Here is a 129667-nt window from a genome sequence, read left to right on the forward strand (position 1 = left end):
ACACAAGACATTAGAGAAATGGGTCGCAGAGCTTTGTTGTCACTGACCTTAGGAATAGGAATAGTTCGACACTGTTTTAGTGAGGGGTAATCCGTATCTCCTGAAAGTATATTGTTATATATTTTGCAAAGAAAGTGTTTCGCCGAGTCAGGGAGCTTTTTAATCATCATGTAATTGATGCCATCTAAGCCTGGAGCAGTAAGTTTTGACGATTTGATATTAAGTTCTAACTCTCTTAGTGTAACTGGGGCTAGAAGAGAATGATCATGATTACTGGTGGGTGTGTAGTGAATGTAAGGACTAACAATTAGGGAGTACTTAAAGATACATTTTTTGCCAATTTGAAGTTCTCCGTGCCAACTTGGAAGTATGTAGAAATACTTGTTTCACTGTGTATAAGCGTTGCCAAAAATGTATTGATGAAGGTGGTTTACATTTTAAACATAAAATGTAAAACATGCACTTCTTTGTACCTACTTATTTACAATAAACAATAAATGTTTTTCTACTTTAGTTATTTTTGCTTTTATTAATATACAAAACGGTTAATTGACTTCTGGTCTATCCGGTATATTAAATATAAATTGGTAGAATGTGAAATAAAAAACAGTCCTTTCATAGTTTTAGTACCTACATCCTACAGTAGACTTTGAGCATTTTACCTAACGATTTAAACACAATTTAATCTCAAAAAATTAATTTGGATAAATACCCTTAGAGCCACACTGGTAACTGCACCGAAAATTGATCATACATCATTATTAATATCTAGCTGCCTCAATCTCTGCACGGCGCTTTCTAGGTCCGTGTCACTCTCAGTCTCGGCACTTTCGGTTTCTTCCGCGGATTCTTCAGAGTTAACATCTGTTTCATTAGTAGCGAATTCTCGAGATTCACTTCTAGGCGCTGGGTGATTTTCAATGGAATTTGTAACGTTCTTAGTGCTGTGGAGACCAGCAACTCCTAAAAATGTGAATATAGGTATATACTATAATGGACCGTGATAGTGTGACGTCAAAACGTCAAAAAGGTTTCCAAACAAAGCAAAAGTTTGACGTCTGTCAATTGATTATACACGTGATTTGTGTAATAATTTTTAATTTTATTTTGTTTTAACAGCCATCTGCACATTTTTTCTAAAGACACAATCCTTGTTAGTCATATCAATGATATTGCTTTTAATTTTATAAATTTCCTTACACAAAATCAAGGATTTACACACTACATAGTACTTACTGCGATTCTTAGGTTCTTAACCAGTCCTATTTGGAAATATGGTGGGAAATATATTATGAGCATTGATTTTACAATCACGGGTACCCAACACATTACCATTTTGTAAAAATTAAACATCCTACAAGCAATATATTCCAATTATAAAAACGAAAACAAACACCACGTGTGAATTTTTGCTTTGTTTGGAAACCTTTCCAGAGTAGCCAACATTGATTTGACGTCACGACTATCGCGGTCCATTATTGACCATAATAAAGCTTACGATAAAGAACGACATGAACAATTAATGAATGTCTTGAAATCAAACAAAATAGACTACAATGACCTCAGGATCATATCTAATTTATACTACTGGCTCCGTGCGTCTCCCCTCTATTTACAGAAATTTACAGTCACGTGACACGCTGTCAGTTTTTTAGGACGTTTTAGTATTGACTCTTATGGGATTATTTTGTTAAACTTGAACATTTTATTTTCTAGTGATAATAAACGAATACAAATTGTTAGAATTAATTAGTTATTCTTTTATAATGTCATTTATAGTTCAACAAAAATATTTTTTGTCGTTAATAAAGATTTATTGACATAATTTACGATAGTGAGGTTATATAGGACATACCGTATCCGTACTTTTTGGAGTCAATTCGGATTTATCAGAGCTAAAAAGTGTATGTAACATCTAACAATAATATCAAGTAACGGTCGAATCCATCAATGTATGTAATATGTACAAAACTTATAATATTATTATATCATGTGTAGGTATATTGCCACATCCTTTGTATATATAGAAAAAGTTAAACTCACTTCATCCTTATAACAGCGTTAATTAATTTTATTCTTTGATCTAATTTTTTTTGGGAACGAGGAAAATAAAAGTGTTTCACATCACTAGTTTTCCATGTATTTTTACAGTGAACAACACAACAAATAACGTGATATGGCATTTTTTTTAAATGTCCCATTTAAACATACAATAAAGCGCCCTTACAAAGATTCAAGCAACCGCCACCATGAGCAGGTCGGTCGATTTTGCTTTGACACTTTGTTAACGCTCGGAGCGAATAAGCAGCGAGCAAAAGTATGTGTTATGTATTATCGAACATCTGTCAGAGGGAATTGAAATTAGACGTGGGGTAAGACAGGGATACGTATTGTCGCCAGTTCTTTTTAATGCCTACTCGGAAAAAATCTTAAACACTCTTGATGGTGAAACAGCTGGAATAAAGGTAGATGGAGTTTCCATTAACAACATTAGATATGCGGATGAAACTGTCATCACTTAGCCGAAAATATTGAAGATCTTCAGAGACTTGTGTATGCTTTTCAATTTGATTGAACAATGCAATTTAAGTATCCACCTTGTTCAACCGAATTGAATGGTGTATTTCCGCCTTTACGTGCGTAAAAAAATTATAAAATATGTACATTTGAATTTTACCTTTTTTGGCAACCGTAGCAAAATCTCTTTTAATTCTCCGTCTTCTCGAAGGATCATTTCTTCTTATTTGCAACATATTTTCTAAATCTATTATATACAAGAATCCAGCGATGAGCAGTTCACAAGTTTTTTCGTTATTCGTATATGAAGCTTCTAAATCTTTACTAGTACGTTCATCATATTGCCACCAACCTGAAAAAAATCATTTGTAAATAGGTATAAACAATTAAAAAAATCTGTTTTAAAAATATTAAAATTTTGTATCTATCCTATCACAGAATTGACACTAAAAGTATGTTTTATTTGAGAGATGATCGAAATTTTGACAACTGGAATTGACGAACAAGACTTGCGGATTATCTCAGAACTATATTGACTACAAACGGCAACAATTGAAATAGAACACACAATATCCGAAGATATACGAATCCGACGAGGAGTGCGACATGGTTGAGTCTTATTACCGCTATTAGTTAATCTGTATTCAGAATCTATATTCCGAGAACCACTAGGCGAGATCCAAGGTGAAAACAAGTTTAGTTTTCAAAACTAAAATTCTAATATTTTCAATGATAACCAATAAACGTACATTTGTATGCCAAGGGACAAAATATTAAAATTAATATTTATTGACGGAAAACTCCATTTTACAATTAAAATTAAAAGTCAAAATTAAACATTGAACACAAGTTAACTTACATTACTTACAATTAAACTAACGACATCAAAAAATTAAAATCAAATTAAAATAATTCACGTGAAATAGTCCTTTTAAAAGCATTTAGTGTGACTCCCATTAAGTCTATATTTGGAAACTCATTTACACTAGAAACAATTCTATTTAAAGGCATATTTTCTGCATGTCGTGTATTGCACGATCTAGCGGATAGCAAGGGACATCTTCTCAAATTCCTAGCTGGAACATAAAAATCTATTCGACCCAGAATGCTAGGTGCAACAATAATACCATTTAACACCTTAAATACGAAATTAAGGTCAAAGTATCGCCTGCGATCCTCTAGACGGTGCAAATGAAACATCTGCATGACCTGACTGGAATTCAATTGCATTCCTCTAGTACCTAATCTATACCGCAGATATCTAACGAATTTATTTTGAATCGATTCAATTCGATATTTGTGATTCTCATAACTTGGACTCCAAATTACTGAACAATACTCTAGTAATGAACGAACATAACTCAAAAACAATCTCACAATTACAAACAAATTATTAAAATCATATGACATTCTGATGACTAACCCTAATGTCCGATTAGCACGCGCAATAATGGCATCATAATGGTCCACGAAACTTAGCTTACTATCCAGTAACACACCTAAATCCTTAATTACCTGAACCCTAGATAAATCCACATCTCCTATCTTGTATTTAAAATCACTGGTGGTCTTATTACGTGAAAAAATAATATATGAGCATTTCGAAGCATTCAATCTAAGATTATTTTCCTGGCACCAATGTACTAAAGAATCCAAGTCTCTCTGCAAACCCTCACAATCAGATTCTGACCTAATGCATTTAAATATCTTCAAGTCGTCTGCAAATATCAGATATTAAGATTTAAAGTTCCTACCAATATCATTTACCAACAACAGAAAAAGCTTAGGACCCAAATGGGAACCCTGCGGAACCCCTGACACGGCTTCAAATCCATTAGAAACACATCCTGCTGATCTTACTTGCAATGTTCTTCCTTGCAAATACGAAGTAAACCAAGCTAATAAAGAACCAGTGATACCAAAGTTTCTCAGCTTTGTAATTAAGACATTATGATCTAGTAGGTCAAAGGCCTTACTGAAATCGGTGTATATAGAGTGCACCTCGTAACCCTCATCCATTGCTGTACCTATACTATCGATATACAAAAAGAGGTTAGTGAGAGTAGAACGTCCGCCTACAAATCCATGTTGGTTTTCCGTAATAATGTTCCTAAAACAATTATCCAAACTTGGCAAAACCATTTTTTCGAATACTTTAGATAAGGCTTACTGAATACAAACTGGCCGATAATTTTTGATATCACTATGATCTCCTGCCTTGAAAATAGGACACACAAAGGAATGTTTCCATCTGTTCGGGAAAATTCCCGTCTGGAGAGATTTATTAAGAACATATACTAATGGTTCACACAAGGACACTGCACTTTCTCTTAGGAACAAATTCGGTATCAAATCAGGGCCAGCCCCTTTATTGACATTTAATGACAACAACACATTCAGTAAATTGTCAAAAGTGACTTCGAGGTTACTAATTTCCACCTCCAGCTGTTGTGAGAAAAGTTCATTACTCTCCAGGTTATCCAGAGATTTACCATTAAAAGTGCTGTATACAGTACCAAAATGTTTCGCAAATAACTCTGTTATTTTTTGTTTGTCATTCTCACTTTCCTCACCTAGAAACATAGAGCTAGGGAGAGCACCATGTCCGTTGGTTTTATTTTTGATGAACTTCCAAAATTCACCAGCGTTCTCATTTATTCTCACTTCCATCTTTGAAACGTAAGCATTGTAAGACTGCTCAGTGAGTGATGAGCATTCATCTCTCAAATTTTTAAATTCAATATAGTGGTGATACTTATTTGTAGTTTTATATTTTTTATGCGCAATCTTTTTGGCAATGACTTTACTCTTAAGTTCAGATGAGAACCAAACAGGAAAATTCGATCTTTTTACAGATATCTTTGGTACAAAAAGTTCAATTGCGTTCCAAATAATGGAATAAAAAGCATCTAAAATGTCATTTACATCCTCTAAACAGTACAACTCAATCCAATTGATCTGAAGCAAATAATTATTCAAGGCACCATAATCCGCCTTGTGAAAGTTATAATAAATATTAGTTTCCAAACTGATATATTGATTATCAAATAATATTAATGCTTCAAGTGAGGGATGATACCTGTCACACGTCATTAAAGCTTCCGCTTTTTTTAGATTTAAATAAGTATCAGAGAAACACAGATCAAGAATTGAGTCATACTGGTTTTTAAAATAATTATATTGACCTAATCCTAAAAAATTGAACTCGTCACAAAACAAAATTTCAGTATCATTACTTATATTTTTAGCAGTCGTCTCACCGTCCCATATCAGATTTGGTAGATTATAATCCCCAAATAATACTAGTTTAGAATCTTTATACTTATTCATAATTAGTTTTACAGTATCAATGTGATTGGAATAAACATCCAATCTAGATCTGGGCGGAATGTAGACACAGCCAAAAACATATTTAATGCAATTAATAGTAATTCCAGCAAAAACCTGTTCTACATTTGAACTGGCAATTTCCACTAGACAAGAACTGATATCACTTCTAACTGCAATTAACACTCCACCTCCTCTTGATTTCTCGCTGGAAATATGATCACGGTCCCGACGGTATACGGTATATAAATCACAGAAAACTTCATTACTTTTAATTTCAGGACAAAGCCAACTCTCTGTTAGGAAAATAACGTCATATGTTGCTGAACAGGATGTCAAATATATGTCCTTTAGCTTCGTACGCAGACCACGCACATTTTGGTAGTAAAGTGATAGACTATTCATACTTATGTTCGCATTTGGGAGTTTTTTGGATTCTGGTGGTTTTGGTCCTTTAACTTTGAAATAAACGGGTTACCATTCTTGTATCGTATTGCCAAGTTTGATTCACCATTTCTTCTACGCCTATCAAGTTCTTCATATAATTTCTTGAGATGATTTCGTTGCATTTGAGTAAGATCTGATTTAATCAATATGCTCGATGGCTTCAACTTATGTTTGTTTTTAAGACATGCAATCACTGTGCTATTATTTTGAAAAATTACCTTAAGTGGTCTTGGCCTGTCACTACTGCTATTACCACGTCCTACCCTCAAAACCTTAAACTCAGTTGCTCCAACCTCCAGTTTCGTTAGTACTTCTCGAATATTTGCCTTGTCATGATCTATTCTCTCATTAGTAACCTTAGATTGGCTCTCATCAACATTATAGATTAGTATATTTTTAGATCGACTACTTCTATCTTCTAATTCCAGGAACATATCTTGCTCATCTTTGATAATAGATACACTTTGATTTCTTATCTCTTCACTTCCATTTCCACACATGGTTTCAATTTTTTCTTGTAACCCTTCAAGTTTCTTTTCTAAAGTTTCAACTTTCGCCTCATTAGATTTTACAGACGCTTTAATTGTATCTATTGTTGCCTGCACTTCAGTCCTCTGATTTAACAATAGGTTAATTATGTGAACAATAACTACTAGTACATCTTTATTGGTAGTGGTACTTTTCTTTAATAAATTATTTATTTCATCCTTGATTGCAGTTTCACTCTCTACAGCATCCACAGTATTGCATAGTAGACTTGAAAAATCAGCATTGGGCACCTGTTTTCCATTGTCAGCACTTTCTTTTGATACCGAATTTTTCCGGCTATTTGAAGCAGAATTCAAAGATAATCTTTTCACCACCGTCTCTTTGCACACTTTACATTCCCAGTTATGCGATATAACAGTTAATATAACAGTTAACTTCCATAAAATATTTGGTAGGAAATATCAACAGCCAGTGTAATAAAAAAAAACAAATTCTACTAAGAATTGAACAAGCAAGAAAAACACTCATAAACATGAAAACATTTTTACAAGATCAGATCTTATGCCCGTATTTATAGTCGAGTCTCAAGACCTCGTCGAGTCTTGAGACCGACCTTGAATAAAATTTGTGTGTAAACTAAATATAAATTTTATTCAAGGTCGGTCTTGAGACTCGACTATAAATACGAGCATTAGTCTAGGACTGAGAGTCCAAATGATAAGATGTTACGTTTTCTCTGCCTTGTTGTACGACTATGAAAGTTGGACAATGGACCCTGAAACAGAAAAAGGTTAGATAACATTGAGATGTATGTCATATAGACGAATAGATATAGAAGAATTACTCCGAATCATATTGGAAGGTAAAATACAGGGCAAAAGATCAGTAGGATGATGCCAGAACTCGTTCAGGTGATCCAACCTTTGAAAGGGGATATCACAATAAGCTGCTTATTGAAAAGGTCTGCTGCAGACCCTTTTAAAAGTTTTTAACGAAACTTTTAAAGCCATAAATTAAAAGCAAAACAAAAGCAAACATGTGTATTGTTTGTTAATGATAATACAAAGAAAGGAGATAAATTTTTTGTAGCTGTATATGATGAAAAACCAGTTTCACACACAAATCATTCAGTCACCAATCACGGGCCTTGTCACTCTTGAGAAGGACTGCAAGTCGACGATTAATATGAGTCTGATCCGTTTCTCGCGGGGAATCCCCCTGCCTTTTCTTTGTTTTCTTGTTCTCTGTTGTCTTGCTTCACATGCTGTGTGATTTCGCCCGGTTGGTGATTGAGCTCCATAACGTTATATTTTTGTTCTCTAGTCAGATACCTCCTCTGACCTATTGATTTATCTTTGAGCCTTTATATTTCTGACTATGTATATCTTCTCCATTTGATTCTCTAATTATTTATCTCATTGTTAAAACCTCCTAAACTCTTCGCCTTAGATTTTTTTTGATCCAAGAATTCTTCTGAGGATCTTCCTTTCTATTACTCTTAACTTCTCTTTGTCTCTATTAATCAGGGACGTTTTCTGTGCTCATTGTACGTTATGGCAGGTCTAATTGCTGTGCTATATATTTAGTAGTTTTTGGTATTTCCGATAGGTACGCTTTGTTGCCTACTTTTACTCTTTCAGTCATCTCTGCGCTCCTGTCGTTTAGCTGCCTATTGTTAAACGTAACACCTACGTAACTCTCTATTTTTGAAATATACATTGTTCAATATTTATACATATTATCTATGTTACAATTTTTCTTTTAAAACTTCTATCACAATCACCAATGCGTATTATAAGCTTTTTTGTCTCTTAATACCATGTCGTCAGCGTATCCTATAATTTGTGTAGAACTTTATATCGACGGGCTTTTGACAAAATATCGTAAGCATCAATTTTTCGAAAATGGGATTTTTATCTTAAATGGTTCCTTACGATAGTTTACTAATAATTATTAGCTGATTCAAAATTATTTTTCCCATAATAACATCCTAAGTGTCTAAAATTGAATTTAATTTTTATCGTAACAACCGCATTTCAACCTCATTTTGTGCCTTTGGTATCGTAAACGGCAGGGTAGTACCGACAGATGATAGTAAACGCCATAAATCTTGTCGGTTACGTTTGCATATTTTGCCGCTTACGATAAGATTAAATGACCAAAATGACCGTTAGGATTACTCAGTGTTATCTTAAATGTGTTAGAACTCAGCGCAAATTATATTTCGCTAGAACAATTTAAAACGAAAATAGTGGTAGTTTTGATAAAACCTCTTATTCAATAGATGCGGTAAGTTTTTAATACTTGTTTTTATGGTTTATTGTCTTTTTAATAGAATTTGAAGTCTAATTTACTAATTTCGTAATGGCATGATAATAGGTATAATAGAGAAATATACGAGCAATATAGCGAACCAACTCTAGCACAATACACTAAACTGCAGAGATTACGGTGGGCAGGGCACGTGGTCCGCATGCATGAGAATAGAATCCCCAGAAAATTGCTGAATGCAAGAATGCAGGGAAGAAGACCTGTTGGAAGACCTAAAAAGAGATGGGAAGACGAAGTCGATGAGGATGCCAGGAACTTCCTGGGAACGCGTTCATGGAAAGGAACAGCGGTAAATCGAAATGATTGGAGAAGCTTGTTGAAGGAGGCCAAGGCCCGATTTGGGCTGTAGTGCCATTGGATGGATGGATGGGTAATGGCATGACCTATGTTTTTAGTTATTCTTGTGCAAATATCATAAATATTATATTTGCAACAAAAATATATCAACTTGTAGTAAGTTCACTGAAACCTGAAACAAATCTAGAGGAGTCAATATAGAACGAATATTGAAACAGTTTTTAATTCCAAACAACTTTTTTTATTAACAATTTTCGATATAAATATTCCTACATTGTTTGACTTTGGAGAAGGTAGAGAAATGCTTTCCCCAATTTTCTTTACTGGTTTTACGTCTAGCTGTTGTTACATTGTTTTTTTAACATATTCGTACAGTTTTTTGTTGTCTTGGTTATTTGTTTCCATTTATCCTTTAATTCATTTTGATTTTTTCTTTTTATATAGGTTTGCCACTCCTGTTTTTTTCTTTTTTATTCATTTAGTTTTTTATTTATTCCGATTTGTGCCCATGTCATCCATGCTTGTTTCTTCGCTACGTTTTTGGCTTTACATTCTTCATCAAACCACTTTTTTGCCATTGTACTATTGTTTCTTCTGCTGCCTCTATTACGCTTATTTTGATGTTATGCCAGTGGGTTTCTATATCATAGGCGTAACCAGGGGGTAGTTTTGGGGGTTCTAATTCCCCCTTTTGGATGTACTTTGAGCTCTATACGCTTAACACCATTAACATTCCATACCCCCAGAGACCTTCAAGTAGTTGTAACCCCCTCCCCTTAGGATCATCCTGGTTACACCTCTGTTCTATATCTTCAGTTTCAACTGTTTGCAGTTTTTTTGTTGTCTTCTGCGCATTTATTGTTTACTTCTTCTGATTTCAGCTTGTCGAGATTCCTGTTTTTTTTTAAGTGAAAACTTCTTTAGGGACGTTGTGCGATTTTTGGATAGGAGAAAAAGCATTGAATTCGCGACCGTCATCGCTTATGCTATATATTATGTGTACGTATATATCAATTGTTTAGAGGTATAATTTAAAATAATTGTAAAACCTATTTTAGGATGAGGAAAAAGGATTGATTTCGCGACCGTCATCGCTTCGGCCAAATAAATTTTGTACATATAAGTATAGGTATATTATGTGTATGTATATATAAATTTTATAGAAGTATTTAAATTAAAAAAAATGTAAAACCTATTTTAGGATGTGGAAAAAGGATTTATTTCGCGACCGTCATCTCTTCGGTGAAATAAATGTTGTACGTAGATATTTTTTTTATGTATATGTATATATAAATTATGTAGAAGTATTTAAGTTTAAAATAAATGTAAAATATATATTGGGATGGGGAAAAGGATAGGATTGATTTCGCGACCGTCATCGCTTCGACGAAATAAATTTTGTACGTATATTATTATAATGTACGTATAATAATAGTAATATTACTGAAGTGGAAACTTTTTTAGGGACGTTGTGAACTTCTTTTAGATGGGGAAAAAGTATTGAATTAGCGACCGTCATCGCTTCGGCGAAATAAATTTTTGAAGTGAAAACTTCTGTAGAAACGTTGTGCCCTTTTTAAATGGGGAAAAGTATTGAATTAGCGACCGTCATCCCGACCGTCATTGCTTCGACGAAATAAACTTTTGAAGTGAAAACTTCTTTAACCTTTAACTACACGCGCTGGCGTACTTTGTACGCCAGATATAAGAATTCTACTGGAAATATATTTAAAAATTTAATTTTTGACCTTGCTTATTTTTCTAACCTATCACTGGAATGTGCTTTACAATTTGGTTTTAGTTTCGTTATAATCGGCGTTCTGGAAAGATCGTAATTTACATTTTATTATTTGTTGTTTCCGGTGGTGGACAATATACCCCAGGATTATATTACTATAAGTCGTAATATAAGTACATATTTTAATTGTTTTTTAGTCATTATGGCAAAAAATATATTTTTCTTTGTAAAAAATACTTTTTGTCATGTAAAAAATCACATTTAAAAAAATTTTTTATTAGTAATTTTATTTATCATGGAATCCAGTTATTCCATGATTCCAGTTATAAATCCCAATTGGCTTACTGAAAAGGAACTCCAAGTATTCACTGATGCCGAATAAGGTTTATAACAAACAACTAAGTGTATTTTTTCAAAAAAAATTAAACAAATCCGCTGTTTTTAAGTGTATTTTCTTGTGGCGTACAAAGTACGCCACGCGTGTAGTTATGTTATAACTTGATGCGCGGGTAGTTAAAGGTTAAGGACGTTGTGCACTTTTAGATGGGGAAAAAGTATTGAAATAACGACCGTCATTGCTTCAACGAAATAATGTTTTGAAGTGAAAATTTGTTTAGGAACGTTTTGGCCTTATTAGATGGGGAAAAAGTATTGAATTAGCGACCGTCATTGCTTCGACAAAAATAAATTTTTGAAGTGAAAACTTCTTAAGGGACGTTGTGCCCCTTTTAGATGGGGAAAAAGTATTGAATTAGCGACCGTCATGGCTTCGACGAAATAATTTTTGAAGTGAAAACTTCTTTAGGAACGTTTTGCCCTTTTTAGATGGGGAAAAATATTAAATTAACAACCGTCAATGCTTCGACGAAATAAATTGTTGAAGTAAAAACTTCTTTATAGAGGTTGCGCCCTTTTTAGATGGGGAAAAGTATTGAATTAGGGACCGTCATCGCTTCGACAAAATAAATTTTTGAAGTAAAAACTTCTTTATGGACGTTTTGTACTTTTTCGATTGGGAAAAAATATTAAATTAGCGACCGTCATTGCTTCAACGAAATAAATTTTTGAAGTGAAAACTTCTTTAGGGACCTTGTGCCGCTTTTTAGATGGGGAAAAAGTGTTGAATTAGCGACTGTCATCGCTTCGGCGAAATAAATTTTTGAAACGAAAACTTCTTTAGGGACGTTGTGCACTTTTTGGATGGGGAAGAATTATTGAATTAGCGACCTTCATCGTGACTGTCATTGCTTCGACGAAATAAATTTTTGAAGTGAAAACTTCTTTACGGACGTTGTGAACTTTTTAGATGGGGAAAGAGAATTGAGTTTGCGACCGTCATCACTTTGCCGAACTAAATTTCGTACGTATATATAATTATGTGTATGTATACATAAATAGCACAGAACGTACGCAAGGCGTATATAATATAGGTATAGCACTTCTTTTTGGATGGGGAAAAGCATTGAGCTCGTAATTTATATGCTATAAGAAGTTTTCACTTCTGTCGGCACTCCCATGAGTGCTTTAAATTTTTTTTGAAGTTATGCTTCTTTACGATCGAGGGTGAAATTTTATACTTACCTGGCGCATGCGCAGACAGACAGTATGTAGTTCGTTCGCTAATCTTTCAAATTATGTATGTATCAGCGCAAATAAGTCATTAAAAGAATATATTAGTGTTTTTAGTAAATGTATTATTTATTATAATTTTTGTGTCTTTGGATTTGTCTTCCTCGGGAATAGAATATTTTATAATAATAGTAAGTATATTTACTTTAAATTTTAAAGTATTTTTATACCTCACTATGTCAATATGTATGAGAAATCTTGTAAGCTGTCAAAGCAAAGGGGGTTTAGCTCGGTGGTAGCGCGTTCGGACTGAGATCGAGAGGTCCCTGGTTCAATTCCGTGTGTTATCTAACTTTTTTTATTTTTAGTATTGTTTTAGTAAAAATTTTTGGAAAGTAGTAAGTAAAAATTAGTTTAATCTTTAAATACAAATAACCTGTTGAAAGTATATTTATTTCGTTGAAATCATATAATAGAAGTATAACTTCTTACGTGCGTACAAAGTACACACACATTCTTTTTTTTTATTTTGTGGAGCTTGCTATTATTAATATACCCTATTCCACGAGCATACGCCTGTTTTGGATTACTTCGACAACGAATATTTTACTGTGCAAAATAAGAAGAACGAAAGTAAATTGCAAATCACATTGTTGTTTATTGGAATAATTATTAGCGCCATTTACTTTCGTACTTCTTATGTTGCACAGTAAAATATTCGTTGTCGAAGTAATTCAAAACAGGCATATGTTCGTGGAATGGCCCATATGTGATCTGAATCAGCGTTTACTCTATCTGGTTACCTCCTTTCGGTTTGCTCTGGTTATAAGTACATGATCTATCTGGTTAGCTTCCTTCGGCCTGGAATTAGGAATGTTTTTTATGTGATTTTTATGTTGGAATTTTGTATTGGCAATGTGTGTGTTTGTCGCCGAAGTTAAGTTGCATGGTTTGGTTCCTTTAGCATTCGTTTCTTAGTGAATTGTTTCTATCCCTGCAACTTCCCTATTATTCTTCTTTTTTCCAACCTTAGCATTGAAGTCTCATATTATTATCATCAGAATGTATAGTTCACACCAAACCCTTCTTTCAGTGCGTCGACGATTTAATGTCGAAATATACTAACCTAGAATGACAATTGTCATTTTACCCCTTGAAATTGTGAAAGTATGCAACTATCCGTCAACGAATACATAATTTTCGGAGTCTTATGTCTAATAATTACGATAGAGCGAATTCGACAAACTATGATGTACTTGATGTACAGAAAGAAGGGTTTGGTATGAACTTTATCTGCTAGTTGTTCGTAGAAGTTTAATTCATCTTATATCAAGTTCATTACTTGCATCTTCTGTTGGGAATTAAAACAATAGTTCAATGAAAGTTTTTAATTACACATCTGTTTAATATTTTTTAACTTCTACAAATAATTTTATCTATTAAACGATTTTAAATAAAAACATTACCATTACCAATTAAATAAGAAAATGACTGAAACAAATGTGTAAAAAGTAAAAGGAGATAATCGTTTTTCACAATATAAACATTAATATTTACACAGACATTCAATAAATACTACATACACACTGGAATGTACAAATATACACAAAAACGTGAACGAGGCATCCTTAGGATACCGCTGACAAAGTATTTATTTTTAAAGGAAACAAAGTAAGTTATCAATCGAATTAGCACAGAAAACGACAATAAATATCGTTCCCATACCACCAGATTGACAACAGGTGGAACACTTTCTTTGGTTACAACCTCCCGAGATTTTCAAAAATTATAAATCATACAGGATGCCGAGAAAATTAAGATAAGAGAATTTTAAATAATTCACAACCCATCTGCTCAGCGTGGTAAAAGTTCCAACAAGAAAGATTCCTTAGTAGGTACTCAAAAAAAGAGTAAATAAATTAAAATGTATAAACATTTTCAATTTCTTTGTAACACGAAAATGCAGCAGCTGCATAATACTCTGGTTAAATCGGAGAGTGCAGTAAGAGTCTATACCGGTTTCGGAGGTTTTTTCCTCCTCATCAGTAGTCCCATATCATCTTCTCTCCGATTTCCCCAGGCATCACACTTTGGGCCTTTCCGAATTGCAAAGAACGAAATGTCACGGATGTACTAGAGCCATCTACCGAAAAACAAAGTAAGTTATCAATCGAAGTAGCACAGAAAACGACAATAAATATCGTTCTCACACCACCAGATTGACAACAGGTGGAATACTTTCTTTGGTTACAACCTCACGAGATTTTCAAAAAATTATAAATCATACAGGATGCCGACGAAATTAAGATGAGAGAATTTTAAATAAATTTAAGATGAGAGAATTTTAATTTTTAATTAATTTTAGGGAGAGTTATTTAGAGTCTATCGATACTTTTGAAACATTTAGAATATTGTATTATAATGTAGGAGGGATTAAGACATTGCTCAGGGCACCAGAATTTAATGATTATGTAAGTAGTTTTCATATATTTATATTAATTGAAACTCATGTTGAGAAGGTCTCTACTTCTGTATATGATAATTTATTTGATAGTTTTAGGACATTTGTTGTGCATGCCACCAGAACAAACTCATTTGGTAGGGCTAGTGGGGGAATGATCTGTGGGATAAAGCCGGAATTGAAACCTAGGTATATCGAGATAGAGGGACAGATGGTAATTCAACTATTTTCTAGGAGGAGGCGTTGATTTAAACGGATTTATCATTTGAATATTGCTGTATGCTGATGATATGGTAGTGTTAGCAAGCAGCCCGAGCGCTTTACCAATTATGATCAATAAATTAGGGGAGTATTACAGACTATGGAATTTGAAGATCAACATGGACAAGTCAAAAATTATGGTGTTTAGACAAGGAGGTTGAAAAAATTAAAGAAGAGTGGAAAATAAATGGAGAAGTGGTGGAAATTGTTAATAATTATGGCTATTTGGGAGTGAAACTAACACCACGGCTATCTTTTAGTGCCCACTTTGTCGAAAAACGACGAGCGGCTAGAGCAGCTATAAACATGGCTTGGCGACAGGTCTTAGCTAAGGCGAATCTTCCACTATCATCTAAGGTGCGTATTTATGAAGGGGTAATCCGATCTATTCTGACTTATGGTGCTCAAGTTTGGGGATTGGCGGAATTTAAGGAAGTTGAGGAGGTAAGAAAGTTTTTTATAAAAGAAATGTTGAATATTCCGAGTTACTGTCCAAACTATATGTTGGATTTAGAAACCAACATTGAGCATGTGTATCTATTTACGATGAAGTTGCCTAAAAAATATGTCGAGAGAGTGTTAGAGTATGAGGAAGGACGTCTACCTAAATATCTGCTTCAGGAAATGATAAGAGCTAACTGTGGTTGGAGAAGAGAGGTTGGAGAAACTTGGGGGAGAGAGATGGGGAGTGGAATTTAACACAGAGTTGGAAAATATGAATTTTTGGGAGGATAAGTTGGAACAGGTGATAGGAGCCATTTATGTTGGGATAAGGGAAAGAGTATTGGAGAGAGCAATTAGATCAAATTTCTGCAATCATTATAGAGAGTTAATGGGACTCGGCGTTGACATGGGCCATATGAGGGATGAGGTGAGTTTTAATGATATAAGGTGGATATTCAAGATTAGATGTGGAGTATTGTATCTCAATGATAGACCTGGTAGGGCTGATGATAGGAAAAAGTGTGCTTTGTGTAATGAGAGGGAGGTGGAAGATATTTTGCATTTCATGGGAGGATATCCGATACTACGTGAATACAGAATGAAGTGGTTCAGAAAAAGTAGATTAGATAGGGAAGAATTGTTGGAACTTATGAGAGGTTTGGGATGGAGGGAACTGGTTGGATATGCAAGGGATGCATGGAAGTATAGATACAATCTAGTGTTGGAATATAACTATTAGACTCATGCCATTATATTCTTCTTCTTCTTCATGTATTGTGCCTCTTCACCAGTTCTTAACCGATTTTGAGCTTGTATTCACGACATTCTAATAGGTAAAATTTAATCTATACTTCTCAATTAATGAGTGACCGTTTATGCTTTATTAAATCTTAATTAATATTTAATTTAATTGTGTTTATATGTTTATTTAAGTACATAATACTTTATAAAATTTCATTATGTATTCTGGTGCCTGGTGTAAGCTTATCCCAGCAAGGGAATTTCACTGGAAACTATGACAGTTATCATTTTTTTCATATTATTCATTAGTTATATTTTTTATTGATAATTTTATTGTTAGTTATAGAAAAAAATGTTGATTTATATTTAGGCCAACCCCCCAGAGTACCAATGGTCATGGGGGAAAATGTTTTATTAGGTGAGCTATGTTACTTTAAGCATTACTGTAGTTAAAAGCAATAAATATTTCTGAATCTGAAATCTATCCTAGATTTTCCAATCGAACGATGTCTCTGAATTTCTTAGATACATTTAATTACATATATTCAATTTTTTCTGGTGTTTGCGCAAGACTCGTCCAATTATATCTTTGGTCCTTCTGATGTTGTCTTTGGTAAAAAAGTTTTTGCAATATCGGAAACAACATGTATCTGTAACCACTGTATCTGTATACTACTCAATATTTCAGCCATGTGTCAACGTTCTGCTTCTGATAATGCAAATAATTTAAAATATTTCAAAGCTCAACCGGAATATATCGAAGTGTAACAAAAATGTTGGATTTTGTCTTAAAAAATTCACTGTACCTCGAATTTGGAATGACTGGATAACGGAGTATAGGCAAAAATGTCATAGGCAGACCATGAGGAACACATCTCAAACTATATTATGCTCTTAGACGTACATAAGACGGATATAGAAAGAAACACTAAACAAAACAGGGGTTAATAGAAGATAGGAAAAATATCTGCCCATATGGGACATGAAAAGCTGGCCGGCCAGTATTCCATGACTTGCTCTGATAGAAATATGAAAAAGGTATTAACGATAAGATAAAAAAGAAAACTCATTGGCTAACTCTTAGTGCAAAAAATACTCTGTCGCTGTTCACGACATCGTCAATATTTCACAACTCACAATTGCCTTGTTCACATTCATGTATACGTAACTTAAATATACAGTTTTCTAAATAACTTTTAGACAGTTCTTATTCCAGCTACTCCCACCACTTTTGTATTAGTAATTTTATCCCGCTTTATAGATCTTTTCCTTGTCGAATCTCTTTTCGGATGTTGAACATTGTTAGCAAAATCGATTATATAAAGTTCACCGCAAATTATTAATTCAAAATTTGGGATTCCTAGCTGGAAAATTTGTTCTATTTCCTCATTGGCTCTTTCATCATACTTCCACCAACCTTAAAAGAGAGAATATATTTCTAAGTATAATTAACTAAAATAAAGATTTTTAATTTACTATTTTTGTTGCGAATAAGCCACAATATTACTTTAAATTCATTTTATTTGACGTTTCGAATTCTAAACTAAACTTAATTTTAAAGTAAAATTGTGGCTTATTCGCACCAAAAATACAGTAAATTGGATTAAGATGCCACAAGAAAATAGCTTTAGAAAATTATAAAGATTTTTGCACAATAATTTTGACAGTAATATGATGTGAGTCAACTAATGCAGATTGTAATAAAAATAATTAAATAATTGGTTTAACCCTCTTAAGGCGGTGCGGGGTGCAGCTGCACCTCGGACCTCGTTTTTATCACCTGTCTTTTTAGTAATTTTTTTTTATTTTTGTCCATTTTTTTATACGCATTAAATTCAATTCTAAACGCATTCCACCCATTACAGCATTTAAAATTCTTTGCTTTTTTTTGGAAAAATGACTGTAGGGTGCAAATGATGAAAATTTCATATCTTGAATTGGACGTTTCTGATGTTCCACCTGGAGCTAACAGAGCTACGGGATAAGGTCTGTGTTACTTATGTCAGAGAAAAAAGACAAAAAGTCCTGGCATAACTCATCATCATCAATGACGCTACAACTCTTCGTGAGTCTTTGCCGCGTTTACTATTGCCTTCCATGTTTATCGGTCCTGTGCCACTAATTCCCATTGTCACACTCCCATTTTCTCTAGATCTTCTTTGACTGCATCTTTCCACCTTTTTCTAGGCCGCCCAACAGACCTTCTTCCATCTGGCCTTTCCCAGAACACATTGTTTATAAGGCGATTGTCGTTACTGCGTATTACATGCCCTGCCTATCTGAGTCTATTAGCCTTTATATATCTGACTAGATTTTCTTTTCCGAATAGAGACTCTAGCTCGTTATTGTATCTGCGCCTCCATTCGTTTGTCACGCTGTCTCTGCAAGGGCCATATATCATTCGAAGGATTTTACGTTCCCACACCAGCAATTTATTCTCTTCTCTTTTTGTTAGCGTCCATGTTTCGCTTCCATACGCGACTGCTGGTCGTATTATGGTCTTATATATCTGGATTTTTGCACCTCGTGAAAGAAGTTTTGACTTCATTAGATGTTTCATTGCAAAGAAAGATCTGTTTCCTGCCATTATTCGCGTTTCAACTTCTCGCTCTAATTTGTTGTCATTTGTGATTGTTGCTCCTAGATATTTAAATTCTTTAACCACTTCGAAGTTATGATCGTTTATAGTAATATTTTGCCTTATTCGCCGTCGTTCTTGTTTTGAGACGACCATGTATTTTGTTTTGTCTTCCTTTATTTTTAGACCGATGTTTAATGCAGCTTCTTCAAAGCTCGAGAAAATATCCTTAATTTCTAATGTTGATTGTGCTACTGCGTCTACGTCATCGGCAAAGGCGAGTATGATTTTTGCTCCCCGAGCAGTTATGTCTGGTTTGATTTTTGGATAAATGTTTCGCATGACATATTCTAAGGCCAGGTTAAATAACAATTGGGACAGCGGATCTCCCTGTCTCAGTCCAGAATTTACGCAGAAAGCATTTGATATTTTTCCCCCTATTCTAACTTGTGCAAAGGAGTTACTTACACACATATGTGTTACCGCAGCTAGTTTCTTGGGTACGCCGAGCTCGATCATTGCCTTCCATAATGTTGCACGATTAAATGAATCATAAGCCTGTTTGAAGTCTATAAAGATCTGATGAACGTCCCGATTATATTCCCAATACTTTTCAAGCATTTCCTGGCATAACTGCACTGTGTGTAAAAACTTTGTGTTTCTCATTCTGTGAAAAATTTCATGCAACGCTAATATTTTTTTTAAGAAGAAATGAGTACTTTGTTTCTAAAATTACGTTTCATAGTATAATAAACAAGTCCTAATTATCTTTCAAATCAATTTCCCCGACGTTCACATATAAAAAAATTGATATACAGATGGGGTGCAAATGCACCCCGCACCGTTGTTTACATAAGAATCTAAGCACCGCCTTACGAGGGTTAAAAAATTATGTTTTTTGTTAGCGAATGGAGTTGATGTCTGCAGTCATATACCTACCCAAACAAACAACAATTTGTGGTGTTTATTTTTGATAATTTTTAATTTTAATTTTATTTGAATGTCAAATAGAGTGCACAATGGAAACTTCAAATTAAATTACACTTTAGCCATATATTCCCTCGATTGTTAAACTCATTATTCGTCAATTATTATAAAAGCCATATTGAAAAAAAAATGCAATCATCATTGGCAATTATTGTGCTTTTTATAAGTACTACTACGATTATACTGCATCTTTTTCAACTGGCCGCATAGAGAGACACGAAGACACCAGACATGCAATTACACCCCTTTCTCTGGAAAGCAAGTACATAGCTATTATACATGTATTATTCTATATTTTATATTGGTTAATTCAGATGCACTCCCTTGAAATTCAGTTGCACCCCCCTGAAAATAATCCTGCCAGCGCGGATGACAATGATTGGCAACAAATATATCAGAAATATTTGAACCCCTATATGGAGGTCTGGCTCATTTATCGATGAGGATATGTTGTGAGGATATGAGGATATGGTGTGATAGTGCTTTTGAGAAAATTACAGTGCCACTACTAGTGATCGTACATTATATTATTATTCTTAAGCTTAAGACATGCTTTAAGCTCAGCTTACGAAACATACGCGCGGCATCATTGAGATAAATTTTCAACTTGCCACAATTGACTGCCACGTGGATTGCTTAGATAAGAATCAAAAATTATAGTGCAACGTTAGTGAGACTTAGGGCGGCTCTATCTATATGTTGAGCTGGGCTAAGCTGGAGCTTAAGATTTGTTGGTGCAACCAGGCAATAATGAATTACAAATAATATGACATTTATGTCATTCACCTAATATAAATAATACCGTTAATAGATAAATATACAAGGTATCATCATCATCATCATCATCTTGGTGCTACATCCCTTAGAGGTCCTCGACCTTCTCAAGCTTTCTACGCCATTCTGTTCTGTCCCTTGTTTGCATTTTCCAGTTGCCGACTCCGATCTTCTCGGCATCTTGTGTTACCTCGTCCATCCACCTCAGCTTTGGTCTACCCAAATACAAAGTATATTTACTTTTAATTAATATTAATAACTAATTATTACATTATACTAGGTACATACACCTTGTATATTTATCTATTAACGGTATTATTTATATTATTGTAAAGTGCGCATGCATTGTCGTGGACAAATTGTCGCCGACAGGTATCTGCGAACGCAACTATTACATCATGATCCCTTCTAATCCTTAATTGGAAAAAATAGTACACTAGTTCACCAAAAACAGAATAACATAGTGCTTAAAATATACTAAAATGGAAGCCATGATAAATTTAAATTGAATTTAATATAAGTACAATGTAAACATAGCCTCATATATGATCCTCCATGGAGCTTGATATTGCTGCTTGGCAGTATTGTAATGTACTTATACAGTGAGCACGTAAAGGTTGGAATAAATTCATTTTCTCGAGAACGGACAACTTTGGAAAAAAATCCTGAAACAGGTCAATTTTTATTTTTAAATTACGACTTTTTAACATATATATTATACTAGTGACGTTATCCATCTGGGCGTGATGACGTCATCGTTGATTTTTTAAATGAAAATAGGGATCGTGTGATAGCTCATTTGAAAGGTAATTTAATTCTCTATTCAGTAATATAAACATTAACATAATTTTTTATACAAGGCCAAAAAAAATTTTTTTTAATTAAATTTATTGACATAAAAAGAAGAATGTGTGTAATTTATTTAATTCAAAATTAATTTTACTGTTATCAGAAAACAGGAAAAAATGTTTATTTGGCAGATAAATATTGTTTTTTGCTTAAATTAAATATTAAAGCAGCCACCCACCAGCCTCGTGACAGTTTAAACATTTAATTTAAGCGAAAAGCCATGATTATTTTTCAAATAAACATTTTTTTCTGTTTTCTGAGAGCAGTAAAATGTATTTTGAGTTAAATAAATTGCATACATTCTTCTTTTTATCTTAATAAATTTAATCCAAAAAGATTTTTTCGGACACCCTATATAAATAATTATGTTAATGTTTATATTACTGAATAGAGAATTGAATTTCCTTTCAAATGAGCTATCACACGACCCCTATTCTCATTTTAAAAAATTATCGATGACGTCATCACGCCCAGATGGGTGACGTCACTAGTATGATCTATGTGCCAAAAAGTCGTAATTAAAAAATAAAAATTGACCTGTTTTGGGATTTTTTTCCAAAATCGTCCATTCTCGAGAAAATGAATTTATTTCAACCTTTACGTGCTCACTGTATATTGTATGCTTCAAATATAAAAAGAGAAAGCTTTTAGAAAGTACATTTTTTATATATTATTTTAAGGAATCTGCAATTTTTTAATTTATATAAGTAAAACACAAATGAAGAGTACAGGGGAAGAACAAGGAATGTCACTTTTTCATTTATTTTGGTTTTTTTCGCCATGTGGTAGCAAAAACTGAGTACTATCGACTAGGCTATCGATTCAGAGCAATACACAGAAAGATCAGTCTATATAAATTGTCTAAGAATTTGTATCCAGGCGAAGGGCGAGGATTGTCCGCACGCCACTGAACAAAAATAAGGAATGCTAGCAGTTTTTTGGTGCATTAATAAATTAATAAGTTAATATAAATTCATATTATATTAAGATTATAGAATAAGAATTGCTAGAATTCCGCTAAGAATCTCCTAAGTAGTTTTTAGGTATCATAAGAATTAAACCTTTATTGGTGTTTATCTCAATATGTATCAAATGTGACATTCCTTGTTTTTCCCCTGTACTCTTCAAATGATTAATTATTTGAAAGTTGAGTCAGGAAATAAAATAAAATTCGAAATTATTTATCCTCTGAGCTTTTTAAGTTGGAAAAATAAAACATAACAGTGTGACGAAATACTCGACAAGGGAAATCTAAATTGCATTTCACGTCCTGCCATTCACCGTGATAATAATTTTAGCGAATTATTTCCCTTTATATCCCAAAAGTGAATAAAGTATAAACTAAAAGAAAAGAAAGGATGGTTTAGATTTGATTACAGTACAGCACCTCTGCTATGTGCTTATACGTATTTCGGAATCGCCGTTTCCTCGTCGGAGCACCTGGGTAGAGGCACTGAACTGAAATCAAATCCTTTCATCCTTTCCGGGTAATTATCAAAATAATTACCAAAGATGCTACTAGCACCATCTATGAATCGAAAGCTGAGTCAGGAAATAATATAAAATTCGAAATTATTTATCCTCTGAACTTTTTAAGTTGGAAAAAATAAAGCGTAACAGAGTGGCGAAATACTCGACAAGGGAAATCTAAAAATGCATTCCACGTCCTGTCATTCACCGTGATAATAATTTTAGCGAAATATTTCCCTTTATATCCACAAAAGTGAATAAAGTATAAACTAAAAGAAAAGAAAGGATGGTTTAGATTTGATTACAGTACACCTACCCAGGTGCTCCGATGAGGAAACGGCTATTCCGAAATACGTATAAGTACATAGTAGAGGTGCTGTACTGTAATCAAATCTAAACCATCCTTTCTTTTCTTTTAGATTAATTATTTGTTTTTTTTTTAATAATTGCAGTTAAGTAATTATTATAATTTTTTTGGCAATTCCCCTGTGATATTTTCAATTTTTTTAAAAAACATTTTTAAATATTAAAAACACCCATAAAAAATGATCTACTGTTGAAGTACAACAGAAAAAAAATAAATTGTCATGTGTAGTTTCTTAATAATTTTAACTTTAATTAATTAATTAATTTTAACTTTAAAACTCAAAAAATGATTTGTGTGCTTTCGGCTGCTGACCACTCATATTAACTGATAGATTTGTCAATGAGTGAGACAACCTCAAACCACCAGTTGCCAGATGTTCACCACATGAAAATTTTATGTTTATCATTTTGGGATGTACTTGCAATTTTGTATTGTTATTTACTTGCAGTTGGCTTGTGTGTATAATTTGCTTCTTAACCAATGTACAGGTAACAAAAATACAGGTCATAAATTAAAGTACATATTATTTTGAGACCAAGAATAGTTCGAATGAACCTAACTTACCTTAGTACAAATGTGCACATAAAAAAAGTTACAGCCCTTTAAAATTACAAAATGAAAATCGATTTTCTCGAATATATCGAAAACTATTATAGATTTTTTACTGAAAATAAACATGTGTCATTCGTATGGCAGGAGCATCATAAAGAAAAATTATAGTGAAATTTGTGCACCCCCTAAAAATTTTATGGGGTTTTGTTCCCTTAAACCCCCCCAAACTTTTGTGTACGTGCCAATTAAATTATTATTGTGGTACCATTAGTTAAATTCAATATTTTCAAAACTTTTTTGCTTCTTAGTATTTTTTCGATAAGGCAGTTTTTATTGAGATGCGGCTTCTTTTTTAATATGTTTACATAAACAATGTATGGGGATTTTGTGCCTTTAAACCCCCAAATGTTTGTGGTACCATTAGTTAACCACAGTGTTTTTAAAAAAATTTTGCCTCTTTGTATTTTTTAGATAAGGCACCTTTTATCGAGATGTGGCTTCTTTTTAATATGGTTCAAAATATACCTAAAAATGTAAATCATAAATAAATTTTCATATTATTACTAAGTCCCCATAATCGTACTTAACCATATACAAATATGTAGTGGATTTGATAAATATTCAAAATATCTCGATAAAAACTGACTTTTCGAAAAAATACTAAGAGACAAAAAAGTTTTTTAAACATTGTGTTTAACTAATGGTATTACAATAATAATTAAATTGGAACGTACACAAAAGTTTGAGGGGGTTTAAAGTAACAAAACCCCCATAAAATTTTTAAGGGGTGTCCAAATTTCACTATAATGTTTTTTTAAGATACTACTGCCATAAGAATGCCACATGTCCATTTTCAATACAAAATCTCTAATAGTTTCCGATATATTAGAAAAAATTGATTTTCATTTTGTAACTTCAAAGGGCTGTAACTTTTTTTGTGTGCACATTTGTACTAAGGTAAATTAGGTTCAATCGAACTATTTTTGGTCCCAGAATATGTAATTAAATTTATGACCTGTATTTTTGTTACAACCTGTATATCGTATACTCTTTACTGATTTTGAATATATTTGAAGCATACAACATATACATTATAAGGGCATGGCATCACTGCCAAGCAAATGGAGGTTCATACGATGCTCTCTTCGCATTGCACTAATTTGTAGAATGTCCAATAAAAAATTAACAAGTTAAGCCCTGCGTGACACAGATGTTATGCCATGGTGCTGTAGTCTTGGCGAACCGTGCGACTTTACCAGTGTGTTTCACAACTGTAGTAAAATTAATGTCTGGTCCACAGATCTCACCAAAAAAAATCATGCCGGGGATTAACATGTTAAATAAATTCTAGATTAATTATTTTTGAAATTTTATTGACAGTTCCACTTTATTTATTTTTATTATGATTTAATTTATTTTTGTAGACCTATTTAAATAACTAAATTGCTTAATTATGTGAAAGTGTTAAAATAGATCAAAATACCTAAACCTTTATTAAAGAGTGTACATTTAAACTTACCATTTCTTCCTTCATAAAACCATTGAAAACTGTCATCACAGACTTCTGTTTTATCTGTACAAACTGGTTCCAGAAGGTTTGGTTGTTCTATAAAATCTCTTGGTATTTCCTGCCTACACATAGCACATCTTTTATTTTGATTTGCAAAACCTTTGACACATAGAAAACAGAAAATATGTCCACAGGGCAGTTGAGCTGGATGAATACACTTTTGTAGACAGACTGCACATTCCATATTATCACCTTTAAAAAATGTTTAACTGGTATAATAAAAGTGTTTAACCTTAAAACAATAACTATGCTACATTTTAAACCTTAATGGTAGTCAAAAGCAGAGAAAAACGAATTTATAAAATAAGGAGCCCAAATAAAAGAAACTATTTTAGAAATCTACCTACATCAAGTGAGAAAAATCACAATCCAATATAGGATGGGGAATTCCTTTGTAAGTATACAAAATGTATAATACAAAATTAAATAAAAGTGAATAGGTTTGGAAACTTCTAAAAGTAAAAAAAGAAAATAGGTAAACGCAATCTATAAAAAGTGAGTAAACAGTAACAGTAGGGGAGGAAAGTATGTTAATTTGCAGTTACTCGAGCGTTATGGGGACCTATTGGGCTGTGAAAATTAGGACGTAAAACTAAAAAAGTTAAGTTTTCCATACAGTGGGGGACTTTCCATTTTTTAATTGAATTTTCCATTTCCAAGAATCAAATCAATAATTCAAAAAAATGTCTCAAATAAAAGTTACTTATTTTTACGTAAGGAATCCAAATCTGCAATAAAAAATGGGAGCTCCTATTTAATATTTTGAAGTAACCCACACCCCACCTCTGTGGGGGGTCGTGTTTGGTGTCATTCAATGGATTTTTCAAAAATCATTATATATAATAAAACTAAGTTGATAAAATGTGTGTGCCGATAAAACTTAAAAAGGATTCCCGATACGATAAAGGGACTTATATAGTGCAATAGCCCTTTATCCCCCCTCGAACAAGTAAGTTCCCGTTTTAACTTAAAGGGTGTATTTTTAAAGATATAAGGGCTTTTCCTAGCAAGCTTGGCTAGCCCTAGACCTGGCTCCTACACCAAATTTTTAAATATTCCCAATTTCGCCCCTTCGCCAAACTTTTAAATATTCCGGTATTAACATCATTATCATCATTATATATAATAAAACTAAGTTGATAAAATGTGTGTGCCGATAAAACTTAAAAAGGATTCCCGATACGATAAAGGGACTTTATCGTAGCCCTTTATCCCCCCTCGAACAAGTAAGTTCCCGTTTTAACTTAAAGGGCGTATTTTTAAAGATATAAGGGCTTTTCCAATTCCTCAACTTGAAAATTAAGTGAAGTAGTGGCGCCATCTGTTGTCGAGTAGTTGAACTCCATTCAGAACAACGATTATTTGAGTTGCGTTTCGAATGGCGCTGCGGGCAATTACAGCATGTGTAGCAATGACGCGAAATTTGAAATTCCAATTTCAACAAAGTCTTAAATTACATTTGTTTCTATAATAAAGTTATTAAATTTTGTGTATTTATACAGCATTAAGTAGCTTTTATTTTGGAGTTGAAGCGAGATAAGTTTAGTTATTCAAATTATTAATTATTAATTCTGAAAATATTTAAAAATTTAAGTTTTCAAATTTCGCGCCTTTACTACTTATGCTATAGCTGCAGAACTTATTGTTACGGCGGACGATAATGTCGAGTACATTCTAGAATGTGTAAAAGAAAATACTCTCGAACTTTTCCGAATATGCTAGAGCCTAGCTCTCTGAATATATAAGGGCCCGGTATCACCCGCCAGAGTTAGTTCGATTTGAAAAGCGATTGCGAAAGGAACTGAAAGAAGTTATCTCCTCCAGACAATAAAATGAAAAACGTTGTTTATAAGCAAACAGTGTAAAAAATGAGCGAATGTTTTCAATAAATTTTTTTACTATTACGTCATAGTTTATTTTTTTATTGCAACTACCGCGTAATCTCATATCAACTCCCGGGCGAAGCCGGGTATTATAGCTAGTACTGAATAAGTGTATTTTGCAATTTTTCGATCTGATGTATATTTTATGAAATATCGTGGGATTCCTATTTAAAATTTTAAATTTACCCTAACCCCTCTCTGTGGGGTGGGGGGTAAATATCTCTCAAAAAATATTGAACACATATTTTTTAGTTTTTCGATCTGATGTTTATTTCTCGAAATATTCGCTTTGTGACCCACCCATTTCCGTCGGCCCCGCTCAAACCGTCAGATTTTTTAAATATATACTGATCTGTATGTACAGTAGAGCGTCGATTATCCGAACGTAGATCAACCGAACGACCGGTTATCCAAACTCCCGAATCCCGCACTCGAGTACCCAGCAAGCGTTAGTAATTAACGCTTAAAATAACTTCAATATTGTATCCAAAAATATGTTGTTGCAAAGACTGCACTTTCTTGTTTAATTGTTATTTGTCATTATCAAGATATAAATAAATATGTTTTCTTCTCGACACCTCACGGTAAAAGAGAACCGGATTATATATAAATAAATATTTATTTATTTATTTATACGGGCAAGCCCAATTCGGTAATACATTAATAAGATATTGATAATTACAGTGTTGAATATATAAGAATAAAATGAGAGAGTACAAAACATTTAAAAAGACATGACAAAGTAAAATAATTACAAAACATTAATTACTAACAAATAACAAGGTTATGACATTGCTAAATATTTAATTTGGTTAAATGGTTCTTAAAAACATCAACAGAGTTACCAAAAAGTAAAAGGTCACCTAGGGAGTTAGCTAGGAGTAATCTAGGAACAAAAGTAAAATATGAGTAATTATATCTATGAAAAGAAATATGAAAGGTTTGAATTTGTCTTGTTGATCGTGGTGGAACAAACAACAATATTTTAGCAAGGAGTTCAGGGCAGTAATATATGCCATTGATAATATTAAACAATACTGTAAGATCTTTACGCTTCCTACGGACATCCAGAGAAGAGATATTCAAAAATCGTTCCATATCTGTATAATTATAATTGATGTGTTTTTTGAACCCAATATATCTAAGAAAATTATGTTGAACACTATCAAGTTTGTTCTTGAGGTGTAAATAATGTGGGGACCAAACTGGAGAACAGTAGTCAAGGTGCATCCTGACTAAAGAACAATAGAGCATTTTAATAGCGAACACGTTCGTGAAATCACGAGTTGTCCTTTTAACAAAGCCAAGCATTTTCATGGATCTTTGAGTAATATTGTTGATGTGATGGTTAAAGCTCAGAGAGGAATCAAGAACAACACCTAAATCTTTAATTGAGTCTACCGTATCCAATAATTGATCATTTATGGTATAATTAAATACTGATAAATGATGATTCCGACAAAACCGGATAATGTGACACTTGTTGACATTCAAATCCATCCCATTATCAAGACACCAGTTGGCTAAATTATCTAAATCTGATTGCAATGATATTGCATCATCTTGATTATTAATGATTTGATAACATTTAAGATCATCAGCGAATAAGAGAGCAGAAGTGTTAGAGAAGCAGGTGACGATGTCGTTAATATACAGGTTAAACAAAAGTGGACCCAAATGAGAGCCCTGAGGTACACCAGAGGTTACTAGAAAAGTGTTGGAGTAATGATGATTAACCCTAACCTGCTGTGTTCTATTTGTTAGGTAACTGCCCAACCACTTCAACACAGAACCTTCCACGCCATATAATTTGAGCTTATGCAACAAAAGATCATGGTTCACCCTATCAAAAGCCTTGGAGAAGTCAGTATACACTGAATCAATCTGCAACCCCCTCTCCAAGGCTTCAGACAAGGTATCAACATAAAGCAACAAACTAAGTTCTGCTGATTTACCACAAGAAAATCCGAACTGTTGAGAATTTAGTATCCAAGAGCAGTCATAATTAAGGTAATCAGTAACAATACTCTCAAATACCTTGGGAATTGTGCCGAGAATAGAAATAGGACGATAATTCGTTATGTCAGCTTTATTACCTGCTTTAATTGGAGTGGCATAGGATAGTTTCCAAAAGTCAGGAAATTCCCCCAACTGAAGGGATTTATTAAAAATATGATAAAGCGGCCGAGACAGAATAAAAGAGAATCGTTTAAGAAAAATGGGAGAATAATATGTAGGTATATAAATATGGCTTTTATTCACTTGTGGATAAATATGTTAGGACTATATCAATATAGTTCGATTATCCGAACAAATCGGTTTTCCGAACACCTATGTCCCCCAATTAGTTCGGATAATCGACGCTCTTAACTTGTACTCTGTACTTAACTTACCTTATCTTAATCTGTCGAATTCGAGTTTTCCTAAGAATAGATTTTTTTTTTCAGAATCCCCTTAACGAACTCCCCTGTATTAAGATCTAATATATGGTAGGGGTACATTTACAGGGTACAAGGTTTCTCCCCATGTCATAATCTGACGCGCTCGAGTAACTGCAAAAATCCCCCCTTTGGCTCCCCTACCATAAGTGAAAACCAGTTTTCACATCTTTATAAATAAGTGACCTGTGAAAACTTGTATTGTTCATAAGATGTAATACAAGTATGAATATACAGCTGAGGACATTGAATAATTTACACCCCCACATATTTAGTAGCTGATTTTCTTGAATTTTTACCTTGTTTAACACAACTTTTACATCAATGTGGCCCATCAATGTTGACTTTTACAACTGTTACATCAATAGGTTGATTAAAATTAAAAAATCAAAACAAAATAAATCTCTCTTACAAAATGTAACAAAATGGAAATTATAGAAAGAAGTTTTTTTGAATAAAATTGATTGTGTTCTTAATATAGTCGAACCAGCTTATTGGAATAGCCTTCGTGCCAATCAAAAGTATTCCTATAACCAGGATATTATAATAACCGATTATCAGTGGCTAGTAGAAACGTTTCGGGACCTCAAATTTCTATTCCTTAAAGTGGGATATTCCTATAACACTGATTCTAGGAAATGTGGTTTACAAATATCCATTGTATTTTAAATCTATTTTATATTAAATAATTATAAACAGTAACATAATTAATATATGGTGGAAGCCTGATTATTGTCAATACAATAACTTACAATCTTTTGTTCATAAATAGGACCATGCTTATAAATAGAAGCTTATAGATAGAACCAGATAAGTGCTCAATTGCTTCCCATAGTTTAATTCTATTCTCTTGCCTATGATTTCTTTCATTTAATTTCTTTATCAACTCTGTCCACACATTTTCAATGGGGTTAAGGTTTAGATGCCAGGAAGGCCATAGAAAAACATATACATGAGTTTCTTCTACATATGCACTTAGAAATAATTGTAATGTAGGGCAGTCAATGAGGGTATTTGGCTCCGAATTCCATCCTACTACATCGCTTTACTTGATATTTTCACAGTAAGTAGGGACAAGCTCAAGAAACAAAGTCTACCTAAGCAAAAACGATTCTATATATTTTTTGAAAACTCAATACTTTTTGTGTTATTCGTAGTTGAAAATTGGTCATTTTCATTGAAAAATGACATTTTCAGATGGCTTTTTGTTTTTTTGGAGCATGCTCAAATTGGTATTGAGTTTTCAAATAGTTATTTATGAAACAGTTCGTGAAGTATGCTTTTGTGAATGCACGCGATGTTTAGAGCACGAGCGACAATGGAGCGAGTGCTAATACATCGTGTAAGTTCGCAAAAAGTACTTCACGCACAGTTTCATACAATATTTTATCTACGATAAACAAATAAAAAAAATGTAACTCTTCGTCACTGGAATTCATTTCTATTCTACAATTTTTAGAACTTTGACATTTAAAAATTCTAATTTCCTTCAAACCACAAAACTGTCCAAATTTTTGTTGTAATTTATTGCTCATTATGTCATCACCATGACAACACGAAAGTTAAGGATATTTGATTATATGAAAGAGTGTCAAAAACAGTGCGAAAAAGTAAATCCCATTTAAAATACATTATTACTTCACGCACACTTTAAACCAGGGATGGGCAAATACTTTTAAACGCGGGCCAAAATGAAATTTTCAAAATTTCTCCCGGGCCGGAGACCTATACCATACCCAGTATGTACGCTTCGCACACGGTAATGTTTTTGGTGGATGTTTTTCTCTGCCCAAGAAATTTTTTTGACAACAAAACTATAAGTACCATTTTAAAGAATGTGGACAAAGACATTTGACTGTTGATAATAGATAATACTAATATAGTCGGTTCGCTAAACTCGGACACAACTGGCTAGTGATATTAGTAAGTAATTTTGCCAATTTGGTACAATTGCCAAAAAAATAATTACTAAATAGTTAATAATTACTAATTAGTTAGTAATTTTGCCAATTTTACTGACTTCTCCAAGGCATTTGACAGAGTAGATCATAACATGTTTTTGGGAAAATTAAATGCTTTTGCCTTCAGTCATCAATCCTTACAATGGTTCAATAGCTTTTTAAGAGATCGCACACAGCAGGTGAGAGTAGGTTGTTTTAATTCAAATATAATTCATGTGACATCAGGAGTACCCCAAGGAGCTCACTGTTCACCTTTGTTATTTAATATATTTGTGAACGATGTATCAGAGTGTTTTAGAAATTGCGATTTCCTGATGTTTGCAGATGATTTGAAATTATTTAAATCCGTAGATTCAAATGTTGATGTAACATTAATTCAAGAAGATTTAGACCGGTTGAGTATTTGGTGTGAGAATAATATTTTGCATTTAAATGTTGCTAAATGCTGTTATATAAGCTTTTATAGAGGTAATAAAAAATATGATACTTCTTACACAATTAATGAAAATGAATTGTCTTATGTTAAAACAAAAAAAGACTTAGGAGTCACATTTGATGAGCAGTTGCGTTTTGTGCAACATATAAATAGTGTAACAGTAAATGCATCAAAATCTTTGGGCTTTATCATTCGCAACTGTCTGAGACTATCTGTAGGGGCTTTAAGAACAGTATATTATGCTTTGGTTGTATCTAAAGTGGAATATGCATCTATTGTATGGTCTCCACAATACCAAGCTCATTCTACTACGTTGGAGAGACTGCAGAATAAATTTTTGAGATATTGTGCATACAAATTAAACATACACATTACTAATCATGATTATACCTATATTTTAAAAACACTCAACATGAATTTATTAAAAACTCAACGAGATAACTCTGATTTGGTATTTGTGTTTAAATTAATAAATGGTTTAATTTGTTGTTCTGAACTTCTCCAATCTATTAATTTATATGTTCCCTCCAGAAGTCTCAGACATGTTGATTTGTTTTATATACCTTTTCATCGGACAAACTATGGTATGCATTCGCCCATTGAGGGAACACTAAAAATTATAAACGAGAATAACTTGGAAATGTTTGGTGTCTCCTTGGCTGGTTTTAAGAATCGGATTAAAAGAGCTTGACAGGTACTTTTTGTTTATTTGAACTGATTTGTGTAATAGATGTAATATGTGTAATGGATAACTATTAATATTTCGTTTTTGTTTAATAAGTATGTAATTAAGATTTATTTTACTCTAGTTTAGTAGATATTACAGAGATTGATTTTATACTGTATGTGTTGTAATGGGGGTAATCCCGTAAATAAATAAATAAATAAATAAATTTTAGCAAAATTGGCCAAAAACAAAAAAATTACCGACTAAAATCGCTAGCCAGTTGTGTCTGAGTTTAGCGAACAGACTATAATAAATTGCATAGTTAGGTGTGGGTGTATATGCGAACCATTTGTTGCCAGGAAAACCACGAAATTTTTACTGTGGCCCATTATTTTAAGCGATAACAAGGATCCAGATAAAAAATGAAATTCAGAAATTCAAGAGCAGCCTTTATGAATATAAGGAAAGTTCTGAGTAACCAAAAATTCAATCTGCAAATATGATATCGAATGGTAACACGTTATGCCAAGTCAACCATCATCGACGAAATTCAAAGGAGACAACTGCTCTTTCAGCTGATCTGGTATGGTCATGTAGAAAGAATGGACGACGACAGGCTGCCAAAATAAATTAAAGAGAGGAGGGCCGGAACAATTCTAGCTCTGTGGCATTCAGAAGGTAATGTCAAAAAGGAACCTTCACCCTGGCCTCTGGCGAACACAACGACGGACGAACGAAGCTGGAAACTGGGAACCAGAAGGCAGAGAACCCTATAAAAACCGGGATAATAATAAAAATGGTATGTCCACTCTATTCTCGTTTATTGGATTGTTAATGCTGACTTAATGAGAAAGCTGGAAGCTTTTGAGATGTGGCTTTTTAGGAGAATTTTGAAAATACCAAGGACCGATCATATTACGAACGAAATGGTGAGAAATCATTAAAAGGAGAAAGACAGCAAGGAGAAAGGGCACATACTTAGAAATATAAGTACGTTGTTGTAAGTTGTTGCATCAGCTGATTATAAAGGGTAAAATCGAAAGAAAAGGGTCCTGGTAGACGACAAATACCCTGGCCGAAAAATATTCGCACCTGGACCGTGTTAAACATAGATGCAGAAAATCTTTTAAGAAAAGCAGAAGATAGAGATTCATTTCATTGAACATTACAACACTAATACTGTTGATTTCAACAAAATCGCATAAAAGAGATGAAGAGCGTAGGCACAAAATTTCGGACCAATGCTTTTTAAATGCATTCCTTTTTTTCGAATCCTGAGAAAACTAAAAAATATTTTTGAAAAATTTAAAAGTAGAATGAAAGATTACATTATTACCGAGGGCCGAAAATTCCTTAGAATAAAAAAACAGTTTCTTTTGAATGAGATATTTGAAATTAAAAAACACATTAAATTTTCTCTTTTTTTCACCCCTGTGACTTATTAAAATAAACATAGGAAGTTTTCAGGGACTTTCGGCCCTCGGCAATAATTTAATATTTCATTCAGCGTTTAAATTTTTCAAAAATACTTATTAGCTTTCTCAGAATTAAAAAAAATGAATGCATTTAAAAGGCATTGCGCCTATGCTCTTAAAAAAATTTGCTGGATTTCTCAGCGGGCCGGATAAAGTAAGCAAAAGGGCCAGATCCGGCCCGGCTTTTGCCCACCCCTGCTTTAAACCCTTCACGCACTGCTATCTATAATGACAGTTTTCACAAACTAAAAACTTATACATAATATGACAGAGTAGATAAAAAAAATTATAGAATAGTTTTTGCTTAGAATTAGGTTCTCTAGCCATTGCCATAGTTATTTAAACCAAAAAATTTTCCACCCCTGAGAACGGGTGGGAACCGCCCCCAAGATAAAAAGCGCCATAGTATATAGGGTAGACTTTAAATTAGGAGATAAGTAGAGGCTATTCCCACAATGTCATTAAAATCCATGCAGTAGGATAGAATTCGGAGATAATATCCTGTTTTTGCTCTCATTGACTGAGGTGATCATGGGCGCCCATATCCATGGGCAGGGGGGGGCCGTGGCCCCCCCTAGCTTTTGGGGTGCTGTATACTATATATGGTTATTCAAATTAAACAAAATATAATGTGCAACATCTTCACGTCTGGCCCCCCCCTCTGAAAATTTTCATATGGGTGCCCATGGAGGTGATGTTGGAATATCCTGATCACTGATCTACATCAAATGAAATTTTCAGAGCATCCCTCTCTTTATCTAAGTAAGCAGTTTATAAAGCCTGAATAGCTATGATGATTGGTATCTCTATCTGAAAATAGCACTTGAAGAATATAAAATAAAGAATGTGTAAACTGTTCAGTAACTGCAGCTGTACCCTGTACCTACTCATAGAAATGGTATATAGCAAAATATCACATGTATTGCTTGTGGTCAAATAATTAATAAATGCTGACTTAGGGGATATTCAAGTTTTTATAAACCTTAATATATTTTTGTCTCACTACAGGTCCTACGCTACAAATACAGGCAGTATTTGATACAAATATATATTAGAGAGAAATTCAGTAAAATTGTCTTATTTTATGTGTAATAAATGTAAGAATCCTCGTTCATACATTTTACACAAAACTATTATTAATATTCTGAGGTTAAAAAATAAAAATAGGTCATACCTTTTTCCTTACATTGTGGGACAGTGACTACATTATCTACAGCTTCCGCCATTCTTTATCACTGAATTAATTTGTACATAAACCTTTCAGTATTTATAAACTTTTCGCTCTGGATATTGCAAATATGTTAGTTTAGAAACAAATAATTTTGTTTTCTTTTTTCTTTAGTGGCTGTCAAATAGTGTCAAAACTGTCAAATATGTTATGTCACTTTATTCTTTTTACGAACACGTTACCAACCTACCAACTAGTACCAACACTGCTTTGGTCTATCACCACATTGCTGCCAAATTTATACCTTTGCGCCATAGATGAGGGGTCTTTACGCGAAAGTTCTAATATTCCAGGAATGCTTTATATGCTTAATTTAAAATTATTTGTTTTTTATTTGTAACTTTCATTTATATGGTATTGTCTAATGAAGATACACAAAATATTCTTCTTCACACAACATGTCATGTTAAAATATAACATTAACCGATTCTACCTTCCACTTATCCACCTCTATCTATCATTATATGTCAAAATTGTCAAAAGCGTTTCTAACCTCCAAACCTGAAAAATTTGATTTTTAAGTTTTAGTTGCATTTAAAATACTATGATAGGAATTTAAAATGGTATTTTACTTTGAAAGCACTGTCGTTTCACCTCCTACAGTCTTATTTATGGGTATAGACAAAAATGAAAGTAAGTAAATTCAAACATCCAGTAATTGATTGTTAACTGCATTCTAATATCTCAATTAATCTTATTTTATTCAGATGAAGATCTAATCAAATGGGGCTGGCCAGAAGATGTTTGGTTTCATGTGGATAAAGTATCTTCTGCCCATGTTTATCTTCGGTTACCACCTGTAAGTAGTACCTACTTTTATACAGTCATTTATATATTAGGTAGATAGATAGATATTTATTTATTTATCATAATAGATAATACACAAAACAAAAACATTGCACTCCACACCTGTACAAATTACATAAGAATTGTCAAGACAAGGAGCGCTGTATAATTATCATAAAGTATTACAAAAATTAAAAACAAGAGACTAAACAAATAAAGAAATAAGCATTGTCAAATTAAATTAATCAGAAACATTCAATATATAAATAAAAAAAAGAAAAAATAAAATAAAAAGGAGCTTGGAAGAGTAAGGACGAACTCACAGTCGACAAAGTATGCACAACTGCGTAGATTTCTTTAGTTTTATTTCAATTTTGTAGAGACTAAATACTACCTACTTTGGGAAATTTAGTATACGGGGTGCCCAAGAGGTCTTGATAAAAAGTTTTGTTTCTTTCAAAACCCCATAAAACGAAATAAAATTCAAGTTATTCAAATCCTGCTTAATTTTGTAGCAAATTTTATGTAAATCCCTATAAATTTTTGCACTAAGTTCGAAATCTTAACAATAATATAGTGTCGCCAAGCCACAATGTAGCTTAGTATTTGCCAACTCCGATAAATAATTTGCGAATTGACATTTTTTTTTCGACAATAATTTTAAGTGTTTAATAAAGAATTGAAAATTATCTTGTGATAAATTTCATTACTAAAATTATTGGATTAATGATTATTTAATTATTAAATAATTGGATGTTTCAAGGCGAACAACACAGTCTGGCTTCATAATCCAAATAAGCGAAAGGGTTGTTCTCCCAAGTTATTATTGTTACAAATTCTAACTTAGTGCAAAATGTATAGGGATTTACATAAAATTAGCTACAAAATTAAGCAGGATTTGAAAAACTTGAATTTTATTTCGTTTTATGGGGTTTTAGAACCAGCAGAAATTTTTATCAAGAATGACATTTTTCGCTAAAATTGAAAATTTAAAAGTTTTTCCTCTTGGGCACCCCATCTGTGGACACACTGTATAATTTAGGACTTAAATATTCAGGGTAGAAATATTTTGCCTTACGCTTTTGCTTTGTATATATTTACTTTGACTAAAGACTATTGTTTTCTAAAGATTGTTACTTAATAATAATCTTGGTAGTTTAATTAGTATCACCAAATATATAAAACCACCATCCAATGATGGAAAATTTGGAATTTGGCAAGTATGAACGTACTTTTTCATTAGTTACAACTCTTCTTTTACTGGGTCTAGGGATCTCATACATACACCATTTTTTTACATTTTATGGGATATATTTTTGCTAAGAATATTTTTTTCACTAAAATACTTACCTTTTGAGTTATTTGCAAATAACTGTCTAAAAACGTGTTTTTTTTTGGTGAAAAATGGAACATATTTCCTCCCAACTAACTCGGAAAAGTATTAACTTCGTGAAAAAATACTATAGAACAAAAGTTGCTTAGAATTAGTCAGTTGATCTATTTCAGCCCCAGGGCAAAAGCACACATCGGCCCAATATCACTTTTCTTCTTTGACATCTTATCTATGTTTTAGCCAAATTTCATGTCGATCCAAGCGGTTCTTTACAATCTACAGCAAAAACCGTGAGAAAATGTACTAGCAATGCTTTTTGTTTTTCTGTATTCTAAATTTATTTTCTTTGCATTTAAGGGACAGACAATAGACGATATACCCTCAACAGTTTTAGAAGATGCCGCCCAACTCGTTAAAGCTAACAGTATAAATGGAAACAAAATGAATGATGTCGATGTAGTGTATACCATGTGGGCGAACCTGAAAAAAACACCTGGTATGGAAGTTGGCCAAGTGGGATTTCATAAAGAAAAGGAAGTGCGAAAAATCAGAGTAGCAAAACGAATTAATGAAATTGTCAATAGGCTAAACAAAACAAAGAAAGAAGAGCATCCAGGTAAGGTATTTTTGATTATGACCTTTTTTATTTCATGAATGTTATCATTATCCAACCTCAAAGGTCCACTGCCGAACTTATGCCTCTTCCTCCTGTTTCCAACCCCGTCTATTTTGTGCCTCTCTCATCCAGTTTTTATTTAGCCTTCTAAAATGGTTGGTCCATGTTGTAGGTGGTTGACCGACGTTTCTTTTGTCTTCCCTTGGTCTCCATGCCAATAATCTCTTTATCCGTCGCCCATCTGTCATTCTGGCTGTGTCCTGCCCATCTCGTTTTTTATTTTGTCTAGAAGAGTCATTTAGTCGAGGAAATGAAGCATTTTGGCTCGCAATTTTTTCGTCCAGCATGGATTTACTTGAAATTTTCACAGAAGGTAAGGAATAGTCCAAGGATTATTTTCTATATCATGCCGCTGTACGCTAAAACCTTGGGGGTGGTTGCCACCCCATCTCGGGGGCGGGAATTTTTTATTACATTTCAACTATGTAAATCGATGTAAAAAGTAATTATAAGAAAAAAATGTTTTTTACATTTTCTTCGTAAAACTAATATTTTTCGAGTTATTCATGCTTGAAAGTAACAGTTTTTCGATGAAAAAATCGACTTTTTTAGAGGGTTGTTTGAGAATACCTCGAAAAATATGCATTTATTAAAAAAAACTGTAGATATCAAAATTGTATCTTTTAGTAACACAAACCAAATTATTTATCTGTTATATCGCTAAGACCAATACGAACCGAGATACAGCATGCTAAAAGTTAGCTCTTTTAGTCAAATGCATAATTTGAAATATTCAAAGTAAAATAACGGAAAAACTTTGCATTTTTCGAGAAAAACTTTAATATTCTTTTTTCAAGTATACAGTTAGGCCTTTAAAAAAAAATAACAAAAAGGTTCTAGTCTGAAAATTAAGCGACTTATGATCAGAAAAAGGTTGGTACCTGCTTCTCTCTATGAAAAAAATCAGTGCAAACAACCCCCTAAGTACTCTCTTGATTAAAAATTGGTCTTCACCTTTCTGTAAATCCTTTTATGTTTGTATTATCAATACACCTAAGAAGTTTGACTTATTTAAAAGGCCTAATTTTAGAAAAATTGGAGTTTAAAGAAACATTAATTTTTTGTAATTTCCCATTTTTCACCTTTTACTTCAAAATATCTCCGAAAATACTGGAGATACCAAAAAAATGATGGACTACTAAATTGTAGCTTCTTTAATAACTAAAATTCCCTTGTGCATAGATTTTTCATTACAGTGAACAGTTAGCGAGATATAGCTGTTTAAAACCTCTATTTACGGGCAAACACCCCCTTATTCGAGCCCTTTAAAACCACCCTAATTAGAAACTGAGGGATCTTACGGAATTTAGTTTACACAGTCTTATAACTCTTCAAAAAACCTACAAAGTCATTTTTGGAAAAACTTTTTATCGTCAAAAATGAAGGAGCTATGTTTATAAAATAATTTTTTTTTCGAAAAATTTGGATAGTCTGCTTATGGATAATTTTCAATGTATGTATAATACCACAGAACTGGTTCATATAATGGAAGATGACTAAAAAACTGTTTGTATTTGTACATATTTGTAAATTCGTATTTTTGTGTAAATAAATGTTTTTGTAATTCTTTAATTCTACTTTTTTTCTGTATAGATCTATTAAAATATCTACTTATAAAAACTGTAATGTTATTAAGGGTGGTTTTTAAGGGTTGAAATATTATGATATTATATCCTAAAGTATAAAACTATCATTATTTAACCAGTCAAAACCAAATTTGACCCATATTAAAGTTTACAATGTTTTTATAAAATTTTTGACAATAAGGGGTAGTTTACACCCCTAAAAATAATCAACGCCCTTAAGCATGATATATAATATGAAGCACAGGGTGAGACGATCCTAATCCCAAATTTTTATGTAAATCGATGCAAGCCGAAATTATTCTTTTAGGATAAGTAAATTTTTTATACATAGCTCCAACAAGGGTGGTTTTAAGGGTTGATATATTATGATGGTATATCTTAAAGCATAAAACATTCATTATGTAATTAATAAGAACCAAATGTTGACAATATTAAAGTTTAAACTGTTATTTTATAATTTTTTACAATTAGGGGTAGTTTTCACCCTTACAAAACCAAAAGCGTACAACGGCTCAATATAGAAAATGAACTGGAGGGTGTAATGAGCCTAATCCCAAATTTTTGTACAAAATGATGCTGGACGAAAAAATTGCGAGGTTTTGCCATTTTTTCAGCTTCATTTCCTCGACTAATTCCTGACATGGACCACTCCATTCTTCTCTGTGTGACTCTCAGTTTGGTAGAGGAGGTTTTTGTTAAAGTAAGTGTTTCTGCTCCATATGTCAAGACTGGGAGGACGCACTGATCAAATACCTTTCTCTTTAGGTCAGGTTAGTGGGCAGCTCACTTTCACTTTATAAGTTTGTCTCAAAAGTTTTCCATATGCTGCCCACCCAAGACCAATTCTTCTCTTCAGTTCATGAGTCTGATTATCCCTGCCAATTATAATTTCATGTCCCAGGAATGGAATGTTATACAGGGTGTCCCGAAAAGATTATTCATAAATAATTATACCACAGATTCTGTGGAAAAAAATAAGGTTGATTGAACCTAACTTACTTTAGTACAAATGTGCACATAAAAAAAGTTACAGCCCTTTGAAGTTACAAAATGAAAATCAATTTTTTCGAATATATCGAAACCTACAGTCGGAAAAATGAAAGAATACCCATGAACGATCATATCAAGCACACATTTTGGATTTGCTGCCTTTTTCTATAAATAACAAACGAGAGAGATATATTAAGTTTAGTTATATTAATTTAGTAGAAAATTTAAACTCACATTTGACTATTTCTGTACTTCTATTGTCATTCTTGGAAAACATTCAAAATGAGTAGAGATAATGATTGTATAAACTACTATTCGAGTAATCGTGCTGGTCAACTATAATCTGACTGATTCGATTTCTGTCACTTTGACAGTGAAACTGGGTTAGGTTCTATGACTATTTACATGAGTTTATAAATAAGGTAAAACTGTAATTTTATGGCCGTCGTGGACATTTGAATTTGCTCACCTGAAAAATACCAAAAATGGACATATCTGCTTTTGGCAAACGACCACAGATTTGTATATGGTTAAGTACGATTATAGAGACCTGGTAATTATGAAAATTTATTTATAATTTACATTTTTAGGTATAAGGAGCCACATCTCGATAAAAGGTGCCTTATCAAAAAAATATTAAGAGGCAAAAAAGTTTAAAAAACACCGTGTTTAACTAATGGTATGGCAATAATAGTTTAATTGGAACATACACAAACATTTGGGGGTTTTAAAGGAACGAAACCTCCATAAAATTTTGATGTAAACATATTAAAAAAGAAGCCGCATCTCGATAAAAACTGGCTTATCGAAAAAATACTAAGAGGCAATAAAGTTTTAAAAACATTGTATTTAACTAATGGTACCACAATAATAATATAATTGGAACATACACAAAAGTTTGGGGGGGTTTAAGGGAACAAACCCCTTAAAATTTTTATGGGGTGTACAAATTTCACTGTTGTTTTTTTTAAGATGTTCCTACCATAAGAATGCCACATGTCCATTTTCAATAAAAAATCTCCCAAGAGTTTTCGATACATGAAAAAATTCATGATTTTCATTTTGTAACTTCAAATGGCTATAACTTTTTTTGTGTGCACTACTGTATATAGGTAAGTGAGGTTCAATCAACCTATTTTTGATCCCAGAATCTGTGGTATAATTTATGACCAATCTTTTCGGGACACCCTGTATTATTTACTTGCAGGATATTTTATTCTTACTGTTGTTCGTGACAACGTGACCGGAAGTCGATGCTTAAATTCTTCGTGTAACTTAGTGTTGGTTATAACATGATTTCACTAATTCTTAGTAATTTTTGCCAAACTGCTGGTCATAAATTTTTAACTGAAAATCCACTTTTCACTACCTGTTGATTGTTATATCACATGTACTTTTTCTTTTTCTGCGACTATAATGTGGCTTTCGGTTACAACTTTTTAACTGGAAGTGATATACACAGTGGGCCAAAGAAAACAGTTCACCTAGATATTTGGCAGTGTTTATTAGATTTTATGGAAATGACGAAACAGGTCGATTTTTGATCTAAGGGGACACATTTTTACGGTACATACATTTGTCATTTGTCAACCCCCTCCCTCCCACTTCCCCCACCCGTATTTTTAAATAGGGAATAGGAGTTGTGTGCGAGCTCATTTAAAAGGTTATTCAATTCTCTATTCAGTAATATAAACATTAACATAAGAATGTATGTAATTTATTTAATTCAAAATACAATCTACTGCTGTCAAAAAACAGAAAAAATTTTTTTTATAAATAAACATTGCTCTTGGTTGGTTAAATATTGAATTTAAGCGAAAAACAATATTTATTTGTCAAATAAACATTTTTCTCTGTTTTATATCAGTAGTAGAATGTATTTTAAGTTAAATAAATTTCATACATTCTTCTTTTTGTGTCAATTAATTTAATTCAAAATAATTTTTCTTGGACACCCTGTATAAATAATTATGTCAATGTTAATATTACTGAATAGAGAATTGAATAACCTTTCAAATGAGGTAGCACACGACCCCTAATTCCCTATTTAAAAATAAGGGGTGGGGGAAATGGAAGAGAGGGGGTTGACAAATGACAGATGTATGTATCGTAAAAATGTGTCCCCCTTAGATCAAAAATCGGCCTGTTTCTTCATTTCCTTAAAATCTAATAAATACTGCCAAATATCGAGGTGGACTCTTTTCTTTGGCCCACTCTGTATAAAAACCAGAAGTATTTACAGCGTGAGTTTTATGTATGGACCCTCAATTATCTCGGAAACGGCTTGCACGATTTTTATAGATTTTGGTGGGTAGGGGTTTTCTAATGCGGCCGATATTATAGTGATAATTACATTGTTGTCAGATCTTCTGTTTTTCTGAAAATCTAATTAACTTTCTTATTTCAACTGGAACACCCTCTATATTGTTTGCGTTTTGAAGTCCTTAAGAAATACTGATTATTTTTAATGTTATCTTCCCTATACGTAAAGGCCATAATTCCGGAGTTATTGCTACATTTATTAAAAAAAAAATGAAACAAATTCTAAAAATCAATTTTTTCAGCCCCGTTAGACATTATTTTACGTTCTTTGGACCATTGGGTACAAAAAAGTTCTTTTGTAATTTTTCTCTAAAGTTAATCGTTTTCGAGTTATAAACAATTTAAAACTGAAAAAAATCGAATAATGACGATTTTCAAGGTTCAAAAACACAAATCAAAAATATTATTTTTGTAACTGCGAAGTACACAAATTTAAGTTCAAGCCTTATTTTATCAGTTAAAAATAAGTAATTTGAGCTTGTTTCATTCTAAAATATTGTTTTTTAGTTGTTAATGCGGCCCGATCGCCCGTCCTCTCATATGCGCTTCATTAGCAATTATTAAAAAGCATAGTTTTAGAATAAAACGTGTCAAATTTTTTTATAGCGAGCCCCTAGAAGAAGGGTACTCCGCAGTTTCAAAAATAATATTTTTTATTTGTGTTTTTGAACCTTGAAAATCGTCATTATTCGATTATTTTTCAGTTTTAAATTGTTTATAACTCGAATACGATTAACTTTAGAGAAAAATTACAAAAGATCTTTTTTGTTTCCAATGATCCAAAGAACGTAAAATAAGGTCTACACGGGCCGAAAAAATTTATTTTTATAATTTGTTTAAATTTTTTTTTTAATAAATGTGGAAATAACTCCGAAACTATGGCCTTTAGGTATAGGGAATATAACATTAAAAATAATCAGTATTTCTTAAGGACTTCAAAACGCAAAAAATATACAGTGCGTTCCATTTAGGGCTTCCAATCCCGGAATTCCGAGATCTCGGTATTGCGGGATCCCGCGTCATTTTCCATTCCCGCGTGATGCGGGATTACAAGCGCGGGATCCGCGGGATTTGCGGGACTGAAAAAAGAGTACATTCGACCTCTAGCCAGCGCTATCGCCCGGTGACTTTTATGAGTTTTGATGCTTTAGTAAATCTAAAAAATATCTTGAAGCCGGTAAAACTTGCTGTTGAACTCCTTTACCGTCAAGATGCCAATTTCATTACTGCTGAATCTACGCTCAAATTTATTGTCAAGAAACTGGAAGATAATCATTCAACGTTAGCTTCAGAATTAGCTTTGTCTTTGCGATGACTTATTTTACAACAACATAGAAATGTGACTGCACTACTAATTTATCACGCGTCGTGTGACGAAGAGGCTGGGAACAATGATGACAGGCTGATCAAGTAAGAAACGTCAATGTAGAGGTTCCGTCATGCGGTTCCGATCTTGACATGGGGTTCCGATCTTGATCTTACATTGCAAAAGGAGTTAAAGTTAACTTTATCGTCAGCATGTAATGTACTTTTGCCCGTCACCATATCCAGCTAATACATTTGAGTTCATCATAAAAAAGAAATGACTCTATGAATCTGGGGGTCAATGGGAAAATATGTTACATTTACATATAAAGCCTTAAAAGGAATACCGCCGATAAGTGTGGAAGCCGAAAGGGCATTTTCTGCTGCCGGCTATATTGCCTCTAAAATACGCAGTAGTTTGGCAGACGACAGTTCACATATGTTGTGTTTCCTTCGCATTGAAATAATTGAAAGCTTTAGCTAAATAATAGTAACCTATAGCTGAGTAATATACCAACTAAATAAGTAAAGTAAATAACATGTCAATTTTAAGTTGAAAATGTGTTTTTTTGTTGATTTTTAAAACTTGGTGTATTTTTTGAAGAAGATAGATTTTTTGTTTTTTCAGTATTTGTGAAGAATAAACGGTGTAATTTGATTGATCTCATACCAATAGTGATACTTAAATAAATGTGGAGTTAATTGATTAATTCATTGTTTTATTTGCCTTATATAAATACGACTATTTTCAATATCGCGGGATTGAAAATTGGTAGTCCCGCAAATACCGAGATTGAACTCATGCTGCGGGATTGGAAGCCCTAGTTCCATTTGAAGTAAGAAAGTTCATTAGATTTCCAGAAAAACGGAAAATCTGACAACAATGTAATTATCACTATAATATCGGCTGCATTAGAAAACCCCTACCCACCAAAATCTATAAAAATCGTGCAAGCCGTTTCAGAGATAAAACTCGCTCTATGTAGGGTGAGGCAGATATTATAACTGGCCTATTAGAAATATCTCGAGAACTAAAGGCAACAGAATCATGAAAATTGGAATGAAGGGGTTTTGAAGGATGATCTATTAAATGAAAATATTTTCATCTCTTTGCAACTTCCGGTTATACCGGAAGTTGCTTATAACTTCGTTTTTTTTAATGGGACACCCTGTATGGTTTTACATTTTTGGATTCTCCTCAATATCTTCTTTCTTAAAATATGAGGATTTGTAATATTATACAGGGTATTTTAAAAGATATTTACGTTTTTTTATTAATTTCTTAGCAACATTCACACCCTGTAGAATTGTAATAGTTTGACATTAAAAACTCTGCTTACGTTCAAGTGATTTTTAATATAGTCTACTATTGTTAAGAATCATTAGTATAGCTAATTTTAAAATTTTAGTATACAGGGTTGGTCGAAACTCGGAATGAATATTTTCTGAATGTTGTTCTGAAGCTATTTTCTTGTGGCATTTTTATAATCAAGTATATTCAAATGGGAATTATTTTGTATTTTGACAACGACACCCGACTTGGGCGTCGAAACGTTAATAAAATCATTTTTAGGTAAAATTGTGGCTTATTTCCCATTTGAATATACTTGAATATTTTCTGAGTTTTCTTAAATGGAACACCCTGTATTTTAGTATTGTAATGAAATGATATTTCATGGTACTTTTTTATTTTATAAGTATTCCCTATATCTAATTGCTTTAATTTGTGAGTTATTGGTGATTCAAGCTGAATATTAATTGCAACAAAAAATACGTAAAATTTTTATAGGTTGGCCGTGAAAAAATTCATTTACAAATAATTTTTCAGAAATAAATACATATTAATCCAGACTGATCCTTAAAATTACCAATAATGGTTTACCTATCAAAATACCTACGTAGTTAAGATTGTTGGTGCGATTAACAATTAAGCACAAATTAAAGCAGTTAGGTATAGGGAATGCTTAAGAAATAAAAAAGTACCATAAAATATCATTTCATTACAATACTAAAATACAGGGTGTTCCATTTAAGAAAACTCAGAAAATACTCATTCCGAGTTTCAACCAACCCTGTATACTAAAATTAAAAATTTAGCTATACTAATGATTCTTAACAATAGTAGACTATATTAAAAATAATTTGAACGTAAGTAGAGTTTTCGATGTCAAACTACTACAATTCTACAGGGTGTGAATGTTGCTACGAAATTAATAAAAAAAAGATATGTAATTATCTTTTAAAATAGCTTGTATAACATTACAAAACCTCATATTTTAAGAAAGAAGACATCGAAGAGAATCCAAATATGTAAAAATATACAGGGTGTCCCATTTAAAAAAACGAAGTTATAAGCAACTTCCGGTATAACCGGAAGTAGCAAATAGATGAAAATATTTTCATTAAATAGATCATCCTTCAAAACCTCTTCATTCCAATTTTCATGATTCTGTTGCCTTTAGTTCTCGAGATATTTCTAATAGGCCCTTTATTTGCCTCACCCCGTATATTTGTTATTATTGGGTTGAGGACCATATTATGTGTCTCGCAATAACACTCTACCATTCATCGCTGTCAACCATGTAACATTAAAATAATATTGACTCAAAATAAATAATTATGGTAAACAATATTGTTGTCTAAGAAATATTCTTTTTAGATTTTAGGGGAGAACGCGAAAAGAGAGATAGGTTAGAGAGAGAAGACAAAAAGAAAAACTTACGGGAACAAAAGAAAAAAGAGGAAGATGAAGAAAAGAAACGGAAAGAAGATGCTGAACTTAAAAGTTATAATTCTTTAATGAATGCAGATAATATGGCCAAATACGACGATGGCAATGATTCCGATGATTTTATGTAATGTAAGTTTTAAGGCGATGATATTGAGAAGAAAACATACTCGTTTTGTTTAAACAATTTATTTGTTTTTCAACTTTTTACATTTGTGTCAAAATTATTTTGTAACATCTTTGGTTAAGTTTTTATAAAAATACAAAAAGTAAATACTGTATATGTTTTATTTTCGGAATTCTAGGAAAAAAACCGTAACTAATTGGATATCTAGTAAGATAATTAATTATACTAAATTATACTGTGAAAATAACACATTATAGCGGTTTATAATGTTGAGTAGCTATATGTGAATTTGATTTCGGTCTACAAATTTATATATTTCGGGATATGTATATATAATATTTTATCAGTATAATTCCAACAAAAATTGGACGAAAATGACTTATTTGACGATACCTATTAGACTACAGGCCCATGTCCAAAATGGATGGGTCATATGAACCACCAGGTGACGTATATAGGACGATATAAGAGCATAAAATAATAAGATTCAGCACTATGCCGTCACTTGTAAGCAGTCCAACTGAGTGCTGGTGAGAATTCAAAAGTACAGGTAGAGTGGGTACATTTTGGTCATATATTTTTGTACGGCATTTTTACCATAGATAGATCCATGAAAAATAATAAGAAAGCGCGCAGTGCCGTACAAAAATGGCGAGCCACAAAGTTTCCAGGGTAAATTTGGTCATTTGATTCTGTACGGCATCAGTTTCATACTGTTTTAATACAACTTCTAATCTATTATTCCGCAACGCCGTACAAAAATCATGCGACAAGGGGAAAAAATCGAGGGTTGCAATCCCCTCTCTTTCCGTGGTCCGGGGGTGATTTGAAAAAGTACGGCTTCGGTTCCAAAACATTATCTAGAACTCAAAAGTACTATTAAAAATAATGCCGTCAAAAAATTATTGTTCATTTGAATGTATATTAATACTTATGTTAATTTCATGGTATACTTGATTTATAAAGCTAAAAAAATCATTTGACTCTGTACGGCAACTTTTTCTTTAACATTATATTGTAAAATACAATTGTTATATAGTATTGCCGTTCAAAAGAAACTGTTCTAAAAAAAATTATAGAGAAATACAAAAACAGAAATTTTTTAAAATATTGCCACAGTTTAAATATTCATAGATTAATAAAATATAGCAATTTTATACATTTGTCCTTTGTTTTAAATAGTATTAAGATAAATAAATTAGGAAAAAATGATGCCGTACATTTTAATGCATACCATATCTTTTAGGTTGATGATAATGACGCTACCATTTTAAAGGTAGTATTTTATGGTCATTTGATACTGTACGGTATTAACATATTTTTGAAGAGAACAATTATTATTAATAATATATGATAAAATCATTATGACGTCTAACTGAAGTGAAAGGGTGTGTAGGTATATAATATTCAAGAATTGAAACTGTAAAACCCAGTATCAACAGTTTTGTATACTTTTTGGTTTAATATATACTTCAAGCATTATTGTTACATGTATATAATTGATTTGTTTCATTGTAATGATGTGAATATATAAAACAACTACTATTTTTTAGAAAAATTACTACTAGAAAACGACTACTTAGCACACAGTACAGTATTATAGGCAGGTGTAGATATATGCCTACAAATGCTAAACGTCGTAACATAACGTTGCTCCTTAAGCGATATAAATATATGTAAATTATATTTATTTAATATTTTTATTACTTTTTTATCAATATGAACTTTCAGATTTGTACGGCGTTAACTTTTTATAAATTATTGCATTAAGTACAAATGAACTATCTAAATGCCGCATAAAAAAATATCGTCATAAATTTCACCTTACATTTCGTTATATGGATTTTTCGTACATTTCATTCTGTGGATTTTTCCTTGAGCTTTTTTTTTCCTACAAACCTTTGGATCAACGAAAATGTACGGCATGTAAAATAATGTTATCTATGCATAAAATACTTTCAAAATAAATTAAATTTATGTTGTTTCAAATCACCCCCCGGACCACGGAAAGAGAGGGGATTGCAACCCTCGATTTTTCCCCTTGTCGCGTGATTTTTGTACGGCGTTGCGGAATAATGGATTAGAAGTTGTATTGAAACAGTATGAAACTGATGCCGTACAGAATCAAATGACCAAATTTACCCTGGAAATTGTCAGAAAATCAAAAAAAATTACCAACTTTGTGGCTCGCCATTTTTGTACGGCACTGCGCGCTTTCTTATCATTTTTCATGGATCTATCTATGGTAAAAATGCCGTACAAAAATATATGACCAAAATGTACCCACTCTACCTGCACTTTTGAATTCTCACCAGCACTCAGTTGGACTGCTTACAAGTGACGGCATAGCGCTAAATCTTATTATTTTATGCTCTTATATCGTCCTATATACGTCACCTTGTGGTTCATATGACCCATCCATTTTGGACATGGGCCTGTAGTCTAATCAAGAAAAGGAGCTGGGAGAAATGTCTACTCGATCGACAAGGTTTTCTTTTGTGGGATTGAAGAGAACTGGTTATGAGCGCGTAATAAAAACTTATTGGGATCCACGGAAAACTGACTGAGAAGGTAAACAATACAAGAGAGCTAGACATTGCTGCTTAGCAATTTCAGGAGATCGTTATGGAAGTGTACAAAGACAACTGTCCAGAATCAGTACGGAATACCAACAGGAACATACCCTGGTGGTATACTAAGGGTAAGAACGGAACTAGTGGGTCGCGGTGGAGGTGAAGATCGCGGTCGATCATGCGCGAATGTCGGAGTCGACATTCATGTAAAAAAACACATTGTAGTGAATGGAAGAGAACAGAGCAGGTAAGTCGCGGTGGAGGTTTAGCGCGATGCCATTCAGGAGGTTTACATCGATGCTTTTTAAAATAAAAATAGTTTGTTTTACATGGATGTCTACTGCGCGGCCTACAAGGATGCTTCCCTGTGATTCGTCCGTTCGAAGCCAAGTTGTCATTACCTGCGCTATCTGAGTTGATACTTTTTATATAATCCCTTTTTTGTATTCAGTTTATTTTTGAATTTCTAAAGTAATTAAATTCAGTAAATTTTTTAAATATGAAGGAGGGTCTGATTATTTACAGCTGAAATTTCATCACTATCATCACTTGACTGACACAACATCGCAAAAGCACAGTCTTTTGTCATTCAAATTTCATTAAACTACTTCACTTGATAGTGATTCTAGATCGACTGACAGCACAGGTGACCTCCTTGCTATGTGCTATCGACATAGACCGCGACTTAACTAGTAGCATCCACCGCGACCTACACCTCCACCTCGACCTACTTGTTCTGTTCTTATCCTAAGGTCAAGAAAAGCTCATAAAAAAAGAACTGCGAGAAGATAGAATAGACTGCAGAAGCTGCTAGACTTCAGAAAGTCCTCTCAACCAAGGAGCAGCATATCGACACTCCAGTTTGAATCTGGAAAACACATACATTCACTTCCCAGGACCTGAGGCAAAATGGATGATACTAGACGAAGTGAGAACCGATGCTAAAGAGATATTGAGGATGGATAACTGAAGAAGAGCAGCCAGGGACAGAGATACTTGGAAAGCGGGTACTGGAGGAGACCAGGGCCCGAATTGGACCGTCGCGCCATAGGAGAGAGAGAGAGAGAGACTGTATAGCAGGACGGCCCAGACACCATAAAATTTTATTCGAAACAATTTAGGAAATTGTTTTTGAAGTTATACTTCTTTAGGCACGAGGGTGAATTTTTACATTCCCTGGCGCATGCGCACACCGACAGTATGATATTAGTCGCTACATATTTTAAGTTATGTAGCGCAAATAAGGTGTGCGTGAAAAGAATATATTATTAGTGTTTTTAGTAAATATATTATAATTTTTATGTCTGTGGATTTGTCTTCCTCCTAATAAGTATTATTGAAAATGTTTATTTTCAATTAATGTATCTGTCACCGTGGTTGTAATTATGTCCGAGAAATGATCGACTGAATACAAAAACCGTGGTAGCTGATCGGTAGAGCATTCGCCTAGGGATCGAGAGGTTCAAATCCTGACAGTCATATCCTTTTTTTTTTTAATTTTTGGTATTCTTTTTATTCTTTGTAAAATTAGTTTAATATTTAAATACAATACAAAAAACTGTTTAAAGTAGATAGGTATATTGATTTCGTTGAAATCATAATATGAAGTTAGATTATATTATAATAGAAGTATAACTTCTTACGTGCGTACAAAGTACACACACATTCTTTTTTTTTTGTTATATATTTATTAATAACAATAACAGCCCACTTGGAAAAATGAAAAGAAATGCACTTGAACTTCTTCTGGAGATGTTGGCGACCACATTGACCCATCTTATTCTATTTACGGCCGAAATAGATCAGTTGACGTTAGACCAGTCCACTTCCTAAGATTGGCCAGCCAAGATATACATCTACGTCCAGGTCCTCTCCTGCCCTCAATCTTGCCTTGTAGAATCAACTGTAGCAGTCGGTATTTTTCTTCTCGCATATACTCTTCTCGAGTATATGTTAAATAATGCTGGTAACAGTATGCAACCCTGTCTAACTCCTTTTTCGACTGTGAAGATTTCGGACAGTTAATTTTCGAATCGAACTGTTGCTTTTTGTTGGATATATATTGAGACGAGTCTTATATCCTTACCATCGAGTATGTATGTTTTAGGATATCTATTAGTTTTCCATGTGGGACTTTATCAAATGCCTTCTCGAAATCTATGAAACATGCATACACATCGCAGTTGACATCCCTGGCTCTCTGTATTAGAACCTGCAAGCTGAAAAGTGCTTCCCTCGTTCCGAGTCCTGCTCTGAATCCAAATTGAACTTCACTCAGCTGTTCTTCTAATTTGGTGTATATGCGCGAGTGAATGATAGTAAGGAATACTTTAAGTACATGGCTCTGAACTTATGAAAAATATATAGAATCGAATAAAAAAGGTTTGGTGATAGAAATGCAAAAAATAGTCTGTACATTCCGTGTCTAATCATTTTTTCAGAAAGAAAGTAAAAAAAGAGAATCATACTAACTGAAAGAGAAATATATTAAAAAAAATGGAAACAAAGCAAAAAAAGTGAAGCGTCACTCGCATTGAGATCATCTCGGTACTTGACCTCTAACCCTGTGCTAAATGCCTCTAACTCATTCTACTAACTTTGGAAATAAACGGCATCGACGAGCAATATATTTCGACTCTCACGCCTATATTGATTAAAAATTCAGATATTCATGAGAGTAAAGCAACATAAAGTAACAAAAAAAGCGAAATGACAGTAACTATCTCGTTAGAGGAATCTGGCAGTACAAATTAACATTAAGATTTTGCTCATTCTCTTCGCAGATTTTAAGATGGAATTCTCAAAGTGGTAAATGAAAACCTTGTGCAATTTATATGATACACAAAGGGGACAAAAAATTCCTGCAAGATTATCTTGGTTTTCGCGTTCAATAGCTCCGGTTTTTTAAGTAGTTGTCATTTAATAAAATTATAATAATAAAACATTCTATACTTATCGAAAAAGTGAAACGTTAGTCTCAGTCATAAACCATCAAATGAATCTATTAACATGAGGCCTATAAAATCAAAACCTGCTAGATACATGTTTTGCAATTTTTCAGGAGACTAAAAAAACATTAAAAATGTAAATTTTCCAAAAAGTATCCGGCATTTCTCAATCATAGGGGTATCAATAAATGTCATAAAATGGTTCACTAATTTGGTAGAGTCATTTTTCTGCATGCCCCTTACATCTTTAGAAATTTGCGCTTCTAGTTTGGACTTAGCAGATTTTGATTCTAAGCCCAAATATTGTGCAAATTCCGCATATTCAACTGCTTTTAGGAACAATAAAATTAATGCACTACAAGTGGGTCTTGAACCATTTTGATAGGAAAACACAAAATATACAAGAAAAAGAAGTATTTTATTGTTCATAAAAGAAATGGACACAGCACGTCAACATTCCACTGGTATTTTAAATCGGATTTAGAAGGTTTAATAGCGGTAAAGTAGCGCAAAAGATGGAAAACACATTAAGATGTGAGATAAAAAGAAATGAAACTAGTGGAGGTGGGAGATTTAGCGATAAAAACCTATAAATTTACATTCTACTTATTGTTTCCCACCTTTAGACGTATCAGACGAATTTGGCAACTGTGACAGTGATAGTTTTATTTGGCATACTCCTCTGATACGTCTAAAGATGTGAAACAAATAGAATGTAAGTTTATAGGTTTTTATCGCTAAATCTCCCACCTCCACTAGTTTCATTTCTTTTTATCTCACAACTTAATATGTTTTCCATCTTTTGCGTTATTTTGGCGGTTATTAGCGCCCTCATCACTGTATACTTGAACTTTGAAAATGTGTAAAAAAGGGAAAACGAAAAATTTAGGATTTAGCAGGTTTTGATTCTGATGGGCGCAATGTATCTTGATACGAAAAGAATTAACTCATCATACTAGGTATAATAACAATAAAAAAAAGGAAAAATAAACAAATAAATTAAAAGATAACCTTAAAAAATCACAATATTAACTGGTTATTGGTTCTTTTAAAAAGAGACTAATTTTACTAAATGCAAACTAAAAATTAGTACGAGCAAATATCACAATAATTCAATATTCACAGCCTTAAGGGAATCCTTAACCCAACTGGGATAATCTTTATTGGGATATATATCCAGAATAAATTTCTGTACGAATTCCGGAAATCGGTTCTCGGAAACGCTGCTTCGTATCTTCTCCATTAATCTCATCTGGAAGGCAACGTTGTGTTCAGTGAGGAGCGTACATGCCACTGGTAGATCGGTAACGACCTTATGAAGGTAAGCTCTTGTATAATTCTTGCAGGTACTGCACCAGCACTCCTTGTCGATTGGGCTGAAGTCTTTGACGTATTGTTGCTTCCTTAGATTTAGCTGTCCGGTCATTATAAGGGCACAACCAAATCTCTGAAAATGAGTAAATTAACTATTTAGATGGTAGTAAATAAGCCACAAATAAATTGAAAAAAATTATTTTATTAACGTTTCGACGCCTAAATCGGGAGTCGTCAAAATACAAAATACTACTAAATTAAGAGGATCGGTACGTATTTTCGGCTGCAATGCTATTCAAATGAGGATTCATTTTTTTCGAATCCTGAGAAAACTAACAAATATTTTTGAAAAATTTAAACGCAGAATGAAAGATTACGTTATTAGCGAGGGCCGAAAGTCCCTGAGAACTTCTATAATGTTTATTTTAATAAGTTACAGGGGTGAAAAGCTAAGAGAAAATTTAGTGTGATTTTTGATTTCAAATATATCATTCAACATAAACTTTTTATTTATTCTAAGGGACTTTCGGCCCTCGGTAATAATTTAGTCTTTCATTCTGCGTTTAGATTTTTCAAAAATATTTATTGGTTTTTTCAGGATTCGAAAAAAATGAACACAATGCCGTGGTAATATTTTCCAAATCTATCTTTGTCTTACAACGCACTCAGCCGAATATAATATTGTCAGCATATATTGTCAGTCAGACACTGACAATCAGTGACAATTTTAAATATTTGACATTGCATCGGGAATATGTTGAGTTATTGATTAAATATTATTGATATATATAGTGTATTTGATAAATAATTGATTTAAGACGTGAACTTAATAAAAAGTTATTATTGTACATTATTTGTGGAAGATCCAAGCAGAGAATACATCAGGATAATATATTCTGTGATCCAAGTATTTTGTTGTTAAAGATGTTCAAAATTGTAAGCGTTCCTTATCAATATATTATTAAAAAATCACTTTACCAATTTCCTCTTTTCTCGATTGAGTATTGGTCTTTGTTGTACAAATAAATTATTACAATCACTGAATACATAGTTAGTGAAAAAATTATCACATTTATTAACTGAATTAATAATTTGCAATTATAAAAATAACAGTTATCCAAGAACATTCAAAACCCATCTCTTTAAATTAATGATGACATTTTTAAGGCTATGGGTACATAACTCGCAAATATTTTACGTGTATCCCGACTTTTTCTGTCTACACGGCAAATTACGTGTAGTAAAATTCACACTGGTATGGATATGTAAACATTACTAGAATGTCATTCTACTTGAAAATGTCATCATTAATTTAAAGAGATGGCTTTTGAATGTTCTTGGATAACTGTTATTTTTATAATTGCAAATTATTAATTCAGTTAATAAATGTGATAATTTTTTCACTAACTATGTATTCAGTGGTTGTAATAATTTATTTGTACAACAAAAACTAATACTCAATCGAGAAAAGAGGAAAAGTGTTAAAGTGATTTTTTAATAATATATTGTTATGGAACGCTTACAATTTTGAACATCTTTAACAACAAAATACTTGGATCACAGAATATATTATCCTGATGTATTCTCTGCTTGGATTTTCCACAAATAATACACAATAAATAACTTTTTATTAAGTTCACGTCTTAAATCAATTATTTATCAAATACACTATATATCAATAATATTTAATCAATACCTCAAAATATTCCCGATGCAATGTCAAATATTTAAAATTGTCACTGATTGTCAGTGTCTGACTGACAATGCTGACAATATTATATTCGGCTGAGTGCGTTGTAAGACAAAGATAGATTTGGAAAATATTACCACGGCATTTTTTTCGAATCCTGAAAAAACCAATAAATATTTTTGAAAAATTTAAACGCAGAATAAAAGATTAAATTATTACCGAGGGCCGAAAGTCCCTTAGAATAAATAAAAAGTTTATTTTGAATGAGATATTTGAAATTAAAAATCACACTAAATTTTCTTAGTTTTTCACCCCTGTAACTTACTTAAATAAACATTATAGAAGTTCTCAGGGACTTTCGGCCCTCGCTAATAACGTAATCTTTCATTTTGCGTTTAAATTTTTCAAAAATACTTATTAGTTTTCTCAGGATTCGAAAAAAATGAATCCCCATTTGAATAGCATTGCAGCCGAAAATACGTACCGATCCTCTTAAGTAGAATGACATTCTAGTAATGTTTACATATCCATAACAGTGTGAATTTTACTAACGTAATTTGCCGTGTAAAGACAGAAAAAGTAGGGATACACGTAAAATATTTCCCAATTATGTACCCATAGCCTTAAACAAAAATGTTGCTTAGTAAAAAATTCTTCTAATAATTTATTTAATCTGACTCGTTTATATCGGCAATTCAGACATATATTATACATTTTAAAGTAGAAGACTTTAAAATGATATTGCCAATATTTATGAGTTGCCTTCCTGGGACGACTTTACTGACAGATAGTTCATTCGATTACATGAAATCAACCCCAACTCAAGAATATCCGTCACAAAAAAATCATAGCATGTGATCTGTCTTTAAAAGACAACCAAATACAACGGTGACAGTAAAATTCTCGCGTTAGAGATTTTTTCCTGGTTTTCCCTCGTGATTTACTATGGAATCTCTAACGCGAGAATTTTACTGTCACCGTTGCATTTGGTTATCTTTTTAAAGACAGATCACATACTATGATTATTTGTGGCGAATATTCTTGAGTTGGGGTTGATTTCATGTAATCGAATGAACTATCTTTCAGTAAAGTCGTCCCAGGAATATATGTCTGAATTGCCGATATAAATGAGTCAGAAGAATTAATAATAATAAATTATATAATTAAATAATAATAAATTATTAGAAGAATTTTTTACTAAGTAACAACATTTTTGTTTAATTTAGTAGTATTTTGTATTTTGACAACGACACCGATTTGGGCGTCGAAACGTTAATAAAATTATTGTTTTCAATTTAATTGTGGCTTATTTCCCATCTAAATATTTAATTATAAAATTGCCACAAGGAAATAGCTTCAGAACAACATTCTGAAAATGAGAGAACGATTTGGATATCATATAAAAAATGGATTTATTAATGTAAAGGTTGATTCATCTAGAATTTAGAGGTACTTTTTTGGTGGGGATTTGAAGAGAGATCGTGCATGAATAGTGTGATTAACTCCGATTCGATCGAATTCGGGACAAGGCTGGAAAAAATACCTGAGATCCGGGACTTTTCAATGAAAATCGGGCCATTTTTTTTAATATTTAATTTCCACCAATCACCATTTTAGTGGTTATTTAACATTTTTATGTCAACAATGATATTTTTGATGAGATTAAGCCACAACTAGTTGTAATGATAATTACATTTTTGTTAGTTTTTGCTGTTTCGACTTCCAATCCGGATCATAGTTCTCAAAAACCACAATTTGAGTTTTCGTAGAACTATAATACCACGATATAAAATGCATGCGATTTGGATGTGGTATTAGTATTACACGCTAGAAATTGTACTTTTTTTCGTCCCACCAATTTAATTTGATGTAAATTCTTAAAAGAATAACATATTCAAAATATAATTTTACCAAAACGTTGAAAATTCGGATGGCCCAGAAGCCTTGTACGGGACGCCGGGACATGACTTTGTAATTCGGGCCATGTCCCGGATTTTTCGGACTAGTTGGTCACACTATGCATGAATCGTATCACTTGACGTCGCGTTTTTATTCAGTATTGTTTGACATTTCATCTTGGCACAACGTCTAGAAATTATTCAGCTGTATTACAAAAATAAGCGGTCTATGAGGAATATTTCATGCGTTTAAGCCCAGTTTTTCAGTGACCGGGCAGTGGCACTAATTTGTTTATAAGCCAAAAAATTGTTCATAACTTTAAAACACTGCTGAGGCTGCTTAAATAATCCGATTTCAAAAAAATTTACAAATCTTTGTATGTTCTAGTTTTTGTTGTGCAAGATTTTAAAAAATTTTAATTTTTAAAAAAAAGTTTAGATTGCAAAATTATTATGCAAAATCTAGAAGTCAATTTTAATGAATTTTGATGGACGGTTTTAGCACATTACAAAAATTTTCTAAGCGAATTAGGAAGGTTCCAAAAGTAACCTAAGTGACGGAAAAACATTGCATAAGGACAGGCTTGTTTTGCCCCCTTATTTTATATTTATTGCTATTTTGCAGCAAGGGTGTTAAATTAAGACATTTTTAACCAATCGTATCTTTGTTTTATTCCTATACGACTTTGTTCCAAAATGAATCGTTTTAAAGTTATAAGCAAAGAAAGAAAAAAACGAAATTTTTTGAAATTTTTAAATATTTTATTTTTTTTATTAATGTTCCGGGCATATTTGAGAATGAGCATAAGTAAATTATTATTAACGAAGTTATCACCTAACTTTATCCGCAAAAATCCGAATGCCACCTCTCACATCCACCTAAAAACAGATCCTTCCTGGTCTATAACCCAACTAAAATCTCTTCTGTCCGACAGGTACTCAAAATAGACATTGATGCATTCACTGCATCCATGCGCAAGCGTAACCGCAAAATTCAGAGTTAAACCATCTAACGAGGATCGGTTAAAATCTTGGTTAACGTAAACGAGTTTAAACCCTAAGCTAGTACTGAAAAACTGATTAACCATGGATATTTCGGTGACCGAAAAATAAATAGGTTAACCCAGCACTGAAAAACCGGCCCTTAATAGAGCAACTTATGGTCTACATAATTGGCCTACCGAACGTACAATTCGCTATACCATCAGTAAGTTTGAAACCCAGTTTTCATTATTGGATAACACGCGACCAAATAGACCACATTCAGCACGTTCTGAAGAAAATATAGCGGCGTTAGCGGATGGTGTAGCGAAAATAATGAAGAATCGATTCGTCGCCGTTCCAGCTTGGCTTGTCGTATGCAACAATTTGGCATATTTTACGTGAGGATCTTGGTTTAAAAGCATACAAAATTCAATTAGTACAACATTTGAAGACGATCGACCTTTCGAGTCGTCACCGTTTCAGTCCATGTGCTTTTGATAAGCTTGCAGAAGATTCACTGTTTTCGAAAAAAAAATGATTTTCGATGAGGACCATTTTTGGCTTAACCCTCTCATGCATTCAGTCCACTCCGGTGGACAGATTTTTTTTAATTCAAAAAAATATATTTTAATTCTATGAAACTTGTGCAAAATGCATGAAATCTCTTTCAGTGGACTCTAATCAAGTAACTACTACCGCCATCTACAATATTTATTTTGAAAGTTAAAGTTTGCTAACGTTAGTATCTATAAATCAACTGACCGCGATGGCCACCTATGAACTGCCTGAAATAATTGCGCGTAGTTTCTATGGAAAAGCAAAAAAGGTAAGAAAATATTTTTCTTATAGAATTATGTATTTTACACAATTAGCCTTTGTTATAATTTCAAAATAATTGAAAACTCACTGAAAATATCACATTGAAGTCATGTCCACTAGAGTGGACATCATGCAATATGTAACTTACAATTCCACTCTTGTGGTATGTTTTATGAGTATAATTTTCAGAGGGGTAGTAGGTTTCTTGTTAACATATTTTTTGTTGTTTTCTTGTCAAAGATTTATTATCTATTTAGGGATTTTCGAGAATTTTTTTTTATGTACTTACCTATATTATTTTAGTGGAAATAAATAAATTCTATTTATTGACATAATATTACTTCTTCAATGAGAAATTTTATTCTATTTCAGAAAGTACTTTTTGCCGATGAAGACGACAATAGGTATTTAGTATAGTATAGTAAACACCTTTATGTTTACCAGAAAATGAAGAATTTATAGGTATTGACAATGATGACATTATTTATGATTTACTAGAAGGTTCAGATTTGGAATCTGATTACAATGACGAAGAGACGTATTCGCTCGAATATGTAACGGCTGAAGACCAAATTGTTGAAAGTGACTTAGGAGAAATACAGCCAGAAAACAGTGACGACGATATGTGTGAAGATGACATTCCATTAGCTCAGCGTATTTTGGCATTTTCATCAAAGCATAAAAATCAACAGAAAAAACCAAAAAAGGCTGAGATAAAAGACTGGAAATGGGGCAATAATGACAGCATGTATGGGCCAGCAACTTTGCTACAGTTTAGATTAGAGGAACAGAAAATATTCATGTTCAAGGAAACAATCCCATGTTTTACAAAATATGAGTTATACATCTGCAAAAGGTGCAACGAGCCTGTGTACATCGTGCTTTGAATATTTTCATACCAGTAACTGACGCTTCTGCGATTCCGCAAGTGCATAGTGACCACTAGAGTGGACGGACTATTTTTTAGGTTTTAAGAAAAAAATTTCGTGTTTTTACACTTACTATACTATTTTCTAATGTTAATTTTTAATATTTCACAATAAAATAATTTTTCTAAAAAATATTTTTTTCCTTAAAATTATGCATGAGAGGGTTAATGGGGACGTGAATAAACAAAAAGCCCGTATTTGGAGTGATGAGCAACCCGAAGAGAACCGTCTGTTCATATATCTTTAAAACAGAGGCCGGCCAGAATGTTACTGTCAATGGAGACCGTTATCGCGCCATGATAACGGACTATTTGGTGCCTGAAATTGAAGCTCGTGGTCTCAGCGACATTTGGTTCCAAAAAGATGGCGCCACTTGCCATATAGCCCGTGAAAGCATGGCTTTGCTGCGAAAACGATTCGGTGAGCAATTTATTTCACAATTTGTACCAGTGAATTGGCTGCCAATATCCTGTGACATCACACCCTGTATTTTATTTTAAATTTAAAATTCGATTGCGTTCCTCGTTACAAGACATAAATCTTTTGTGCTATACAGAATATTTAAAAAGTTAAAACCTTTCAATGAAAATCGTAACATGTTCAACGTCCAGTTTAATTGAAAAGGGTTTAAAAGCAAAGATCTGTTGTAGCCATAGTTTTTAAATGATTGAGTTGCTAATACTATTTACATCTAATACAGGATAAGTCAAAACATAAATTTAATGAATAGTTTTTAGTTCAGAGAAATAAGGAAAAAAAATATCCTGTTGGTGACACAACCCCATCCAGGCCGAAACCAAATTTTTTGAGTAGTATGGACATCTATAATAATAACCTATATGTCTCCTGCACCCGATTTTGATGATATACATAGTTATAAACAAATGAAAATCAAAAAACGGTAAATTTTCGCTTTTTTCGTCTATAACCAAAAAGTTAAGTATTTTAAACAAATTTGAGAGTGAGAAACTCATAAATCGTATAAAAAACTTCAATATGGCGTTCGTTAAATATTTCTATCCTTATTGGTTGCTTAGAAAATTGCAAAATAAATCATAAATTTTGAGTTTTTATAAATATTCATAACTCATGTAAAAATTAACTTAGAACGTTCTTATTAACACGGAATGGTGACACTTCTGGTGCTTAAATCATACCCTAAATTTCAAAGCAATTGGTCAAATAGTTTAAAAGGTATTTAATTTGTTTATCCCAAATTAATTTTTTTGCAACGCTATAAGTCAGAAAATGATGAAGTTACACTAATATTTTGGATAGTTTATGAAAGAAGATTTATACTATTAATTTAATTAAAAAAAATGACAAAAAATAATTCTAAATACTGCAAAATTATTTTGCAAAAACATGTGAATTAAAAAAGGGAGGCTAACTTCGTCCCTAATTGTCCTAGGACAATTGTTTTTCTTTCTAAATGTGTATAAAAATTCAGCTTTCCAAATATGAAAAAATAATTTTTTTGCGGGTGACGGTTAAAAAGTTATTCTAATTGTTTATAAGTAAGCAAAAAATCGACGTGTTTTTGCAAAATAATTTTACACTGTTTAAACTTACTTTTTGCCTTTTTTTTTAATTAAGTCAATAGTAAAAATGTTCTTCTTCCATAAACCGTCAGAAGTCTTACTATAACCTCATAATTTTCTGACTTATAGTGTTGCAAAAAAAATGAATTTGGAATAAACAAATTAAATAACTTTTAAACTATTTGACCAACTGCTTTGAAATTTAAAATATAATTTAAGCACCAGAAGTCTCAGCATTCCGTGTAATAAGAAGGTTCTAACTTAATTTTTACATAAGTTATGAATATTTATAAAAACTCAAAATTTATGATTTATTTTCTAAGCAACCAATAAGGATAGACATAATCAGCGAACGCCATATTGAAGTTTTTTATACGATTTATGAGTTTCTCACTCTCAAATTTGTTTAAAATACTTAACTTTTTGGTTATAGACGAAAAAAGCGAAAATTTTCCGTTTTTTGATCTTTATTTGTTTATAACTATGTATATCATCAAAATCGGCTGCAGGAAACATAAAGGTTATTAATATAGATGTCCATACTACTCAAAAATTTGGTTTCGGCCTGGAGGGGGATGTGTCACGAGAAAAATCTTATTTCTCTGGACTATTTAGAGATGTTTTAAATTGTAATGGAAAATGGGTATTTCATGAATTAAATTTATTATTTTTATTTACTGTTCAAAACTATGGCTACAACGGGTGGTTGCTTTTGAGCACCTTTTCAATTAATCAGACGTTGAACTTGCTAAGATTTTCATTGAAATTTAGATATTTCTTTTGAGAAACTTTTTAAATACCTACCCTATTGAATACAAAATAGCTTTGTATTTTTGTAACGAGGAAGTAAAGCGTTTTCTTGTACCCCTTTTTTGGTATTTCCTATAATAACAGATATAACTGCATTTGCCACAAAATTTGATCACCCTGTATATAGAGTTAATATTTAAATGTACCGTTTAAAGAACTTACCGCTGTTCTGGTAGGGAAAACACAATCGAACATATCCACTCCTAACGCAGAACAAACAACTAAGTCAACAGCAAAACCAACACCCATGAGGTACCTTGGTTTATTTTTTGGCAAGAGATCTGTACACAAATGTACAATTTTCCAAAAATCATCTTTGCTTTCACCGCCGCTGTAAAAGAATTAAAAAATATTTATTACCGACATAGTAATAATTATAATATCTTAAAAGTTAGAGCATAATATAAGTTGTTAAGTTGAAGTCTTAAGAAATGACAATGATTGATATCGTCCTGTATTTTGGAATAAATTAATTCTACACATATCAAAAACGACTAAGGAACACAGTTTTTTTCTGAATGTTAAGAAGTGCACTAGTGGAATGAAAATTTGTAGATAACATAAAAATGAATATAAAATATAAAAATTTAACAAAAAATATGTTTAATAATCTGTGTTTCTTCCAGCAGTACTAATTATGGCTTGATTACACGTAACGAGTACAGTGGCCAGACAGTAAACTGTTACTAGGCCGAGACAGTGGTGAAGGTGAGATATGGTTTATACGTATTTGGCAATTTTTGAATTTGGAGGCGAGTCAGTTTAGTTTCGATTCACAAAGACAAGGAGTAGTATACTTATGGATCGTAAAGCTAACATTAAAAATATATCAAAAGGCTTATACCACTACTTATACACGAATTGACGGATATATTATGAGGAGATAAGCGTCTTTGGACTATAGACAATGGATTTTAAGAAGACCAAATCTCGCTGCTCCCGATTTCTTCGATTCATTGATATTTTATTTCTTGCCTATATGTCAAATTTAGAACCGGCAACGGTGTAAAGCCAAGAGAAGGTTATTGAAATACCACCTACTATTTTACCGAATTTTGGATGTAGTAGTGGAAATTAAATAACAGTTTCCAATATAAAGTGAATATAAAAGTGCATACTGACGATACAAGTGAAAAAATAAACAAAAATTACCAATTAAGTGTGAATTAAGAGTGTATAAACAAACAAACACAAAAAACGGACATAGGAAAGTGAACGAGTTTCAACAGCCAGCTGGTAGACGGGTCACGCTCACGTCACGGCGACGTTGCCAGACTGTAGTAAAAGTCGCGGAAAAAGGGAAAACTCTAAAAATTAAAATACTTAGCGAAGAAAAATACAATAAACTACTTAGTTTGAGGACTCAAAGAGGAACCTAGCTTTTGAAGAGTCGATCTGGGCGAAGTTCCTATCGTTGAGATACCAACTAAGATACCGTGAAATAAACAAGAACATGGCGGAAGGTGATAATAAAATAATACAAAGCGAAACAAACAAGAACATGGAGGACAGCGACGACTGTTCGGACGACAGCAAAAGGAAAAGAGATCCGGATGATGCGACTCAAAGATCAAAAAATAGAAAACTCTCACAAATACCATCTAAAACAAATGGTAAAGAACAAAAACTAGATCTATTAATAGAGATGGTGTCGGAGCTCAAAAAGCAGAGTGACAAAACCAGTGAAGATATAAAAATGATAAGAGAAGAAAATAAGATATTGAGACAAGAAAATCAAAAACTAAAAGAAGAAAATAAAGATATAAAAGAGAAGCTAGAGGAAACAAATGATATAATTGAATGGCTAGAGAGAGAGAGAAAAGGAAAAATAATATAGTGATGTCAGGAATTGAAATTGAGACAGAAAATAAAACAGAACTTAAACAATTCGTGGAGAACATAATAAAAAACACTCTACAGATAAATATTAATGTAAAAACAGCTCATAAAATAGGAAGAAAAGTATGCTTAATTGAAATAAATAATGAAGACGAAAAAGAACAAATCATGAAAAACAAATACAAATTAAAAGAACTGCAGCAGGAAAAGGTATACATAAATCATGACATGACAACAAAGGAGCGTGAGAAGAACAAGCAAATAAGAAAAATGGCAAAAGAAGAAGAATTAAAAGGAAATAAGGTGAAAATTGGATACAATAAAATAACTATAAATGGCGAGATATGGGAATGGAATAAGACTATGAAAAAACTAGAAGTAGTAAATCCAAAAAACGAATAGCAGAAATTGAAAGCGACATGAAAACAAACACAACGAACCTGGCAAATAAAATGGACACGAATAAAAATATATATGAAGCTACAAATATAGCGAGGAACAAAAATGGTGAGATATATAAAAATACGGAACATAAGGAAAATGAAAAGGAAATCATAAAAATGGCTACATGGAACGTGCGAGGTATTAACGGTAAAGAAGAGGAAATAATTGAAGAGATGAAACTACAAAATATAGACTACTTGGGAGTAACTGACATAAAAAAGAAAGGTAGAGGAATAGTAGATCTAAATGATGATTACCGCTTATATTGGTCAGGAGTTGACTTAAAAGAATGGGGCGCGGGAGGTGTAGGCCTAATAGTAAAAACAGAAAAGACAAATAACATAATAGGTGAAAGATATATAAACGAAAGATTATTGGTAGTGGAAGTAAAACTAGATAATACAAATATAACAAGCATAATCGTAGCATATGGGCCAAATGATAATGCCAAAAAAGAGGAAAAAGATTAATTCTTTGAAATATTACAAGCAGAGATGGACAACGAAGGAGAAAACATTATATTAATGGGAGACCTAAATGGTAGGGTGGGAAGAGACAATAAAGGGATTGAACGATACTTAGGGCAACATGGAGAAGAAATGAAAAATGATAACGGAAACAGAATCATAGATCTATGTATAGCAAATGATATGGTTATAACGAATTCAAAATTTATGCACAAAGACATACACAAATATACTAGAGAAATCTCATCGAGAAAAGAAAAATCCATAATAGACTATTTCCTAATAAAAAGAAAAGACCTAAAGATAATAAAAGACGTAAAGGTAAAAAGAGAGGCTGAAATAAGCAGTGACCATTACTTGCTTATAATGGAACTAAGGGTGTACACACATAACACAACAGAAAAAAGAAAGAAGATAACTAAAGAAAAAATAAAAAGCTACAAATTAAGAGAAATAGATAGTAAAGAGGAATACCAGAAGAAGTTAACCAAACAGTTCGAGACTATAAAGGCAATTAACACAGGAATAGAAAATAAATGGAAGCAATTTAAGGAAATCATATTGAAAACAGCAAAAGAAGTATGCGGAACAACTAAAATCACAAACATATATTCGAAGAAAAGTAAATGGTGGACAGCGGAAATACAACGTAAAGTGAAAGAAAAGAAAAAAGTATGGAAAATGTATCTAAAAACCAAATCGGAGGACGATTTCGAAAAATATAAAATGGCCAGAAACGACATTAAACAAGAAATTAAAACGGCAAAAAAGAAGTCTTGGGAAGATTTTGGACACAAAATGAATGAAAACTATTTTAATAACCAAAAATTGTTCTATGGTACATTGAAACAGCTAAGACAAAAGAGAACACATAGATTAAGAAACATAAGAGATAAAGAAGGAAATATATTAACTACAGAAAGAGAAATAATGCAAAGATGGAAGCAGTACTTTGAAGAACTAACAGAATGGAAACAATATCAACATGAAAGAGAGGAAGACATGATCGAAAATATAGAGGAAATGCAGCAAATAACAAAAGAGGAAATTGCAGAAGCCATTGACAAATTAAAATTGGGAAAATCTCCAGGCCAAGATGAAATCACAGCTGAAATGTTAAAGTACATGAGTGAAAATTCAAAAGAAAAATTCCGAGAACTACTAAATGAAATAATCACAGCAAAGGAAATACTATCTGATTGGAAAACAGATATAATAGTACCACTGTTTAAGAAAGGAGACGCAAGAAATTGCGAAAATTATAGGGGTATTACATTGACAAGCGTTCCTGCCAAAATATTCAATAGAATAATTGAAAAAAGGCTAAGGGAAAAACTAGAAATAAAACTAGAAGAATCCCAGCATGGCTTCAGAAAAGGAAGGAGTACCCAAGATCTGATATTCATATTGAGACAAATAGGAGAAAAACTATTGATGAAAGGCAAAGAGATACACATATGCTTTATTGATCTGAAAAAAGCTTTTGATAGAATAAGAAGGGAAGATATATGGAAATGTTTAAAGAAAATGGAATAGAAAAGGATATGATAGAAATAATTAAAGCCTTATATAAAAATAATAAAATAAAAATAAGGACTCACAATCAAGAATCTGATGAATTCCAGGCAAAGATAGGACTAAAACAAGGCTGTGTACTAAGTCCATTACTTTTCTCAATGGTACTAGATGACGCAATAAAGCAATGCAAGGAGAAATCTAAAGACATGATATTGGAAAATGGAAAATGAACAATGTACAAATACAAGAATTACTATTTGCAGATGATATGGTATTGTTAGCTGACACGGAAGAGAAACTGCAACAAATAATAAACACTTATATAAAAGAACTAAGAAAAATGAACATGGAAATAAACACAGATAAAAGTAAAACAATGGTTATGGCAACTACAAAAAAAGTGATAAAAATTAAGGTAGAAGGACAAGTTTTGGAACAAGTAAAAAGCTACAACTACTTAGGTACAATTATTGAAGAAGATGGTAAAATAGACAAAGAAATAAACAATAAAATAGGAAAAGCAGGGACAATTTATAATACATTAAGAAATACGTTCTTTGGAAAGAAAGAGGTACCCAAATAAGTCAAAACACAAGTGTACCAAAAAGTGGTTCGACCATCAATCGTCTATGGGAGTGAGTCGTGGACGCTAACAAAGAACAACAAAAGAAAAATCAAAGCTACAGAGATGAGATTCTTGAGAAAAATAGAAGGGGTCACACGAAGAGACAAAATAAGAAACGACACAATAACTCAAGCTCTAAAGATAAAACCCATAGAGACAATTATAGGGGAACGACAGTTAGGATGGTTGGGCCACATCCACAGACTAAACGACACAAGAATAACGAAAAAAGTATATGAAGTCAGAGTACAAGGGAAAAATAAAGTATGTCGCCCAAGAATGAGATGGGAAGAACAAGTTAGACAAGAAGCAGAGAAGAGAGGACTGCAATGGAGTATGGTAAAACAATTGGCTCAAAATAGAACAGCATGGAAAAGAAGTATCAAAGAAGCACCACAAAATTAAAACATATGGACAGAAAAATGGGTCAAATAAGTAATTTATATTTATTAAAATTGTATTGTTAAAATAAAAGTTTTGTATAATTATTAAAATGTATTGAAATGTAGATATTGAACTAGTTGTAAACAGCCCAACACCGAAAGGTACGAATGGGCTTAACTGATTAAATAAATAAATAAATGTCAAATTTAAATTTTTTATTTTATTTGACTTCTTGATTTTTAAAACCAACAACATTTATATCTTCTACAATCGATACATATGCTGCATCGCGTTTTTGTTTCCAAAGATTTGAAATTTCATAAGCACTGTGTGTGACTTATCTATAGAATTGAACTAAACTTTATTGTCCTTTCTGAGTTCCATTTGTTAGCTATTTTTGATAATCACACATCACATTGATTAACACAAGTCGTCTCCTCTAATGAAGTGGTATTATGCACAGTTACACAGCGAGTGTTGTTTACACATACCGAATGGATTGGCGAGTATACGATTGAAGGGTGGGAGTTCGAAGACTCGGCCTAGTAAATAGAACAAGATCCGAGTGACTGTCTCGCCATATGACTGGGTCGAGTGCTCGGCCAAGTACTCGTTAATATGTTTATACCAAATGAGCACTCGGCCGAGAACACTGTCTCGCCACTGTACTCGTTACGTGTAATCAAGCCATTACAGCTTGACACTGCCTTGGCATGCTTAAAGTTAAATTATCAATTTTGTTTTGAGGCATGTCTAAGATCTTAAAACCTTGTCTAGTATGAATATTGCGCAGACAAGGAGCATATTATTTATTCCACACATACAAGTATAAATGCATTGTTCTAACTAAATAGAATGGATTATTTCATTCATAGGAGATTCTGACCAATAGAAAGCTACAGAAATCTAAATTAAATCGATAAGTTTTGATAATTTCCCGTCGTCAAGTATATTACGTCAGATGCCCTTCGTTGCTACGAAAAAATACATTCATGACATTAATGACAATTAATGTTTTAAAAATTATAAAAGTGATGACTTTCAACCGTCAAATTAATATTTATAACAACTGTTTGTTTAATTGTACTAATTTGTACTTACATAAATAAATTACAATAAAATTTTGGTTTTGAACAGTTTTATTCATGAAATAATCGCAACAAATTGCACTCGATCTCTAAAATTAATATAGAATTTTAGAGCTCTTGTGCACTTACTACTGAATATTTTACTTCTATTCATTCTTTTAGAATTGTTTCGCAGAGTATTCAGTAAATAAATGAACAGTTTAATATTTATTGCTTCCAGACGTTGTTCTGTAATAGAAGCGTTTGTTTAAACACAAAGAACAATGTTTTATTGTTTGTTATTCTGTACAAAAGTGCTAGTGATATTATTTAAGGCTGTGGGTGATAAAAACGAAATATGAAACGAAATGAAAAGTATGCGATAAAAGTAATATAGGCCTAATTCTTTAATTCTAAATTATGGTATATTTTTTATACTCGTGAATCTTTTGTTTTCATTTATTTTCAATTTAATTTATAGTATGATATAATTGATCCAAAAGATGGCATAACCCAGAAATTCAAAGTGAAAGTTATCCTCCAACACCAAATTGTTCTACATGGTCCACATAATGTTCAGAAAAAAGTCACACCATTTTGAGCGTCGGGTTTGGGGGGTAGAGGGGGAAGAAATCGGTAAATTGGTAGTTTTTTACGTTTTTCGTCAATATTTCTAAAACTATGCGGTTTAGCATGAACAACCTTCTATACAAAAATGTTCTACATTAAATTTGAAATAAAAAAGGCCCGATGCATAATCCTTCTAAAATGAACGGTTCCAAAGTTACGGAGGTAGTATATTATAATTGGTCCAAAAAAGGCCTAACCCAGACATCCAAAGTAAAAGTTTTCCTCTTACACCAAATTGTTATATATGAATATGGTCCACATATTGTTCAGTAAAAAGTTACACCATTTTGAGCGTCCGGTTTGGAGGGGAGATGGGGGAGAAGTCGGTAAATTAGTAGATTTTTTAGGTTTTTCGTCAATATTTCTAAAACTATGCTTTAGCGTAAATAATGTTCTACAAAAAAATGTTCTACATACAATTTAAAACAAAAAGATTTCCGTAAAATCAACGGTTCCAGAGTTACGGAGGGTAAAAAGTGGGGGGTTTTCGATACTTTTAATATTTTTTGGGCAATTGATGATTTTGGGTGGTGAGGTTGACGTTTCTTCAAGGACTTATAACTAACATACAATCGGCCACTGAAATAGCAAATCCTGTTAAAGAAAATTTCTTTCATTAGTAATAATATTATAAATTGCTCAAAAAATATAAAAAGTTTTGAAAACCTCCACTTTTCACCCTCCGTAACTCTGGAACCGTTGATTTTATAACAATTATGTATAGGACCTTTTTTGTTTTACATTTTGTGTAGAACATTTTTGTTTAGAACATTGTTTACGCTAAAGCTTAGTTTTAGAAATATTGACGAAAAACGTAAAAAAAAACTACTAATTTACCGACTTTTCCCCCATCTACCCCCCAAACCGGACGCTCAAAATGGTGTAACTTTTTACTGAACAATATGTGGACCATATAGAACAATTTGGTGTTGGAGGAAAACTTTTACTTTGGATGTTTGGGTTAGGCCTTTTTTCGGACCAATTATAATATACTACCTCCGTAACTTTGGAACCGTTCATTTTAGAAGGATTATGCATAGGGCGTTTTTTATTTCAAATTTAATGTAGAACATTTTTGTATAGAAGGTTGTTTATGATAAACCTCATAGTTTTAGAAATATTGACGAAAAACGTAAAAAATACGAATTTACCGATTTCTTCCCCCTCCCAAACCCGACGCTCAAAATGGTGTGACTTTTTTCTGAACATTATGTGGACCATATAGAACAATTTGGTGTTGGAAGATAACTTTCACTTTGGATGTCTGGGTTTGGGTCTAGTTATACCATATTATTATATTAGCATATGATATACAGTGTAGAGTAGAGTAAATTTTTATTTGCATAAATTTTTAACATAATTGAGCAAATAACGTCACATTACTAACAATCACATATTAAAAAATGTTACTAATAATCACATATTAAAAAGATATATTAACAATACACTAAAATATACAAACAATACAAATTACATATATGCTGATCAAGGCTGATAGGCCAGGTACTCCACCACAGTATACGGCTCAATGTTAACCAGGTGTTGAAAAACCGTTTTTTTTTTTAAAGCTTTATAGCTTGTTTCCCGTTGAATGTCAGATGGTAGACTATTGTAAAATTTAACGCACGCATACAAAGGACTTCTCTCTGTTAGGGACAATCTGTGAAGTGGAATATTCAAATTAAGGCTTCTTGTGTTATATTCATGATTTGGTTGTAGGTGATAAAATAAAGTAAAATTTTTAAAGAGAAACATAATACATTCATATATATAGATAGCTGAGAAAGTGAGTATATTGAGTGATTTGAATCGGCCTCTACAGGATTCTCTCGCCTTTAGTTCTAGGATCACCCTGACTGCCTTTTTTTGGACTATGAAGACAGTTGAGCTATCCACCGAAGCACCCCAGAAGACTATTCCATATCGCATAAGAGAATAAAAGTTTGCATAATATACCGATAGTAAGATTCCCTGGTCTAGATAGTTTTTCAAAACTCTTAATGAGTAGCAGGCTCTATTTAGTTTTTTTGTCGCATTTTTTATTTGTTCTCCCCAATTCAAGTTCTGGTCAATATGAAGACCAAGAAACTTAACTGATCTAGAAGGTTCTGTGTTTTGGGATAAAAGATTGACTGTATCTGGGAACTCTTCTCGTGATTGGCTGGTTCTAAAGTAAACAAATACTGTCTTATCAGTATTGAGCACCAGCCTATTTCCACAGAACCACTGTTCAGCCTTGTCCAGAGTTTGTTCTGCCACTGTGAGGAGTGTTTCTAATGTTTCTTCCCAAAATAGCATGTTTGAGTCATCAGCAAAGTTTACCAGGTTTGAGGAACCACTAATCACTGCATTTGGCAGGTCATTTATATAGACCAAAAAGAGAAAAGGCCCTAAAACGCTCCCCTGTGGTATACCTAATTTTAAGTTTATCGGTTCAGAGTAAACCTTACATCCCTGTTTCTCCAAGCATAATTTTTGTGATCTATCTGGAAGAAATGATTTTATCCATTTCAATGCTGGTCCCTGTATTCCATAACAATATAATTTTTGCAATAGGAGAGCATGATCTAGGCCAGAGGTTCCCAAACTATTTTTTCTCGTAGACCCCTTTAAAAATTTACTGGTTTCGGTGGACCCCCTGTGGCTACATTTTTACCATATTCCCAAAACTCGTCCCAAATGTGAAGATATAACGATGGAAATTGGCGTAACGGGTGAGCTCCAGCCCTAAAATCATCATCATTCATCATCACCCAGCTCTTTGCGTCCACTGCTGGACATAGGCCTCCCTCATTTTTGTCCATTTGCTCTATTTTGAGCACTTTGCATCCAATTTCTTGACATTTTCTTGAGATCGTCAGTCCAATGAGTAGGTGGTCTTCCTCTACTTTTTTTTTCCAATCTCGGCCTCCACTCAAGTAATCTCTTCGTCCACCTCGCATCACTGATTCGGGCGACGTGTTCGACCCAGTTCCATTTCAGGGTGGTAATTCGAAAAATTACATCGCTAACTCCTGTTCTCCGTCTTCGAAAATAGTGCTAAATTCGGAGTGATAAAAATAAAGAAAAAATAGTAGGTATATTTTCTTACGATCTATTTATTAAAATGATAATGATAACAGACTTAAAAGAATTAAAATAAAACACTAATAACGTTACGTAACTTTAAATATGCAAAGCAACAATAAAAAAAATCCCAATAATTTTAATGGGAGGGATGTACTTGATGGATTGATAGCAAATTATCAATATTTGGCTTTAGTTTTGTTAGGATTCCTTTTGTTGGTGTTCCTTTTTTTGTCAATAGGTTTGTAACTACACTAAACCTTTTTTCGACAAGGTATGACGAGGGAAACGCTATGAAAAGTTTTCTCGCAATTTCCCAAAGCCCAGGATATTTTTCAGGTATTTCTGCCTGCAGCCAAAATGTTTGATAGCCTTTTTTAAATTGCACCTTCAGCTCTTCATTGGTGCTGAGCTCTAGTAGTTCCTCCTGTAATACCACATCCGCCACTTCCATTTCATCAAATGGATTTATGACCCGTGGTGGTATTTCCATCATCAAAATATCTTCAAATCTGTTTTTGAAGTCATCATGCAGCGCATTTAAATGTTGAACGTATGTCTGAATATCTTCATCAAGACATGCTGTACGTAACAAGCACAGGACTTACACATTGTAAGCACAGGATTGTGGAATCACAATCAGTAGAATTGCATATGCAAGCAATTTGCAGCAAAATAGAATTCTACTCATCGTGGCAGTGGCGGAGTGATTTGGAATTTATTTAAACAAACTTGAATTTTTTATCGTAAAGTATCAATGGAACAAATAATGTTTTAATAGAAGGGACTCAAAAATGTGATTATTAGGCATTAAAATAAGTTTTTTGATTTAAGATGTTTTTGATCAAATTTTAGTGTAGAAAACATTAAAATACTGTTTTTACATTTACCCCCATTCCCAAAATACATGTTCTTCTATTTGGCTAATAATTTGCCCACAGATAGCCAAAACACAGGACTTCAAGTGGTTAAAAGAATTTGTGTAGTTTTACAATATAAGAAAAGTTACATGCAATAATATCTGAGTCAAAATTATATAGTCCAGTCGGGTTAGCACTTGATCTTGCATGTCGAGCTACCCCAGCAAGATTCTATTCTGTTTGGACTGAAATTGTTAAAAATATGGTTTCAATAATTTCTTTTATTATAAATTTTTTGTGCCGTCGATATTTTCCGAGTCATGGGGCGAAAATAGTGACAGTTAGAGCAGAATTATTGAATTATCTCGTTTATTATTAGTTTTTGAACAAAAATATACTTATACAAAAGTGGAAAGAATTAAATTTTATACAATTTTGATTTTTTTCATTTTTTGCTAAAATCAATATTTCAGGTAGTACGTATGCAGTAAAGGCGCGATCATAAGACCTGATTGGTTTGAGAGCAGCGGTTTTTGTTCAATATCTCCTCCATTTTCAACTTTTCGACAAAAATGGTAGAAATTGAAATTGTTCCAAATAAATCGTCTTTACAATAATTACTACAATTTTTTAACCATTATTTTCATAGGGCCGATATTTTCCGAGTTAATTGTACCTAATTACAGTAGCCGCCTATATTTTTGACACTTTAATTATTCCACGTATTTCTGTTGTGCTGTAAAACTATACAAATTCTTTTAACATTTAAAGTCCTGTGTTTTGGTTATCTGTGGGCAAATTTTCAGTCAAATCGAAAGACACGTATTTTGGGAATGGAGGAGAATGTAAAAAACGGTATTTTAAAGTTTTCTACACTTAAATTCCATCAAAACCTTGTTCTATAATCTAAAAATAAACTTTTTAATCAAAATAACTTGTTATAATATATTTTAATGCTATTTTAAGCCCCTACTATTAAAACATTATTTTTTCCCATTGATATTTTACGATGAAAAAATGCAAATTTTGTTTAAATAAATACCAAATCACTATAAAGTGTTCGTGGACCCCCAATTACAACTTGTGCACCCCCATTTTTATTTCACGCCAACGTAGACCCCGTTGAGTCCCTCGTGGACCCCTGGGGGTCCACCTGGACCACTTTGGGAACCACTGATCTAGGCTATCAAAAGCCTTAGATAGGTCTAAAAAAGCACCTAGTGTTTTCATTTTTGACTCTAGTTTTTCTAAAATTTTTGATATAAAATCATAGGTAGCTGTCTCAACTGACCTCCCTGCAAGAAAACCGTGCTGCGAATTACTAAATAAGTTGTTTGTAGTAAAAAAGTTTTGTAGTCTGTAATATATTGCTTTTTCGAGTATTTCTGAGAATGATGGAAGAAGGCTTATTGGTCTATAGTTCTCCATCTTAGTAGCATCACCTTTTTTATGTAGTGGCTTGACAATTGCTAGTTTTAGACTTTGAGGAAATTTACCTTGCCTGAAAGAAGTGTTGACTATAAAAGATAGAGGAAGACAAATCTCTGATGAAACAAATTTAATTAAACTGGTTGATATTTCATCATAACCAGAGCTATGCTTGTTTTTTAAGTTATTTATTATATGGCTTATTTCTTTTTCTGAAACAGGAGTTAAAAACATGCAATGATTATTTTGTTCGATATTAATTTGAAAATTTTTTACAGGCTTTATTTTCTTTACACCTTCAGCCGCAGCATTTGCCATAAATTGATTTATTTCATCAGAAAGCACCTGAGGATCACCCGCTCTAAACAAAAATTACCTTGATTTTTTTAATTGCCCTTAATCTCTTTTACCAACTGCCAAGCCATTTTAGTTTTATTTTCACTATTTTCAATTCGTTCCTTATAACAATTTTTTCGATATTGAGTGAGTAAAGCATTATACTTACGTTTTTCTGCCCTGTAAATATCTTTATATTCATCATTATTACTAGATAGTGTAAACAAAACATCAAGCCTAGATTTACAGTTTTTTATATCATCATTTTGCAAGCACTGTTGAGATTTTTTTTTATTTGTTGTATTTATCTCTTTAAGTGGAAAAGAGTTTACAAAAATTTTTTGAACTATATTCATGAAAGTATCCCACTGATCATCTACTTCTAATGTCTCGATAACAGATACCCAGTCAACATTACTCAACATAAGTTTAAAATAATCTTTATTCTCATTGTTAAATATTCGTTTTTTTGTTATATTTAAGTCAATATTATTTAATTCAAATTTTACCTTTTGAGCAGTATGATCAGATGTGTGGGGATTGAATATAACAGAATTAAATATGTCTAGATTTGTAAAAATATTGTCTATACACCTCATATACATATATTGTCAGTGGAACCTCGATTATCCGTCAGGGCACCGGACCAAGGGTATGACGGATAATCGAAAAGACGGTTAACAGAACATTAAAAAAAATAAAAATTAATAAAACAATATAAGAGCGATTTTTGTTAGTACATTCGAATCAGTTTCATTTAAAATATTCCGAAGTCTTTGTTTGTTTTATTGTTACTTCACATTTTGCAACTGAATTTCTTAATCGACATAAAATCATCACATCTAATAATTATTGTGCCGTGCGTTTTTATTTTCGGCTTGCGATTCTAAAAATAGAACTCTAAAAGCATGGTATCATTTATCATTACCAATTTAAATTGAAATTTAATCCAGAGCCCTGAATAAGAACACAACTTATTTACATAAAAAATGCGGTGGTGGCATTACTGCACGTGTACATTTCAACGAATTTCGTTTGGCTTATCGCAATGCTCAAACAAAATGAATTGATGACTAAATTTTTACTTATGTTTATGTAGTCAATATAACAACTTATGTATGGACCCTGACAGTTAAGAGAGGTGACGGTTAATAGAGAGACGGATAATCGAGGTTCCACTGTAATGTAATTAATATTATAATTATTAATATATTAATGTATAGCTAGTATTGAAGTTTTACGTTTTTATATGATTACCTATCTGATACTTTTAATAATGATGCCTTCTGATAGAACCTAGTCAAAAATTATATTTATAGAGACAATAGCGACAAATTTAAATAAATATATCAAACGACGTCGGATGTGCACTCATGACCCCCTCTCCCATGTCGTATACCGTTGTAATAAACAAAGTCCCCCCTCCCCCTTTTCAACGACGTAGTTTATGGATGTTCCCTATAGAGTTTGATGTTGAATAAACGAAATGCTTCTAAATATATTTAAAAGGGATTTTAATGTTACAAAAAACAGTATTCTAATGGTGCTTTATACTTTGTACTTTATTCTTTATACAATATTATTTTAAGAAGCCCTGTTTGAAATAATTTCATAAGTGCTTACGAAACTATGACTTTTATCTTGAATGAATATACAAATACCTTTTACCTTAAACCGCCAATGGCAAATCCATTCGTATCCCTTTTAATGAGATCCTGGGCACTAATAACTCTCAAATCTTCATATAACGTTCCCTGCACAATTGGAAAAATATTCTGAATTTCTGGATTTTGGTGAGCATTTAAGCACCTATCTAGCCACCTGGTTGTTCTGAAAATAAATAAGTTTAACGAGATCTTAAAAAAATGGTGATACATATTTTAATAGGCACACTTCTCACTTCACCTTGTATTGGATTGATCTATATTTAAAATGAAGATACATAATTACCTATATACTGATTCCTCTATTCTACTTTTGTCAGGTGATGTAGTTTTAATAACATCGTCTAGCTGCATTATAATATCGGCCCCAATAGCATTTTGAATCTCTATGGAATGTTCTGGAGTTAACATAACTTCTCCTTTCTCTTTATTTAGTGATTGAAATTTCACACCATCTTCAGTAATTTCTGCTAATTTTAGTAAAGATACCATTTGAAACCCGCCAGAGTCAGTCAGTAGAGGTCTATTCCAATTCATGAATTTGTGAAGCCCGCCAGCTTTTCTTAAAATCTCAGGACCCTAGAATATGTTAGAGTTTGATGTTTCATGTACATACTTTCTAAACAAATACATTTAAGAATTTAAGTGCTTAATAGTTGTTCCGAAGGTGCAAAAATCACAAAAAAAACCCAAAAATCGACCTCAAGCACCAAAAATATCAAATGTTGATATTTATTTTGCATATTCGGTATTACTTATGTGTTTTCAATACCCATATAATGAACAGTAAAAGAACTTTTAATTAATAATTCTATTACGGAAGCAAAAAATATGTTTTTATTAACACCTTGGCTGTGTTACGAGACAAATAGACCTTGTATTAGATTAACACTTGGCTGTGTCGACTTTGTCATAACGCACAGTGACAAATGGGGTACTCAACATAAGTTTATAAATATGTATATATCTAAACGCAGCCAAGGTGTTAACCGATAGCGATAGATAATAAAGTAACAAATATTAAAAAAACAAAAATAGTGCCTTCCCAAATGACGGGACCTCTATCAGTATACAAATACAGTAAAACCTCCGTTAACAGAAACATCGTTTAACCGAAATGGCTGACAAATTCAATAATTTCCTCAATAAAAAGTAAATTCAAAAACTGCAATAAAATTAAGGAAAATGAACATGTTTAGAGTGTTTTTTTAAAGAAATCTTTTTTTGTGTTTTCCTTTGACAACGATATTTTACAGCCTGGAATTTTACAGCCCTATTTTACATGAGTAGGAAATCAAATCTTAGCCTGGAGAACAAAATTATGATTTATAAATGTATTTTAAAACCGGTGTGGCTATATGCAGCACAAATATGGGGAACAGCAAGTAATACCAACATTTAAAAACTTCAATGGTTCCAATCAAAAGTGTTGCGCCAGATCTGCAATGCCCCTTGGTATGTTATGAACCACAGATTGCACCATGACCTACAGCTACCAACAGTTAGCGAAGCAATATCTGCTGTAAATTCTAGATACAAGGCCAGACTATCCTGCCATCCAAATCCACTCGCCACGGACCTGCTCAACATTTCTCATGAAAGATGATTAAAAAGACCTGACCCTTTGGACCTCTAGTACATCATACATCAGAGCAACAACAGAGTGCAGTGTCATAGTGCAGTGAAATAATCATGTTTTAGTTTTAGTTATTTTTTAAACTTCTTTTGTATTTTTATTCATGTTCCTTAGACTTTTAATAATCATATTTTTATTGTCTGAACTGTCCAATATACTAAATTTTATCTATGTATTATGTTCCAAGTAATTGTTATGTCTTATTTTAAAATTATAATGTTATATGTCTTACTGGATGCTCGCCACTGGGCGGCTTCCATCTGTGTTATTTTTCAATAATTATATGTATTGCTTATTGTTTGTGATCAGACAGATTGCAATAAACGTTGGATGTTTAAAAAAAAATAAAAAGTAAATTCAAAAACTGCAATAAAATTAAGGAAAATGAACATGTTTAGAGTGTTTTTTTAAAGAAATCTTTTTTTTTTTGTGTTTTCCTTTGACGATATTTTACAGCTATATCCCCCCAATACTAAGTAATTAGATACAAGAAGAATTCAAAAAACAATGTTATTTTTAACCAAAATTCTTGTTATCTGGAACGGCCTCCCCCCCCCCCAATTATTTCGGTTAAAGGAGGTTTTACTGTAGCATGATATTTATTGTGATATATATCATGATATTATATCCCCACTATATATCTCTGGAACCCTGTTAAAAATACTAACACAATTCGTAAGGCACAAAAAATACTAACAAAATGACATGAGTTACAACCTCCAGCACAGAACAGAGGGGGGACTTAAGGCCTGCACAAGCACTTCAGATTCTAATATAAGTTACTAAAGATAGCAGCAAGAGCGCCTCACGCTGGCCTGCGTTGTTCAGGTAGGATTTTGTGTGTGAGTCCTTGTACCCAGGACTCTCACATGACAAGCACTGTACATAAAGATCGGACGTCTGCGCTGGATGGGCCATGTTGAACGGATGTTGGAGACTGAAACACCAAAACATATAAAGAGGCATACACCAGCAGGGAGAAAGTCAAAGGGAAGACCCAAATTTAGATATATGGAACAAGATCTGAAAACACTTGAGATTACCAATTGGAAGAACAAAGCAAGGAACAGAACCGAATGGCGAAAAATTCTAGAACAAGCCAGGACCCAAAAAGGGTTGTCAAGCTACTGATGATGATGACCAATAAATTATCGTAGCTGAATGTTATTCTTAGGAGGTGTGCAAGTCCCTCAGACTGGATTAAATATAATTGCTTGTGAACTGAATGACTATAGAGAAGAGATACATACTGGTTTCGTTCCTAAATGATATGTATTAGCCAACATTATTTGTAACCCCATCTTTTCGAGTTGTTCTGGAAGCATGCCTTTCAAAGTTCCCTAAAAATAAGTAAACTATTAGAATATATTCATAAATACTATTAACATACAGAGAATGTTAGAAAATTTCTTTACTTGAGTTCCAACTGGCATAAAAACAGGAGTATCTACTGGACCATGAGGTAAAATCATTTTGCCCACGCGAGCTTTGCTTGTTTTACAAGATGATATAACATCAAATGTTAAAGGCTTTTTAATTAAAGACATTTAAGAAAACTTATTTAATACCGGAGAGAAAAAGTATGGTTATGTTAAGCAGAAATTGATTACATGTCAAACGTTAATAAACAACACGTGGTGTAGAAACGACAGTGTTGCCACATATGCTTAGAGATTAGAGATGGAAGAGGAGTGAATTTTAAAGTTTCAAGTACATGTTCTTATTAATTTATTTAAATACTTTTCATTGGAAATCAACATTTATATGAAAATTTGTTAAATTCATTTCTTCTAAATATTACACATTTTATTGTTTATAAATTGGTTGATCCCGTGGGTTGATCCGGTTGTGGATCCGGTTGATCATGCTTATGTTCTGTTCTGTTGGTAAGTATTTGGTAAGTATTTGATAAAGTATTTGTCATTGTCAATGTCAATAGCGTCAAAAGTCAAACTGTCAATGCTTATGCTTGGAATTCGTTATTTTGAAGTTTTAAACAACAAATATTTTTTAAGAAATTTGTTATGCATTATAAAAAATGAATTCTACATCAGATTTTTCTGAATTAAGGAAAAACATAGTACAGAATGATCTGTTTTTAAGAAGGACACAGAGTGCTGCCAAGAAGAAGCCTAATATTCCAAAGAAAATAATTCCATTAGTTCCTTTAAATTTCGATGAACTTAAGAGGGAAATTGCAGAAGCTGAAGAGTTAGAAAAGCTTGATAAGTTAAATTCAAGAACAGAAGAGAGTAAACAGCATGAGAGGTCTTCTACTAATGATAATATTTTCCATAGACATAAAAAACCGGATAAAATTGGACCAAGACTAGATTCTTCTGATGGTTTTAAAACACTTGAAAAAATCAAAGAAGCTGAAACAGGTGAGTTTTGAACAGCAGCTATAATTTATTATTTATTATATTTCTTTCTTTCTCCCCTTCCTTTTACGCTATCAAGCTGTCAGGATATGGGCTATTTTAATTTCCATTCACCCATCTCTTCCATTCTTTTCCATTTCCTGTCATTATTTTCAATTCCTTGAGTGATTTTTTAACTATTCCTGCCTCTACTACTTGCTGTATCCATTTTTTTCTTGGTCTGCCACTTTTTCTTTTTACGAGGCTCATTGTTTCATAGACCTTTCTTGTAACTCTGTTGGGTTGCATTCTCATCAAATGCCAAATGTACATACCAGTTCATTTGTCTCGTTGCTTAATCAATCCCATTTTGTCTTTCCAACTATCCTTCTTAGGTGTCTTATCTCGATTGCAGTTATCCTGCTCTTATGTTTTTCCAGAATTGCTCAGTTTTCACTTGCATAGAGCACAGTGGGTATACTGAATTCGCTCTGCAGAGATTCACTTTGACACATTAGGAATAGGAAACATACAACACAAAAATTACTACCTCACACTATTCACTGCTCAAATCAACTTAATATTTCATTAAAAAAGAAGAATTATTAGAAATAGTGGGAGTGTATACTCCCATAGCCTCCTTTATCCTAATCCTTTATGGTCCGGTTTCACCAACCACAAATAAATCAATGAATAGTTGTTATTCGTCCAATACAATTTTTATTGATTTTGATAATTTAAATTTAAACTGACGATTTTACTTTCTTAGAGATTTTATTTAGAATATTTATTTCATAAATAAATAAAATAAGTCTCATTTGACGTTACTAAAATAGAGAAATGTCAGTTTATTGGTTGAATAACTTTATTCATAGAATAAACTACTATTTGTTTTTGGTGAAACCGGCCATGTGAGTGTTAATCTCATAAAATTTTGTGGAGTTTATTTCTACAAAATATTTTTATTTTGTACAATAAATAATTTTCTCATTTGTTATCAATACATTATAATGGTGTAAATAAATAATTATTGATTGGCGTAAGGTTTATGTTATTTATGTCTGTTTACTATTAATAATATTGGCTAAGAACAGGTACAGTAGGAAAAATGAAAGAATACCCATGAACGAACATATAAAACACGCTGTATTTTCCTGTCACCGTGTCACACAAAAAATTGGCCAGCGCAAGTACATGTAATAATTATTGTTACATGTACTTGTACTGGACAATTTTCTTTGTGATACAGTGACAGGAAAATACAGTATGTTTTATATGTTCGTTCATGGATATTCTTTCATTTTTCTGTTTGTTTGATTTCTTAGCTGTATTTGTTATTTCCCAGTCTATTCTTTGGTCATTAGTAATTATACTTCCCAGGTATTCGTAAGTTATAACTATTTCCAGTTCTGAGTTTTTACATTTTATCTTTATTTAATTATCTTTTGTGCCGCTGATTATCATTATCTTACTTTTTTCCGTGTTTATATCCATTTTTAGTTCCTCTAATTGCTCTAGCCATATATCCATTAGTTACTGTATTTTATTCGCACAATCTGCTATTCGTGATGTTAAGTCACAATGACAACCCCTCGTGAATTTCAGAAGAACTAGCTTTGATAGTGTTTTCAACGTCAACGCTGAGCGCACATACATTTGAAACAAGTAGGTAATATTCATTATTTATCTTTGCATGCTTTTTTTTACAAATACACTCCTGGCCAAAAAAATCGGGACACCTTAAAAATGGGTGATTTTTGATGTCTTGAATATCCTAAACCTGTTGTCTGATTTTAGTGATTTTTTAATATGTTATAGCCTTATTCTCTAAGAATACGGATGTAGTAATAGTGTTGCTGAACAGGTAAATGTCATTGTATACCGGGTATAACAATAATACTGCGTTTTTCCTGAAAGTTTGTAACCCTCTGTGGAATATTCTAGCATTTAAAAAATATTAAAGTTAAAACTCAATTGTAGCCTTAGCCTTTCTTATCATTCTGCTGTTTGACTCATTCACTTATGTTGGATAATGGAAAAGTTAGGTACTTTAACAACTAGCCATGTTCTTTATCAATACAGGGTTTTTCTAAATAAGTGCGACAGACTTGAAGGGGTAATTTTTCATGAAAAAATAATGGCTGTTTGATTTATAAACATATGTCTGCAAATGCTTCGTGTTCGAGATACAGGATGTTGAATTTTTTTACACACTGACGATTTATTTATTGCTCTAAAACCGGTTAAGATATGCAAATTAAATGTGGTGGGTTTTAAGATGCAGTTATTGCGCATTTTTTGATATACAATTATGTATTTTATATTCACCATTGGCGTGCATACGGGTCATATTACCTGTATGCATGCCAATGGTGAATATAAAATTTTTCGTTGTATGTCAAAAAATCTGAAATAACTACCTCTTAAAAGCTACCATATTTCATTTGCATATCTATTTCATGCAGAATTACCCCTTCAAGTTTGTCGCACTTACTTAGAAACACCCTGTATTGATGAGGAACATGGCTAGTTGTCAAAGTCAAAGTTGTCAACTGTTCCATTATCCAACATAAGTGAATGAGTCAAAAAGCAGAATGTTAAGAAAGGCTAAGGCTACAATTGAGTTTTAATTTCAATATTCAATTTCAACTTTCTGGACAAAACACAGTATTATTGTTACACCCAGTATACAATGACATTTACCTGTTCAGCAACACTATTACTACATCGATATTCTTAGAGAATAAGGCTATAACATATTAAAAAAATCACTAAAATCGGACAACAGGTTTAGCAGATTCGAGAAATAAAAAATTACCCATTTTTAAGGTGTCCCAATTTTTTTTGGCCAGGAGTGTATTATATATAACATTGATGCCAACTTTTATTGAATGGTGAAGATTCCATGTTAATCATTCTATATTGCCCAATCATTAGGTAATTTAAAACATAAAAATAAATAATGAATATTACCTAAGTACTTGTTTCAAATGCATGTGCACTCAGCATTTGACATTGAAAACACCCTAAAAGCTAGTTCATCCGAAATCCACAAGAGGTCGTCTTTGTGACAACATCTCAAATTAGTACAATGTTGTCCACATACTATTTATTAGATTTAAGTAATAAATTTAATTATTTATAGAGGAAAATCTACAACATCGTAAGGAAAATGTTGAACCTGAACAGCCTATAAAGATTATTTCAGCAACTAAAGATAATGATAGCTTCGATTTAGACTTTAGTGCTTTATCTTTGCACACACCAATGAAGAAGCAAATGATACCAGAAACACCAAACACCAGAATTGGGAAACGTAATCAGTTGGTTCCAACTTTTAACAATTTTACTACACCAACAGTAAAAAGCATTCCTTCGAAAATTCACTGTAGTGTTTCAGGCAGTGCAACGTTAGCCAGTGCGTCTAAAAAGTTCATAAACAAACCTGAAAAAGCTTTAAACAGTGTGAATAATGTTATATGTTCCATCCCAAGGAGTGTTCCAAACGATCAAACATTTAATAGGATATTGGTTAACAATGTGGAATATCTAATACTGAACTTATTGGGAAAAGGTATGTGTTACACATTGTTGTATAGATAATTCATTAGTAAAGCTATAAAGATTTTAAACTACTTAAAAAATATAACCAGATTTGAAAGTTATCAATAGTATTTTACTTGGAACACAATTATTCCTATTTGTCTAAGTGGTTAACGTTTTGTGGTCTTATTATCATATCTTTATCTTCTTCTTTAAGTGTCATGTCCTTATTCAAATGTTGGCTGTCATCATGTTTTCAATATCCTGAAACTAGGGCAGTCAATAAGGGTATTTGGCTCTGAATTCCATCCTACAACATCGATTTACTTGATATTTTCAGAGTAAGTAGGGAATAGCTCAAGAGTCACAAGGTCAAAGTCTACCCTATATACTATGGCACTCTTATCTTAGGGGCAGTTCCAACCCCTTCAAGGGGGTGGAAAATTTTTTGGTCAAAATAACCACGGAAGTGGCTAGATAACCCAATTCTAAGCAAAAACTGTTCTATAATTTTTATTGAAAAATGACACCTTTTCAGACCGTTTTTTGCGAATACCTTAAAAACAATGCATCTAACTAAAAAACTACATAAGACATTATTTGTAGCTTATAAAAAAACAAAGAGATTTTTTCCTTCATAATTTTTTTTAGTTATAATACAAAAAGAGATGTGATAGGTGAAAAGAGTTTGTTTGTTTGATGCATGCTCAAATCAGTGTATTCAACTTGAAATAACAGAGAAACACTTGATTTTAAGTTTTGAAAGTACCATGAGATGCTAGCAGTACCTTTTGTAGTGCTTAAAAAGAATAGACCTGGATCCCGCGTATCAAAAAATAGTTGATTAATAGCAAGCTGCAAATTTGTTATTAGCTTAACGGTGTCTAGTCGGACAAACTTTGATGTATGGGAACACTGAAACAGGGAAGTTCTAATTGTGGAACAGGTTAAAAATTTGGAACGTCAGACTACGAAAACGTTCCATGTATTTTGTCTGACAGAAATTCCAGTTGATTTGTTACCATTTCATTAAACTCTCATGCTAAATTCAGACTGGTGTTTGTCACCAACTGGACATTTTAATGAGTGGCACATGAAGAACATGTCAAATGACAGGAATCATGTTGGTTAGTAATAGCAGTCTGATTTTTGCATGAGAGTTTAATGAAAGGGTAACAAATCAATTGGATGGTCTGTCCGACAAAATACATGGGGCGTTTTCGTAATCTGACGTTCCAAATTTTTAAACTGTTCCACAATTAAAACTTCCCCTGTTCCAGTGTTCCCGTATATCAAAGTGTGTCCGACTAGACACCGTTAAGCTATTAACAAATTTTCAGCTTGCTATTCATCAACTTTTTTTTTGGTACGCGGGATCCAGGCCTAGACCTTTAAAATGAGCAGTATTAAATGTCGATTACATTCAAACTAAGCAAGATATGCTGCAAGAAAAATTGTGACAATTGTATTTTAAGAAAAAATGAGAAGTACATTTAACCCCTCATCCACCAGAATTTAAATGCATCGTTTTCCTTCTACAATACCTTTTATTATAGTCTTGTTTCTATGTTCAAAAAGTTGGACGGGTTTAAAATTAATGGTTTTTGAAAAAAAATAGGATCAAATTATAGGGCGCATTTTTAAATTTTCTTAAAAATCATCCTTTTCTCCATGTACTTAACTCGAAAATGGTAAGAGATACGAAAAAATGATACCTTACAAAAATGTATGGTTTTTTAGATAAAAATTTTTCATTACTGTGTCGCTTATCATTTTCGAGTTACATGGAGAAAAAGGATGATTTTTAAGAAAATTTAAAAATGCGCTCTATAATTTGATCTTTTATTTTTCTAAAACCGTTCATTTTAAACCGATCCAACTTTTTGAACATAGAAATAACATTATAATAAAAGGTATTGTATAAGAAAAACCATGCATTTAAATTCTGGTGGATGAGGGGATAAAAATATACTTCTCATTTTTCCTTCAAATACATTAGTCATCAATTTTTTTGCACCATATCTCGCTTAGTTTAAATGTAATCCACATCGACATTCAACAATGCTCATTTTAAAGGTCTTTTCAAGCACTGCGAAAGGTATTCCTGGAAGTATACCCTTAAAATTTACCATTTCTCTGTTATTTTACACCGATTTGAGCATGCACAAAAAATATTTTTTCACTATAGGTACCATATCTATCTTTGTATTATAACTACCCAAATACAGAGTAATAAAAACGCGTGATCAAGGGATCAGGCACGTGCTTCTTGAAAAGTAACAGTCCAAGAGTCCTTACTTCCCAGAAGTTGTATCAGTCAGCTATCAGCGTTTTATACAAGGGCGTGCATTAAGGTATGGTATTTCGAATAAATATTGTGATTTGTATTGTGTTATTGTGTTAATTGTATTTATATGTTTAAGACTTATATTGTGTATTATCATACAGTTTTGTGTTTTGTAAAGAAATTAGGTAAGTATATTAATACTGATATTAGTCAAAAAAGTATTGTGGACAGAATCAAGCAGTATAAATATTAGGGGTCAATGTAGACCGAAAACTTGCGTTGTTTTTGAAAAAATCAAAGCTTATATTTTTCTAAAACCGTTTTTGTTGATTTACAAATAATATGTTATACCTCCTTTTTACATAGGAGGAGTAATTCAAATTTACCGCCGTAATGCTTTTTTGGAATTGGTCCAACCACGGGCAAGTTTTAAATTACGGAAACCCAACACCATTTTATTATAATTATGATAAAAATTTAATTTTTCAAAAATTACATTTTTTGAGATGTCGTGTCATTTGATTTAAATATTTGAGATTTTTTAATGAAGCATCGTTTATTATGATATTTGAAACGTAAGTTGAGCAAATTTGAGAGTTTTATAGCTAAAATTATATTATTAACACATTGTTAAATAATTTTTAAACAGAATTCATGTAAGTTCCACTTTCCGCCCACACTGTACTTATGAACATAATCTTTGTCTTTGTATTATAACTTTAAGATAGCTTTATTGCTCTTCGTTCATTTCCAATTTGCAAAATTTGATTTGATCAATTAGTTAAAAAATTATATTAAATTAACTCAACCGTGCGCTGCGCCGAACGATGCCATACAGTGTACCAATGTTTGTGAGAAGGGTGACTTGCAGTGTTTAGGTTGGAATAAATTAATTTTCTCGAGAATGGCCGATTTTGGAGAGAAATACCGAAACAGTTAAAGTTTTATTTTTAAATTATGATTTACTGGTATATATTATTATATATCATAATATTGAAGTCATCCATCTGGGCGTGATGACGTAATCGATGATTTTTTTAACTGAGAGTAGGGGTCGTGTGATAGCTCATGAAAGGTTATTTAATTCTCTATTCAGTAATATTAATATTAAAATAAATATTTATACTGGGTGTCAATTTTTTTAATTAAATTAATTTGGACAAAAGGAAGAATTGATGTAATTTATTTATTTCAAATATGTTACTGCTGTCAGAAAACAGAAAAAACATGGTTATTTGACAAATAAACATTGCCTTAGTGCAGACTGCTAAGAAGCAGGTGAGTGGCAGCTTTAACATTGAATTTAATGGAAAGCAATATTTATTTATCAAATAAACATTTTTTTCTGTTTTTGAATTAAATAAATTACATGGATTCTTCTTTTTGTCTCAATTAATTTAAGTAATTTTTTTTTTACATTTTGGTATCAATAATTATGTTAACGTTTATATTACTGAATAGAGAATTAAATAACCTTTCAAATGAGGTATCACACGATCCCTAATCTCATTTAAAAAAATAATCGATTACGTCATCACGCCCAGACGGATGACGTCACTATTATGACACATGCCAAAAAATCATAATTTAAAAATAAAAATTTACCTGTTTCGGTATTTTTCTCCAAAATCGGCCATTCTCGAGAAAATGAATTTATTCCAACCTAAACGTCCTCATTGTATAAAATTACAGAAGCTTTAGATTTAATTTTAGAAAAATCTTTCTACAAAGTTTTTTGTGTAACATTTTCTGAATTTTTCAATGGATAAGTCAGTTTTTTTCTAAACTTCATGTTTTCGAAGGTATTTAAAAAGTCAACTAATTTCGTAGTTTATTTGTTAGTGCCAGTTAATTAAAAATTAAGAAAGGCGTAGCTAAGCGGTAGTGTGCTTGGCTCGCGTGCCGGTGTTCCGGAGTTGAAATCCTACCGCCGACAAGAACTAGACATTTTTAAAATGTTTATAGGCCCCAGGTCGACTCAGCCTGAATAAAATGAGTACCTTGGGTAAAACCAGGGGTAATAATAGGCGGTTAACACTGGCCCTGTTACCTTCCTTGTGTACCGTAAGCCCTAGATATAGCAGACTACCCTGCTATACTCCCAAAGCCACGTGAGCTGTATAAAACGGAAGACTATTATTATAAGAAAGGCAAAGTTAATTCTTCTCTCTTCTTTCTCGAAACTCCTTATGCCCCTCAGGGGCGTCGGAGGTTTTATTCATCTTCTATCCATCTCTTCCATTTCTTGCGGTCCTTTGCTAACTCTTTCATTTGTTGATGTGTTTTTCCTTTTTCCTGTCCAATTTCTATAATCTGATCGATCCATCTCTTCCTTGGCCTCCCTTTCCTTCTTTTACCATATCTTTTCGATTCATCACCTGCTTTGGTAGTCTTCCCTGGTCCATTCTGTTAATGTGTCCATACCATTTTAATTTTATTTTTTGTATCTTGGTTATTATCGATTCCTGTTTCAGTCTTTGTCTAATATCTTCATTTCTTATTCTGTCCAATTTCGTTTTTCCTGCTATTTTTCTTAGCTGCTTCATCTCCGCTGCGTTTATTGTACTGTCTATTTTTGCATTGTTTACCCATGCCTCACTTGAATATATTAAAGTTGGTACAGAGATTGCGTTGTATACCTTCAGTTTTATTTCTTTATCTATTTCTTCCTTTCCAAATATTGTTTTATTTAGTGCATCATCATCCAGCCTCAAAAGTCCACTGCTGAACATAGGCCTCCTCCCCTCGTTTCCAACCCCATCTATCCTGCGCCGCCCTCATCCAGTTTTTATTTACCTTTCTTAAGTCGTCAGTCCATCTTGTAGGCGGTCGACCGACGCTTCTCTTGTCTTCTCTTGGCCTCCATTCCAATAACCTCTTCGTCCATCGCCCATCTGTCATTCTGGCTACGTGTCCTGCCCATCTCCACTTCAACCTGGCTATCCTCTCGATGACGTCAGTCACCTTTGTTCTTCTCCTGATTTCTTCGTTTCTGATTTTGTCTCGCAGAGTTATTCCTAACATTGACCGCTCCATTCTTCTCTGCGTGACTCTTAGTTTGGTAGCCGAGGCTTTAGTTAAGGTAAGTGTTTCTGATCCGTACGTCAAGACTGGGAGGACGCACTGATCGAATACCTTTCTCTTTAGACATGTGGGTAACTCACTTTTAAAAGTTTCTCTCAGTTTTCCAAATGCTGCCCACCCAAGACCAATTCTTCTCTTCAGCTCATGAGTCTGGTTATCCCTGCCAATCGTAATTTCATGTCCCAGGTATTTATATCTATCTACGAGTTCTATTTCCTTCCCACCAATACTGATGTTCTGGTTGGGTACCAAATTTGTCATTATTTTTGTTTTTGAGATGTTTATATTTAAACCAACATTTTCTGTAGCTACAACGAGTTCTTGTACCATCTCTCTTGCCATACCTAGATCCTCAGCTACTATGACTATATCATCGGCGAAACGTAAGTTGTTTAGGTATTCTCCATCTATTTTTATTCCCTTTGTCATCCAATCCAAACTCTTGAAAGCATGTTCTAAGACCGTATTAAAAAGTTTAGGTGACATTGGGTCTCCTTGTCTAACCCCCCGTTCTATTTTTATGCGATTACTGTTAGTATGTAATTTGACAGTGGTTGTTGCCTGTAAGTATATTTTGTGTAATAATTTTGTATACCTATAATCTAGCCTGCATTCTTTAAGCGCCTGTAATATTTTGCTAAGTTCAACTGTATCAAAGGCTTTATGAAAATCGATAAAAACTAGAACTAGGGGTTTATTGTATTCCACTACTTTCTCTATCAGGGTTTTTATACTTTGTAGATGGTCATTTGTTCCGTAATTTTTTCGGAATCCTGCCTGTTCTCTTGGTTGATAAGTCTCTAACTTTCTTTCTATTTAGTGCATAGTAGAGCTTATTTGCTTTTTTCGCTCTGTATGAGATTTCTTGATCTAGCTTTCAATCCTCTGATATTATTACTCCAAGGTATTCAAACGTCGAGACTGTTTCTATTATTTCGTTTTTGCATCTAAATATCGTTTGGTTTATTTCTTCCCTTTTCTTTTGGGTTACTAGCATGGTCTTCGTTTTCTTTACATTTACCTCCATTTTCAAATTTTCTCAAAGTTAATTAAAAATAAAAATGGAATTTTTATTTTTTAAAATTAAGAGTTTGTAGAAAAACTTTTTATTTTATTTTTCTGGTACGCCAATGGTTTAAAAATCACAAAGTGATGGCATAATAGGGTTTGTTCACAGCCTCCTAAAGGATCGTTTAAACACAGCGATATATCAAACAACTTATCAAGGTCAATCGAGTTGTTGCAACTTATCATTGTGTGTAAACGGTGCATCGCACGACTTATCAAAGTTGGAGTTGGGTTGAGGTTGGTATCAACTTATCACAAGGATCGAGTTGTTTTAATTTATCGTCGTGTCTAAACGGTACAGCGATTTATCATTGGACTTGGGTTGTATAAATTTAGGAGAATCTTACCGTATTAGAATTTATTTACATATCCAATTAAATAATGTACAGGGTGATTGATTAGTGGGGTAAAGCTACGTAGATCCGTTATAGTAATAGATAGCAATAAAAGTTAATAACAAAAATTGTAGCCAACTTTGAGATTCACATTTATAAAATTAATTAGAATGTTACATAGGGTGTTCGATAACATAGTGGCAGACAAAACTTATTTTTTTTTTATTGGAACACCCTTATTTTATTTTATATTCAAAATCTTTTTAACTTCGCCATTACAAATGCATAAAGGATTGTTATGTTATACAGGGTATTTTACAAAGTTATAACCAATTTTATATGAAAATTGTAACAAGTTAACTCATTGTATAAATAAAAATAAGCACAAAAGCAATGGATTATTGATGCCATTTTTTTTATTTATTATCAAAATTTTCATAAATTATTCTTCTTCTTCTTCTTTTTGTATAGACATGACTGTCTGTTTTTTCAATGTGCCTCTAGTAAGTTGTCGTTCCATCGTTTTCGTGGTCTTACCACTGATCGTCTGCCTATTGGGAAACCGTCTCTCGCTGTCCTGACTACTCTGTTGTCATTCGGCTTATGTGGTCATTCCATTCTATTGTTCTGTTTCTTACCCTGTCTTCTGTCGTATATCTGCACTTTTAGCTCTGTCCCATAGAGTCGCACCATCGATTTTTCGAAGGGTTTTCATCTCCGCTGTTTCGAGCAATCTTTTTGTCCTCTCTGTGTCGGGTCGTGTTTCTGCCGCGTATGTCATTATTGTTTTGATGACTGTTTTGTAAATTCTGCCTTTCATATCTTTTCCAATATTTTTATTTCTCCATATTGTGTCATCCATTCAACCTGAATTCAGGCAAATCTTTCATTATGCAAATGAAAATGGTTATTCATTTTTTTCTTTCATTATGCGTTTAAATTTCTCAAAAATACTATTAGTTTTCTCAGGATTCCAAAGTTCTACGTTCTACAGTGTGGCAAAACCAAATGGAATAGATTCATTATTTCGTAAACCGACGACTAAAAAATCCGGAAACAGGTCGATTTTTATATTTAAATTATGATTTTTTGGCATTTACATACTAGTGACGGCATCCATCTCCGAAGCTGAAATAAAAAATATACATGCGGACCAATGTAAAAAAGGTCATTTCATTATTGTCTTCTTACCGGCGTGAGAAATACAAAATAAGAATTACTATTTTATTTGGACATAAGCCACAATTCGAGTTTGAAATCAAGTTTACTTGACGTTTCAACTTTCACTTCGGAAATCGTTATCAATATAAAAAAAAACATTCATAAATTAAAAAACTTAACTTTGTTTCTGGTGAAGCAACGAAGTTGGAACAAGCAGAATATTATAATTGTCACCGGAAAGCAAAAAAGGTAACGCACAACTTGAAAGAACTTATATATTTCTAACTTCGTTTCTGGTGAAGCAACGCAGTTGGAACAAGCAGATATATTATAATTGTGTCACCGGAAAGCGAATATGGTTACGCACAACTTGGAAGAACCTATAGTTTTCTAACTTCGTTTCTGGTGAAGCAACGCAGTTGGAACAAGCAGATAATATTATAACTGTGTCAGCGGAAAGCGAAAAAGGTAGTCCCTGAAAACTATAGGTTCTTCCAAGTTGTGAGTTACCTTTTTCGGTTACCGGTGACACAATTATAATATATCTGCTTGTTCCAACTGCGTTGCTTCACCAGAAGCGAAGTTAGAAAACTATAGGGTCTTCCAAGTTGTGAGTTACCTTTTTCACTTTCCGGTGACACAATTATAATATATCTGGTTGTTCCAACCCTGTTGCTTCACCAGAAGCGAAGTTAAAAAACTATAGATTCTTCCAAGTTGTGCGTTACCTTCTTCGCTTTCTGGTGACACAATTATAATATATCTGCTTATTCCAACTCTGTTGCTTCACCAGAAGCGAAGTTAGAAAACTATAGGCTCTTCCAAGTTGTGAGTTACCTTTTTCACTTTATGGTGACACAATTATAATATATCTGGTTGTTCCAACCCTGTTGCTTCACCAGAAGCGAAGTTAGAAAACTATAGATTCTTCCAAGTTGTGCGTTACCTTTTTCGCTTTCTGGTGACACAATTATAATATATCTGCTTATTCCAACTCCGTTGCTTCACCAGAAGCGAAGTTAGAAAACTATAGGCTCTTCCAAGTTGTGAGTTACCTTTTTCACTTTCCGGTGACACAATTATAATATATCTGTTTGTTCCAACTGCGTTGCTTCACCAGAAACGAAGCTAGAAATCTGTAGGTTCTTTCAAATTGTGCGTTACCTTTTTCGCTTTCCGGTGACAATTATAATATTATATCTGCTTTTTCCAACTGTGTTGCTTCACCAGAAACAAAGTTTAATTTTTAATTTATGAATGTTTTTTTTTTTATATTTTCAACTCAGGCGCGCCAAAACCAACAAACCACTCGGAAACCCGTCCAAATACATATTGCGAACCATCAAAGCTTTTGTTTTGAAAAACAGACAGAAGTTAGATTGTGGTGCGCCACTTAAAAACACGTACTAATCTGACGAACATGCTGCGCGCGAGCGGCTCGCACACCGAGCAGAGCGCATATGTATACCTGCCTTTACGATGAATTCTCTAACATTTTCTGCGAGTTAGGAAGTCCCACGTTTTCAATGAGTTTTCTAAAAAAAAAAAAAGAAAATAACTATCTATGCCTGCCGAGTGGGAAAGAACTAAACTCTCGTCTCGCGTAACTACCAGCTTCCACTCTGGTTTAGCACTTCTTTGCTCTTTGCTCGTACTCTTTCTTCGCTCCATTCTGTGCACTTCTTTGCTCTTTGCTCGTGCTCTTTGCTCTTTGCTCGCACTCTTTCTTCGCTCCACTCTGAACGTACGCATAGGGAATGTTGTATACAAATTAAAGTATGGTAATGGTACTTTTTAATAGTGATATAAAATACAGGGTATCCCATTTAAATTTTACTGAAAAAATAATGTACTTGAGTTTTAACTCACCCTTTATTAGATATAAAGTAAATTAGCAATATCAATCATTTTTAAAAATTTTGACAATAAATAAAAAAATATGGCATCAATAAACCATTGCCGTTGTGCTTATTTTTATTTATACAGTGAGTTGAACTTGTTACGATTTTCATATAAAATTGGTTATAACTTTGTAAATACCCTGTATAACATACCCAACCTTTATATTTTGAAAGTAACAGGATCTATTTGTTTACGATGAAAACTAGTTATAATTCATTGAAGGGTCTAAAAGGGTCTAATGTACACAATGGTCCCCTCTTCAACTTGTTGTGGTCAACTTATCGCAGCGTCTAAACAGCGTTTCAATCTCAACAAATCACAGCAACTTGTCATCACAACTAGTTGCTGGACTTATCGCTGTGTTTAAACGCCCCTTAATAAAGGGTGAGTTAAAACTCAAGTACATTATTTTTTCAGTAAAATTTAAATGGGATACCCTGTATTTTATATCACTATTAAAAAGTACCATTACCATACTTTAATTTGTATACAACATTCCCTATGCGTACGTTCAGAGTGGAGCGAAGAAAGAGAGCAAAGAGCAAAGAGCACGAGCAAAGAGCAAAGAAGTGCACAGAATGGAGCGAAGAAAGAGTACGAGCAAAGAGCAAAGAAGTGCTAAACCAGAGTGGAAGCTGGTAGTTACGCGAGACGAGAGTTTAGTTCTTTCCCACTCGGCAGGCATAGATAGTTATTTTCTTTTTTTTTTTAGAAAACTCATTGAAAACGTGGGACTTCCTAACTTGCAGAAAGTGTTAGAGAATTCATCGTAAAGGCAGGTATACATATGCGCTCTGCTCGGTGTGCGAGCCGCTCGCGCGCAGCATGTTCGTCAGATTAGTACGTGTTTTTAAGTGGCGCACCACAATCTAACTTCTGTCTGTTTTTCAAAACAAAAGCTTTGATGGTTCGCAATATGTATTTGGACGGGTTTCCGAGTGGTTTGTTGGTTTTGGCGCGCCTGAGTTGAAAATATAAAAAAAAAACATTCATAAATTAAAAATTAAACTTTGTTTCTGGTGAAGCAACACAGTTGGAAAAAGCAGATATAATATTATAATTGTCACCGGAAAGCGAAAAAGGTAACGCACAATTTGAAAGAACCTACAGATTTCTAGCTTCGTTTCTGGTGAAGCAACGCAGTTGGAACAAACAGATATATTATAATTGTGTCACCGGTAACCGAAAAAGGTAACTCACAACTTGGAAGACCCTATAGTTTTCTAACTTCGCTTCTGGTGAAGCAACGCAGTTGGAACAAGCAGATATATTATAATTGTGTCACCGGTAACCGAAAAAGGTAACTCACAACTTGGAAGAACCTATAGTTTTCAGGGACTACCTTTTTCGCTTTCCGCTGACACAGTTATAATATTATCTGCTTGTTCCAACTGCGTTGCTTCACCAGAAACGAAGTTAGAAAACTATAGGTTCTTCCAAGTTGTGCGTAACCATATTCGCTTTCCGGTGACACAATTATAATATATCTGCTTGTTCCAACTGCGTTGCTTCACCAGAAACGAAGTTAGAAATATATAAGTTCTTTCAAGTTGTGCGTTACCTTTTTTGCTTTCCGGTGACAATTATAATATTCTGCTTGTTCCAACTTCGTTGCTTCACCAGAAACAAAGTTAAATTTTTTAATTTATGAATGTTTTTTTTTATATTGATAACGATTTCCGAAGTGAAAGTTGAAACGTCAAGTAAACTTGATTTCAAACTCGAATTGTGGCTTATGTCCAAATAAAATAGTAAATCTTATTTTGTATTTCTCACGCCGGTAAGAAGACAATAATGAAATGACCTTTTTTACATTGGTCCGCATGTATATTTTTTATTTCAGCTTCGGAGATGGATGCCGTCACTAGTATGTAAATGCCAAAAAATCATAATTTAAATATAAAAATCGACCTGTTTCCGGATTTTTTAGTCGTCGGTTTACGAAATAATGAATCTATTCCATTTGGTTTTGCCACACTGTAGAACGTAGAACTTTGGAATCCTGAGAAAACTAATAGTATTTTTGAGAAATTTAAACGCATAATGAAAGAAAAAAATGAATAACCATTTTCATTTGCATAATGAAAGATTTGCCTGAATTCAGGTTGAATGGATGACACAATATGGAGAAATAAAAATATTGGAAAAGATATGAAAGGCAGAATTTACAAAACAGTCATCAAAACAATAATGACATACGCGGCAGAAACACGACCCGACACAGAGAGGACAAAAAGATTGCTCGAAACAGCGGAGATGAAAACCCTTCGAAAAATCGATGGTGCGACTCTATGGGACAGAGCTAAAAGTGCAGATATACGACAGAAGACAGGGTAAGAAACAGAACAATAGAATGGAATGACCACATAAGCCGAATGACAACAGAGTAGTCAGGACAGCGAGAGACGGTTTCCCAATAGGCAGACGATCAGTGGTAAGACCACGAAAACGATGGAACGACAACTTACTAGAGGCACATTGAAAAAACAGACAGTCATGTCTATACAAAAAGAAGAAGAAGAAGAATAATTTATGAAAATTTTGATAATAAATAAAAAAAATGGCATCAATAATCCATTGCTTTTGTGCTTATTTTTATTTATACAATGAGTTAACTTGTTACAATTTTCATATAAAATTGGTTATAACTTTGTAAAATACCCTGTATAACATAACAATCCTTTATGCATTTGTAATGGCGAAGTTAAAAAGATTTTGAATATAAAATAAAATAAGGGTGTTCCAATAAAAAAAAATAAGTTTTGTCTGCCACTATGTTATCGAACACCCTATGTAACATTCTAATTAATTTTATAAATGTGAATCTCAAAGTTGGCTACAATTTTTGTTATTAACTTTTATTGCTATCTATTACTATAACGGATCTACGTAGCTTTACCCCACTAATCAATCACCCTGTACATTATTTAATTGGATATGTAAATAAATTCTAATACGGTAAGATTCTCCTAAATTTATACAACCCAAGTCCAATGATAAATCGCTGTACCGTTTAGACACGACGATAAATTAAAACAACTCGATCCTTGTGATAAGTTGATACCAACCTCAACCCAACTCCAACTTTGATAAGTCGTGCGATGCACCGTTTACACACAATGATAAGTTGCAACAACTCGATTGACCTTGATAAGTTGTTTGATATATCGCTGTGTTTAAACGATCCTTTAGATATAAAGTAAATTAGCAATATCAATCATTTTTAAAAATTTTGACAATAAATAAAAAAATATGGCATCAATAAACCATTGCCGTTGTGCTTATTTTTATTTATACAGTGAGTTGAACTTGTAACGATTTTCATATAAAATTGGTTATAACTTTGTAAATACCCTGTATAACATACCCAACCTTTATATTTTGAAAGTAACAGGATCTATTTGTTTACGATGAAAACTAGTTATAATTCATTGAAGGGTCTAAAAGGGTCTAATGTACACAATGGTCCCCTCTTCAACTTGTTGTGGTCAACTTATCGCAGCGTCTAAACAGCGTTTCAACCTCAACAAATCACAGCAACTTGTCATCACAACTAGTTGCTGGACTTATCGCTGTGTTTAAACGCCCCTTTAAGCTTACAAGCCGTGAACTAAGAAAGGCAACACCGCAACAGCTGTTTAAGGTAGTCCGATAGTCCCATTGTTTACAATTTCAGCACAGCAGAATAATGAGAGTTATTTATCGCGAAAACAAAGTTAAAAGATCCTTTAAATAAAAATAAACGACATGACTAATAAAAGAGAATTATCGAAAACGTATTTTAACTTTTATTTTGACAAAGGACATTAAGAATATGTATGTATAATATAAAAATAACCTAGAAGATTCTGACCAAGTGACCAGTGGTGACCGATAACTAAGATCCTAGTTAAAGTTAAAATTAAAATAAGATCAGTGAAAGGAGTAACACGTTAAATTTAATTATTTTGTGATTTGAAGAATACCACAATCATCTTACAACCTAATAATCATCTTATTACATGGCAGAGTCTACAGTATTTGATGGCAGTACAATTAGAAATAGCTATTTTAGAAGTTGTTAAATACTTTTTCCACCTACCTCTACCGAAAGTATACTTTTCCGGACCTGATTGTAGGGAGCAAAGTTGTACTTTTCCTCCCTAGGGAGGAAAATATTTTTCCTCCCTAGGGAGGAAAAGTAAAAGTGACGTCATGGTATTTCATTCATGAAATATAACTTATTGACGCCCTGTACAATATTTACTTTCTATTACGTAAGTATTTATACATTTTAACGTTTATTTATAAAACACCCTGTATTTTGCAGAATGGTAAAAAACAGTAAATTGTTATTTTGATTTAACAATGTTTACATTAATAATTTGACTTATATTTGACAGTTGACAGTTATATTGTACCTACTTGTTAGTTTTAGTTCTAATAAAGTTTGTTGGTTAGTTACATAAATAAATTAAGTAAAAATGAAAAAATGACTTGTTATTTGAGGAAGGTGGAAAAACCATATGTATAACATGGGAGTAAAGTGCCTTTTCCTCCCTTGAATGATTACTGCCCTCCGCTACGCGTCGGGCAGTAAACTTCATTCTCGGGAGGAAAAGTAGCACTTTCCTCCCTTGTTATACAAATAACTATTGCATAGTATGGGTATATAAAATGAGGAATTTATAGACAATGTATTATTAGGGGAGTGAATATCCAGTCATCAACTACCCAATGACACAATGGCAGAATCCTCAGCCAGCAGTTGAAGTGCTGTATAATAATAATTGCTTTAAGAATTGTTAGTGAAAGAACATTTTCTATTATTTTGACATGTGGAATCAGATGCAGGTTACCTTTTGTTCAAAAAATAATAAAGGCTAGTTCAGATTTACTAGGCAGAAAGTTAATATAGCCTATTTCACGAACATACGCCTCTTTTGGATTATTTCGACAACGAATATTTTATTGTGCAAAATAAGAAGAACGAAAGTAAATTGCAAATTACATTGTTGTTTACTGGAGCCAATTATTAGCGCCATTTACTTTCGTACTTCTTAGGTTGCACAGTAAAATATTCGTTGTCGAAGTAATCCAAAACAGGCGTATGTTCGTGGAATGGCTCATATATAAAAGTCTAGGTAGTTAATATAAAAATAAAATAAAAATAAATACATTTATTGCCCTAATAATATTTATAATACATTCACTTAATATATTTCATTTCTTCACCGATGTTCCACTGTTGCACGCTCTCCTTTGAACTGCTTCTGTTGTGGATCCCTGAGTCTTCATGTCTTGGTCACCTGGACCTCTTCTTCTGTTGCAGTAGTTAATAGAGAAAACCTTGAAATACTAGCAAATGAAGATGCTATTGATATTGATATAGAACAAACTGTGGCAGTACATTTTCAACCAGGAGCAAATCTAGTACAACAAAATTCTGTGTGTGTGCGTGTTTGTTTTAAAATATAATTCACCATAAGGTTAATGTTGATAATTTTATTTTACTGGACTGCAGTTTGTTAATAAGTTTATAAATAAAAAATGCATTATATTGGTGTCTGATTTTATTATTCTCAGTGTGTTAATAAATTTATAAACACATACATTGTATTGGCATTTTAAATGACAAAAATAATAATAGGATAATAGAGCTTTTCAACGATTCACATTTGTTTCGATCTTCCGTCATGTGTCGTATATTTATATTATTATTTATATGGGTTATACGACATATTTATGACAGAAGCATGACATTAACGTCACAATAGTTTTGGCTAATTGTTTATCATTGTTGGCAGCAACTCCAGTAATTTGCTGTGAGGGATAAAAACTCCGGGATTTACATATATTTCATCTACAAGTAAATTGACTACTTTTTCTCGATCATTCAAATTTGATGCTACATTATGACAAATAATTATTTTCTAATTGATCATCAGGAGATACATGAAAAGATGATGTAATCATTTGTAAATATCTTTTAGTGGGCAAATTTAAGTATTGACGAATGATATAACATGATGTTGCCTGATTATATATGGTAAGAGCAAAAAGAACTGATGGTAAAGAATATTTGCCTACTTTCTGTTAGTAACAATAACGGATTTTTCACAAAAGCCAAAGTTCCCTTTATTTTATCTATATCAGTATTTTCTATCACTCTGTCAATTTCACTACATATTTTAGTAATTTTAAAATTATTGTCATTGAGGCTTTCAAACAAAAAGAATACCTGGATAGCAGATTTTCTAGTTGTGACCAGCACGATAATATACAGTCAAAAATGGTAAAATCCATTTTAAATCCTGAGGTTACAGTGGGCTGTCCTTCATATATACAGATACAAGTAATTCCTTCGTTTGAATTCGTAATATTAATGTTTGAAATAACTTATATGCACTCATCACTGCAGTGACTGTCAATATTTAATAATGTATTACAAATCCTTTCTTCTACAACTTTTATCTGTCAGTTTTTTAACTCAATCTTCTCACTAACATGTTGTACAAGTTGATTGAAAGCTACGATAAGGTCTTCGTTTTCAAATTCCTTTACAATATTTTCTTCCCAGAGACTTATTTCAGCACGTCTAGTTTCAGGATTTTTTCTTGTTGGTGGTTTTGGGTTAAATAAATATGAAGGTTGATTTTCAAAAATGCTTGGGATTGCGTTCTCTTTCAACTTCGGGTATGTCAAATTTCGGTAAAGAAGTCAGTTTCAATATGTCGGTCGAATCAAAATGTTTTTTACATACCACTGAACTAGCAGTTACTGTAAAATTTTCACGGTTAATAGATCTAATCCACTGATTACGAAGGTGATCGTTTTTGGGAAAAGAGAATGTACTTTGGGCCTGTTCATATTTTAAAGTAAGTTGCATAATTTGATTTGCCATTTGGTACACTGCAGTGTCTCGACATCTCTAATTTAATGTGTTATAATAAAGGATATAAAAGAAAAATGAAATAATTGTACCTGTACCAATGAATTAATAACACTTATCGAGATGGGGTTTGTAGTTACTAAAGGGATGTTGTGTTAACAGTTTGTACTATATCTTATTGTTAGTAATCACACAAATATTACAATATACATAAGAGGTACATACTTTTTCTTTTTTAATCAAATAATTCACCAATAATACACTAAAAATTAACAAAATTAGCATAAACTCCCAATGTAAACAAAGTAAATATGGACTACCATCGGACTAGCTTCAACGTTGCCAATTTTCTCATTTCACGGCTTGTAAGCTTTAGGAGGCTGTGGTTTGTTCCAACAAGCAGCCGAACCGTCAGAAACTCACCGAAAAGTCGACCAGCAGGAGTAAAGAGGATAACACTGATGACTGTATTATTGTTCTCTCACTGGCCAACTGTTTGCCACGAATTCTGAATGTTTTACTAAAGTTTTACCAAAGAATACTTAACACCCTGTTAGTTAGTATTCTTTGGTTTTACTTTTACTGTTTGTAGGCAAAGTAAAGTGGCAAAGACCTAAATATTTTATGAGTTCACATCACATGGCATTCACGTGATTACTGTCTTTTGGGTAGACAACGTAATCGCTTTGATTTTTCATAAGCTACAAAAATGTTTTATTTAGTTTTTTTTCGTTAGATACATAATTTTTAAGGGGTTCGCAAAAATACGCCGAAATGTTATCATTTTTCAATGAAAAGGGGAAATTTTCAACCACGAATAACTCAAAAGTCTTAAGTTTTCAAAAAAAATTGTAGAAAAGTTTTTTTTTAATATTAGGTTCTCTAGCTATTTCCGTGGTTATTTTGAAAATAATTTTCCACCCCCCTAGAAGGGGTGGGAACTCCCCATAAGATAAAAGCGCCATGGGATACAGGTTAGACTTATATTTCTTGAGCTATTCCCTACTTATAGTGAAAATATAAAGTAAATTGATGCAGTAGGACGGAATTCGGAGAAAAATACTCTTACTGGCTGCACATAATGAGTATTCCAGAGAACGGCAGTTCTCGCCAATGGCGCACAAACCTATACATGCGACATGTATATACACGAAATTTTCGATTTTCTCAATCTGACTGAATTGAAAATTGGGCCAAATCCCATCTTAAAGTTTAGGAAAAGATTTGCCCATCCATATGTCAACCATCCATTTTGGTCCAAGGGTGTGAACTTTACAGCCCTTCCCACACCCTTCCTTACAAAACTCCCAATATTTCGAAAATTTAAGTCCAACCTTTGCTGCTTCTGATAGTACTGATCATTAATCAGAAATTTTATTCAATTTCTAGGTACTTAAAAAGGGGAAAATGTTTGTGGGTATGTATGGATGTGTGTGGAAAAGTTACACGGATCTGAATTTTTTTTCTGTGTTTCAAGAGGGGGTCAGGGCCGATTCAGAACTGGTGTAGTTTGTGACTTTTAACCACTCATAAGCCAGCTATATGACTGGGTAGGTACAAAACGGCATATTTTTTGGGATATATATCTTAGGTTCAAGGAGAGACAGGGAAACCGCAAATACACCAAATCAAGAGCGTTGAGTTAAGCTTTCAAATTGTGCCTATGCGGCCAGGATCAGACATACACACGGCTTAGTATAGCCGAAAAACTAAAAAACTAAACTTTGGAAATTTTGGTTTTTCGACAATTACTCAAAATTTCAACCTACGAATTGCGCCATTAACTAAGCGTTTGTAGAAGAACTCTAGACCCGTCTAACGGTATATACCTCACATCTGGGAAATTCGAATTTTTAAGTTATAGGTTGATAAGTATGATCAAAGCTATTTCCAATGAGAAAGAACGGTTTTTCGAGCTAAATAATTCCTGTAATACCTTCAATTACCATACTTGACCTTACATTCATCAGATACTACTTGTCAATACGTTTCAAACTCATGTTTAGTGATCAAAATCGGTTAAGCCGTTAGAAGTTATGGAGTTCCAAAGGTATAATCCATTTGACCATTATCGCCCTAATGGTTTATGTATTATGTAGTTGTAGTGGTTACGACGCTAAATTTGATAGGTCAATTCGAGTTCGTTTACTGGCCATCCCAATATTTTTTTTTCAATCTGTTTTGAATGGAAAAAAAAATCTAGTGTACATTCGATGGACACTAGATCATTTGGGAGATAATGCGACAAAGGCGATCATTTATAACGCTTAACGTGTAATCGGGAAACATTACATTCAATTTCATATATTTAATTTATAAATAACTTTGAAAAACTCCTGATACAAGAATATATTTAATTTATAAATAACTTTTAAAAACTCCCGATACAAGCAGAAAAAACCGCTATACGCCGTAAAAATGAGTTGCGCATACAATATTCCAGCTGCAAAAGAGCTGATATGAATACTACGTGGCGCGAAAATGTATTTTTATTTTGATGGAAAATAAAATTCTAGTTTTATTTTAAAAGACGCGCCACAAAAGAGCTTCAAATGCAAACTGTATCACAGTTACTCTTTTGTGGCGCGTTTTACTTCAAATTTAGCAAATACCTATTAATGGAAAAATCTTTTAAAACAAAACTAGGATTTTATTTTTCATCAAAATGAAAATACATTTTCGCGCCACGTAATATTCATATCAGCTCATTTGTAGCTGGAATATTGTAAGCGCCACTCATTTTTACGGCGTTTAGCGGTTTTTACTTCTTGTTATAATACAAAGGTAAATAATAAAAATAAATATTTTTCAGGTGGAAGCTCTGTTGTATATCAATGTTTTTGCATAGACAGAAAGCTTCTAGTAGCCATAAAATGTGTTAATTTGGACGATACAGTCACTGCTCAGGGTTTCATCAATGAAGTACAATTATTGCAGAGATTACATTCATGCGACAGAATCATCAGACTGTATGATTATCAAATTTCCGAAGCTGAGAAGAAACTATATATGGTTTTAGAGAAAGGCGGTGAAGAATTTTCAACAGTATTAAAAAACTTGGGTAGTAACAAGGCAAACATTCCATTATATATGTTGTTGTTTTATTGGATGGAAATGTTACAAGCTGTTAGCCAGATTCACTCCCATGGAGTGATACATTCCGATCTAAAACCTTCAAACTTTCTATGGGGTGATAAAGGTTTAAAACTGATAGATTTTGGTATATCTTCTAGTGTTCAAAGTGATATGACAAGTGTATTTAAGACTCTTGCTGCAGGTTCCTGTAATTATATGAGCCCTGAGGCATTAAGCAATGATGGTGGTTCAAGTCCTGGTAAAACGAGATACAAACTACATTATAAATCTGATGTTTGGTCGTTGGGGTGTATTCTGTACGAACTTGTTTATAAGGCACCTCCTTTTCATCACATAAAACAATTGTGGACAAAGTTGGCATTTATTATGGACCCCAAACACCAAATACAGTATCCAGAAGCGAATTGGGTTCCTCCAAAAATTATACAAACCATTAAGAAATGTCTACAGTACAATGTTAAATCTCGACCTTCGGTTAATGAACTCTTAGATGAATATGATAAAGAGCTGTGCAATATGTAATTATAATAATTGATTTATTGCATATGAAGTTTTATTTTTAGTACATTGAATCACCGTTTTTGCTCCAAATTCTAAATAGTCCAGGGCGCATATGTTTTGAGATGGACGTTGAGAGGTGACTCAAATTTTTTTGCAGAAATTGCTTGAAAATAACTCGAATAATAATATTTGAGTTATCCTCCCACTCAAAATGGTCCGGAACATTGTTTAAATAATCAAAATGTCAAAAAATGAAGGAAAAATTCGATTTTTTTCTTCGTTTTTGATTATATCTTTACAAGTATTCATTTCCGAGAAAAGTTGTACTGACATAAAAGTTACGTAATTAAATTTCCTACAAGATAGAATTGGTTAAAAATTAAAAAACTAGTCACCCTTGTTGCAAAATAGCAATAATTGCGAAAAAACCATACAAAAACAAGTATTCGCATTTTACGTTTTTCAACCATTTATGCTACACTTAGGACCTTCATATTTTACCCTGAAAAACTTTATCATATAGTAAAACAACACTGTAAATTTCATTAATATCGGTTTAACAGAATAAATTTTGCAATCCAGCTTTCGCAAAAAAAAATCATTTTTTTTAATGTTGCAGGACTGAAAATAAAGCAGATAGCAAGTTTAATTTTTTTTTGCTTATAGAAGTGTACTGTACCTTTCATTTGCAATTTGCAAAATCGATTAATTACCACGGCGTCAGAAAATTTTTAAATAAACATTAATTTTTGGTGCTACGCGCAGGACAGCGGTGTTCGATTCAAAAAAGTTGATTTCCACCAAAATGTCTTCCAATCTTTATCTAATATATTATTATCTTACTCTATATTTTGTTGTATTTTAATATTTTAATTCCACAAAAGTCAAACTAATTTTATTATTGTTTGTGAAATATGGTTTAAACAATTGCATATGTTTAAAAATAATAAACTTTTATTCTCTAAGTTAAAATATATGAACAAAGAAAGTTTTTGCTAAAAAAAGTGTTATTTCAAAGGATAGAGTATGTGTTTTTATTTTGTAATTTTTTTTTTATTATTTATTAAATTTAATTTATTTTGTAATAAACAAATTTATTTATTTATATCGAAATGTAATAAAAATTAAAATGTATCAATCATTATCAAAAGTCATTGGAATGCCCAATCAGAGCAAACTATCCTCTGTCCTGCGCGTAGCACCAATAATTAATGTTTATTTAAAAAAATAACTGAAGTCATGGTAGTTAATCGATAAATGGTTGAAAAACGTAAAATGCGAATACTTGTTTTTGTATGGTTTTTTCGCAATTATTGCTATTTTGCAACAACGGTGATTTTTTAAAATTTTTAACCAATTCTATATGTAGGAAATTTAATTAAGCAACTTTTATGTCAGTACAACTTTTCTCGGAAATGAATACTTTTAAGTTATAATCAAAAAACGAAGAAAAAATCCAATTTTTTTTTTTTTGACATTTTGATTATTTAAACAATGTTCCGGACCTTTTTGAGAGGGAGGATAACTCAAATATTATTGCATACAGATGCGCCCTGGTTTAAAAGAACCCGTTGCATTGACATGCAATTTGGCATACATATAGGTAACATGTCAAAGAATAAAATTGATATTGTGCCGATGTGTGTTTTTGCCCTGGGGGTGAAATGGATCAGCTGACTAATTCTAAGCAACTTTTGTTCTATAGCATTTTTTCACTAAGATAATAGTTTTTTGTATCTAGTGTTTTTTAATGACCTTTGCTCTAATTGTTAATATCAACTCAATAAAAAGTAACAAATGTCAACATTAAAATTTGATGAATTGCAAACACAAAGGAATCTTACTCTATATATATTATCCGTTTACAACGTTCTCCATTTTCCGATACCCGTTCGCCATTCCTCTTTGTCCTCACATTGATCTACTTGCAGACCTCTTTCATCCATGGCTTTGTTTATTCCTGCCTGCCAACTTTTCCTCGGTCTACCTCTTCTTCTTCTACCTTGCGGTTTCCAGTTTTGTACTTGTTTTGGGATTCTGTCTTCATGCATTCTTTGTCCGTGACCAAACCATCGTAGTTGTATTTCGTTGATTTCGTCATTTATTGTATGTGTGACCTTCTTTATTTCTCGTATCCGTTCATTGGTGACATGTTCTTGATCTTCGTGCAGCTGTTCTCCAGAAATCCATTTTGGTGACCACTAACATTCGTTTTGATTTTTCCTTCATAGGCCATACTTTGCAGCTGTATGTTATAATTACACAGGTTTACAAAAAAAAATAAACTGTGGACTATTTGACGAAACCATATGACAAGGGGGTTTTTGGGGTCGCTGATCACGAATCCGGGATCCGCTGATCTCTATCACATCAGTTAAAGGTCAAATCAAGATAAATCGATAATCGCTCTGAAAAAGTATATTAGGGGGTTTTTAGGGTCGCTGATCACGAATCCGGGGTCCCCTACCTTCCCTCACGTCTAGCTCAAGGTCATTTCAAGGTCAAATCAAGAAAAATCGACACAATCGCTTTGAAAAAGTATATTAGGGGGTTTTTGGGGTCGCTGATCACAAAAGTGGGGTCCGTTGAGCTCTACCGCGTCAGTAAAGGTTATTTCAAAATCAAATCAGTTTTGTGATCAGCGACCCCAAAAAACCCCTAATTTACATTTTTAGAGCGATTGTGTCCATTCATCTTGATTCGACCTTGAAATGACCTTGAGCTAGACGTGAGAGGTCAGCGGACTTCGGATTCGTGATCAGCGACCATAAAAACCCCCTAACATACTTTTTCAGAGCGACTGTCGATTTATCTTGATTTGACCTTGAAATGACCTTAACCTGATGTGATAGAGATCAACGGACCCCGGATTCGTGATCAGCGACCCCAAAAACCCCCTTGTCATATGGTTTCGTCAAATAGTCCACAATTTATTTTTTTTGTAAACCTGTGTTATTTTCACTACGGCGTTATAGATCATTTTCTTGGTTTGGTTGTTTATCTGCTTGTCCCAAAGTACTGAGTTTAGAGGCGTAATTGCTTTCCTGCCCTAAATATTTCGTTCTTTAATGGCTAAGTCCAGTGTTCCATAATTCGTGATTTTCATACCCAGGTATTCGTATTTATATTCGGTATAGTATTTATATTCGTCACATTTACTGATTGTTTCTCCTCCTTCTAGTATCAAGTCCTTCTGCGTTCCACCGATATTCATATATTTGGTTTTTCCTATGTTGATCTCTAGTCCTCATTTCCTGCATTCCTCTATTAGCTTTCTTGTCATGTAACAAATATCATCGTAGTCTTGTGCTATTAGTATTTGGTCGTCTGCGAAACAAAGAGTATAATTCATTAATAAGTCATTTAGTGGGAGTCCCATGTTCTTGCATTTCCGTTTTCAATTTTTAAGAGCTTGTTCCAAATATATTTTAAAAAGTGTTGGAAAGAGGCAGCATCCTTGTTTGAGCCCTTTATTTGTCAGAAATCCTTCGGTGAGTTTGTTTCCTTGTTTAATTCTCGTGGTCGTGTTGTTATATTTTTTTAATTATTTTTATGATTTGTCTGTTTATATTTGTATTCTCCATTGCCTCCCATAACTTTACCAATGGTACACTGTCGTATGCCTTTTTCAGATCAATCAAGAAGTCAAGGAATCTTACTTTACTGTCACAAATTGAAGTCATCACAAAATACTAACTAAATACTTCCAACAAATCACTATCACTAACACTTCTTGCATTTGCCGTTGTAGCATTCATATTCGGTCTCATCTGATGTAACAACAGCTACAGCAGCTGGCTGCAGTCTGATGAATGTGAAGAGCAATCCGAGCTGTAGTCCCCACATTTTCCCATTTTACAAGGAGTCTTCTTTCTCGCAACAGTTTTCTTTAGTTTAGAAAGTTTAGAAGACGTTTTAGATACCGTTGTCGACTTTTTTACAGTTTTCTTTGAAGATGCCTTTTTGTCAGTTTTCTTTTGAGATGCAGATTTTGTAGTCGATGTTTTCTCCGAAACAGTTGGTTTAATTGGCTTTGTCGGTGCTGGTGATTTTCTTATTGTAACAAATTCTGGAGCCACAAATTGTTCACATGTATCATGCAAATCACGATTACAAGCTGTACAAATTTTACCTGTTTTACGGCGGGTGCATCAAGTAGGTGTACCTGGCATTTTTGCTTAGCTTTATATGAAGTTCAACGACTGTAGTCTTTTGAGTTATTTGCGAGTAAATATGTTAATTTTTTATGTAGAGAATACATCGCGAGTAAATATGTTAAACAAAAAAAAACACGTTTTCAGGCGGTTTCAAAAAACCCAAAAAAAGTAAGTATTTGATCGAAAAAAACATTATTTGCAAAAATATAGCCGATAAAAAGTGAAAGAAATGGTGTACGTATGTAAACGAAGAGTTGTAACTAATGAACAATACTTTCATACTCGCCAAATTCCAAATTGAATATTTCAACGTGAAATAACCAAAAAATGAAGCACTTTTTGGGAAAAAGTGTTTAAAAAACTTTACTTTTATTTTTTTTTTTTGAGTTTCTAGCATTAAAAGTAAGAAAGTTACGCTCAAAATAAAATTGGTTCCTTTTTTTGGTAAAAAAAATCGTGAAAATCACCCCATAATTAGAAATTAATCGTCACCACTTCAGAAGTTGCCTTACTCGTGTATGTATTGTCTATGTTCCTCTAAATTTTGAAGGGCCACATCTCAACCAACCGGTGTTACAGAAAAACAAAAAATCAAAAATATCCAGAAAAGCAAAACCTATATTTTTTCTCTCATGTGATTTTTGGTATCACTAATAAATTTTAAGTTATTAAAAAAAGCATTTTTTAAAAATTAAAAATTACTTTACAACCAATTTTTTTCAAAAATAAGCCCTTTGGACCAATGAAACTTACAGATTATATAAATAATACATAAGTAAAGTAACTTGTGAAGCAGTAACGATTAATTTGATTTAACATGCTGATTAGCGGGTGATTTATCCGAGTTTTTTGACAAAAAAAGGACCAACTATTTTGAGCGTATCTTGCTTACTTTTGATGTTAAAAACTTTTTTTTAAAATTAAATAAATATTTTTTTAAACACTTTAAAAAAGTTACAATGAGTTTTTTTCCAAAAAGTGCAAGGTTTTTGGTTACTTCACGTTGAAATATTCACTTTGAAATTTGACGAATATGAACCTATTTTTAATTAGTTACAACTTTGGTTCTACTGGGTCTAGAGAGTTCATATATATACACCATTTTTTCACTTATTTATAAGCTATATTTTTGCTACCAACTTTTTTTCGATAAAATGCGTACTTTTTGAGTTATTTGCAAAAAACCGCATAAGAACGTGTTTTTTTTTGTTGAAAAATGAACATTATTATTAGCAAATAACTTTAAAATATTAACTTAGTGAAAAAACGCTTAGAACAAAAGTTGCTTAGAATTAGTCAGTTAATCCATTTCCGGACTTATTTTGAACGTATATTTTTTTGCCCCTGAGAAGGGGTGAAACTCACCCCAAGGGCAAACGCTCACATCGGCACAATATCACTTTTTTTCTTTGACATATTAGCTATGTGTATGCCAACTTTCATGTCAATCCAAGAGGTTCTTTAAAATTTGGAGCAACAACTGTGATATTCAATTGCCTATTAATTGCATAAGAAGTTTTATTTTGTAGTTTTTAACTTTATAAGCTTTTAAAGGGAACGGAGCAAAATGCAAAATTTTGACGCATGTCAAAATTTTCAATGTGTTTTAAATATATTTATTTTTTTCGAATCTTGAGAAAACTAATAAATATTTTTGAAAAATTTAAACGCAGAATGAAAGATTACAATATTACCGAGGGCCGAAAGTCCCTGAAAACTTCTATAACATTTATTTTAATAAGTTACAGGGGTGAAAATAAAAGAGAAAATTTAGTGTGATTTTTAATTGCAAATATTTCATTCAAAAGAAACTTTTTATTTATTCTAAGGGACTTTCGACCCTCGGTTATAAGTAGTCTTTCATTCTGCGTTTAAATTTTTCAAAAATACCTATTGAGACCGTGCAAGTTCGGCAAAGCGACCTCTATTTCTACGCTCTGTACTTTTATTCGCACTTTTAATTATATTGACCAATTATATTAGTCCTGGTTGCTGGATAATTGTCAAGGCCATAGTCCAAAAAAATAATAAGAAGAAAAAATAAGATGCAGGTTATGTTATGCAAATGTAAACAATTGTATGTAGTAAATAAAATTAGTAATTAAAATGCAGTACTGCAAGCAAAATACAATTAATTAAATTTACCTTTATATAATAATTGCATATCATATCAATATTGTGGAGCAATATATAATTTTTCTGCTTCAATGACAGAAGGTATGAAATATACGTCAATTTGACAATTTCAATTGACAATATGAATTATTTAAGTTGTTGCAATATTTCTCCGCGACTCGCGCACGGTCGTTTCTCGTTTCCCTTCCAAGTACTTGCACACCGCGAATTAGTTTTCTCAGGATTCGAAAAAAATGAATACATTTAAAACACATTAAAAATTTTGACATGCGTCAAAATTTTGCGTTTTGCTCCGCTTCCCTTTAAGTTTAAAACTACAGAAACTACTCAGTTTTTTATATAAATGTGATTTTAATTAATTTTAGTATTAATCATGTCATCAAATTCTTGTTTTTTAACTAGAAAAAGGATAGTTGGTCCACAAATTATATTTTGTAAAAAAATGTTATCAAATTCAAAACTATTTAAACTATAATGTTGAAATAGTGTCACACATTTTATTGTTAAATTGTAACAATATATAGACATTTATTTCTAAATTAAGAACTCCTATTCAACAAAATTTTATCTTTTTCATTTTTTCAAAAACAAATATAATGTTGCAGAATAGAATTTAAAAATTGTGCTCAAGAGAGATGGTGATGTAAAATAATTTGAATAAAGTATCAAAATTATGAAAAAGCCACGAATTATTTTTACATTTACTTAACGAAAATTTCATTCAAAACAAGAATAATTAAAAGTTTCATCTAATTTATTTATTTTAGTTTCCTATTACACTAGAATTAATTGAGGGGATTAGATTCTAAGTAGTACGTACAAGTGATAAAATGGTTTAGTTGAGAAGAACGAAGTCAAAGTTAATTTTACATAATAAATTCTACAGCAAATTAATCACTTATGGACTTATTTTGAATTTTTTGTATTTAATTGTGTTCTTTTAAAGTTAGTAAGTATTTATTATCATTCACAATATTTGAAATTAAAAAAAAAGTTTGCGCTTGTGCCCATCTGCTTCAAATTTTGCACTGATTTCTCTTTGTCACTTAAGGCCATCGGTACATAATTCGCAAATATTTTACGGCTATCCCTACTTTTTCTGTCTTTACACGGCAAATTACGTCTAATAAAATTCACACTGGTGTGGATATGTAAACATTACTAGAATGTCATTCTACTTGACAATGTCATCATTAACTTTAAAGAGATGGCTTTTGAATGTTCTTTTATAACTGTTATTTGTATAATTGCAAATTATTAATATGTATTCAGTGATTGTAATAATTTATATGTACAACAAAAACTAATACTCAATCGAGAAAAGAGGATAAGTGTTAAAGTGATTTTTTAATAAGATATTGTTACTATGGAACGCTTACAATTTTGAACATCTTTAACAAAAAACACTTGGATCACAGAATATATCCTGATGTATTCTCTGCTTGGATCTTCCATAAATAATAAATAATAAATAACTTTTTATTAAGTTCACGTCTTAAATCAATTATTTATCAAATACATTATATACTTCTTCTTCTTTATGTGCCGTCTTCTACCGAAGGTTGGCGACCATCAAACGATAGGTTTCTCTGTTTTGTGCCGCATGTATTATGTTCGCAGCTTCTGGTATTTGAAACCATTCTCTCAAGTTTCTCAGCCAGGATTTCTTCTTCCTGCCCAAACCTCTTCTACCTTCAATCTTGCCTTCGACGATAAGCTGTAGCAGACTGTACTTATCATTACGGAACACATGGCCCAGGTATGACGCTTTCCTCCTTTTAACAGTTGTTAACAATTCCAACTCTTTACCCATTCGTCTCAATACCTCTGTGTTGGTCACTCTGTCTGTCCAAGGAATTCTCAGTATGCGTCGATACAGCCACATTTCTAGAGCCGCTAACTTCTTTATAGTTGCTGCTGTTAACGTCCACCCTTCTACTCCGTAAAGTAGCGTAGAGAGTACATAGCATTTTGTGGCGCGCCATCGGAGGTTAACGCTTAGGTTGCGGTTGCTTAAGAGCTTTCTCATTTTTATGAATTTGGATCTTGCTATTTCAATTCGGATCCTAATCTCTACGTCTGGGTCCCACTTATCATTTACTGTATATCCCAGATATTTAAATCGGTGTACTTTTTCAATACGTTCGGCTTCAATATTCAGGTCGATATGTTGAATGTTCTTTTTACTGATCACCATAAATTTAGTTTTCTTTCTATTGATCTTCAGTCCAAATTGGTTGCCAGTTGTATTTACTCTATTTAGCATCATCTGTAAATCTTCGATGTTATCGGCTAGTATAACAGTATCATCTGCATATCGAAAATTACTTATTGGTACGCCATTAATCTTGATGCCCTCATTGTACTCTTCTAGTGCCTCTAGAAATATTTGTTCCGTGTACACGTTGAAAAGCAGTGGCGAAAGAATACAGCCCTGTCTAACCCCTCTAGAAATGGTTATATCTCACCATATGTCCATTCTTTATGTGGGCTGTTTGATTCCAATATAGATTTTTTATAATCTGGATGTCCTTAGTGTCAAGTCCTGAAAGATGTAATAGTTTTATGAGTTTGTCATGTTTGATAGTATCAAATGCTTTCTCATAGTCGATAAAACAGGCGTAAACATCTTTCTGTTGATCCAGGCATTTTTGAATCAAGACTTGTATTGCAAATAGGGGCTCTCGAGTTCCAAAACCGCATCTAAAACCAAACTGTGTTTTACTTATGCTGTGTTCTAATTTTGCTCGTATTCTGGAATGGATAATACGCAAGAATACTTTAAGGGTATGACTCATTAAACTTATAAGGCGATATTCGCTACACGTCTTAGAATTGGATTTCTTGGGAAGGGGCACAAATGTAGATTTCAGCCAGTCCGATGGAATTTGACCAGTATCGTATATCTTATTGAACAGTTTCAATACTACATTCATGTTGTTCTCGTTAAAAACTTTTAAAAATTCGACTGGTATTTCATCGCATCCTGTTGCTTTCCCATCTTTCGTTTGATCTATAGCTTTTATCACCTCACTTTTCAATATTTTTGGTCCATTCAGATCAAGAGAGTTCGTAGAAATATGACGATAATCCGTAAACAAATCTTTTATGTAAATTGCCCAAGTCTGTAACTGTTCTTCTTTATCTACAATAAGTTTGTTGTTCTCGTCTATTAACTTACCAAACTGTTTTTTCTTGTAAGTATAAGAAAACTCCTTAATTTTTTTATGCATGTTAAAACTATCGTGTCTTCGTTCTAGCTCTTCTATCTCTTGACATTTTTCTTGTAACCATTTCTCTTTGGATTCTTTTATCTTTCTGCTGACAGTTCTATCCAGTTCTTTATATTGTTCGGGATTATTCTTATTTTCCCTCCTTCTGTCCATGAGGTGTAATATTTCATCTGTCATCCATTCGTTATTCTTCTTCCGCTCGTAGTCACCAATTACTTCTTTCGCACCGTTGCATATAGCGTCCCTTAAGTTGATCCAGTCTCTTTCAATATCATCCGTATTTGTTGTTAAAGCAACATTACTATTAATGCTATTTGTAAGCTTGACTTTTATCTCGGGATTTCTAAGTTGATCCATATCTAATCTTTTGTTATTCTGTTTCTGGATTAAGGTTTTTAGTCTGACTCGTAATTGGGCTACAAGAGGATTATGGTCAGAGTTTATATCAGCTCCAGGATATGTTTTGGCTGATATTATTGCGTTACGGAATCGTTTGTTGATTGTTATAAAGTCTATCTGATTTCTAACGATGTACCCAGACTTGTCCTGTGGTGACCTCCAAGTGTACAATCTTCTTAATGGTAACTTAAACCAAGTATTAGTGATAATTAAGTTTTTCTCCTGGCAAAACTGTATTAGTCGATCACCTCGTTCATTTCTTGTTCCCAACCCATACTTGCCAACTACATCACTGACTTCGCCTTTTCCTATTTTGGAGTTAAAATCTCCCATTACCATGGTTATGTCTTGTTTCTTTAGGTTTTTTATGATTTCGTCTAATTGTTCGTAAAACTCTTCAATTTCTTCATCAGTACTATATACTATATATCAATAGTATTTAATCAACAACTCAAAATATTCCCGATGCCATGTCAAATATTTAAAATTGTCACTGCCTTGGCATCATATTCTATTTGACTCAGTGCGTTGTATGACAAAGATATCGAATGTTAGCGAAAGATTAAATTGTTATCGAGGGCCGAAAGTCCCTTAGAATAAATAAAAAGTTTCTTTTGAATAAGATATTTGAAATTAAAAATCACACTACATTTTCTCGTGGTTTTTCACCCCTGTAATTTATTAAAATAAACATTATAGAAGTTTTCAGGGACTTTCGGCTCTCGGTAAGAACGTAATCTTTTATTCTGCGTTTAATTTTTTCAAAACTAACTGTTAGTTTTCTCACGATTCGAAAAAAATGAATCCCCATTTGAATAGCATTGCAGCCGAAAATACGTACCCATCCCATTAAGTACCTTACGAATTTCTTAAAGTAAAATAAAAGAAAAACTACGTTAAAACATTTTATTCTTCAAAAAAAAAACATTTATTCATCATAATCTCCAGACCAGGTCCAGTTCAGTGATTTCTTTATCTTCTAATCGAGTATCCAATTCTTGGGAGTTTCTTTCGTGTTGTGGTTGTGGTTTATTAAATGTTTCGCGATTTCTACCTTCATCGTGGGCTAAATTACGGTAAAAATCGTGGTGAATATAAAGGGTAAAAGTTGCAACAAATGTTTGTATTTTTTTATTTTGATGGGACCATGGCGGAGAGGTTGAAGTTCAATGACCGATGGAATTTCTGCAGGTCGTCTCACCCATTTAGTTTTTCTCAAATCAACAGTGCTAAAGGGAAAATCTTCTGATAGTATATCCTTATAAAACAATGGGCAAGGTGTCTGCTTTTCAAAATAAAACCATTGCATTCTTCGTAAACCCTTCACTTTGTCGTTCATTATCTCGGTTAAGAGAACTATACTTTTAAAATCATTTACATCCTTTTTTTTTCACCAAGAAATCAGTTAAAATGTTGTTACTGACTTTGTATATTTTGTGTTATTATTTCACTCTCATTTTGAATACCTGATTTGCAAAGATGCTAAACGATTCACTAAAAATAATATCCAATACCTTACAGGCAAAGGGATACAAGTGCAGTTATACCTGTTTGCCGCAAACTCTTTTACCAGTAAGTTTAATTCACTGTATTTCTTTGCCACTAAATTTTTAGTACATACTATCTAGTATTATTTTGTGCATTTAACTCATTTTACAATATTTTATCACTTGTACCCCTTAGCATCTAATCCCCGCAATTGAACTACATTTCCCTTTATTTGGTAGGAAATTAAGTACTTGTGCAAAACCATTTATATAATGATGAAATAATCCCTATTAACATGTATATAATATGTACCACATTGGTATACTTTTACACCGTTATTTTATATTAAACAGTACAAGTTGAAATTATGCAGTTTTTTTTAGAACTATCCTGCGGAAACTAATAAATATTAGTTTCCGCGGGATAGTTCATTTAAACTTATTACAACAATTCTAAATGAAATCGAGAATAAAGTTCCAACTAGAGGGAAGAATTCTACAGCATATTTCAGACATGCGATTCAGTGTACCTACAAAGGACATGGTACAAAGACGCCAGATACGATAGCCGAAATTCGGATGAGTTCGCGCATGACGTCACAATGAGAGTGATTTTAAATAATATTCCCCATTTAAAATTAGTTTTAAATTGGTCATAAAGAGTCATTTTAATAGATAAATATAATTTCTGTTTCTAGTAATATAAAACTATTTCGGATTTATTGAAATGTAGGTGTTATATTATTTTTATTTAAAAAATTAATTAACAATACAATGAACAAAAATAAATTTCTAAAATACATTTGAAAGATATTTAAAAAAATTTTGTATTCCTCACTTTTTAAATAAATTTTACGAGCTTGTTTTTGATTTGCTTGTCTTATTTGGCGCCAGTGTTAAGGAGGGGATCGAGCCATGGCCGTACATATAAAAATTTGTAGGGGGACTAGACGTGAAGATGTTACACATTACATTTTGTATACTTTGGATGACAATATACAGTGCGTCCATAAAGTAACGCATAAATTCGTTATTTAGTAAACCGACGACTTTAAGGAAAAATCCCGAAACAGGTCGATTTTTATTTTTAAATTACGATTTTTTGGCATATATATCATCCTCGTGACGTCATCCATCTGGGCGTGATGACGTAATCGATGATTTTTTAAATGGGAATAGGGGCCACGTGATAGCTCATTTGAAAGGGTATTTAATTCTCTATTCAATAATATAAACATTAACATAATTATTTATACAGGGTGTTCAAAAAACATTTTTTTAATTAAAATAAGTGAGACAAAAAGAAGAATATATGTAATTTATTTTAAATCAAAATGCATTTTACTAGTGTCAGTAAAGAGAAAAAAAATTTATTTGACAAATAAACATTGATTTTCGTTTAAACGAAATGTTCAAACTGCCAAGAGACAGGTGGGTGGCAGCTTTAACATTGAATTTAAGCGAAAAACAATATTTATTTGTCAAATAAACATTTTTTTCCTGTTTTCTGACAACAGTAAAACGTATTTTGAATTAAATAAATTACATACATTCTTCTTTTTGTCTCAATTATTTTAATTAAAAAAATGTTTTTTTGAACACCCTGTAAAAATAAATATATTAGTGAATAGAGAATTGAATACCCTTTCAAATGAGCTATCACATGACCCCTATTCTCATTTTAAAAAAATCATCGATTACGTCATCATGCCCAGATGGATGACGTCACTAGTATGATATATATGCCAAAAAATCGGAATTTAAAAATAAAAATCGACCTGTTTCGGGATTTTTCCTTAATATCGCCGGTTTACGAAATAATGAATTTATGCGTTACTTTATAGACGCACTGTATGTATAGTTTAGAAAATTAGAAAATAAATCAAATGAAGTATTAATAAGAGTAAATGATTGGATGAATAAAGTAAAATTAACAATATCAGATTCAAAAACAACATATAGTTTAATAAAAGGAAATTTAGAAAGAGATCCAATTATAAAAATTAGAGGGAAAACAATAAAAATAAAAAAGGAAACAAGATATTTAGGTATTATAATAGACGAACAAAAATTATTTACAAAACACATGAGTTGTGTCTGTGAAAAGGCAACAAAGATCATGCATAGCATTGCTAGTCTAGCACAGAAGGAATATAGAATTTCGTTCCGACAGATGAGAATATACCTAAGTACAATACTTGCATCAATTGTAGGGTACGGTTCAAGTGTATGGGCACATAGATTAATAAATAAAAAAAATGCAGAAAAATTAAATAGAGCTCAGAGAGGATTTCTTGTAAGAATGACTGGAGCATTTGGAACAACTGCAACACAGACACTCACAGTTTTAACTGGAGTAATGCCAATGCATTTAGAAACAAAAAAGAGCATGTAATTATTGGCTAAAAAAAGAAAAATATGAAAAAATAATACAAATAATAGGATTAGATATAAGAAATAAAAGAGAATTAAAAGAAATAATAAATAGAAAAAGACAAAATGAATGGGAAAATTCAACAAAATCTAGACGTTTATACAATTTTATACCAATATTAGAAAACATTCCAAATTATTTTAATCCAAAACAAGGTTTAGTACACTTTTTAACAGGACATGGACCGTACCCAACATATTTGGAAAGAGTTTAACTTAAAAGATGATGCATATTGTGAATGTGGAGAACTAGGTACACCAGAACATATAGTGTTACATTGTCAAAATACTATAGAAAATGTAGAAATGAGAAGAAGATTAGAAAGAATTGAAATAAGAGATATATTACAAAATGAAGAATATTTTGAAATATTAAACAATCTAACAGAAATAATATCTAAAAAACAACAAGAAATTTATAATAATAGAAGAAGACAACAAATAATCCAACCCTGATGAAGTTGAGTAAGATAAAGTTAAAATAAATAAAATAAAATATAAATTCAAAAATAGATATTCACAATTATAATAATAATAATAATTCAATATAAAATAAATAAATAAAAATAATAATTCAATAAATAATTCATTAAATAAAAAAAACTACCAACTCCCTTCTGAAAATAGAGGGACTGTCTTTATAACTTAGAAGGGAGTTGATAGTACCAAAAATATTTTAACAAATATATATTGTTTCTTTAAATTTGTTTAATGTAATTAATAGATTATGGCGAATTATTAATTGTAAAAATAGATTTAGTAGTTTAGTAAAAAATATAAAAATATAAAAAAAAATATCTGTAATCCCATCAGGAAAAAACGACCTGGATTAGTCACTAGAGGCCAGGTCATATGTATGAACAATAAATAAATAAAAAAGTTTAAAGCACCCGAAAAGCCATGGGGGGCCACGGCCCCCTACCCATATGTATGGGCGCCTATGAATCGAGCCTTCATTTAGTTGCACATAAACAGATGAAAATAATTGATTATTAATGGTCTGAAACAAAATCACTAAACAAATAAAACACAAGACTTTAGGTTACAATTTTTCTTTAATTTTCTCTTATTTCTCATATTTTCTTTAAGTGTTAAGTTTAGGTTCTTAATCCTAAAATACATACGCGACCGAAAGAACAGGTGTTTGGTTTTGTAATCACATTCTATCTTTTCAGACAAATCAATCAGTCTTTGCAAATAATTTTTCCCTGACTTTAATTGAAGTCCAGACCCATTGAAGTTGTTAAATATAGTATCCAGTATCTAAATAGGTACCTTTTTTACTGTCCAATGTCCAGCCGGGGTTGAGTCACCGTAAGATGATATTTATTTTTTATCTAATAACGTCCAGTCGCAACTATTGATAATGATAACTGATACAAATTTATGTCAGAATTTTGTTTTGCGATAGGGCAAAATTTGATGAATAATTATTACTTTCGTCTTCAATATAAAATACTTACCACAGCAATTTTGAAATTTGAACTACATATTTAGCATAGGAAAACTATTGAGTAGGTATATACCGACATAATATAATATAGCGTAAATTGTAATTAAGAACATTGGATATAATTTATATAGTATATCAAATAATCAAATCACCAATGTTAAGGTATTGGGACCGTGCAAGTTCGGCAAAGCGACCTCTATTTCTACGCTCTGTACTTTTATTCGCACTTTTAATTATATTGGCCAATTATATTAGTCCTGGTTGCTGGATAATTGTCAAGGCTATAGTCCAAAAAAATAATAAGAAGAAAAAATAAGATGCAGGTTATGTTATGCAAACATAAACAATTGTATGTAGTAAATAAAATTAGTTATTAAAATGCAGTACTGCAAGCAAAATACAATTAATTAAATTTACCTTTATATAATAATTGCATATCATATCATATCATGTCAATATTGTGGAGCAATATATAATTATTCTGCTTCAATGACAGAAGGTATGAAATATACGTCAATTTGACAATTTCAATTGACAATATGAATTATTTAAGATAGTTGCAATATTTCTCCGCGACTCGCGCACGGTCGTTTCTCGTTTCCCTTTCCAAGTACTTGCACACCGCGAATACATAATTATGTATGTATTTTTACTACAAAAACGTTATTACGTAGGTCAAAATTTTTGACGTAAGAGAACTGTCAAAACATTAGAATGTGGCTTTTCATTATTGCCATGTTTATTATAAATATGGCAATAATGAAAAGTCACATTCTAATGTTTTGACAGTTCTCTTACGTCAAAAATTTTGACCTACGTAATAACGTTTTTGTAGTAAAAATACATAGTTATCCATCTTTCCATCCCATCCAAATTTCAATTATTTCTGTAAAATTCAATAATTTGTCGACCAAATGAAATTTCAAAACTAATTTGTACATTATTTATTAACGGCATCCATTTACAAAAGTTTTAAGAAAGCTATACTTTATAAACAATAAATTTTAAATTATCAAACATCGCAGAATCTACCACGTTATTAGTTGCTCCGAAATAATAGACATTTTAAATGGTAAAAACAAATCATAATTTATATTTTATACCTCTACTACAAACTAAAGTGCATCAGTTAGTGCTGACAATATTATCTCAAGTGAGTAGCACTTATTTTCGTAATATTTTTGTAACAACAACAAAATAACCTTTAAATATTACCTACGGAAAGAGATAACAAAAATTCCACTTGGGTCTTGACCAGTTTTTTGGACCGGCCACAGGACCGGCTCAACTCATGATAGTTCAGGGCCGAAAAATAAAAACGGGAAAAAATCAATACAGGTATTTGAAAGTGCTAAATAGTAGGGTGACATAGTTAATTAAAAATACATACAGAGGTACTCGTAAATCGACCTCATTTTTTTATAAACAAAGGCCAAAGTCAGAAAATATTGTTTTTTGCCTATAGCATTTTTAGCATCATATTTACATCAAAAGTTGTTTTATGAAAGTTGTGTATCATAAAAAAACGATTATTTTGAATTTTTACAAGTTAAAATCCATAAAGAATTAACCGAGATAGCTGAAAAAAACCACCTTTTTTGCACTATTTTGTAAATGTTAATAACTTTACCAAATAGGTCGTAAGGAACTTATTATACCTTGATCATGAGGCAATTAAGTGCCTTTATTAGTGTACAAAATTTCAAAAAGATCTGTTTGTTAGTTTACGAGTTATGTTAAATGTTTATACCAGACATCGAATGTTTAAACAATCATTGTTGCCCTAGGAGTATTTTCAGAGCTTTTTGGCAAAGTGCAATGAGTTCTTAAAGACTAAAAGTACTAAGAAAGTTGAAAAAAAGAATATATTTGTGTCTTAATTGTTGTTGAACAGGTCGATAAAAAAATGGTGACTTTTTTTCCTTATAAACAATTAGAATATCTTTGTTATTTTTTCTGATTATTTTTTTCACCTGTCAAATTCTGACGTTTTTGCTTTTTCAGCCAATCACCACGCGTCGTTCTAGCCAATCATTGAGTGTAATACTGATAAAACAGCCTCTTCCTTGATAAAACAGTCTCTTCCCTGATAAAACTTAAGGTACCCTAAATTTCACATAATACGTACATATAGTATTTTTACTACAAAAACGTTATTACGTAGGTCAAAATTTTTGACGTAAGAGAACTGTCAAAACATTAGAATGTGACTTTTCATTATTGCTATGTTTATTATAAACACGGCAATAATGAAAAGTCACATTCTAATGTTTTGACAGTTCTCTTACGTCAAAAATTTTGACCTACGTAATAACGTTTTTGTAGTAAAAATACTATACCTGTGTTTACTAACTTAATTTATGAACAGCCCTGGTACACAGATATTTTAAAAACACTAACCACGATATACTCAGATTTTCTACAGTTTTTATTTTCAAAATAAATATTTCTAAACTTTTCATAAACGTCAAACAGAACCGATGTAAACCGTACACATAACACAGAACTAATTCTTCTATTTTGTTGCCGATTTCAACAAACCAGTGTTATCACATAAAAGGGTTCGATATTGGTTCACAAAATAATCTTTTCAAATACCACTCGTCCTCTAAATTTTGCTTGATAAATTTTAGAGGACTCGTCGTATTACCTTTGATAGATAATTATAATTGGTTGTGTCAAAAAGCTGGTAAAAAACAAATATTAAAAAAGAAAAAAACAATTTTCTAGGACCAATAATAGCCAAGTTATACTTTTTTTTGAGAAATCACATCTCGATTGTTTATAAATATTAAGAGTTGAAATTTTTACAGAATGATAATAAATATCTATATTTTATATTTCAATTGATAAGTACGGAATATCTTGTGTTTAAAACGAGTACTAACCCTTTAAAGTGAAGTTACTCACGCTGACTGAGCTGGGACCATGTGATGGGGAAGATTGTCGGAGTCCAGTTCCGCGCGTCGAGATTTTGCTATAGAAAGTTCAATTTGGAGCGCTTGAAAAATTTTATAATATCTCAGCTTCCAGAGAACGTAGAGCCTTCATTGTTTTTTTAAATTTGGGTAACTCGACGAAAGAATAACAACTAGCTAATTTTCATTTACCGGAAAAAGCGGAAAATTCTGGAAAATGGACTTTTTTATTCAACATCCATTTACAATGTTAACACTAATATATATTATGTTGAGAAATATTTTCATAAAATATTATAAATTTGTAAATAAATATTAAAATATAATTATAGTATATATCTATTTATATTATTGTGTATCAATTTGGCAATCAAAAATAGAATAAAATTTTTATTTTTTTAATATAACGCTGGCACATAAATTTGATACACCCTGTATATTGATTTGTAAATATTTATTAGAAGTTAGCTTTCACGCAAGGTGGTTTCTCCTTAATGAGTTTTTCCATGAAGAATTAAAGACATTTGTAAATAAGTGAAAGGAACATTTATTTAGGATTATAATTTAAAGGATTGTTTTGTTATTACGGGAAAGGTAAAACCACAGGTAAATGTAATTATTAGTTTTTAGGAAAATAAAGGTAGAGAGATTTGGAATTTTAAGTCTGTTTGTTTAAACACAAAAATTTATATAATTTCCGAAAAGTGATTAGTTGAGTAGACGTATTGTTTGAAAGAATGGCTGGGTTTTTCGAATGGAAAAGAGAAATGTTTCTGATTGGCTTGGCAATTTTGAAGGGGGAAAGAGAGGTTTTGAATGTTGAGACAGTTTTGGAAAAGAAAGATGATTGTGTTACCGGCATCCGAAAAGAGCAGTCAAAAGTTTTCGTGAGTAGTTCAGAAGCAAGTACTAGTGGTGGTTTTGATAGTGAGAGTAGCTGAAAAGTGGAACGAGAGACAAATCAAATCGAGAAGAAATACCTCTTTGATCTGTAACGTCCAAGAGAGTAAGTTACAAGAATTATCGTTATTAAAATTATTTGTGACACCAAGTAAAAAAGATACTTGGGTCTCAGGAGATTATTGTTGAGAGAAAGAGAGGAGAGAGTTTTGGAGTTATTGAACGAGTACTGGCAAAAAGAGGCCTGGCTTGTGTTTTGGAGCAATAGTGGCTGGTATCCTGCTGGATTGTTTGCTGAGAACGGAGAGGGCTTTGATTGGTAGCCTAACATAATCAACAAGGAGGAGCTGTTTGGGTCAAGAGGAGACATCATTGTGTGTGAATCAAAAAGGTCAGTCAATAACCTATGTGATAGATTTTCTTTATAATCAGAGAAGTTAATTTTTAAACGTAAAAGCATATGCATTTAAGATTCCAACATTTCAAAAATTTAATTGGAAGTATAAGTAATTTTCCGATACCAAATTTGTTTGTTTAGCTTGTTTTATTAATGGTATCAAGAACAAAGCGATAAATCTTTTTTTGAATTAGATTAATTTATATGATAAAGGTTTCATTTGGATAATTATGCCCACAGAATTTAATTGATAAATTTACAGAGCATTGCTTTTGATAATAAAGGTATTTGTATGTGTTTATTTATGGTATTTCTATTTATTTCCTTTTCCTATTTTTATCCCGATAAGGATCAACTAAGAGATACTGAAGCCACGAGAAAGGATAAGTATAACCTAAGATAATTTAATTATTTTTTTTATGACAAAAAGGCACCCTGAGAATTTTTATTAATTTTTATGTATGATTTGCGACAATTAAATAACTAATCAAATAAATAATAATTAATATCAAAGTAATAGAAAGCAGATCATAACAATATACAGGGTGGTTCATTTTATTCGCCTAGGTGTCTGTACGGAAAACGACTTGATTTAAAAAAATTTCTTCATAGACATATACAGGGCAATTAATACTACAATCTAAAAATAATGTGAATTATACAGGGTGCTACAAAAAATAGTGGTATATCAAAGATATATCTTTTTATGGAACATCCTACAACTGATGAAATTTTTAAATTGCCCTTAAAAAATAAGCTAGACTATACCTAAGTACAGGGTATTTTGATTCATTTAAATTTTTACAAAACTATAAAATTTTAGAAAAAAATAAATATTTACAAATCTAAGAGTCGGTGACAAATTTTTTCTTAGATCTTCATAATAGACTATTCAGCATTTTTAAACAGATGTTTATTTTAACAAAATTTATAATTACTTACATTTTTAGAATTAAAAACTAATTGAACACAAAAACCTTCTCAAATTGAAAAAAAAATGTGTGTATACATTATAATTGTTGATCTTCGTTAATTCTACACAGTTTATGTACAGGTTCATTAATTTCTTATTTCTTCAACATTATCCCTAATTTTTTTAAACAAATCTTCTTCAACTTCCACTTTCGTCATCTACAGTGAGCACGTAAAGGTTGGAATAAACTCATTTTCTCGAGAATGGATGATTTTATAAAAAAATCCCGAAACAGATTAAATTTTATTTTTAAATTAGGACTTTTTGGCATATATATCATACTAGTGTCGTCACCCATCTGGGCGTGATGACGTCATCGATGATTTTTTTAAATGAGAATAGGGGTCGTGTGATAGCTCATTTGAAAGATAATATTGTTTTTACTCTATTCAGTAATATAAACATTAACATAATTATTTATTCTGAAGCTATTTTCTTGTGGCATTTCTATAATCAAGTATATTCAAATGGGAAATAAGCCACAATTTTACCTAAAAATGATTTTATTAACGTTTCGATGCCCAAGTCGGGTATCGTTGTCAAAATACAAAATAATACTAAATAAACAAAAATGTTGTTGCTTAGTAAAAAATTCTTCTAATAATTTATTTAATCTGACTCATTTATATCGGTAATTCAGACACGTATTATACATTTTAAAGTAGACGACTTTAAAATGATATTGCCAATATTGATGAGTTGCGTTCCTGGGACGACTTTACTAAAAGATAGTTCATTCGATTACATGAAATCATTCCCAACTTAAGAATATCCGCCACAAAAAATCATAGCATGTGATCTGTCTTTAAAAAGACAATCAAATGCAACGGTGGCACTGAAATTCTCGCGTTAGAGATTCCATAGTAAATAAATAAATTTTATTTATTTATAATAATTTTTATATAAATAAATATTTTAGGTAAAATTAATAATAACAATAAAATTATTTTTAGGTAAAATTGTGGCTTATTTCCCATTTGAATATACTTGATAATTATTTATACAGGGTATCCAAAAGGTTTTTTTTTGATTAAATTAATTGACATAAAAAGAAGAATGTATGTAATTTATTTAATTCAAAATACATTTTACTGCTCTCAGAAAACTGAAAAAAATGTTTATTTGAAAAATAATCATTGCTTTTCACTTATATTAAATGTTCAAACTGTCACGAGGCTGGTGGGTGGCGGCTTTAATATTGAATTTAAGCAAAAAACAATATTTATTTGCCAAATAAACATTTTTTCCTGTTTTCTGATAGCAGTAAAATGTATTTTGAATTAAATAAATTACACACATTATTCTTTTTATGTTAATAAATTTATGATTAAGTATTTATATGGGAAATAAGCCACAATTAAAATGAAAAAAATTATTTTATTAACGTTTCGACGCCCAAATCGGGTGCCGTTGTCAAAATACAAAATATTACTAAAATAAACAAAAGTGTTGTTGCTAAGCAAAAAAATTCTTCTAATAATTTATTTAATCTCACTCATTTATATTGGCAATTCAGACATATATTATACATTTTAAAGTAGAAGACTTTAAAATGATATTGCCAATATTTATGAGTTGCGTTCCTGGGACGACTTACTGAAAGATAGTTCATTCGATTACATGAAATTAACCCCAACTCAAGAATATCCGTCATAAAAAATTATAGCATGTGATATGTCTTTAAAAAGACAACCAAATGCAACGACAGTAAAATTCTCGAGTTAGAGACTTCATAGTAAATCACAAGGGAAAACCAGGAAAAACCCTGTGATACTATCCCGACATCGTAAGTATTTGGTCTTACATTAATGTACTCTCAAAATTTTTGTTTTTAATTAATTTTTTTTTTCATTTTAATTGTGGCTTATTTCCCATATAAATACTTAATCATAAAAATGCCACAAGGAAATAGCTTCAGAACAACGTTAATAAATTTAATTAAAAAATTTTTTTTGGACACCCTGTATAAATAATTATGTTAATGTTTATTTTACTGGATAGAGAATTGAATTAGCTTTAAAATGAGCTACCACACGACCCCTATTTTAATTAAAAAAAATCATCGATGACGTCATCACGCCCAGATGGATGACGTCACTGGTATGATAATATCAATGAATAATTATACTCTATACATAATGTTTTTTTAATTTGAGAACGTTTTTGTTTTTAATTAATTTTTAAATCTAAAAATGTACGACTAAGTAATTATAAATTTTGTTACAATAAACATGTGTTTAAATATGCTGAATAGTCTATTATGAAGATCCAAGAAAAAAATTGTCACTGATTCTTAGATTTGTAAATATTTTTTTTTCTAAATCTTTACATTTTTCTAAAAATTGAAATAAATCAAAACACCCTGTACTTAGGTATAGTCTAGCTTCTTTTTTAAGGGCAATTTAAAAATTTCATCAGGTGTAGGGTGTTCCATAAAAAAATATCTTTGATATACAACTCTTTTTTTTAAGCACCCTGTATAAGTCACATTATTTTTAGATTGCAGTGTTAATGGCCCGGTATATTTTTTATGAAGAATTTTTTTTTAAATCAAGTCGTTTTCCGTACAGACACCAAGGCGAATAAAATGAACCACCCTGTATATAAATAGGTTATAATTTTATTTTAATATTTATTCACAAATTTATAATATTTCATGACAATATTTATGAAATTATATGTGTTAACGTTGTAAATGCATGTTGAATAAAAAAGTGCTCTTCTTCTTCAAATGCAAATCCACTAATGGATGTTGGCGATCACATTTTCCATTAACTCTCTGTTTCTTGCAATGTGGATCAGTGATTGTATGTCGGTAATCCCTGTCCATTGCCTTATGTTTCGGAGCCAGGACATTTTCTTGCGTCCTATTCCTCTCTTGCCTTCAATTTTACCCTGGATTATAAGTTGAAGGAACTGGTATTTTTCGTTTCGCATGATGTGACCCAAATACGCCGTTTTTCTTTTCTTGATGTTTTCGAAAAGCTGACGTTCTTGGTTGATTCTTTTAAGGACATCCACATTTGTGACTTTCGCCGTCCATGGTATCTTTAGGATACGGCGATAAAGCCACATTTCGAAGGCTTCTAATCTGTTTATATCCCTCGTTTTGAGTGTCCAGCCCTCTATGCCATATAGCAGCACCGACCACACGTAGCATTTAGTAAACCTTAGTCTCAGTGTAAGGTCGAACTCTGAGCAGCTCAGTACCTTCCTGAATTTTACGAAAGCTTGTCGAGCTTGCTCAATGCGACATTTTACTTCCCTGTCCGATGCCCAGTCTTCAAAAAGCCACGTTCCTAGGTATTTGAATTTGCTCACTCTCTCAATGGACTTAGTATTCAGTGTTATGGTGGAGTTTTCAAATGCATCCAAGTTTCTGGAGATGATCATGAATTTGGTCAGAAAAAAGTGCATTTTACAGAATATTCCGATTTTTCCGGTAAATGAAAATTAGCTAGTTGCTATTCTTTCGTCGAGTTACTCCAATTTAAAAAAAAATGAAGGCTCTACGTTCTCTGGAAGCTGAGATATTGTAAAAATTTTCAAGCGCTCCAAATTGAACTTTCTACAGCTAAATCTCGACGCGCGAAACTGGAGCCCGACAATCTCCCCCATCACACGGTCCCAGCTCAGTCAGCGTGTGTAACTTCACTTTAAACGGTTATTACTCGAAGATATCACAGCAGTTCGACTTTATCGGCAACGTGTTTTTCTGATTAAATCACCATATCCATTACTTGCAATATTTGTTGTTAAGAAGAAACTTTCATTTTTTTTTTTTCAAATAAAT

At 32.4% G+C, this 129667-nt stretch overlaps 4 protein-coding genes across 5 annotated transcripts; 2 read left to right on the forward strand and 2 right to left on the reverse strand.

Annotated features, from left to right (window-relative positions):
• Positions 1 to 613: 613 nt before the first annotated feature.
• On the reverse strand, positions 614 to 36005 carry LOC114326246 (E3 ubiquitin-protein ligase rnf146-like). Its single transcript, XM_028274556.2, has 4 exons — positions 35804 to 36005; positions 25719 to 25961; positions 2678 to 2869; positions 614 to 963 (listed from the first exon to the last, which is right to left on the reverse strand). Exons 1-4 carry the CDS (start codon positions 35853 to 35855, stop codon positions 749 to 751), a joined length of 702 nt encoding a protein of 233 aa, XP_028130357.1. The 5' UTR covers positions 35856 to 36005; the 3' UTR covers positions 614 to 748.
• Positions 36006 to 36314: 309 nt separating this feature from the next.
• LOC114326247 (coiled-coil domain-containing protein 25) lies at positions 36315 to 47862 on the forward strand. Its single transcript, XM_028274557.2, has 4 exons — positions 36315 to 36490; positions 36565 to 36656; positions 38334 to 38592; positions 47515 to 47862. Exons 1-4 carry the CDS (start codon positions 36418 to 36420, stop codon positions 47712 to 47714), a joined length of 624 nt encoding a protein of 207 aa, XP_028130358.1. The 5' UTR covers positions 36315 to 36417; the 3' UTR covers positions 47715 to 47862.
• A 4883-nt stretch (positions 47863 to 52745) lies between these two features.
• LOC114326245 (queuine tRNA-ribosyltransferase catalytic subunit) lies at positions 52746 to 80812 on the reverse strand. Of its 2 annotated transcripts, XR_007699297.1 has the most exons (7): positions 80596 to 80797; positions 80431 to 80520; positions 77831 to 78123; positions 77549 to 77710; positions 63379 to 63547; positions 53852 to 54678; positions 52746 to 53818 (listed from the first exon to the last, which is right to left on the reverse strand). XR_007699297.1 is itself a non-coding variant. In XM_028274555.2 (6 exons), exons 1-6 carry the CDS (start codon positions 80725 to 80727, stop codon positions 54334 to 54336), a joined length of 1191 nt encoding a protein of 396 aa, XP_028130356.1. In that variant the 5' UTR covers positions 80728 to 80812; the 3' UTR covers positions 52746 to 54333. The 2 variants fall into 2 exon arrangements, 1 of the variants encoding a protein (XP_028130356.1); XM_028274555.2 differs by having other exon boundaries at positions 52746 to 54678; positions 80596 to 80812.
• Positions 80813 to 81141: 329 nt separating this feature from the next.
• On the forward strand, positions 81142 to 105431 carry LOC114326244 (dual specificity protein kinase Ttk). Its single transcript, XM_028274553.2, has 3 exons — positions 81142 to 81564; positions 84686 to 85114; positions 104604 to 105431. Exons 1-3 carry the CDS (start codon positions 81219 to 81221, stop codon positions 105407 to 105409), a joined length of 1581 nt encoding a protein of 526 aa, XP_028130354.1. The 5' UTR covers positions 81142 to 81218; the 3' UTR covers positions 105410 to 105431.
• The last annotated feature ends 24236 nt before the right edge of the window (positions 105432 to 129667 follow it).

The sequence above is a fragment of the Diabrotica virgifera genome, chromosome 7 (assembly GCF_917563875.1).
Source record: "Diabrotica virgifera virgifera chromosome 7, PGI_DIABVI_V3a".
Taxonomy (NCBI): domain Eukaryota; kingdom Metazoa; phylum Arthropoda; class Insecta; order Coleoptera; family Chrysomelidae; genus Diabrotica; species Diabrotica virgifera.

Excerpts from the sequence above, each read along its gene's own strand:
- LOC114326246 (XM_028274556.2), bottom strand. The coding sequence starts at position 35,855 with ATGGCGGAAGCTGTAGATAATGTAGTCACTGTCCCACAATGTAAGGAA. Across the intron at positions 25,962-35,803 it reads CCCACAATGTAAGGAAAAAG|GTGATAATATGGAATGTGCA; the intron begins GTATGACCTATT and ends CATTTTTTAAAG. Across the intron at positions 964-2,677 it reads TGCTACGGTTGCCAAAAAAG|GAGTTGCTGGTCTCCACAGC; the intron begins GTAAAATTCAAA and ends TCACATTTTTAG.
- LOC114326247 (XM_028274557.2), top strand. The coding sequence starts at position 36,418 with ATGGTATTTTACTTTGAAAGCACTGTCGTTTCACCTCCTACAGTCTTA. Across the intron at positions 36,657-38,333 it reads TTTATCTTCGGTTACCACCT|GGACAGACAATAGACGATAT; the intron begins GTAAGTAGTACC and ends TTTGCATTTAAG. Across the intron at positions 38,593-47,514 it reads AAAGAAAGAAGAGCATCCAG|ATTTTAGGGGAGAACGCGAA; the intron begins GTAAGGTATTTT and ends TATTCTTTTTAG.
- LOC114326245 (XM_028274555.2), bottom strand. The coding sequence starts at position 80,727 with ATGTCTTTAATTAAAAAGCCTTTAACATTTGATGTTATATCATCTTGT. Across the intron at positions 80,521-80,595 it reads TTATGCCAGTTGGAACTCAA|GGAACTTTGAAAGGCATGCT; the intron begins GTAAAGAAATTT and ends ACTTATTTTTAG. Across the intron at positions 78,124-80,430 it reads ATCATTTAGGAACGAAACCA|GGTCCTGAGATTTTAAGAAA; the intron begins GTATGTATCTCT and ends AACATATTCTAG.
- LOC114326244 (XM_028274553.2), top strand. The coding sequence starts at position 81,219 with ATGAATTCTACATCAGATTTTTCTGAATTAAGGAAAAACATAGTACAG. Across the intron at positions 81,565-84,685 it reads AATCAAAGAAGCTGAAACAG|AGGAAAATCTACAACATCGT; the intron begins GTGAGTTTTGAA and ends AATTATTTATAG. Across the intron at positions 85,115-104,603 it reads ACTGAACTTATTGGGAAAAG|GTGGAAGCTCTGTTGTATAT; the intron begins GTATGTGTTACA and ends AATATTTTTCAG.